Genomic DNA, 139998 nt, shown 5'->3' with positions numbered 1-139998 from the left:
CGCACTTCTTCTTCTTGAGATTTGGCTGGAGATGTCCTAAATCTCAGCTTGATTTGCGATGTTAAGCGAGGCTTAGCTTAGCTCGGCGCCTCGGCGCCGTCCGGGCCCGACGGATGCAGGAGGAGAGGAGCCTGTTGAGAGTTAGCTGCGTACTTGTAAATATGTGCTAACACTTTGGTGGGTAATCCTCCCGCACAAAGACTCGCCGGAGATTACGCCGCACTCGCCTGACAGCGGGAGAATCCTCCGGCACAATCAAATTCCTATGGCTGCCGAGATTTGGAGAGGGCCCCGTGCGCACACACGCTCGGTTTGGACCGAAAGCGCCGGGGCTCCGCGCGCTCGCCGGGCTAGCAAATACACCGTGAAGCGTGTTATGTGTTAAGCTATGTGTCTGCATTATTTAAAAAGCATTTTTGACAGCCTCTCGGGTCAAGAGGAGCAGCAAAACATCTCTGTCTCCCGGTGGAAATCGCTCGCTCGCGCGGGCTGGCGTGAGCGACGCAATGCAACAGGTGGCGCTAAAATTCCTCAAAGAGCCACTGAGAGTCTTTGTGGCTTCAGTATTGTGAGGTTTTTGTTCTCTATACAGCAGTGATATTGTGTGAGTCCACCCCAAGCCTGTAGGTGGCAATAATGTTCATTACAAAATAATCCAAAGCAAAATTTCAAAGAAGAATTGGAATAATAACCTCAAGAAGAACTAGAATTGGAATAAGAAACACAAAAAGAACTACAACATGAACAAAAACCACAGCAAGATTTCGAAGAACCATCAATTGAAAATATAATAAAAACCATGAAGTAAAAAAACACCCAATCTAAAATTTGGAATAAGACTAATTACAAGAATCATCAAAACCCATGAAGAACCAGAAGAATGCCAATGTCACAATTTGCTGTGTTTTTGGTGGCTATCTGCTTTAAAAACCAATCAAACAAACAAAAAAAACAAATTTTAGGAGACCTCCAGTCCCATAGGTGGCGATAAAGAGCATCACGATGCACATTGAGAAATATGATGCTTGGAATGGTCCCCAATTAAAAAAGCACTTGTCAAAGATGGTTTAGGACCTTTTGTCCTCTTTTCACTTCCTGCAGCCCCCACCTCACCTCACCTCGCCCCAGCTGCCGTGTTTGTAGTTCTCCACGGCGTGACTATTCAGAAGCCGCCTCATCGCTGAGTGAACGTTGATAATTGCAAGGCGTCAGTGGGAAAATGGAGGCTTATGTTCTCGCCACTTTAACCGATATTTAATATTTGCCCGCTTTTCTCTCCCTCTTCTTCTTGCCTTTTGTCTGCGTGTAAAAAAAGTACACACTTCAAAAAGAATTCCAATAAAGCGCAAATTAAAAGGAGGCGTCGATCGGGCCCGGGAAAAAGAGAGAGAGGCCCTCTAATCCCGCTATCTCTTCATAATTCAAAGTGGCTTTTATTTTGAGAATAAAAAGCGGGAATTAATCTGTCGCTTGTGAAGCCGTCCTCTCTTCTCGCCGGTTAAATAAATCCCCGCTCGTACATCGGAGGCCTTGCGCTGGCTGCTCTCCAAGCTGGCTGTCAATTCCCACTCCCTCTTTTTTTTTTTTTTTACCCCACCCCCGTCCCTTTTCTCCTCTTTTATTCCCCTTCTCCCGCCTCGCCGCCCAGGGAGGAAGGGAGAGCCGCCGGAGAGCCGCTATCGCCGCAACCTGACGGCTAAGAGCACTTAGCTAAAAGGCGGCGGTGGCGGCGGCGGCAAACTTTGGCCACATATTAGCGCACGGCGCAGACGTGACAAAAGCCATTGTGGGAAGAGCGGAGCCTTTATATTCGTCCTTTAATGTTGGCGGGAGCAGGCGGGGGGGACCTTTTTTTCACCTGCGCCACCAAGTCAAGAGGGAAGAAAGTGAGCTTTTTACAGCTTTCATGCTGGGAGCAAACTGAGGACGAATAAACCGAGGACAAACGAATAACAAATGAATCTCAAACTGAAAAAAAGAACAACCGACAAACTGAACTGCACGAACCACCACATAAGTACAAATGAAGTGAACCACAAGCCAAGAACAAAAAAAAATGAAGGATGAATGAAGAGCCTCGTAGCTAACAAAGTGTTAGTCAACTAGCCACAAACCAACTAGCCAAGAAAGTGAGTATGAATCATATGACCTTGAACTCTTCCAAAGTGGAAGTAGCCCTCCAAACGATGTCCTCTAAGAGGGTCCGAGGCCTCCGGCAGCAGGTCCATCATGTCCGCGTCCCTGATCCCAGATCAGCCTCCTCGCCCGTGTGGCGTGAAGATTTATGACCCCGCTCTCCTCAGAGACGCCACTTTAGCCGAAAGACAACACGTCAACCGCCGCTCACGGTCCTGAACTCGCATTTAATAACGATTTGCCAATGACCAGGACAAACTAACAAAGCAAAACACTAAGTCAGCGTCTTTGAAAAGGTGATCTCAAAGTCCTCGAGAAGGGTCCGAGGTTCCTGCCAGACTCTTCTCCCTCCGCGCCCTGAGATTTATGGCCCCCTTCTCCTCGGAGACCGCCGCTTTAGCCGATAGACAAACAAGTGTTTCCTCCTGCCACAGACTATCGATGTCTGTAAAGGTTGAGCCTTGAACCTGTGCACCGCACACACACGTTGGTGTTGTGTTGTGTTTTTTTTTTTTTTTTTTTTATGTCCATGTTGCGAGGCTGCAGGAAATGAGATTGACACGTCTGGTCTGCGGGGCCAAGTCTTTCTAAAAAATAAAAAAATAAATCTTTTTTTTTTTTTAAGACCATGAGAAATATTGAGAGAGAAAAAAAATCTCTATTTTATGTTATCAAATGATGAAAAAAATATCAAGAGTGGAATAGAGGAGGAGGCCCCGAAGGAAGAGTGTTAAAGGAAGGTGGCGACTTGAGTTCCTCCCCCGAAGGCAACAAAAAGTCATTTTCCACTGAGGTGTGTGTGTGTGTTTATTTATACACGTCCTCCGCTCTGTTTCTTCATACATACAGTTTGGAGGGCTATCATTATAGCAGCCAGGGGAGGGAGGGGGGGGGGTGGGGGTAAAAACCATTTGCATTAGCATCAGTGTCTGACTCCAGGCACTGAGCAATGATACTCTCCATTCAGAGAGCCATTATCACCGCGGACCCCCTCGGTCCACACCAGAGAAAAGTGGGGGGGGGAGCGGCTCGGTCGTCGTCGCACAATTACAGGACGGGCCTGTATCGTGGCCCGACATCTCGTGCGATGCTGGCACACAACGGGACATTCCCTTCAGGGTTTTTTGAGCCGAGAGGGGGGGAGCGGGGGTCCTGGCATGTAATTGTCCTGGTGAACGCTCAATAGCACCTTAAAGCGAGCAGGCAATCTACAAAGCAGAAGGAAGACGCCCGTGGCTACGGGGACCCTAATAGGAACTTCTCTCTCTCGCTCTCTCCGGCACAGATAAAAAAAAAAAAAAGTTCCTTTTATTTATGGCGAGCGGCTGTTTGGGACTGAGGCTATCAAAGCGCACCGCCGCTATTTATCCCGGCAAAAAGGATTGGTCCGACACAGGGCTGAGGGCCAAAAAGGAAGAGAGGAGGCTAAGAGGGAAAAGGAGGGTGCAAATTGGCAGAAACACAAGGTCAAACTCTTTATCTTTTTTTTTTTTTTTTATTCATTCCCTTGTGGCTACTTCTCCTCCTTGCGAGTGTCCTCTCGCCACTCACCTGGAACACTTCCGCAAGCGCTTCTCATATCGACAAAGAAGTCAGACGAAAGGAGTCAGTCACTCTTGGAAGGAAGTGGAAGTACCTTTGCAGTACAACGCGAGAACTTTGCTGGGAATTTGAGATGTCCTTTGTAAAGTGACATCTTCACAGTCATCACATCTTGGTTTGATGATCACTTCCTAGTCTACGTCATTAACTTACTGGTTTACATCATCACTTCCTAGTTTACATCATCACTTCCTGGTCTACATCATAACTTCCTAGTCATCCCATTTGTTTCGAGATCACTTCCTGGTAATTGTTTCCAGTCTACGACACCACTTTGCGGTCTCTCTGGAGATGGTTCTCGAAGGTCTCTTTGAAGCTCTGTACAGTTTGGAAGGTGACGGCGGGTCGGATGATGAAAGATCCATTACCATCTACTTTAGTGCCGTAAATCCAAGTGGGAATGCCGACATCAAAGCCGGTCTGCTCCCTTGGAGGAATTCCCCTCATACTTGGACATGCAAATGAGCCAGGTCTCCTCCACTCAGCCACCCCCCCCACCTGATTGAGGCGTTCATGGCCATTGCCAGCGTGGGAATTACACAGCGAGGGACGCCGTCCAATTGGACCGCCGTCTCCCTGAGCAATTTGCCTTGGCTTCTCCCGCTGGCGTCGGCGGCGGCCATGGCGGCGGCACCTGCTTTTTATCCGTCGGGATTCCTGGCCGGGCCAGCCGACAACATGGCGGCTGAGCTCGGAGGGAAAGAAGGGATTTGGGTTTGAGGGGAAGAATGGCGGCGAGATGAGTGTGTCGGTGTTTGCACTTGTTGTTACTTGTTCTCTTCCTGTTCCTGATCCTATTGCGCCGAGACAATGAATGCTTGCAGCCAAAACAAGTTTGCACCTCCCAGACACAAAGGCACAAGCACCTACACATGATAAGCTAGCATGACAACAACTATGCTAATTAATTTGTGTATGTGTGTGTGTGTCCTTTGCTATACTTAGATGTGTACAAATTTAATTCAATTTGTAGAACAAGCTTGTAGTTTCAGCTAGCCAATCAGAAGACAGATAACGTTTTAAATAAGAGAGATACGACGTTTCATGAAAGCTAGTCTGAAATCTTCAAAACATTGTGTTTTTCTTTAATGACTGACACAAATCACATGACGCAGCATACTTTGTGTGTCTATAATACAACGAATTTCTTTGCCGGGGTCAGACAGGCTGCCCTGAGACCACTCCCAATTGTATAATCGTATTCCTGCTTTTATCAAAAGGAAGGCAGCGAGAGAGCGAGATGAGGCATTGAGCTGACAGCTTGATTGTGATGCTCCTGTCTGATAACTTAGCTAACCTTATCCATATATTTCACCTCAACCTTGCAGCCATGTGTCCCCTTTCCACACCTGCACCCAACCCACGCACACACAAACGCAAAAATAATCAGCGCACACCTCTGACCCCTTTATCGAGTGTCAGTGTTAATCCTCATCTCGGCGCTCAATGCGGAGCACAATCACACACACACTCGCAGTTAGCGGCGCGGTTAAGTAGCCCACGGTGAGGAAGTCCGTGCGATAAAGGTGCCACCGAGGGTCAGTAGATGCCTGCCTTGGAGCACGGGTGGGAGGGAGGATAGCGTCGGGAGGAGGGATTGAATCTGAGGGATGAGGGCGGGTCGCACGGCCTTGAGGTGGGACAAAAAGGGGGGGTGGCGAGGACGGGCGGAGAGCGACATGGCGCAGGATAAAGGACGTGAATACAGGCGGGCCAGAGGTGAGGCTAACGCGCTAGCTCGTTGTGTGTGTCAGGAGGATTACATTTTTCAAAAATGACATTTCCACAGAACCCGTCGACCAGGTCAAAGCCGCAGATTTGGAAAAGACTTCCACCATTCAGACTTGCCAGTTTACATCATTGTGGGGGGGAAAAAATACAGCCATGACAATTCTTAGCATGGTTGGGAAAATAAAGGCAGACTGATTGCAACTTTTTCTGTTAGTGATTTTTTTTCATGTCACGATGAGAAGCAAACAGAGGAAACAGAATCTGAGCTGGAGTCTTGATGGCTTTACGGTGTTTGTTTGGGGGACGTTTTCACGCGACACGCGAGTCAGTCATCCTGCTTTTCCCACACGTCGCCGCTTGTTTCGCTGCGGGGAACCTTTTGCGGCAAGCATCTCAGCACCGCCTTGTCAGCCGTCATTTATCTCTGACACCGAAGCTGTCTGGAGTGCGGGCGCGCTCGTGTGTGTTTACCAATCCCAAGGACAAGCCTCCCGGCTCCAAGACGGATGTTTTGCCCACATTGAGGACACGTGAGATCCCCGCCCTTGATGGATAGTCTGAACGTCCGTGACGGGATGTTAACATAAAAGCCGCATTTCAATATGTTACTTATCAACACTTTGCAGTTCATCAACAGCGAGAACTTGATTTATTTGCTCCTTTATCAGCGTGGAGTAATTAGACGTTAATAGCAAAACATTTGCAGGCCGGCGCGTGATTGATGGCACGGGTAGGCGCACCTCTCTTTGCTTTCAGGACTTGGAATTATACAGTAACAACACGTTTTCCTCCCTGTTAGCTTAGCAGCTAGCGTCAAATTTATCATAATAGCAACAACCAACAATAAAACAACAGCAGCAAGCTAACATGTCAATCAATCGTGCTAGCCAAAACGTCACTTGGTTTAAGCTAGCTAACAAGAACCAAATTTGACTATTCTGTGCTTTCTTGGTTCAGTCATACTTTGGAAAGGAGCAACAGTACTGATGACACTTGACCGGATCACAAGAACAAACAAGAATGTTCACGTTTTCATCCAGCCATTGGCTGGTCCACCTGCCAATCATTCCAAACAGCAATAGAAGTGAAGCCATCCCATTAACAATGGCGTACCTTCCAGCGGGATCCAGTGAAGTGTCTCTCGCGCAACGCGTGCATTCATGAATATTTGATGAGGCCCAGTCGACAAGGCGGCCCGCAAAGACCAATCAAGCGAGTTCAAGCGGATGCGGCGGCGTCGCTCTTTTGTGGTGCCGAACAAAGCCGGCGATAGCTCGGGGGGGTTCCTGTGACGCCAAACAATGTATCCGACACTACCCCATCCCCTACCGGACCGGGGCGTCCGTCACTCAGGGGGGTCCCTCGGCGGGATCCCGAGTTCAAGGGTCACGCCAGTCAGACAAGACATAACAGAGAGGAAAGTGTTGAGTGATTGTGAGGGACAATGTTAAAGGCTGTGTCATGTTGCTTTTATCTCAAAGAGAAAAGAAGGAAATGGAAATTTGTGTCGGGTGGCGCTTGTCAACAGAAAAAGCAACGTGAGGAAGCATTTTGGGGAGGATGTGGATATAAGTGCGGCTCTTGCTAATAGCCTGAGGCTAACAAACCAAAAAACAGGAAATTTATGATAGGACAGGCAAACAAAAATACTTTTTCCAGAACGGGTTCATATTATTAAAATATGGCAAATTGTTTTTTATTCAATCGACATTTTCAGCAGATTTAACAGAATCGCAAAAAATGCTCTCGTCCCCTCATCATCTTGCCCGAACCGGCGGCACTGATGCAAATAAAAGCAGAGGAGGAGGGGAAGGAGTTAAAAAAAGACAAGTTTGAGGAGAAAGAGGCCGCAGAGGGAGCGGGAGAAAATATTTACTCGGGGAATTAGTTCAGGATCATTGTGCGCGCGTGCACAAACGCACGCCGGGCTCCATTTCAAGGCCCGAGTGGCTCAAGCGGAGCTCCCTCCGGGGCAGGCCTAATTATCACAGGGCGAGGGCCATTAAAATGCTTAACTAACCTCGTTTCTGCAGAAAGGCACACAGATTAGCGGCAGCCCGCAGCAAAGTGTGGGGAATAACCCCGCTTGCCTAATACCCTCTTTGATTCTCACTCGCTTGCTCGCTCTCTCTCTCTCCGGGCTGACGACTGGCCTGACCGAGGAAGCCAGGAGTGAACGGCAGCAACTGTATCAAACAGCACTGCGTCCAACGGACACTTCATTAGGTACACAGCCTAGGTGATTAATTACCGTAATTTTCGGACTATAAGTCGCGTTTTTTGTCATAGTTTGGGTGGGGGGGCGACTTATACTCAGCAGCGACTTTGATTGTTGTTGTATATTAATATATATATATAGCCATCACAATGAATTTGCTGTCAACCAATCACAGACGCATAAGTGACTGGTTGCTAAAGTGATTGGTCACCCGCATCATTGACCTCCAAAAGGTGACACTGTGCTCTACTGTCTGCGTGTCGCCATCGATGTATTCTACCTTGGGTGATGAAGCGTCGTCTTCATGGGCTGAAGCAAGACGGATTATGGGGCACTGATGGAAATGACTTGTTTGTTCATTCACTCAAGATGGATGAATGGCACCACAACAAATATCTGAGCACTCGTCCGACGACCGATTGTTTCACGTCGCCGTTCAAACGGGAAGCTGTGGAGGATTTCAAAGAAAAACTTCAAGGTCTCGACATTGTTTATCGCTGTCAATCAATACATGAAAGCTCAATTGTTATATTTGTGACAAAGCATTGTGTCAAGCACTGTGTCAATAATTTCACAACAAGGTGAAACCGTCAGCATAGGAGAGAGCAGAGAACGGGGCATTCAATGCCTTGATTGCAGAACTAATATGTTGTTTCGGCTGCATGGTATCCACGAGGAACGCCAGCATGGCCCCCGCCACCTCCAACGTCTCATTTTTGTTCTCTGGCTTCTCTGATTCTCAGATAGTGAGCGACACCTCCAGGTGGCGACCTCAGCAATTGTGAGAAAAAGAAAAAAAAAACAAAAAAACAACAACTGCTGCCAGAAATCCTCCAGCGGCTCCGGAGACGACCGCGCGGAAACAAAGATGTCATAAGCTAGCTTAGCCGCTATCGCGCCTTTGCACTACATCTCCCCCGACGCCTCCTTCACAACGCTCTCCATTTATTCATTTACTTATTTATTTATTAAGCATTTTCCAAGCTTAAAAAAAAAAGACCCACGAAAAAGGATTATTTGGGGAAGACAATTAGCTGCGGACACTAATTCATGCAGATTGAGTTCGCATGCTGTCATTTTCGCCCAGTTGTGAGGCGGACAAATTGACAAAAGGACACTAGAGGACACAATCACACCACAGCAATAGAAGCCGTTTGAAATAAAGCAAACATGGAAATAGACATTTCCAATCATATTCATATTTTATTGACAATCATTTCCAGTCACCCTAAAGCACACGCGTAAATAAAACCGGAAATCTAATCTAGAGGAGAGTAAAGAAACAACTGCGATCATCAGATTTTTGTCTCACACATACTGTACATAAAAATAATTGTCATTAATTTAGGGACAGGTATGCATTGATACCAGGTAATGGTATCGGGACCAATATTGGCCTTATTTTTTAGGTTTTGGGTAGTTGGGGACACTGCCGATACCAGCCACTGATACTCAAGGAAGAAAAACTAAATCTGACATTGAGTAAGTCCTCCATGCCAGACGTTGGCGCTACACTGTCACAGTTGGACACATCCTCAAGTAATCGATGGAATAATAGATTTATTATGAGCCGCAATTGGATTGAATGGCGACCAGTCCATTGTTCATTGCATACATGTACTGTACGTTGCCTGCAATTTACTAGCGACCAGTCTGTTGTGTGATGATTTGAACTGACAGTGAGTTTATTGTTGTTTTGCCAAGTGCCAAAACGGCAAAATTGCTGTCCGTCCGTTCCTTCGTCTGCTTAGTATTCTCAGGCAGGAAACAGTTTGAACCGGCGACCGAGCCATCATCTCGCCGACAGACGAGATGAGATAACTTGTTTTTTTTCCACTTCTCCACAACGGGCGCTATTAAGTGGCCGTCTATTATCCGTCCGCTCGGCATCCCATTCCAATTCGCCCCGGCGGGTCACAAAGTGTCGGCGGCTCTCGTCGCCGCCCGTCGCCGCCGCCCAATCACTTTGCCGCTCACAATGGCTGAATGGACGCTGGCCGCTTTGTCATTTAAAGTGCATAAAAGGGGGCAGAAATTGATTTTGATTGTCGATCTTCATATCTAATAAAGCTCGGAGGAGCTCTCTTTCTTCTTTGTCTGAATGGTCGCTGAATACTTTTCAATAGCTCGCTCTGTGTGTGAGTTTCATGCAAAGCTGCTCTTTGGGGTTGGGGGCAATATATTCTTTCATTATTCCTCTTTTTTTTCTACTTTGAGGAGGTCCGACATAATACAGAAAGCCGTTTCTAATATTTCGATTTTGGATTGCCCTAACGAACGGATATCTGAATAAAAAACGTAGAAACAATTTGCGTTTGTTGTTCACGCACTTTGCTAATCAAACTCTGGCAAATATTTGTGTGCTGTTGTGACTCTGTAACAACAATCTTGGCGAATAAAATTAACGACTCTGCCTTTAAGACAGAAAATAATCGAGATGAAAAGCAGAATATCACCCGAGTGAAAAATGAAACCATGTTCATGCTTGTTTATTAATGTAAACCTTATGCAGATGGGCTGTTTACCTTCCTCCGCTTGCTTTTTTTTTTTGTGTGGGTGGGGTCGGCGACAGGGCGGGAAGAAGAAGAAGGAGGGTAGAAAAAAAAAAACGTAAACAAAAACTTGTTTTCACGCGAACGTGATTAATTATCGCACGAGTAATCCGCGCATACTTGTAAAGACTTTTCAGGCAAGATTAGGCGGCTTCAAAGTGACAAGCATGATAGATGGGCGATGTTCTGCGAGCTCCAGATTAAAAGGTCGCCGGAAAAAAATGGCAAAGTTGCAGCGAGATGCAATCACAGCGAGTGCCTCCGACGCCCCGATGATTATGGAAATCAACATATGGCGGCCATGTAAACACTCAGGGGGGGGGGGGGGGGGGGGTGTTTAATCAAACTTCAACAATTAGAAGACACGCATAAGATATGCAAGAAAAACAAAATGACAGTGAGGAGAAAACGAGCCTGGTTGTTATTACCGATAGGTGCTAATTCTTGATGTTTCCTTTACACAGATGAAAGCGCTTTAATTGCTTTCAAAAGCTTGCTGTAAATAAAGAAGACATATGGCAGGTTGGAGTAAACCCACAAAAAAAGTCTCAACAAGACATGGCCCCCGAGAATATGTTGGATCGTGACTTCATCGTGATGCTTAAGAATAGATTGTATACTGATGCATAAAGATGCAACGTTATTTACTTGCCTGTGGTGGTGTCAAGAAATCCTGGGATTTTATTTATTTATTTATTTTGGTTGTATTTGGAGGCATGCAACACCATCCGGGGTGTCTGCCTCCATATCTGCACTGATGTCACTATTACTCACACACCTACACGTGCACACGCACGCACACACACACTCACACACACAACCACGCTATCACGCTCAATCATGCTTCCCTGAATAAAAATCAGCCGCTCCAGTTTGTGTACAAGCCCAAAATCCATTTACAAACCTGCAAGAGAAAATATAACCCAACACCATATTGTATTTTTTGTATTTACTTTTTTTTTGGGCACATTTTTTGGTCACGGGGTTAAGTGAATAAATATAGCAGGAAAATATATTAGTCCATAAAATGTGTTGACTTCACACTGCCAACAATGGTAGAAATATTAAAAATTGGAAGAAATGAATCGAAAACAAGATTTGAATTGTAATGACAATAATAAGTGCAAATTCTCAACATAGCCGCATGATTTATCACATTATGATGGAATATTTTTCTCCGCTCAGTAGATTCTCTTTTTGATGAAAACTAGATGCTAATGACGCAGTATATGAATCCAAAGCAAGGCTTCAAGACAGAACTTTAGTTTTATTCATCAAGGGGCCACTTTCCCTGATCAGGCGCGTAGTGGCTTCACAGACAACCGCACACACAGCAGCAACAATGAGAGGGGGGGGGGGAAAAAAAGCAAAAGAAAAAGAAGAATCCTCATTTCAAGGCAGACGCCAGTAGTGTGAAGGACTTGAAATCATTTTCTTCCTCACTTGATTGTGGATGAAGCTCCCGATAAACCGCCCGCCAATTCCCCCCCCCCTGCCGCTTCTCTTTTTAAAGTTATTTCCTATCCCGGCTTTGAGCAATCTGTTTGTTTGAGGGCAGCATTAGATGTGACCAGCGTTTTATTGTGACATAAAACCCGCATTTCTTCCAGCGGCAGATTAAAAAAGAAGAAAAAAAAAAAAAAAGAAAAACGCTTAATAAGAAAAGCTGTCAGCGGTGCAAAATGGCTGACATAATCCGTTTATCCTCCCAGCAATAAAGATATTTGGTCCTTGGGAGTCTATCTCTCCTCTCGTGTTATTTGGCCCAAAAACATTATCGGCCGTGCAGTCACACGGATTAACAAGTCATACGGGAGATAGAAAAGGAAATGACAGTTACGGGGGAAATGGGCCGCGCTCACGTGGCGGCGCGCGAGTGAGTGGCGCCTAATGAGCGGCCGGGAGGGAATGGTCGCCAGAGGTGGACAAAAAAAGAATGGACGCCAAGTGAGATGCAGTTTGTGGAAATGGCAAGGCACTAAAACGCATTGTTGGGTTCAGGCTTTCAAAATAAGGTTTTCAAACAAGGGGTAGGGTCTCAAATTTAGATTCCGGTTTCAAATTAGGCTTTCCATCCAAATTGGGATTTGTGTTTTTGATGGACGCCGTGCGGCTGTCTCTCCAGGGACCCGCGTGACTGACATACGACACAAGCGGCGAGGACGCGCGGTCAGGGGGCGTCGAGGGGGTCCGGGAGTTGGAGAGCGATAGCGGGGGCGGAGTCCCGTTTGAGTGGCGGGCCGTGAACTGGCACAGCGCGCCGTTTAATCACGCCGCTTTTGGCCGTTAATGAAATGTGATTATGTTGGCCAAGGTGGCCAGGGCAGGATATTAATATCGGATGAGATTATGCATGAAAGCCCGGTGTGTAATTTCAAATCCCCACCGGCGCACCCCCGCACCCCCGTTGGCATGCTAACCTTTGCTAGTTCATCATTAGCGCGCAATGTTAGCATCGCCATTCGTCTGCGGGCGATGGCGTGATGATAAATGCGGCGCTTGATTCATTAGTTTATCATCAATGTGCGTTTAAGTCATCGCCGAAGATCCATCATGCACCGCGCCGTTAACAGCTTGCCGACGTTGGCGGGCGGGGGCCGAGGGAAGGGGTGAGTGGGTTGGTGGTTATCCCCGTTTATGCTGAGTTGTCATCTATGCCAAACAACTCGCAAACAACAGCGGCAACAGTTCCTCCAAAAGGTGAAAATTAGTGGTGAGAATATTATCATTACTGAAATTTGTTTGTGATCGTGTCATTCTCGCACACCACCAATGAAAATGCGAAATTAGCTCATTTAGACATTTACGCTGATGCTAAGTCCCGCCTTCATGGCTCATCACTTCCGTTTGTCGATCATCACAACGCCATGTTGGTTCTTTCAAGGCCGCTCCAATGGATTCACGACATGTCCACGTATTCCAACATTTGACACGTTTGTCTGCGCGACTTCCCCACCCCGGTGCGAATCCGAGCGTCAGCAAAAGCGCCGTCGAGTGATTCATCGGGCCGCCATCGCTATTCATGGCCCGCCGCGTCTCCCCGAAGCGGCGGGCCGGCGAGGCCGAGGCCGACGTGAGTTATGCGCGCCAATTGTCGGCAAAAACCCGCAAAGTGCTCCCCTTGCAAAGCGGCCCCCGCCCGCTCTGTCGTAAACAACTCTGCAAGTAAGCGCACCGCTGCTTAGCCGGCACCTTCGCAGCAGCTCCTAATTTAGCGCCGTTTAAATCTCGGCCACAAGTGTTGTTGTTGTGAGAAATGCCTGCTTGCAAATGTCTTTTATTGAATGCTGACTCGGTGCTATTACGGCCCGCTGAGATATGCCGGCACCGTAATACGTCCCCGTAGCTTTATCTTGTAATAGTAAAGTGCATTCATGTCGGCGCAGCAGAGGAAGCTGTGAAAGGGTGAGAATTGACTCGATTTGGGATTGCGGCCGACTCCAAACGCGGGTTCTTCACGCAAAAGATGAAGTGGGGGGGGGGCAAATACGTGTAAGCCTGCTGCTTTATCACAATCCATCGTAATAAGCGCGGCAGCGGTAATTAAGGACTTTTCCGGCGGGAATTGGGAGTCCGGTCAAGGTGTTGGGCCGCCTTTAGACAGACAATGCGCAAGCTTGTGAGTGCGACTTAAAAAAAAAAAGTTAAAAGGGACACACTTAACATGATTTCATACCTTTTCCAAGGCTTCGAGTTGGCAGAGCCGACAACAAACTCTCCAAAAGTTTCTTTGTTAGCCTCTCTCGCAGGGAATTTTTTTTTGTCATTGATAAATAAAAACATGTGAATGGAAGAACTCAGGCTGGAGGTTCACTTTGGATGTTTACACCAAGGCACTGATCCCCTTTTTGCAATATTAATAACTGACATGATATATTTTTGTCCTTTTCAACACAGAGTTTCTATGAAACTAAATTTGAGCTTTCAGGACCCTCCTAGACAAATCCAATCGGTTGGCAATCGAGACCCCCCGGAGGAAATAGTCAAGATTCGAACCCGAAGCCTCACCACCTTTGAAGCTCGGAGCAAACCCACCACGAAGCAAGAAACTGTTTAACCAGAACAGTCAGTCTCTGTTCCGAAACTTCTGTTGCATACTTCCATTCCCTCCCTCACTTTGTCAAAAGTCGCCAGTGTGTTTGAAACAATCCAGAGAAGATTAAAAAAACTAAAGAGCCATTGTTGCGGAGCAAAAAAGAAAGAGGCCAAATTGTCTTGCGTTCTTTGAGGCGAGACAAATGTGGACGCTCCCTCGCCGGCCGGCCGTCTCTCCTCTCGCCGGCCGTCTAATGCGTCCTAATCCGCGCTCAAGACAGACGCCGGCTGCGCGTGTGAAAGAAATCTCTCTTTGCTTCTGCCGCCTCACTTCATTATTTTTCTTTCTTGTCACTTAGCGTGATGGGTCGCACACAGGCGCCCGGATGAGCGGCCAAGACACAGTCGCCGGGGCCTTAATCTCGCCTTTAATGCGCGACTTCAGAGATGTCATTTATCTTGTGACTGCAGCAGGCGTCCGCCAAACTTTATCTCTAATAATATATTGATGGATTAAAGGGGTCAGGCAGGAGAGCGGGCAGGAAAAATTGCTTATTGACATCAAAATACAGTGCGACCCCCCCCCCAACCCCCCCGCCGTTGCCGCCAAACCTTGATAAACATAGGGAGGGCCCGCGGAGGAGGTGAGAAGGAGGAGGAATTGAGTTGCGGCCATTGTGAGGCCCTCAGAATGAAAAAAAAAAAAAAAAAAAGAAATACAAAATAAATAAGATCAAGTCTCCAAGCAGCAGCCCAAAGGCAAGGCGGCTTCCGGGTTTATCTCGACACAAACTCACCTTCCTTCCTTCTTTTCCTGACCCGGCGCAACCGTTACTGTTGCCGCTGATTAGTTGCACTTAAGCGGTGAGAGCAAAAGTGGAATGTTGGGAAGCCATCAGCCACTGACACAAAGCCGGCAGGGGCTGGCTTCACTGGGACTGTAAATGACACGTAGTTGGTGTCACACGGCTGGTAAATGACATCGACGCTTTCAAAGCGACGTCACATAAAATTGCTCCCATAGCAAGACATGAATTTTCTCTGAGACTTGGGAACCGAGAGCTTTAGGATAAAAACAAAGTTGTGGTCTTGTCTTGAAGCTATTATTGTTCTGATTTCAGAGGCTGGTTCTAATGTGATCCAGTTAGTCTGTTACAGTTACTCGGATAACTGTGAATAAATACAACATAGTTTTTACTTTTACTCAAGTATTTATCTGGGTTGTTACTATTGAATCGTTTTAGAATAAATCAAACAATCGAGTCATGGAGTTATAATAATTGAGTAAACCAAATAAGCAAATAAGACTATTGTAAAATAACCTTAATTCATTGAAAAGCAAATAGTTGCATACAAGTTAACTTGTCCAAAAACTGGAAAGGGGCCTGGCCTGGTGGGCTGCTTTCATTTCCCCGTGTGGGGCAATAAATGAACATCTTATCAGAAGCTCAACAGATTTGCTGAAAGAAAACTCATCCCCATATTTTTGCATACCTCACTGTTTTTGCAGATCATCTGTGCGCATAACTTTATGGTGAAGAAAAAAAAGAAATCCCCTAAAACAGAATGATCTGCAGTTCAAAGGCCGTCCAAATGTTTGATTCGCTAATAAAGTCTTGTGGCGTGTGAACATGTTTAATTTGTCTGCTGCGACAAGTAGACCCCTAAAACCTCTGACTAATCGACGGGATTACAGCAGTCAAATGACATTTTTATAGCTTAAACTCCCGACTACCTGGACCAGCAGATATTAGCGGCCTATCTGCACGCTAAGTGCTTATTAGCGTCCTGATGCCGTAAGTCTGTCGGAGCGGCGCTGATAGGAGGCAGCTCGTCCGGGTGACACGCACGCCAGCGGATTAGCGCCGGACTTAAACGTGGTTAATGTAGCGCTGGGGCCGACCCCGCTGCCATTCGAATTAGCCATGTTAGCCATCCGGACCGAGCTCTTGAGCCGTCGTTGGGTAGCGAATGTTTGGGCGGTTGTCTCTGCTCTCGGAAGGTAACCTTATGTATGACTAAACACCACAGAGTGTTTTGTTGAAACAATCATGGGCAATTTTTTCGCGTGGCTGATTTGTCCTGACGTCATTGAAACGAGTCACAAAGACGTTAGGCAACCCGAGCGGCTAGCGCTCGCGCCGGCGTGAACTTGACACGGCGCGGGCCTGGCACGCCGCCTCCTTTCACCGGACAATTAGGAATAAAGTGAGGGCAGAGCATTCTGAACAGCCGCCTTGTAAAAAATCAATTAAATCCTTTCTGGAGATAAAAGGCGGCCCGCTGAATAGCGGCCATTCATTTGGGTCCGCCATTCAGAAACAAAATAGCCAAGGTCTCTGTGTGACACGCAATTCTATTAGATCTTCTTCATTCTCGCCTCGTTTATCTTTACTTGGGAGGCCCCTCGTGCACTCTCACATTAGCGCTTTCATTCGTCCTTTGAGAAGAAAACATCCACGCTTATTTAATTTCACGCAGGGCCGCCTAAAGCGAGGTGAGATCGACGCATTCTGAAGCGCTCGTCCTTTTCTCCCCGCCGCCGATTGTTAACCGGACGCGTTGTGCCAGCTGAATGCGAGCGATGAGCTGTGCTAAATGCCAAATAGCTCCTCATTCAACGGAGCCGCAGCTTCTCTCAAAGAGCACCGCATTTCGGATGAATTTGGCCAAATTTAACACAATTGAACGGCACGCAACCTAAAATACTGTCATCGCTTGGAATTCTGCGTCCGAATTAAATTGAGTCGCGACTCCGCTGGTTGGGAAAAAGCCCAAATAACGGGATTCCTACTTCATCGGTTGAACGACTTTGTTGAAGTCCACAAACCGTCTTTTTAACTTGTTTTCGTCGTGACGACGCATTAAAAAAGTGTGGAAACTAAGAGAGTTTGGATGAAAGCTTGGCCAAAATCATGAAATGAGCAAATTAAATGGTTGTTTGCGGTAAGACAAAAATAATCAAGAAACGAAACAAACTTAATCGATCAACAATTTACAAAATTGCGTAAGGGAGTTCCGATTTTTTGTGCTGGGCGGAATCCGAAAGCACTTTTGGCCAGCTTCTCATGGTCATGAGAGAAAGAAAGCTGCATTTGTTTTATTTCTTTTTTTTTTTGCGATGCTCATCAGTCACCGTCGTAAACCGCCATGCAAGCGCTCAGTCACCTGAAGGACGCACGCTGCTCATCACCTAATCCCCCTCTGGACAAAAAAAACATGGCAAGTGGGTTGTAAAGCAACTTTACAAGCAATTTTTCCCGCAAACAAACTCAGCTGGTAAATCTGTCCAGTGACCGTAAAACTGCCGAGTTCACCAGTGAGCTTCAAGGTTGTGTCGCGAGTGTTTTCCCGCAACGCAGACAAAGTCATTGTACGACCCATCCCGCGTCGCTCGTGTCTTTATCGCCGCCATCATTCACCTCCCCCCCCCAAAAAAAGCGGCCCAAACTGGAGCGAGATGATGCCACCATTACGCCTCAAATGACCCACTTCAATCAAAACAAACACAACGGCGGGACGCGGCTCGCATGCCGCTCGGGACTCATAAAAACTACAATTTGCCAGCGCCGATAAAAGCCGCCAGTGTTTGTCGCAGGCCGAAAAGACGAGGCGGGGGCCAAAACACCGTCGCTCGCTACATTCACTGCATCAAGGCTGGAACAAATCGAAGACGTCCACATTTTTCAACCGTTTGTCAAACAGGAATTTCCTAAATTGTACAAATACAAATTTGAAACATTTTCTGAACCTTTCCATAACTGTTGACAGATTGACACTATTCCAACTTGAAAGTCTTCAAAACATCTATGGCGCTTTCTTTCACATTTTACATTTCACCCAAACTTTTCACATCCCTCGATTTTCTTGCTGTATAGCACAACAACTGTTAGCATTTGACTCATTCTGGAGTCAAGGTGACCAAGTCACACCGTGTATTTTTCGTCACGAGAATAAAATCTCTGCCATGGGTGAAATGCTAAAAAAAAGCGACTGCGCTTACGCTAGCATGCGTCACTTTTGTCGTTAGCACACGTTAGGTGTCAGTGGGTCAGGTTGGCATTCCAGTTTCAAAGATGTCCCACTCAAAGAGACGAAAAGTGAAAATAAATGTCTATCTCCAGCAAATTGTAATGTGTTCTTCTTTAGCTCCTTCCTTGCGTAGTTGCTATGTAATCCTACTCAGTAACAAAAGACAATCAAAACAAAACATCTTGCCTGTGTGCTTTTGCACTTGGCTGTGGTGAAAAAATAAATATATAAAAAAAACGAAGCCGGCAAGAGTTGAATTGGCTTTGACGAGCTTCCCGTGTAATTATTTGTGCGGTGGAACAATACGGACAAGAACAAGAGGAGAAGACTTAATCCGCCGGCTTTCTGGTGACAGTGACGCCGACGTCTAAGCCGAAGCTTTGTGCGCCAACGCACACTTTTTACTCGCATTGTGTCCCACACAATCCACCATCTTGTCTCTCATGTTGACATTCAGCGGCAAGTCGTCACTCCGAAGGGTCAACCCTGTCTCGCGAACGCTCGGCGACTCAAGTAATAGCGACGAGAAGCCACTAGGTGACACTAGTGTTGTACAACTCAAAGACAAATTCAAAGGCTGACTTTTTGTTTTATTTGACGCTGCCACCTGCTGGTATGGAGGCTCATTGGTGCGCACGGCGCTGTGGTTCAAGCACGACTTCAACGCATTCAAGGACCCCGACATCGTAAACCATAAGCACTTGACCTGCTTTTATTTCCGCTTCTCGAATAAACTTCACTTTCTACGTGCATAGACGCCGACGATCACCTCGGTCATTCCGTCAGGGAGGTCTGAGATTTTCCAATGGGAATACTATTTTCCTTCCTTTAAAAAAAAATAAATAAATGTTTTTGTGCCTCAAACATCTTGCTTACACCAGCAGGGTCTGATCCCGGCATTATGTGCGAATACATCAGTCGCTGCACACACACACACTCACAAACACACACCTTCCTTGCTTCGTCTGCCACAGAAGTAAATTATCAAAAGTGTGTTTGAAAGTGAATGAAGGGTGACTCTCTCTCTCTCTCGCAGTCTGCCTCTCTCGCCCGCTTTGACATCTCAGTTTTTTTTTTCCTCTCCTTCTTCTTTTCCCCTCACGTTTCTGGGCGAGGTGATAACTGGCGGTAATAGGATTAACATTGATTTCTTTGCGCGAGAACAGAGATGTGCCGGTTGCAGTTATTTATTGAACTGCCAGCTTTGAACTATGAAAAGTGACTGCGAGGAAAAAAAGACCTAATGCAGCATTTTCAAGAGAGAAAGAAAGAGAAGGAAAAAACGCAAGCCCCGGTGCAATATTCTCTCCTTTTTCGTTATTTCTTCTTCCTCCTCCTCCTCCTCCTCCTCTGTCTTCTTCCTCTTTTTTTTGTTGTGGCAGGATAAAAGAGCAAATCGGCGCCTGTGTTCTATAAGCCGTGGTAATGACTTTATTTATTTATTGGCTTTGTTGTCGTGGCTGCCATTTTGGTGAAATAAATAAAGTCAACACATTTGCGATTTCATCTATAATCTGCTCTCTTCTGTTTCACCTTGAAATAAAGATGAATAAAAGGAACGCTTTCTTCCGGCAGAGGACGAGTTCAAAGCTCGCCTTCGCAAATCCAAATGTTGCAATAAAAACAATTGCCATCATAATTTGCAATGCTGTTTTCATTTCAGTTGCACACCACGTTAAATGTTGCATTTTTCACAAGCAAAATGAGAAAATTACTGGAACAATTTATTTCACTTAGTTTGAATTTATTCAATTTTATTTGAGGATAATGCAATCAAACAATTTACATTATTTCACTTATCAGAGACAGGATGTATGATTTTAATTTAATGACCTGATTTTTTTTATTTTGTTTTGAAAATTGTTATCTAATTTACAATAGACTGTAATTTACATCATTTTAGAATATACATTTAAAATGTAAAGTAATTTAATAATTGTTGACATGAATTAGTTGAGCTATTTTCTTCAAAAAATATTTACTTTCAAATGACAATTTATATAAATTAATTTAACAGACTTGAAAAACTGTAAGATTAATTCTTAACATTTTTTTTAGGGTTAGGATTTTGTTTTTTCATCATGGTGCCATTTAATTTCTCACTATTTGTCATATTTAGAGCCACTAAAATACTTGCACTTTTTAAAAGTTTATTTTTCATGATTTCACTTTAAACAATGGGTGATGTAATAATTTGCATGTATGGTCATCAATAATAGCAGGCTGATTAATTTCTAGCTACACAAGCTACTGTTTGTGTCAAAGGTAACTGCACTCCGCTGTTATCTCGCTTTCACTTTGACTAATCGAGTGTCCTAATTAGTTGTGAATAGCTCCATTGATTAGCGGTCCATTAGTCGATTGACTAGGCTGGAGGTTATGTCCCGTTTTGCACCTTGCGTGTGAAAACCCTGCGGCTCCATTCTAGCAACATTTCTCCTCTTGAGTAGCGTGATTGTTGTATTCAGAATATTACTTTTAAGTGTGGACGTTTTTGTAAAGCTGAAGCCCCTGATTCAAACATGAATGAAATTTTAGTGTAAAAAACAAAAAAAAAACAAATGAATGCTGCATGAACTCGTACATACTACACACATGACGGACTCCCGTCTCGCCCCCCCGCCTGCCCTTTGCGTGTTTTACAATCAGCAAGGCAGTAACCACAAAAAAAAATAGCAGCATCCCTGACCTCCCCCCCCACCCCCACCAGCAGCACCACTGCCATCACCCAGAAGACCTTTAATCTCCCCAGACAAAACGCATTGTGTAAACTCATCTGTGTCTAACCCACACATATAATGCACCCCCCCCCCCATTTTCAAACATCACTTGGGGGGGTGTTAACAAAACACCCATTAGCAACTGGTGCTTGATGCTAAAGAGAGATTTATGCGTTTATTTATTCAAGCGGATGCAGTGAGATCATTAACCTTCGCCGGGTCCCTAGAGAAAAAAAGACCTCTCAACTACCCCCTGTAAAAAAGAGGGGTCTCCCCAGTGGGCTGGGGGACGGTGGTCTTTTAGGATCAAATGAAGCAGGTGACATGTTAACTGTTAGGTTTAATTTATTACTGTTAGTTGACAAATACCGCAAAAGACCCATGTTTGTCTTGCCAATGCTGTCTTTGGCAATGCTAGGTGTCCAACATGACACAAAAAAATGTCAATAGATTTCCTCTGTCTTTGTCTCATCTCAAGAATACTTTTTTTTTGTGGGTAAACTTGATGAATTCTGATGAATTTCACCAAGTCTCGTGTGTATAAATGAAATTGGCTTTGGAGGCTAACTTTTCGGCTCGAGTGCCTCAACTGACGACAGACATGTCGAGTATGCAATTACAGTACACCTGAGATGAAGCATCCCCCCTCATGTCCAACATTGGTCCACGTGAGCCACATGGAATATTTGCGCATATTTTTGCATGCTTTAATTCAACTCGAACGTTGACTGTCTGGACTTTCGACAGGTCTCAAGTGAATCCCGTCCATCGATAAGCGCACCCGTTTCCACTTCCTTAATGAAAAAGTTAGCAAATGACTACTAACCATTTCCTAATGTCAGGAGGTTTAAAAAAAAAAATTATGGAATAAATTTGAGATGAATTAGATTTAGAAGTGATAGACGGGAACTTTTGTATGAAAGTAATTCCTTTGCAATTTCAAGTGTCATAACAGGATACACACAAGTCTCAAGAAGTCATCACTGAAATCACACAGGAGGTTCGGCCATTTTGTTTCAAAGCAGCCATTTTGTCATTTATAACCTGGCTGACACGTCGGTCATTACAGAATGCTCAATAAAGTCTCAAGCGCCCATGCTTTCTCGTCGACCATAACAGGCCTCCTCCTAAAGTCTCAAAGACCCATGGCTGAAACTGGACAGGAAGTCAGCCATGTTGGTTTGAAGCGGCAGGGGCCGGTACTTGGGAACTCAGCCAAATGAGCCCCGATCAGAATCAGGGGCTCTCGACAGATGGGCAATGCTAAATGACTAGGAAAAAAAAAAGGATATGTGAGGACCCGTTGGGGCGCTGCTGACAGCTTTAATTTCATTTGACGCACTGGTTGACTGAATTGGGAGGGGGGGGTGTGTTGGGGTTTGGGGAGTGGAGGAAGGGGGGTAAGCTATGGCGGCGTTCCGACCTTATCAAGCAAACACTTGAGAGCCCAACAAATCAAGGCTTTTATTGAGGGTAATAAACTTGAGCTTGCAATTGGAGATGAAGAGTTCCGATTTACGAGGGTGTGTCACATCATCGCACCTCCTCTTGCCTCCCAGATGGCGGCTTATATTAACATCTAAATATGTGCTTACAACAACTATTTACTCTGTGTATTGTGATGAGCATCGGCGTACGCTAGCCAACATTTGGCTAACGAGTCTTGAGAATTGACCGGAACCGGGAATATTGGTACGAATTTCCCAGAACCGTCCTTAAAACTACAGTCCTCGTGTTTGCTGACCCCAAGAATTTGATAATTAGTTGCCGTTAAATCGATTAATTGTTTCACCTTGACTACGATTGGACCAATCAGGAAAGCGACTGAACTTGGTGTGCGTTTTCTCCCTCAACAAAAAAAAAGTCAGTGAAGAGAAGACGACGGCTTTGGGGCGACGCCACCTGTTGGCCGACAAAGAGCCCTTTCAATCGAGACGAGTGGTCTCCCGCCTCTTCAGAATGCCGCGACTCTTCCAATTGAGCTGTTGTTGCTGTTGGCCGCCACCGCGCCGAGCGAGGTTATCACAGTGCCGAGGAGAAATTGCCTGGGCTCTGCGGCGGCCCTGATTGCGCTATCGGAGGCGTCAGGGAGGCACTTCATAAAAGCGAGGGGACTTGGGGGGGTGGGGGGGGGGGCAACGAGTGGTACCGGGTTGCTTGAGGCGGTCGGTGGCTGTCGTCGGTGCCCCCCCTTCACGCCCCTTGATAAATCACAGCACGCTGGCAGCCGGGCAGCGCCGCCGCAGTTCAGGTTCTACTTGGCAAGCTGCCCCCTCTCTCTGAGGGGGGGGGGGGGGGGGGGGGGGGGGGGATTATTGGGGGGTTACCAACATCGCCGCCGGTGCGGTGGCCGATCCCCGCGTTGGTTTTTTGTTTATCCTCGACCCGGCGTGCCCTCGCCAAGCCATATCGCTCCAGAGTGGAGCCAAGCAATTCTGAATGTGCCCCAACTTCATTTAGGAAATGACAAAACTGTTTGGCTGTGACATACACTCACATTCTGTGTGTAGCGCTTTGTTAGCTCTGCCAAGGCCAGATGTACTCTTCTGATTGCAGTTTGTTCGTTAGTTTTGAGGACTTTGCTTTGAAATAAACAAACAAAACAAAAAAACAAACAAACACTTGGGTTTCATATTTTGCAGTTCCGGTCCACTTCGTGGCTAAGTGGGGCAGTGACTTTCTTGATCCATCAGAGGGCGTTACTGTGTGTTGATCGGTTGCTTCGTACGGCACATCACCGCCACCTACAGTACTGGAGTAGAACGTTGCTTCAGACGTGGGGAAGCGTCCAAGTCTGTTTTGTCGGCACATGGATTCTCAATGTCGGAAATTATTTTTGAACCAAACACCAGTTGAATTTAACCCTCAACCTTCATTTTTTTAAGGTTGTGCTTTCCAAGGATACAGCTTTAGTCCTTCTCTGTCATCTGAAAATGTGCAAATTGGAATTTTGTCCATTTGGGCGACATCCCGCTTGGCCGTGTTTGACCAAGCGGCAGCTCTGCTGTGCCACTTTTGCAGGATCTCTGCGTGAAAGTGTCTCTGCTGTGGTTTCCAGGGGCTTGCCAGCTGATGATTCCAGGCCGCTCCGCTGATCCTGGGCGATTCCTCGGCGTCTGTGTGAACTGGCGGCTTTGATCAACTTCGGGGGCCTCAAGGTCGCGGCACAATGCAATTCTGAGGTGGAAATCCCAGGGTGTTATCAGCGTGACCTTCACGGCTGCTGATAAGTTTGTGATGCTACAATTGCGAGCATCCTTCCTGTCTGCAGCCGCTGTTTGTTGGGATTGTTCGAAACGCGCCTGTTTGTGTCCTTTGATGGGTTTGTGTATTTTTTTTAACTATTTCAGGAGGATGGAAAAACTATATCCTTCAGACTTTGTACGAGTAAAGTTGGGGCAAAACGGTTGCCAAATATTTGTTGGTTATACTACAGAAGTATCAGACAGTCAGTCATATTGAGAAATGAAGAGTTTCACAACTACTATGAGCAACTTGGTAAACTTCTGTCATCGTGTTTTTTCTTTTCTGCCTCTAAGGATTGTTTTATTGTCTACCTACATGTGTTGCTCAAAAGTCGAATAAACAGCCGAACCACTGCTTGTCTGTTAAAGCAAGTCGGGTGACTCGTATCTCAAGGCACCAGCGTCCTGCAATATGATAATTGCCTGCCAGCCATGAGTGATAATGGCCATTTTGAGCCAGTCAAAAAAACAACAAACACAATGACTGGAAATAATCCACAAAGTGAGTAAAGTTGCTTGTTATGGTTTGGGCTCAACTTGTTTGAATGCACAGGTAATTGATGAGCCTCTTAAAAAGTCATCCTGGCATCTGATGCTGGACGAAGCTGATGGCCGTCACCCTGTGTGTGTGGGGGGGCGGAGCTATTGTGGGCCAGCTTTATGATGGCTTTTCCGGAACGCCCCGAGAATGGGCCTGCGCGGGCGATACGTGCCCCGGGCCCATTTTTCTCCTTCCTTTTTTTTTTTTTTTTTTTGCTTTTGTATCATTAGCGGCGGCAAGGCGTCGTGAATCACCGGGAGAAAGAGCGACACCCTCCCCCCGCCCTCTCGCTGGGGGTGAGGAGGGGAAGGGGGGGGGGTAGCTAAACGGCGTGACGATGTGGCTGAGAAAGGGAGGGGGGGGGCGGCATAGGGCCCGATCGACTCGGCGAGGGAACGGCTGCCAACCCCGGCGTGATGGATGGGCTCATTTCGCGGCCGGCAGCGAGTCTGGGCGAAGCATCCGTGTCATTTGTAATGTCAGCCAACAAAATGTAATCAAACATTCCAGCGGTTTAATCACACAGGGCTGCTGGAGAGATGATTGTAGTGTCAATATAATGCCGTTTCATTATCTGTTTGTGTTTTATATTGACACTGTCAGATAAACAGTGTGGAAAATTAAGATTAAAAATATGGTAATTTCATTTCAATCAAGCCGGGGCCTACAGTTGCTCGGCCCCATTATGCGATTGATTACTTCTGAATTAAATTTGGGGCTGAATGTAAAGTTTAATCTTCTTTCTTCGCCGTCGCCATTCAGCTCCCCAAAGGCCTCTTAGTAAGTAAGTACCCATTGCATTTGATCTTTAATGAAAAGTAATGGCCCAAATGAATTGTATAAATCAGCTGTCACCGTCGTGCCTCCTTGACATTCTGCTCGGCATCCCCCCCCCCCTCAAACCCCCACCCTCACCATTCCTTTCATTTTTAATCCAACGCTTACACGCATGCTATCACGACACAAATGCGGCTATTTATTTGATGTCTTGTGAACGAGTGTGAGTGTGTGTGTGTGTGTGGGGGGGGGGGCTTTTGGTTTTCGGATCAAATTAGAAGTGATATTTTTTTGGTCACTGGCCGCTTACTGACTAACTTGGTCAATATCAATCGAGTGAAGATTTGGCATACAGTGGCATGGGGCAAATTGGGGGGGGGGGCTCGTCCTTTATCCAAACTATTGCGCTTTATGTCAGGGAGAATATTTACATTTGAAATTTGAGAGCTCCTCGTCAAAATCTAAAGGCGTCTAAAAGTCTCCAAGAAAAAAAGCAAAGAAAAAGGAGGCATCTCTTTTTTTGTGAGTCTCATTCAGCGCCATTTGTCGGTCTTTTGTCGTCCTAATTATGTGCCAGAGTAGGATAACACAAGTTCTCCACTCGGCCATTATGCCGCCACACAAAAAAAGGGGGGGGGGAGAAAGCGGCACGCACACATGAAAGCTGATCACTTTGGAATTAGCAAACATGATACCGACGAGGAAGAAGAAGAAGAAGAAGAGGAGGAGGAGGAGGCAGGCGAAGAAAAAAAATCATTAATACCGTCAGGGATTAGAGGCGGTGATTAAAGGGGAGCTTCCACCGTATGCAAATGAGCGATAGGAATTTATCAGCAGCAGGCCGAGCTGTCTTAGCACGTGTGCGTTTTGCCTGATTACATACTGCTTCTTCAACTTGGTGCCTTTTTCTCAACAGGCATGTTGGGAGGCAGCCGGGAGGGCTTCCGTGCTTTTATTAGCCACCGCCGCTCCTTCTTCGTTGTTTCCTTGGGGGCCGGCGGCAAAACAATTCTTTGGTGTTGCTGGTTTCAAATGGGGATGGATTTGAATGAGTTTGACATGAAAAGTTTTATAGAAAGCTTTGTTTTGTTTTTATTTATTTTTGTAATAAAACAAATAACCCTCAGGTTTACAGCAAGTGCATATTTCAATCCGTTTTAGTTTTTAAATTTATTTTAGAGTCGTTTTTTTTGTGGTGACTTTTTTTAACTTTATTTTTACAACTATTTTATTTAGAGTTGTTCAAATAATTTAATTTTTCAAATTTGTAAAATAAAGGTTTGAGAAAATCTGATTAAATTTCAGATTTCCAAACATTGGGCAATTTAGTCAAATTTTTCTCTACAAATATTTTGTTTAATTAAGTATTGAAATCAATTAATATCGATAAACAATATAATTCAAGTTTTTAGGGAATAAAAATTAGTCAGGCTATTTTGTAAAACACATTGAATTCCATATTTTTCAGACCTAAAGCCGCAACAGGTAAAAAAAAACGATGGCAAGAGAGCATTAGAGCGAGGAGTGGAGGTGGTGGTGAGGGTCTTTGTTATTCTTTGATGAGGAGGTGACCCCCCCCCCCCCCCCTCCTTTTGTGTTAACAAAGAACACAAGAATGAAAGTGAGAGCCCCGATAAAGCCTCTTTCCCTCCTCCTCGTCCTGGGGGAGCACTTTGCGTCTGCTAACATGCTAACATGCTAAATACAGGAGTGGGGGCCAAACATGCTTGACACGTGCCTGACATGTAAAGTCCATGCGTGTGCTGGATGAAGACGTCACATCACGTGCACAATTCTTTTATCTGCAATACGTTTGTTATAAGCATATATTGGTTTTTATTTTTGTCCAGACTAGTAAAAAAAACATGTCATAAAGAATAGGACATTTTATATTGTTGGCCATTTCATTAGGTACACCTGAGCCTTGTAATGAAAATAGAAACCTCATGAGATGATGCTAACCTTGATTGATTTCATTTAAGTCTTGTGTTTATTACTGTTACTGCATAACAATCTTAATGTGTTGTTTGCATTAACCACATTAAACATAGACTATTATGTTTAATTCAATTACAATCTCATGGTTAATACTAATACTTCCACGTACATTCAAACCTGCACCTCTTTTCCTCTCTCAGAAAAGTATTCATGTACTTCATTTTATTTCATGACACTTTTTGATGTCTCCATAAAGGGCCTGCATTTAATTCAACAGTTACGTCTTTTAATATGTTTATAATACTTTTTCAAGCATGTGCCCAGACAGTCCATACTAGTATAAAGAGCACGCGCAGTCCGGGGGGGGGGGGGGGGGGGGCGCACCACATGGCCATTAGTGATCCCAAGCGCCGATTGAATGGAGCGCATTGTGCTAAAGAAGGCATGTAATTGAAATATCCACAGAGAGATAACATTGACTCTAAACGATAACAAAAAAAGAAGAAGAGCCAGCAGTCGGTTGCCTTGAACAGTCTCCCGGGGAGGAGAGAGGGAGAGGGGGGGCTCCTGAATAGACGAGCCGGAGAAGCACGATGAAAAGATCTATTGTTGCTCGCCGAGGCAACCTATCTCTCAAGGACATCTAATTAATAGACAACAGCTGAGGCCAACGCTCGTATTCGTCTCCGACATCAACAGACGCTACCTGGTTTGTTTACCAAAAGTTTTTTTTTTTTTTTTTCTTTGGGGGGCATCGCCTGGTTAGGATTCACCTCTCGGTTTCCTGCGCCGCCCCTTTTCTTAAGACAGCCGGTAAGTTCCCGGCACGGCTGAATGTCTCCCAGCAGGGTCTCATTCGGGAAAAGTTCTGTCCAGTGATGTCCAAGTTTTAATCTGAGATGAGAATAACAGTCGTACACTAGCGTGAGGTCAAGAGCTGAGTACAAATGTCAGAAGTCAACCCCAAGTCAAGAGTTGAGAGCAGAAATGTGAAGTTTAGGACAAATCAAGTGTTAACAACCAAAGACTGAGCACTAAAAACCAAAGTTGCATTTTTATTACGACTATTCTTGAAAAAACAACGAGCTAGTTTAGCACCTTGTGAATTTTTTCAAACGGGTACAACTTTATTGTCGAGATACGACCTGACCCCCAGCCGGACTTTAATCTCCAGTATCTTTCTGTACTTAATTTTGTTGTTAATATCCCTTCATAGAGATTCCTTGCGATCGATGCGGTGGGTCAACATATTGACGAGCAAATGCAATGATAGCCACATTTAGCCACTGATGCGCCAAGTGGGAGAATGCCAAATCGATGGCGACGTTTGAACATGTCACATCTGCGCTCCCCCTTGTCTTCATCTGCCCGTCTCTCCGTGGGTGCCCTTCACCCCTGAAACACGGGCCGCCGCCCCTTCCTCCTAACGAGCCACAAATTGGTGATGTCCTCAGGTTCAGTCTTTGGATTCCCAGCATCGCCTTGGGAGTCATTTTGCCCGGCCGTTTTTTGGAATCAATGAAGGGGGGGGGGGTCTGGTGCGGGTGTCGGCCCGGTGGTGGTGCATTGGTGTGTTGTGTAGCAGAAAATGGCAGTGGAGTTAATGACCGCGCGGGTCCCACAGGGGCAGTCCATATTAAAGCTATTTGAGTGCTGACAGCACTCAGCATATGACCCCGCTGATGAATAACTAAACGGCGCTCTGCCATGAATAACAATAAGTGTCAGTCAAATGCAAACAAACGCTCACCCAACTTTGTCGACGCGTTACGCAAATGTCAATTGAATGAGCAAATTATTTGCACTTCATGTAATTTGCTTCGCAAGTACATGTGGAGGTATATATTTATAAAAATCAAGTAGGTTTCAGGAGGCATTACTGATATAAATGAATTACAAGTGGTGAATCAAAATAAATTAGGATAATGATGTTTTAAAATCCATTTTAGCCAAAAACTGGACAAATCAAAGAGAGAAAAAACAAGTGTTGCTTAAAATGCTCTCTAAACTTCATTCTTGTTGTATTTAATTCAACTGTAATATAACTTGGAAATTAATTTGAGAGACATGGAAAAACAAATTGAAAATTTTAGTCCTATGAATGGGAATTTTGCAAAAACAATTGCAATTAGTATCATTTATTTTATTTGTATTTATTCATATATCTTGTCGGAAAAAACATTATTACGAAGCAACTCCCTAGGCCAAATAATCTATTTTAATATAGTCTACAAAGAAAAAAAGTTTCATATTAGGTAAAAGTTTGCAAGTTTCAGCAAATATGGGAGACAAATATCTACCACGCAACTGATTATTTTCAAACAATAAAAATGGTATTTAATAATAACAGGGTTTTTTTTTTTTTAACAAAAAAACAAACAAACAGGATACTCAAATGTTATGTGCAAAAATTTCTTAAGCCGCTGTATTGTCTTTCAAATCAAATAAATATGTGGTATCAAGTCAGATAAAAAAGGCCAACCTTGCCGTGATGCATCGGTGACATCGGTCCACTAAAATGCAAGATCAACGAGCTTAACTTGTGGCATCGACATACAGCAAGTCAAGGATTGTTTAGTTTTTTTCTTTTCATCACAAAATACTCACGCAGCAAAAGCAGTCTGATGATGTGCGGGAGGAGGCGGGGAAAAATTCTCAGCGGGGTGACAAGGCCACGTCCAGGGTGTGCGTCGCCGCAACAGATTAAAGGTCGGCAAAAGGCCCAAAGTGTCACCCTGAATGAGAGCAATCATGGCCCGGACGTGGCCTTGTCTTTACGACGGCGACAACTCTCTGGAGACCAATCGCCTTTTTTTCCCCCGGGACGTGACAAGAGGGAGGATCTATGGAGTGTTTACGACACTCACCATTAAATAAACTTTGCCCTTTTGTTGTCGTTTTTACGAGGTCGACGCTTCCCGCTCCTCTGACAAACGATTGAAAGAGAATTAGAAAAGGCCCCGCGACACTGCCCTGAGGTACGCCCCTGACGCTTTATTATGACTTGCATTAAAGAAAAAACATTCATCTATATTCACGATAACACGTATGAATCCATAAAATAAGTTTTACTAACATAATCTTTTCTTTAAAGCACTTTTTGGAAATGTTTTAATTGTACTACGAGATGATTGAACTAAAGAAGAGCACAGTCACGTAAAACCTGTCCGACTCGCCATCGTCGTTACCGGTGCAACACTGCCACCGTGTGGTGTTCTAGAGTTACTCCTGTAACGAACAAAGCCCAGTGATGTTTCGTAAACCGCGCTTCTAAAATTGCTCTAAAAAGCAATTCTTTCGTCTCAATATAACTTCCTGTTTTACGACGTGGAATTTCAGATGAGTGCGCGCTCCAAAATTTTCTTCGTTTCCATCGCGGTGTATGAAATTGTTGACGGGGCAAAAAAAAAAAAAGGAATTGTCAGGACACTGCATGAGGGGAAAAACTCCAATGGGCTGATGAATGGCCCGAAGCCTCGAGAATTACAAAGTGCTCTCCGACACCCTCGACTTTCCCCTCCCACGGCTCGCTCGTTTTTTTTCCCCCCAATGCGTGTCGGAATCTTCTTAAAGTGCTCTCTTAATCTGATCTGCTCAATGCGAGAGGGTGAAAGGATTTCCGGGGCTAAGAAAGCATTCATTCCCGTTTTTTCCCCCCGTGTTGCGCTTTGCATTTTCCGACTTGCTGGCTCAGGAATAACACAAACTTGCTGCTTTGGCTTTCCGGTATTTTACCTTATTTTATTGGCGTTCGTGCAGGTTCACGTTTGGTGGCAATCGGACAGGCTCGTGGAAAGGACCAAAACGGGCCTAAAAGGGCCAATTCCAACCAAAATGGCCGACTTCCTGTGTCATTTCAGCAATGGCTTCCTGAGACTTTCTAGTGGGTTGACTCATGACATGCCTGACAGATTTCATATCGCCACGCAATGAAGAAACAATCCAACTGATTTTGAATCCAGTCTGACAGAAGATCAATTCTCAAATCAGTCTTAGCCTTGCCTGTCACGTCGCTACCCGTCACAACTTTCTATTGATCTTTTCCAAGCCTTCAGCCATTGTAGGTCGATGTCAGAGCTGCTTTTCTTTAAAGAAACCGAGTCCGAGTTATGTTTGGTTCAGAAAGCTAACAATGTTATGCTAGTAAATGTCAAATGGCGTCTCAAAAAATAAAAACAAAAGGCTACCCGGTGGGTGAAAGGTGAATTATTCGCCAATGTGTATTCCTATTGGGAGAAAATGAGTCATGTTTAGTGATGGATGCTAACAATGCTAAGCTATGTGTCACACAAAACAAAAACAAAAGGCTAGCAGGAAGATAAACACGTTCTTTGCCAACAATTGTTCCCGTTCAGAAGGAATTGAGTCGTTTGATGCCGGAAGCTAACGGCGCTAAGCTATGTGTCACGAAAAACAAACACAAACAAAGGCTAAGGAGGCTAAATAAGCAATAAATAAGGTAGTCCTTTCCTCATTGTCCGTCAGCTCGGCATTGTAAAGCGACGACGGCGTCGGGGCGTTGCGATTGTACCGCTTTCTCTTTTGTCCCGTCTGATTTACAGCGTCGTCCCGGTTTGGTAATAAGAGTTTGTCTTGAGAGCTTGTGGAGTAATGCGGGCGGGCCTTTTGTTTGCTGGCTTGATGGCGCCAAAGCCTGCGAGCTGTCATAATGATAATAATAATAAAAAAGGGAAAAGCCTCTGTGAACGAGAGCCAATCAGCAGCGGCGTGAAACAGATTGAGTTCAGCGCGCTCGCCTGCTGTTGTGCTTCTTCTTCTTTTGCGGGGCCACGCATTAATGGGAATCTAAATATTGCGGCATTACGAGCGGATGATAATGTAAATTCAAGTTAATATTGCCACAATGCGTATGTGACAGCTCGCCATAATGCGCTCTGGTGGGATTAGTCATTCATTAAACAGGTTTGCCATGCAAAGCCACTGTCAGATTTTTGTCAGGCGCAAAAACAAGAAGCCGAGGCAGCAGCTCGCTTCTTCTCTCTTACAATTAAAATCTGCCGGGCTGATTAGGCGAGGAAGAGCGCTTTAATCTGACTTCCTCTTCCTCGGCGCCGGCCGATAATGGAGGCGGACAAAAGCTGCCATCAAAGTGCCACGTTTGCTTGGAAGAAATCGCACGTCATGGCGGAAAGAGAATAACGGCTATGAATAACTCGGCAATGAGGAGTTCATTTGCTCTTCTATGCTTTTGTGGCCGAGGTGTGCGCAGCTTTGTCTTCGGTTCTACGCAAACGCTATTCAAGTCTAATGAGATCCAAAACGCAGCTTTGCACTTTATAAAAGCCAAGATGGGGTTAGGGTTTGAGATGAGCTTTGTAGACAGGCTTTGGGTTTCAAGATAGTTCAAGGTAATGGTCAGAGGCAGGGTTGGCCTTACAAGACAGGGTTCAAGTTTCAAAGTAGGGTTTCAAGCCAGGGTTAGAACTTTGTCCAAATTGAGGTTTCAAATGAGTCTGGTTTCAAGTGGAAATGATTAAAGTTGTCACTGTGACTCTGTTCTCGGTTTTCCGTGCGTCCATCTTGAGGGAGAAGCCGGACGATCACCTGCGCCGCAGTGAAAGGTCGCCGGTGCGTCCTAATCGGGGCGCTCTGGCGGTTTTCATAGCAGGACGCGCTAATCCTCTCAGAGCACAATGACGATAATAATCGTTATTACGGCAGACGAGTCGGGGGGGCCGCCCGAGCGCTCGGAATGGAGACTTTGACGCATAATCCTTACGCCTTGAAAGGTTAAAGACGGATTTGAATATTATGATCCTCCGCTCGGAAAACGATAGCGCCGCCTTTCAAGACGCTCGCAGCCCGCGCGGCGCGCGCCCGCCCCCGCCACCAGGGAAGCCCACTCAATTTCCAATTTTGACAGAGAAAAAAAAAAAAAAAACTGCAGCAAATTTTAAAAATGCCTTTATGATTGTCAAAATGTCCACTTGCAACCAAAATGGCAGCATCCCTTCCTGAGACTTTTTGTGGGTCTCCCCATGCTAGACATGGCAACCGTATTTCATTTTGAGTTGCATTCAAAACCCGAACCCCAAGCCTGGACTTTTTCCATCTAATTCCGTGCTGTGCGTCCACGTATGATATCAGCGGTCGTGCGCCGGCGTGTCCGGTGCCCCTTTAATTAAATCACGGTCGTTTTGCTTCTTCCCGACAGCAAGGTCGCCGGCGCATTAAAGGCGGAACGCGTTTAAGGTAGGAGAGGTTAATTAATCGCCCGTTGCCTTTTTCCTTTCCCCCAGCAGGGCAAAATTCTTCCGCCCCACACATCCTTCACAATGTGACGCTGCTTTTGGATTTGTCAGTTGGTGGTGAGTAAATTTAAGATTAGGATTAAGGTCGAGTAAAAAAAATAGGGGTCACGGTCAGGGTTTCAAATTATGTAAAGGGTTAGTAGCATGAGATTCGGGCTCAAAGTAATCTTAAGGGTCATTCCAAAAAAAAAACCTCAGGTTAGCCCGAGTAGATGCCTCCCTTCAGTTGCAGTAAATCCACGTCCCGCCCAAACAGCGTTACATCGCAAAAATTCCAAACCACGCCTGGCGGAAATGGCGGTGGCACGCTCAAGGCTAACTGGCATTCACCCTCTACAGGCGCAGCATTGGACTCTGCATCCTTCTTGGCACATTCTTCACCTGCAAAGATGTCGAGGAGAGATGAAGAGGCCCCCGATGGCATCTGTATTGTGGCTAGAGTCATCCGTTTCTTTTGTGGCCGCCCACGCGTCAGACGGCACAACGCGTTTTAAGCCAGGGACAGCTGCGAGTGATATTTAAAACATCCTGAAAGCGTTCACTACGCTCTTGTTTTGTCTGCGGCCTTCATCAAAAAGCTTCGTCAGCAGCGGTGTAACATACCCAACCCGCTCTCTTGGCTGGATGGCGAGAATAATTCTCATATTTTTTCTTTTGTCATCCAGAGCCGTAACATTCCAAGGAAGAAAAAAAAACAACAACATAAAAGCGTGAACATATTTAGAGCACGAGCAAAACCGGGCAGTTGGGGGATTTTATTTTTCCATTTCTCAACGAATCTAAGGGAAACTTTAGGCAAAATTTGAATTGTCACATGTCGTCGAAAAATTGGACATTTCTCCAGGTGGGTCAAAATGCTGCTGCATGCCTCTTGACTGGAACACGTAAGAGGAAGTACATGACACATGGCAGGCACATGACATGCAGATATGAGTCAGTGCAAGAAAATGTGACATTACGGGTCCATGTTGCATGCATCATTGCATCATGTCACCGGAGTTTACCGCCGACTTTCTTCAGCCTCGGCTGGAGTTCGAGCGGATGCAAAGCCACGTGGAAGTGACGGGCATAAATATGGAATAAGCTCCAGCCGATCCCCGTCTGAGCCGCTGGGAATCGGGGGGGTTCCGAGGAAGCCTAGCCTTGGACCGAGATTGTCGCTTGGGCAATTGAGCTATTGGTTACGGGGGAGGAAGGTGGGTGGGGGTGGGGGCAAGTGGATGTGAAGTTTCTATTATCGCCCATCGGCGCTGAGGCTTCCATAAGCAGCTTGTTTGGGGAGCTGCAGGCCAGCCAGCCATGAAGAGAATATAATTTCAGCCCAGCTTGGCCCGCTCTATTGTGAAAGCCTGCAAAACACTCGCCACGCGCTCACCAGCCGTCGCGATAAACATCTGCATCGGCCAATCGCGCACTTACTGAGCTTCACCGGGAGTCAGACACCACTAAAGACCTTTTCGCTGGACTCGAGCTACCATGTGGACGAGCCGCCCAAAAAATGTGTCGATAGAAAGGTCTGGTTTGTTATCGGCGCGATACGACAATAGTTTGCTACGGTCGGATACGATTCCATACGATACAGAATACGATCAGTATGCAACAGTGTGATCTTGTACGATATTTTCTATCCGATCTGATTCTACACAGTCCGTCCGGTAAACCGGTCTTTTTGCGAAGTGTCGTGTCCCCTTGTCGTTGTTGTGCATCTATTGTGATGTGTGCACTGGAATGCAATGTGTCACATTTTTTCTCAACGCTTCCAGATAAGACAAGACCAAAAAGCGATGTTCCCGATAGCCGCCGGGCCCTCATGTGGGGCCTCGTGCTCGCGGGGGGATGATAAACACTATTTACCCCGACCCTTTTCCTTCAGATACGCATCAGCTAGCCTTCATTATGCCGCGTGAAGCTTCCCTCATTTAGCCGGGATAGAGTCTCCTTTATCCAGCCTACAAATACCCGCATCGCCGTTTGCTCGGCTTCTAATGCCAGATTGTGGCCAAATAAGACCTCCCCCGGGGATCGTTGACAGACTGGGAAAGAACCTGGAAGTCACAAAGCAATCGCAAGTGGACTTTTTGTTTGGAAAAATTGCGCTATTAGGAAGGTTTTGTGCCATTCTCATGTCTTGCTGCGAATTAAGTAGATTAAAGATAATAGCAAAACAATATCTGAGATGTTGTTTGTGAAGTGAACCCACACATATTTGCAGTTTGCTAGCCATGTCTGGTACAAAAGTATTGCTCGCACCATTTTGGTGCCAAGGAACTGCATTTAAGCAAGCAAGGCTCAATGCCCATCCCACTGTACTTCTGACCAAATAACATTGTTGATGTCATTTTTGTGTAATACTAAACATCTTTGTGGGATATAGGTTTGCTATTTTATTGCAAATGAGCTAACCTGATTGGAGATTGAGGTTTTACATTTTTTTGTTTGCAAACTAGAGCTGCTAAATATCTTTTTCGATTTTCCTATCTGTAAAATTCTGCCGATTGACTACGTCACAAAACACTGCCGCGTGTCAACAGCAGTACGGCAAGTCGGCAGTGTCCGACGTTGACGTTTTCGTCTGCCGCAAGCTGTCTCATTCCGCCGCAATGTGTTGTTTTGCGCGAGACGACACCTCTCGCTTCCCGCGACACTGTTGACATGTTTGGCCCCCCGAGAAAGGCGGCGCATAAACACGGATGACGGTGAGATGGGAGCCCGCTTCCCTATCAAGATTCCCGTCATATTTCCCCGGCTGACTAGACTAAGCACAGGGCCGAGGCATGAGCCGATAAAGGGTGTCTTTCACACAGCAACAACACGTAGCGCTGCGCTTATCGCCGCCCAAGGAGGACAGGGCCCAGATTGTTACATTTGCCGGTTTGTTGTTTTCTTCTTTGGGCCTGCGATAATGCACCAGGAATCCGAGCACGGGGGCGGGGGGGGGGGGGGGGGGGGGGGGGAAGGGGGAGTTCATCTCTGCGGGTCGGCAGCGCAACAGCCAGGAAGGAAAGCCCGCATGAAAAAAAACAAAACAAAAAAAAAAAGAAATAAGCCATCAGCCATCGCAATCAAATCATGATGATGTTTGGAGACAAAAATCCTTTCAATAAAAGAAGTATAAACTGTCATTTTATGCATAGGTCAGCATTTTTATTTTAAACCCACTTTATTCACTAAAAAACCACTGAGTCAGTCTTTTGAGTGTCATAAAAGTATTGTGTATATGTCGCCAACAATGTCGATTGTTTCTGTATAATATCGCTAACTAACTAATCCACGACACAATTGACCAACCAGCTAATCACGTTACACATTCTTTTACAGTTAATACGGCTATCTTACAAACAAGCTAACTAACCCCCCCCTAGCCCTTCAGCCCCCCTGCCTCGTCTCTTTTGCTCTTCTTTAATTGTGACAGTAAACTGCTGGCTGTTACGGGCTGTTAAGCGGGATTTAAAACTTGTCAGACAAGACATGTTTGAAATTGCTTTAAATAAGTGCACTGTGTTGCTGTCAAGCGCGGAGCTTAGAGGGGGGAAATATCCCCACAATTGAAGCACTCATCGGGGCTCAGCCCTGCTGCTGATGCTGCTGCTACCTTGGCAACACACCCCTAAAAAAGGTGGCCTTGCGGGACAGTAGCACCCCCTACTGCACGCCATTGACACTGCACCCCCCCCCCCCCTCCCAAAAAAAAAAAAGATGCACTTTGCGTTTTGAAAATGCAAATGTGCTGTACTGTATCGTGTCTGTGGGATTCTTTGAGAGCATAACGGGCATGATGCAACATGAATACAGGAATTCTTATGTAAGCTTTATATTTCAAAAGAAAAAGAGATCATGAAATATCACTTTTGTTTTGAGGAGAAATTTTGATGAGTTTTTAACACTTGCTGAAAATTGAGAAATCACTGCTATTGAGAGAAAGGCAACAAAATGAGCAGTTTCACAATCACAGCGCATGATGGTGTATTACGATAAAACATTGCCAGGTTGTCAAAGGAATGCAATGATCATTTTATACATAATACATGAGTCAATGACTTATCATTTATGCATATCATTTACGTATTATTTATGAATACAAATTCAAAGTAAAACGGCCAAAAAAGTGGAATATTTTATTCAATAGGATTCAAGTTCAAAAGTAAAATATGACATGAAAGTCATACGATTTGGAAACAATAAGAAAAATACGGATAAGAATCTAGATGTAATCGAACAAATTAAAAGATGTCGATTGTGGACTTCCTGCACACGCTTCGGTTCAACTGGAATTCTTGCAAGACGGATTACAACAATTTGAAAAAGGAAAGGAAAAGGGGAGTCGCAGTCTTTCATTTATTTTTTTGATTTTTTTTCAGGGGGTGGGGGGGGGGGGTCTTGTGATCCACCCCCCTCCTCCCCCTCCCCCACCACGTGGAGGAGCGCTTATCGGGATTAGATGGTCCAGTGTGTGAGGGGCCTTGCAGTTATTAGCACCTTCTTACAGCCAGCCAGCACAACGGCAGCAAAAGGCAACGAGACAGAGCCAGAGAAGACTTCCAATATGATTTGCTTATAGCTATTAATATGTATGCCTTAAATAGAAGCACACCGCTAAGCAGCTTATGATATTATGAAGAGAATGTTCCCTCAGGGGCATAATGTGGCAGCGGTGACAGCGAGGAGAGATTCCTATTTAGCCAGATGGGCTGTACTTACGTTGAGCATCCTCGGAAAGAGAGAAAAAAAAAAAAACGCTTGTAGGAGGGAAGATGGCGGTGGGTGGGTGGTTGGTTGGTTGGTTGGGGTTGTCTTCGATAAGCTCTCGTGCGGGCCGCGAATGAAAGACAAGCATGAAAGTGAGCTTTAGCCTCTTTTCGCAGATTTTCCCAAAGCAAATGGAGAAGCAGATAGGGCAGGTGCCTTTGCTCGGCCCGCCCGATTAAGCCCGCGAGAAGCCCGACATGCCGGAGACATTGTCCATGCTTGTCCAGGTGGGGGACCTGTCAGCGCAAAACGCCAAGCTTAAGCTAGCGCGCACAGTGAAAAGATTAGGACCCGGGAAGACATATTCGTGGCTTTTTTCCCTCACTCGCTGGCTTTTGTTTGTTTGAATGATTAATTCCAAACAGTTCCTCCTCGTTCTTGCCGCCATCACTTTTCATTAGTGATAGCAGATGCTTCCTTAGCCGTGCTGTGCCGCGCAAAGGCTGCTAGCTAACCATGACAAACTCATACAGAAGGACTAAAATGCGGACGGTTTTTATTTGTTGTCACACATCTGTATGACGGTTTAAATTTTGAGCTCTTTGTGGGGTTACTAGTGCTAGACTAAATGTTATGCTGCAAATGTAAAACAAGAAAATTAAAAACATAGATAAAAAAAAACACTTCAATAGTTTCCAAAGAAATATCTACAAATAGTAAAAATATATAAATGGCAAAAGAAAGTAGTTGATGGAAAACTCTAAATTCGACAAATACATAAACTACTCTAACAAAAAAAAATATTACGTTAGCCCAATGAGTTCTTTTTCCCCCCCCATCCTCCACTCGGCCAATTTCCCCTCAAAGTTTGGGCAAATGCTACAAACAGAATTACATCTGAAGCAAAACGTTTCATGTAAGACATGAATCTAAATTGGCTAACAGGCGGGCATTGCGTGACCCTGAAGACACGGCACAATAACATTTGCCCAGGGTGGACCGACGGGTCAATTTTCGCCGTTCCGGCGAATAACACAAATACGCAGATTTCCGTACAAAGGCATCGTCTGGCGACGGCACCGCCGTCCCCCGTCTGGCCGTGACCCGTGTGTTTACGGAACCAATTATCCTCCCGCCCGCCAGATGAAAGCGACAGAGAGAGTCGGGGAGCGAGTCAAAGAGTTCCATTGGGAAGAGGTGGAGAGGCATTATGAGCGCATTTCTCCCAAATTGGCGACTAATGAAGAAAGATTAAAGCCTCGTGCTGCAAATGGACAAGCAGTGCCACCCTGACGATGATGATTGTGACTATTACGCCGGCTGCACGCGAGAAAAAGCCTCTCGTGCATGTGTTGCGCATTTGACAAGACAAGAGGTGAAACGCTTTGAATGAGGCCTGAAAGAGGCTTTTAACGCGCAAATTTCATATGGCCATTAGCGGGCGGGGCCAGCCGGTTGGGTCGCCACCTCCACTTGAGTGGAAAACATCTCAGTGAGAGAGTGAATGAGTGCCAGACAAGGTGCGCACGAGCACACCATTTCATTGATTTGAACTACAATGCTCTATGATTCACAATACAAAATAATAATAATGTGTACATTGGAGCCCTACATATTGGCATCTGTTGTTCAATCATGCAAGTATTAAATTAAAATGGTTCTATTTCCATCTATGGCAGTGAATGAGTTAATCCCATTTCGTTTTTTTTTTCCATTTGGGTGTGTAGACTATATCTATTTATATCTCATGCAAAGCACGTGTACAGTGTGAGCAAGTACTGTCGCAAAGTGTAGTTCATAACATCGCTGATAATTGCTCACCTTAATTGGCTGTTATGAAATTTTAAACATGACTGAATGTTTTCATCATTACTCACGGCACATGTCAATATGGGGAAATACTTTCTCTGTGTACTTTTCTGCACGGGAGGTTACAGAATGTGTGTCCTACAGTACAGCCTGCCATCATCTGCACCTAAGCTGGGGGAATACAAACAAGCGCCTGCATGGCGGAATTCCTGTCACAAGTTATTGGGCAGCTAAGAGGGCGGGAAATCCTCCACCGTAATATTCTCACCCGGGTAAATCTCAAACGCTGAATAACACAAGCCAAGCAATTTAAGCGGGAAGGTCATAGCAAAGTAAAAGCAGGCGGGTGGGGGGATTGTGAGAAAAAAAATAAATACAAAATAAATAAAAAGTGCTTTTCTGAGAGAGAGAGAGATGAGATATGACGGGAGATGACTTGACGGCAGGTCCACAAAAAGTAATGAATATCCCCATGCGGCGTACCGCGACTTTCAGCAAACTGTCAGTTCGATAAAAATTATATTTCAGACGGATGATAACTGAGAAAAAATATATATAAAAATAAAAAGGGAGGGGGGCAGGGCACAAAAGCAAGAAAGGACACGTCTACCTGATGCTGCCCTTAATCCCGAACGAGGACTGACAGCCGTCAAATGTCGACGCTCAAGCAAACAAACAAAACCCTTGCGCCGAGAGAAAGATCTCTTTCAAACGATGGATGTGGAAACTTGACTTAACATCTGTATACAAATACGTGAGAGTCTGCAATGACCTGCTTACTCATCATATGTGGAATTAAAGAGTTGACTGTGTTACAACTCTTAACAAGGATTGAATGTAGCCTCCCTTCGCTAATCTGTCAAACATTGCGATTATTCAAGTTTGTGATCGTGATAAACATTCACAGAGAATGCATATCCCGCATTGCTGATTGCTAGCCATACTAAGCTAGCATTTGCACTGTAAACAAGCCGACGTTAGCCTCGACTGCTGGTTTATTAGGGTGTCTTGTTTGTGATGGGATCTCAATGTTGGCAGTTTAAAGTTTTGTTTGGTACAAGTAGTTAAAATTCAACAAGGGAAAATAATGCATCAGTCAAGGAGAACTTCTAAATGGGGGTCAAGTAGTTAGATTTAGAATTATAGAGTTGGGCTTACTAAAAGAACGTACAGCAGTGATAAATTAGTTTGGTGACGGAGGGGAAGGTTAGGATAAATATTCTTTATTATGGTGACTCAAGAAAGTTAAATGACAGATTCTGAAGAGTAACACTTTCAAAAGTAATTTCCGTGTTATTATATGAATCTAAATAATGACGTTAAAATGAATGCATGAATTGAAACTTCAACTATCAATGCATCAATTGATTTTCTTTTGTGTGCGCACAAACTGAGCGGCCACAAATGCCGTTTGCCTTGTGTAGTAGCAAAAATAAAGCGTCCTTGGTCCAAAATACATCGACGCGCCTCTCCTTTGAATAAATCACGGGCGTCTATTGAGTCTGTTACGGCGCGACAACACCGGCCCGCCATTCAGCCACTGAACCCGTCAAAGACTTCCAAGCTGAAGTTAGCGACGGGAATTATGAAGGGTTTGCCAATATTGTGGATCAAGAACGGCGAGAAGAAAAGCGCCATTCTCATCGCTACCTGGCCGGGGGAATAACGCCTCAATGGACATCAAACAATCCGCTCATTCACATCTACTTGAGGGACCTTGGAGCGCTTGCAACAAACACCAGACGAGCCGCATGAAAGCCGTTGAATGGCGCCTTGTATTAGTCGCGTGTCCCTTTTGTGCCCGACAATAGAGTTGCTATCACAAAAGTGTGTGTATGGGGGCGGGGGATAGAAGACAGAAAGAGGAAAAAGTTGCCTTGGCAAAATTTTAAAAGTTTTCTGCATGTCCTGAATGTGCCAAATATATCATTGTCCACTAGAGAGCGCTAAAAAGCCCCTCTGGTCCCCAACGACGCAAGGAAACATGACGTGTGTGAAAGAGAGCCCGTGTGCACTCTCACCTGAGTGACATTCTTCTTCTTCTCTCCGCAGAGCCTTCGACAGCAGATAAGACTTATCGCCGCCCACGCTGGAGATTTGCCCTCAATCCGGCCCGAGGAACCAAAGCTCCGTCTCCAAAAGCGAGCGGCGGCCCACGATGCCACAAATACGGCGGTTCGCCTGACAGCCAACACCAAAGGGCGACATGTCATCTGCAAAGTGTCCCTGCTTGCTACCGCTGTCACATGATGCCACCCGTGACAAAGGTCAAGAACAACGCTCGCGGCTGAAGATTGGCACCTCTTTCGTAAAGGAAACAACTAAGAAAACACTTCCAGATGTTTTGGAGGGGGAAAAATTAAATACAATGCATTTGCAGTTATGTTCGACAGATATCGTCTCAAATCCTAATACTTAAAATTGAAATATTTAGGGTAGCTATTTTACAGTCTGAGGGGGTACATCACAAAGAAAACGTAATGAAAAAATATATATACCAATATAAATGAGCAAAAATAGTGAATCCTATTTTCAACATAATGTATAATTTTTAAAAAGTTTTCCGTTTGCAAAAGTATTTGTGATGGCAGCAATAATAGAAAATTTAGACGTTGATTGACAATGGCCTATTTGAGGATTGGCTTCCATTTTTCATGAATAGCAGACTTCTCAAGAGGCTCTTAGAACGACAATACATTCTCTCATGATAATAATTCACTGTGAAATCAAAAGCCATTGAAATAGTGTCAAATGGCACAGGCCTGCAATTGCTGAAGTGTGCCACTGCCATCTAGAGGACAAAATAACAACTGACGTCAACAATTTCAACACAATATATTTTTTCAATATATTAAAATACCACTTTTTAGGGCAAATAATTGAAGGATAGTTACATATTTATTAATTCATAGAAATGTAGGAAATGCATGTTTAGATATACAAAATAGTTTTTCAATTGGATTGAAAATTGCCCATTTTAAGTATGCAAAGAAATTCTGTAACTAAAATTAAGGTCGGTTTTCACTTTTCTAGAAAAACATCTAATACATATGACACTATAAAATATTTACATTTGGAATAAAAACCTCAACGATATCAAATCAGATTTTCTGAATCTTTGTGTATCTTTCTTCATCAAATACTTGTGTTGTCTCGTCCCAAAACGTGCGTAACCCCGAGGGCCTCCAGATGGCTCTCCAAAGACTTCGTTAGCTGAGTTTTATCTTCATCTGACAGCCATGCGTCATATTACGGCCGACCAAATTGCTTTTCTTGCCACCAGCTCACGATAGCAAATTATCTTAATTGTGTTGTGATTACGCCTCACAGCGAGAGCTCAACTGTGGAAAACGCTCACGCACACACACGCACACACGTTCTGTTTCGGTGGGATGATGTGATCATGCGCGCTCTTTGGCACTCTCTTGTGGACACCTGTAATTTTAGATTTAGTTTTCCTCGACATTGCGTACCCGCTAAATTGACAAGTGCAAAAATACATGAATATCAATAAATATCAATAATACCAAAACAAACTAGGTGTTTTAAAGGATTGTGAATAATTTTTCAAGACAAATTATCTATCACGTTAAGCGACAGTATACGCAAGCACCAAACCTACAAAAACTATATTCAAACTTATAGGCTTTCTTTTAAGACGCCAGTCAAAATGAATCATTTCAAAATGGGACAAACACCCTGTCATTTCCTATTGAGGCAGCAGATGGCGCCATTCAACAACTTCAATACAGTCGACCCTCATTTATCATACATTCTTTAAAAACTGATGAGTTTTAACCACTGTCACTCGTGTTTAAGACATGTCAAAGTTTTAAAATACGCATAAACATTAAGTAAACTTTAAAGTGACCTAATCCAACTTTTCCAGCACCACTGTGACGTCACCAAATGTCAAAAAACGCAACATTCCATTACAGAGGCCCCAAAAAATATAACGGCAATATTATCAAACGATCATCACGTCAACTCCAAAACACCCCCACAAAAATCAATATTTATCCAATAACGTGACTAAAATAGAAGAATTGTAAATACATGGCATTGTACTCACCAGAGATGTTCTTTTGTTTGTTTTTTGTAGATAAGATGCATTCCCTTTTGCTATCGCTTGTTGTTGATGCACTGGGAGTGGCAAATCAGTCTTTTTATAAGGATGACACACCATTCAGCTATTGTTTTGCCAGAATTATTCTCACAATGTCCATTTTTGATGAACTTTTACTCATGTCCGTCTTTTGTGTCCTCCTGCAAGTCACCTGCGTGTAATTTAGAATCAGGTTGTTTTGAGTAGCTCCCATCAACCAATCATCAAGTCAATTACTACAAGGGCACCACGTGGAAGCTGAAATCTAATTGGACAATAAACAGATTGTTGGCGTCAATTATAAATACTATACATTTTTAAAATAACTCCTTTACTTTCTTATTGGCAAGCAAATACAGGACACATTGGCTTGGTATTGTGATGTCATATTTAATGAAAATGTTCAGTGTAATATGGATTCGATGGCCACAGTGATGTCACTTTGTACACTACAGCTGTGCCTTCCAGTGTAAAGTAAGAGTATAAAAAAAGCTAAACAAACTCTTTGGTTCTGTTATTGTAATACTTTTGACTTCCCTTTTAATGTACGCAATACATATTTTTCATGACAGCTTTGGTTACGCATGTAACTATTCTCAGTAGTAGTCAAGAATTGCATATAAAAAGAGTGCTACATTGTTTTTTTAAACATAAGAAAAGATACCTATTGTTACTGGGAAAATGTCAACTTATACTGAAGGGGGTGTGGCTTGTGCATGAGGTTTTTTCTTTTTTTTTTTTTTATGTCAGTCCTATTTCCTCCAGAACACTGCGCGGTGTCTCCCCGTCCTGCAAAAACAAACACTAAGTATGTGGAGAACAAATGACACTGACGATGTCACATTTACAGTTTTTGTGCATGCAACACTTTCAAAACTCTTGAAATTATCCAAACACGACTTGACTTGACTTGTTTCTGTTTTTAAATATGATAAATACTAGTATGCACCTTGTGGGTAGGTACACCATTTTTTTGTTTGCTTGTTTGTTAAAGTACATCTTTTCCCAAACAAATGTGAAAATAAGCAAAACAAATAATGTATTCTAATTTGTATTTTTTAGGTGTTTCATTAAATGGTGCGAGACAGCAGACCACAGCAGCCAAGTAGCATGTTAGCAGAAAGTAGCAGCACTTACTTTGACATCCTAGCAGCAGCGTGGGCACAAAGTCAAGAAAGCAACACATCTGATCAGTCACATGCAAATGCCACCAAAATAAAATGCAAGAAAAACACTGGGGAGCTGAATAAGAATCACAACATATTTATTCTTCATAAACCTACATATCATCAAACTATTGCACTGGATCATAAAAAAACGGTGCTGATTAGTCAGATTGCAATCACTTGTGTCCCTCTATCAGCTTCTTATAAAGCTTTCGATATTACTCACATGGAAGGTCAATTAGGCCTTTGATTAATAATCGGTGCAAAAATCGCAAATGTTCATGTCATTAATACCACACTAAAATATGAATAGAAAGTGACTCTTCTATAAGTATCGCAAAGATTGTGCTTGTCAATTTAAAAACTAAAAACAGACGAAATAGAAGAACAGGTAACATGCATGAATGGCACACGAGAAAAAAACAGACTCCATTTTCTAAAATAGAAGCTGTAAAAAAATTTTTTTTTTAAAAAGACAAAGCATACAAATTCAGTGATAAGCTTGGCCACGATGCAACTTCCACAAGCAGATTGAGTGGCAGGCAAGCTTTATCACGTAACAAAGAAGGTAACAGCCACATGTATGACAGTTGCGGTGCGTCACACCTACGGGGGTGGGTACGCTCGGGCTTGGGCTACAAGACACAAGGATGTGGTGCGGAGCAAAAGGTGCTGAGCATGCATGGCGCGGGCGGGCGGGAGTGGCAGCCAGTCAGTACAAAGGCACATTAAAGTACTCGTGACGGGGCTGAGGGAGAGACAGAAAGCCTTTAGAACACAAGAACACGTAGCCGGGGAGGCCTCACTTGAAACTCCACCACGTGCTACGTCGTCGCCTAACGGGACGCTTTGCAGTCGACAAAGACGGCGGTCCCTTGTTTGTCTTAAGAGTGACGTCAAAACGGGGGAAACAATTAGGAGCGCCACAACGAAAATAATACCAGTGGTGCTGCTGGCCTGGGAGCACTGGAGCAGGAACTGAAATACTTGACCCAGACCCGTACTCAGAACACTGAACCAAAAATAAGACTGGACGAGGGACCACACCCAGAGTACTGGATCAGTAAACAGATCAAGACACGAACCAGACATGAAAAAGACTGGAAAAACGAAATGGGAGAAACTAGATGGGACAAGGAATCACACACAACGATAAATATGAAACCAGACACACGAGACAAGTGAAGAAGACTGTCCTTGTACTAGCACCGGCGACCTACACAGTAACTCGGCAGACGGTATTCACCTCAGCGCGTCAAGTTCTGGAATAGTCCCGAAGTCTCCGAGGTCACATTAGAGACCGTCATACCTGAGAGTCAAACAGGTTGATTACAAAAAGAAGCCTCAGCTAAGTCTTCTTCATCTTCTGGGGCATCATTATTCCAAACAAAGATCTGCTTGCTGGCAGGAGGCGGCAAACTAATGACCAGGAGCCTGACAAATGTTCCATGGAGGGCGTGTTATGAAAAATAGCTTTGTCGAAATCCGCCGAGGTATGTTAGCTAGCGGCGTAATTACAGCACAGTGCCAAGCGCTAATGCTCACCTCAACCTTGCGGAGAAAACATTAAAAGTGCTTTTCGGTATCGTGCGGTCAGAACTAAGCTCTGGATTCTGACTGGCACTTTGGACTACAACGCAGAACATTCAAAGGTTTTAGAAACACAGCAACAGCCAGTCATTTTTTTATGTTTGTAATCACAAGGTCATATCGCCTTTGAGGTTCATCCTGAAACCTCAAAGCAAACTCGCCATACTTTTCTGGGGGTGAGTAGCGTCGTTTTGGAGCAACTCATGCCCGTCCAGCATGCAGGTGTGCACGGCGGCGTTTTTTTACACGGATTTATTTACCCACGTGAGGCGGTGGCCCCTTACAACAGCTCATCACTTGGCAAACCTCCCCAGTCTTCACTCGGGTTCTATGAATAAGACAATCCAGCCAATCAGAGAGCTCGCTGTGATTACGCGACACATCTGAAACTTGTTTTAAGACCTGCCGCAAATGGCTTCAAAACAACGTGTCCGTTTTGTGCTAATGTATTCCACTGCATCTTCCAAGAAGATTTTTCCTGTGGTGTCCAGAAGTCACTGGATTCATTTATTGAACTACAAAGTACTACTAGCGGACTAGCTAGTCATCTATCACTAGTAGGACTAAACAAATTGTGTACCTGCAAACATGCGCATCTCAGAGTCTATGTTCTGCAAGTCACACAAAAAAAATAAAAAATACACACAAGCAGAAAGAAAGGAGACACAATTAAGGAAAAGAAAACTCACAAGAATGTAAAGAACGAACACAAGCATGCAGATGATAAATATTTAAAATACAGCAGTATCTCGACTCAGTTGCCCCAAAGTACCGCCATTTTTGTTGTTTTTAAACCAAGAAAAAAAAGATATGGGTATGTTCCTTTCCAGCTCATAACTGGACCCACCATATTCACATTAAAGTGCCCAAAGCTTCGCTATCTGATCGAGTTTGAAAAAGTGTTCTGCTCCGGGGCTCCCTCTACTGTAACCGAGTAGAATTTCACATTTAGAATAGTGGCGAGAAGTTAGGGGACGGTGGGAAGTATTCCAAAGCAGTGAAAATTTCAAAAATATATATTTGTTGACTTTTCATTGCCAGTTAAGATTTGGGAAAAATTTGTAAACCGTATCGCTGTTCCTACTCCTATTTTGTGAGTTCCCGTAAAGTTGCCAATTTTGAAAACGGAACATGACCTTGGATGCAGGCGTGCGTCGCTCACCTCTTGCAGCAGGTCGCCCTGCTCGATGGCCTTGAGCACGTTCTTCTTGGACGTCTCCTGGGCTTCGCCGCCCAGCAGGAACTCATCCAGGATGAAGTAGGCCTTCTCAAAGTTGAAGATGATGTCCAGCTCGCACACCTAGAAGTTTTTTTTTTTTTTTTTGGGGGGGGGGGTGCGTTAGGTGGTGATTAAGGTGGTAACGCTGAGGCCGTCCAACTCACACTGCCAAAATATTTGTCCAGCAGTTCCACGTATCTGTGGATGATCTCTAGTGTGATCAGCTCGTTGTCTTGCTCCTCTATGGCGCAGCAGAAGTACAAGCTGGCGTATCTGCCAAGAGATGAATTTTGTGATTCATTGTACAGTGAAAGTAAACGCCCGTCAAAAGCCTTCATCATCATCACGGAGTGAAAACGCCCACTCGTCACTTTGTCCTCTCAGGTACCGTAAAAAAAAACATGCTGCCAACGTGGCACTTTTGCCTTATGAAAGCAACGGCAGGTGATCAGCTGGCCTGCACGCTCCAAAGCGAAGCTTGTTCCTGCCACCCGGCAGGGGACTCCTTTATCCGGGATAATCCCTCACGCACTCTCAAAGCATGTGACCACTGGTTAATAATAATAAACACAGGAAGCCAAGACGGATATTACACTGCACTTCGTCTGCCTTGGAAGCAATTTACCTCATTTACCATCATCTTCGCAACTTCAGGCTACAGTGGTAGCGAAGAAATCTAAAATCATTATTCAAGCCATTCACGTGTTTATTTCATCTACAGAAATTATATCAATTTGAGTTTTATTTACGTATTTCCATTTGATTAGCCACAGATTGACATACGCTCACCTCTTGTAGACAACCTTGAGGTCTCTCCACTCCAAGAAGCTGCACATTTTGGCCTTGCGGGCCAGGATGGTCTGCACCAACTCCCTGGAGATCTTCTTCTTCTCCTTGTCCGACAGGGGCACGTACCACTTCTGCAGCCGCAGCTTGCCCTGTCTGCTGAAAAGCAGCATGAACTGCATCTAAAAGAAAATCATTGTCAGAATCATCAGAGCCCAAGCGGCGAGTGGAAGCAAGAGGAAACGATGGCACGAGGTGGTCGCAAAATGTTCCAGATGACTCCACTCAACACTTGTTGTATGATTCATCTCATACACTAGTCAGATCGACTATCGGTGAAAAGAAAACGTTATTTTTAATATGATATTGACGATAGTTAATTGCTGTAGTACGCTATCGCATCTGTAACTCCCTCCCACTTGTTATTAAACCGCATATCCAAATATTAAAAGTAGCATTATGCAAGCTAACGGGAAGTACATAACAGTGTCAATAGCGTACCGTTAACAGCGTTATTCGGCAACTATTCCAGACAAAAAAACAACACGCACGCTTCGAGCCCAACTTGAGACGTCTACTAAAAACAGACTTTGTCAAAATATTACCTTTAATTTGTACACAGTTCCGAAGAAGAATTCACAATTTAGCCAGCCATCAGAAGGACCCCTCACTCAGAGGCTGCCGATGCCAATCGCAGTCAAGTTTGTGATTGGCCAGAGACGCCGTTTGATCGACGCTCATTGGTTTATTGTTTTAGTCCCACCTTTCCTAACCCTGTATGGCTGACGCAGACGTTGATCATGCCACAGAGAAAGCTGATTGGATAATGAAAAAAATAATAGTACGGACCGTGACAGTAGTTCCACTATCATGAAATAACAAAATCAAGCAGTAATGTTTGTGTGTGAAATGCATGCACATTTTAAATAACTATTGCATAAAGATATCCCAAAAAAGAAATTTGACCTTTGACCTCTGGTTTCTCTGCTGCTTGTATACAATGGCTGAGAAAACTGGATGTGTCACTCATTTAAACAGTGAGCCAATAATGCGTATTAGATAAAGGCCTCACGCTTGACTGTATTGGATTAGTGTAATCTCAATCGCAATCCTGACGCAGGGCTCACATCCCATTTTCAGCACGGCCGAGCAACGAGATGGAGGCCAGCGTTCTTCGTTGGGCCGCTCTCCTTTTCTTCCTTGTCCTCTTGCAGGGTAAGTCAACAAAGTTTATTCATAGAATGATGTGAAGAATCATTTTTATCAGGGAAACACACACAGTGGAAACTCTGAAAGTAACGACACAAGCCGTTCTGCTAATTGTTTGTCCCAAAGGAGATTAGGCGGAGTCGCTCGCATTTTTGTACATTTGGATATTTTCATGGGACAAGATTTGGTTGGTTGGTGTGCATTTACGGCCTCTTCGAAATGTCAACGCTGAGATCAGCGTGACTTAAACTCGATCCACTCGTGTTTTTGTTGGATTATGCCGGTTTCAATGTAGATGGAACCATGTTGTCTATAAAAATTTTAAAGATGTCTTTTTACATTCCATACATGCATGGATGGATGGATATGCCACAGTCGGGGCTATTGACTCGCAGGAGGTAAAAACAAAATGTCCTTGAGTTTGTCCTCCTGAATAGACCTTTCCTCCACAATGTCACATGTTCTCCCGGGTAGCAAAAAATAAAAACATCAACGGAAGTGGTAGTCAATCATTTTCTCGTTTCTTTCTCGTTTTGGTCACTGCAGGAAGAGGAGATCCTGCAGGTGGAGGAGGAGATGCAGGAGGAGGATCAGCAGATCCAGGAGACATGGACCAGCAGGAACGTGCAAGCGTGTACCTGTGACTGTGAGGCCATGGTGCCCACCAGCCTCTCAGACACTGTCGCGCCCACCTCACCGCCAGAGCCATTTCAAGGCCAACCATTGACTTGCATGCCAGGTGTGATGACGTCACACTTTTTAGCTTCTGCGCCGGTGGTTGTGTAATTGCAGTCAAGCATCGTTGTGCTGGTCTCGTTCACCCAGAGTGTCCGTACCACAGAGCCCTGGGCTTCGAGTCCGGCTCGGTGACGTCGGACCAGATTAGCAGTTCCCATCAGGACCAGTACAGCAGCTGGTACTCCTCCTGGGTTCCCAACAAGGCTCGACTCAACAACCAGGGCTTTGGGTACGACACCCGCCTCGAGTTAAATACGCCAGCGTGAGCAGTCTGTTCTTCCGTCTGCACGCGTCAGGTGCGCCTGGCTGTCCAAGTACAACGACCAGCACCAGTGGCTGCAGATCGACCTGCGGGAAGTGGGCGTGGTCTCGGGCATCCTGACGCAGGGTCGCTGCGATTCGGACGAGTGGATCACCAAGTACAGCGTCCAGTACCGCACGGAGGAAACGCTCAACTGGGTCTACTACAAGGACCAGACGGGAAATAACCGGGTAGATATACAGATTTGATATTTGGACTAATTGTTACCCACAATTGATGAGGCGCTGGCTGTCTTGCTCTCAGGTCTTCTACGGAAATTCAGACCGCTCGTCCACGGTGCAGAACCTTCTGCGCCCGCCCATCGTGGCACGCTACATACGTTTGCTGCCTCTGGGCTGGCACACCCGCATCGCCGTCCGCATGGAGCTGCTCATGTGCATGGCCAAGTGCGGCTGAGTGACCTGTCCAGACGACACACGACGCTCGCTCTTTATTCATGAAAACAAACAAAAAAATACATACGTCTGCACTTTAACTTGACAACATATCATAGATGTTAATTCTGAGGTCATACACATGTTGGAATATTAAATTTTCCTGGCAAATGTCCATGCTATGTTTGGGGAAAAACATATAGCTCACAACAAAATGATCAATAAACATTGAACTGTTTGTGTCATCTAGTCTCTTTAGATTCTTTTATTTTCTATTCTATGTCTCTAGGGTCATAACAATTGTCTTCCAAAAATATCTGATAATCTCATGAGAAAACTAAGTCAATCTTGTAATATGATCTCATTTTGTGTTTTGATTAAGAAAAAAAATTCAGAATTTAAAATATTGATTCATATTTGTGCAGCTCATATTAAAAAAAAATAAAAAAATACAACATGCACTCGTGTCAAATGAAACCAGTTTGCAATTTATTTGAGCTTTAGCGTTACAGATATAAACATGAATACTACCCATTTGTCTGTCGGGGGGGAAGGAGAAAACACGATGGACTATGCTACAAATGTGTAACAAAAATTCCAATTGAAACACTGTTTGGTTTGGCCTGCCCGTAAACAAATAGTGTGTGTGTGTGTGTGTGTGTGTGTGTGTGTGTGTGTGTGTGTGTGTGTGTGTGTGTGTGTGTGTGTGTGTGTGTGTGTGTGTGTGTGTGTAAATAGACGACAAAGACTCCCACATTAGTAGTATTAATATAATACACACGCTTCCTCCTACACATCTCCTCGCGGAGTAGAATTTACAGCGTGGAACCTTATTGGCCATTTTTAGAATCCCAGCTAAGGTACCTTACATACAATGCTTTCATTTTTGATAATATTAATAATCATCATAATAAACATCATAATAATGAAGCACGCAGCAACTGTACAGTAATGTGTCAAAAATAAGGTCAAATCAAAAGGAAGTGATTGATTGAAAGATTGTCAACTCACTTGATGTGTGCGCATCACAATGTCACGTGACGTTTCCGTGCCGACGGGCTTTGCCAAACAAGAAAGACTGCACCTTTTACAAGTAAATAAGGCTCTCTAAAAACACACTTTTATCTAGCCATTTCTACTTTTATATACATATATAGTTAAATATTCCATTTTTAATATGTACTTTATAATACAAATAAAGTCATCATAGAAAGTCTATCAAACATTGGAAGCCTTTAAAAAAAAACAAAAAAACATTAAGACACAAAAAGGCTTTCGGCCTTCAGTTTGCAAGCGGTGCACTGGGCGTGTGCGTAAAATAGTGTGTGTGTGTGTGTGTGTGTTTCCATCAATGTGTGTGTTGTTGGTGGTGGTGGTTCACAGCGCCGTTTCTTTCAGGTCGTTAATGTTGGCCATTCGGGACCTGGAGGGGCGCCCGAAGCCGTGGCCGTTCTGGCCCCCCTTGACAGCCATCTGCTCGGGGTAAGGGTTGCCGGCGTGCCAGCCGGGCTCTAGCTGCGGGTAGGCTGACTGCCTGCTCTTCATTTGCGGGGTGTTAACCCCCGAATGGCCGCGCCCGTCCGAGAAAGCCCCCTGGGGGCCGGGGCCCGGCAGCTGCTGGTAGCGCATGTCGGACGCTGCCGTCTGATTGGATGAGGATGAGGAGAGGTGCAGGAGTTTGCGCAGCGACTTGAGCGGTTGGCTCTGGGAGGATAAAATAAAAGTGTGGCACAAAAGGACGATGGGAATGAATTCATCCAACTTCAGAGGACTAATGCGAAAATTTGGAATCTGATTGTTGTGTGTTTGTTGTGTTTGGTCAAGACAGGCCGGACATACCGGCGAATGCGAGTCAGCCATCTTGTCAGCCCATTCCTTGTCCCGCTCGCGCTCTCTGCTCTTGTCGCGGCTCCGATGGCGACTGCTCTGGTGGGAGCGCGCCGACTTCTGTAGCACCGCCTCTTCACTGGGGACCTGCCAAATAAATACGTGATTCTTCCATTACCAAGCTCCTAAAATCAAATCAATTTTTTCTTTTGAAATGATTTAAAATGGCATTCATTCGTTATAGCCCCTCCAAAAACCTTTTTTGGGCGTTACAAAGCACAGTATTGAGAATGTCGACATGACGTGACAAGCATCCAGTGCGTCATTCTCGCAGCTTGGAGTTCTCATCAAGTGTGTGTGTGTGTCACAGTGGCAGAAAATGAGAACCTAAAAATACACCCGGCTGCTTCCGACTGGCCAGATTGCATTTATTTGCTTCCTCGTCCCAACTTGGCAAGAAAGGAGCAGCCAAAAATGAAAATGAACCCCTTCATAAAGTGTTCCTGCTTTGAGTCACGTTTCAGATTCCTGACAGGGTTCTCTCTTCGCCTTCGTCAACCTTCTTATGTGACTCTGGGGGATTCTTGTGAGTAGCGGCGGTATGGCTGGCTCCCTACCACCTACAAAAGGTGGGCGGGGGTTTACCGCTTTTCAAATATAGGTTTTGTGTTTTGTTTGGCGTTGTACCGAAATTTGATTTGAACTGATGTGGAATACGTGCAAGAAAGAGTGCACAATACAATATTGTACTCTATAAAAAACCCAATGAAATGATTAAATCCAAAGTAAAGAATGAAACATACTCTACAAATTACTCTTGGCAGAGGAGCAATAATATATGCCTTTTAGTATTGTGATACTGGTTGTCTACATGAGTTGCATCATCATTTGTGTTCAAATATCCCTTACCTAAAGATTATAACTTGAATTCGATGCCAAACATGCGTCACCTGCGCTAGAGTGAGTCACCAACTCACCATTTGAGGCTTTTTCTTCTTCTTCTTTATTGCTCTGAAGAAACCTTGCTTCTCTTTCTCCTTGGACGGCTCAGACGTATTCAGCACCACCGTGTCCGGACCCGTCCTCGCGTGGAAAAATCAGTGTGTTAAAGCAGGCGGAGAGGATGGGTGGGGGTCGACGTGGAGGGTGGGACGCTTACCAGGGGTCGAAAGCGGTCTGGCGTTTGGAGTGGTTGGCCAGGCTGCCGGCATCGCCCGAGCCTCGCACCTGGGAGCGGCCGTCGTGGAAGGAATTGTCTGGCCGAGGAGAAGGGACTGTTCAACAAACACCACAGAGAGCATCACTTGCCTTTTGGGCACCAACACAACACGAGAACACACACAGGCGATGGCGTGGTCCAAAGTATAGCATGCCGCACCGTGTGTCTGCCTGACCCACCTCTGTAGAAGCTTCCGACCTTGCGGGGCATGGACTCGCTGTAGATGTTGCGGTTCTCCTTAGACGATGCGCCGCCATCATCCGCCTGAGGCTCGTGGTACAGGCCCACCTGAGACACAAACGCGGTCAACACACCACAGTCGTCGTGCACCCCGACTGTGATGAAAACGATAATCGTAAGAATCAAAGTTTATGTTCTGTATGTGTTGAGACAATGGAAACATGGCTTTAACTGTCACATTAGCGTAGCAGCAAAGCAGGCAGAGCATGATGGTAGCGCTAGCCATAGCAAAGAAAGTAGCAGAGAGAAATCTGGAGTCTGAGAGCGAAAGTACGCAAGGGCAAGACAAAGGGATGGACCTCGCTTTTTTGCCTCTGCGTGTGAAAGTTGTCTCTGCTGGAGTCCCTGATTGGGGGTCTGCTGTGGGGGGCCGCCTCGGTGGGGGCCTGATCACTCTGGACACAATACATACAGCAGCAGCAGCAACAACACGTCAGCAACAGAAAGCGCCGTACAAGTACACACAGCCACACAACACGATGCAAAAGCTTTTGCATTTACAAGTAGCGGCGTCCATCCTAGAGCTGGACGGACATCTTCATGTGGACATCTTCAAATACAAAAACATTATTTGCTGTGCTTTCCTAAATTCTCACTGATGGAAAATATGGAATTTTTGTCAATTGTGCATTTTGTGTAAGTTTAAAACGGGGAAAGGTGGTCAAACTTTTTAAAAGTTTTTAATAGAGTCCGCTTATTTCAGATTTTCACCGTCGGTGTTTTGGACTAAAGAGGAGCGACTCACCCGGCTCATGTCCTCCTCCCTGGAGGCCGAGTGGCGAGGCAACGTGCGGTGCTGCAGCTGGGGCGACAGCAGCTGTAGGCTGCTGGCCCGGGTTGGCGCCCCCTGGCCCACAAGGAGCCCGTCGTCGCCCCCGTGAGTCCTCTGGTGATCCCGCCGCACGTACATGGAGTGGCGGTGTGGTCTCTGTTGTGACGAAAAGGGGCTGCTGTAGCCCTGAGCGTAGGGCTCGTGTGGGGCCGACAGAGAGTGCACGTGGCCCACGCCTCCGCCGCCCTCGTTGGGGTCCGGGCCATCCGGCGAGTCCTTGCGACGGGCCGACGAGCGACGGAAGGACGAGTCCAGGGTGTTGCTCTCGCGCTCGGCGCGCGTGCTCCCCCGGCGATCCGAGCGCCGCACCGCCGGGCTGCTGGGCGCCGTTAGGTCCAGGCAGCTGGAGGGGAAGTAGCGGGCGGCTGGCTCGTCGGCATATAGGTGCACGTCGTTCAGGTTGCCCACCGACTTGGCGTCGCTGAGCGTGCCGTAGCTCTTGGACAGATTCAGGTAGGAGAACTTGGGCGCAGGGGCCTCCACGTAGCCGTGGCGGCCGTGCTTTTCCGCCGACTGCAGGGTGCTGGTCTTGCCCTCCACGAAGGAGTGGCGGTGCTGCTGCGAGCGAAAGTTAGATTTGAGGTACTTGGCTCCGGGGCCGTCGGAGCCCTTGGGGCCCGGGCTGACGTCAAAGTCGCCCTTGTTGGCGTCAGAGGGGCCGAGCAAGTGGGGCAGGTCCACGCCGCACGAGGCCGAGTGGTTGAAGATCTGCGCCGGATAGCTCTTAGGGTGCAGCGTGGGGCTCAGGTTGATTGCTGTCGGCAGGTTGCCGTTGAGGAAGCCTCCTCCTCCTCCGCTCTCGCCGCTGTTGCTGCCGGGGTGGAGGTCTTCGTGGCGCGGCAAGCTGGAGCAGTCGCGCGTGCTGGAGCGATGGCTGCCCGAGCTCTTCAGGCCATGACTCCTGGCCAGGGACCAAACACAATCAGTAAAAAGTAAATTCCTTGACTTTCGACTAAATGGGCACAAAGAATGGAAAAAAATGATGTGAATTCCACCTGCTGGGCGTGGTGTCTCCGTGGTGGGGCTTCCTCTTGGAGGAACGCACCGGCGTCGGCGTGGGAGGCCCGGTCCGCTCTGCCAGCCTCAGCGTCTGAAAGGCGTGGTGGTTGAGGCCCTGCTCCGTCAGGAACCGCTCGCCGGGGTTGAGTAACAAAAGACTCTGGAAGGCATAAAGAGACGCTCGCGTTCTTCTAACTCAGCGTCGTGATCACTCAAAAGTACCTTCAACAGGTCCAGCAGGGCTCCGCCGATGATCCCCAGGTATCGGCGCTCCAGTGTCTGTGGGTGGTTTACGGTAGGGAACTAAGAAAAACATCAACAAGGGAGACAAGGTTGTTAAAAAAAAAAGATCAGAAATCGAGATCGGTAGAGTTCAGCACACATCGCGAGGGTGCCGTTGGAGACTGATAAAAACGAGCAATCTGCAAAGTGCTCATTATGAACTCCTTAAGCGTGGGCACGAACAAGTAAAAGGAAGGACGACCCGGCTTGCAGGACACGATACACCGATGAGTCACTGCGATGCAATCAGTCACGGCGCAGCCAGAGGAAGATCATTTTTTAAAATAAATGTAGCAGAGTGTGCGAGCAGCAAGACAGCGAGAATAAAGAGGTGATGGAAGATGGAGGTGAGACGGCATGAGTGTTTTCTTTTTTTTTTTTTTACCCGCAGTCCGTGGAAGCGAGGGTTGCTGTAGAAGAGCTTCATCTGCTCCGGCGGGAGAGGCCCCAGAACTTTCTGGATGGTGAAGAGCTGGTCGATCTCGCTCTCGCCCGGGAAGAGAGGCTGTCCGTCGCTCAGCTCTCCCAAGATGCAGCCCACCGACCACATGTCCACGGCTTTGCCATACGGAGCCCTGAGAAGACGGAAGGACGATTAAGTAGGAGCAAGTCGATGCTTTTCGGGGCGTTTGCTGACAGACGTACCCGAGCAGAAGCTCCGGAGAGCGGTACCACCTGGTGGCTACGTACTCAGTGTAGTTAGCGTCCGTTCCCTCCGAGAGGTTGCGTGCGAATCCTGCCAAGAGGTGACAGGATGAGACCAAATTGCAGCTAGTTTGGAGTTTTTTTTAAGTGCTTTGCTGCCCTCTTGTGGCATCTGTATGCAAGGTTCGATCGCAGCGCTAGCTTGAGTTGAATTTGAAAAAAATAAAAAGCCCCAAAGGAACAAAATCTGAACTGCATAATAATGTAAACGTTTTGACGGAAATAAATTCCATTCCAGACTACGAACTGGCATCCGCTTGGCCTCCACGCGCCTCCAACACGGCCTCCCGCCTTTCGTAGCAGATTGCCCGCATGATGTTTTTCCCTCCCCCGTAGCCCCTCGTTCCATTGCCAGATTGGCTCAAAGCGCCACACGAGCCTGTCGTAACGCCACACGCTTTGGGTACCGAAGTGTGCGGATAACCAATTGAATCATTTTTCCACATCTTTGATATATCTGGTCCAGGCGCTAAATTGTCATGCATATAAATATAGCGTGCCAAAATAATGCTCCGGTTGTGTCACAGCTCACCAAAGTCGCACAACTTGAGGACGTCGTCAGAGCTGATGAGAAGGTTCTCCGGCTTGATGTCTGAAGAATGAGCAGACAAGGCGTCAACCTTAGGACGTCATTGCACACAATTAAAAAGAAAAGTTGTTATCCTGCTAATAATATTATTTTTGGAGTGAAAAACATTTCTATGGTTGAATCACTTCAAAGCAATTCAGTCAATTCACACAATTCAAAATAGCAAAACCTTCCATCTATTTTTACAACTTGAGTGTGTCCAACTGCCCTTGGAGACAACGACTAAAAAGGTCCAGCAATTAAAGAAACATGAAAATTCACAGATTGTAAAGCGGGACAAAGCATGACTTATTCATAAAGGACAAGCCCGAGGAAGCAGAAGGGATCGTACGAGGGATCCCAGCGGCCATTTGGACAGCCTGTTGCCATCTGGCTTCCTCCTTGTCCACTAAAAAGCTCACAGAGTGGAATCACGTTTTTTTTGTGTTTTTTTTTTAAAGCATGTAGCAGTTGAGTAAATGTAAAGTTACAAAACAATAAATATCTTTATGCCTAAATACATTTGAGAGTCGGTACTTTAAGTTTAAGTACTTTGAGTTAAATCAGTACTTCAATAAAAACATGTTAATTTTTTGGGGGGCTTTTTAATGAAATGTGATGAAGTGTGAGCGGGTTACCCCGATGAACGATATCATGCTTGTGGCACCAGTGGATGGCCTTGATCAGCTGGTAGATGTAGCTGCGTGCCTTGTCGGCAGGAACTCCGTTGGGCAGCTCCTCTAGCAGCTCCAGCATGTTCTAGGGAGCAAACACAAGAAGAAAAAAAACACATTGAGGAAAAGAAAAGGAGTTGAGGGTCCACCGAGGCCTGCCCTTCATACCTTCTCCACGTACTCAAAGACCAGGTAGAGCTTGCCTCGCCGCCGAAAGGCCTCTTTGAGCTCCACGATGTTCTCCTGCTTGAGCGTACGCAGCATCTTGAGCTCCCGCAGCGTCGTTTCTTTGACCTCCTCATTTTCTGAGCAAAAGTCAATATTGTGTCGTTTGAACTATGACGAGCGTAACTCCCGTAGGATTTATTCAGGTTCATGTAAATCCCACAAAAAGAGAATAAATTTAGCAGCTCAAAAAGGTCATGTTACCTTCGCTGTCCTTAAATTTCTTTATGGCCACAATTTCATTGGTGTCCTGCAAGAAAAACACATTTATCAGAGCTGAATAAATGAGAAGAGCATACAGCAATATCAAGTACATGAACTTCTGAACAAGGCCAAAATTCTAATCGGTGCCAAAGCACAAATCACCCCTGAAGTGAAAGGCTTTGGAGAGGTGTCATTTTTTTTGTCACACGGTGATGCAACGGCCGGAAAGCACGTTTTGATTCATCACCAGCTCATTCACAAGCCACATGTCAGCGACAGTGAGTCTGGGTCTCTTATTGACAGTATTTTAGAACTCGGTATCCAGTGTCAAACCACTAAAACACACTTTTTTGGGGAAGGGGGGGGGGGGAGACTCTCCGGGTTCTTGTGGGTTGCCCTACTTACGAGGCCCAGCTGGCATTTGTGCTTGGAGCTGCGCCGAAGGCAACAACCTGCTGGAAAAAGATGACAGCCTAAATTGACCCGCAAAAAACCTCAACGGCAGACACGCTGCCAAAAAAGTGAATGGAATCAAGCGAAAAGACTCGATTGTTGTCGGGAGTGTATCGCAAGTGCGCTCACGATTAGTTGAGGCGCAGAGTTCAGGAATGCAGCCCTGAATGGGCTTATCGGGCCACCGGTCCCTGTGTCCACACACACACGAGTAAAACATTGACAGGCTCCAACTCTCTCTTCCATCCTCGAAATATACAGAAAGCGTTTGCTCTTTTGAGACAATTTTATAATGAGCACTGTCGGCATCAATTTGTGTTCTCCAATTGTTTGTGATCAACCTCACAGGGTTTGAAATTGAATCCAAAAGTGTGACTTAAATGATTTCATAAGGATCAAAGCGTCCATTTCGCAGTTTCGGAAGATGACGCCAGTCGTCGTGGAGTGAGTCAGCGTGAACATTTGATGTTGATGGCGTCTTTTTATTTTTGGAAACCTTTGGCTTGCGTAACATCGCGGACGACGAAATTCTCTTCCATTTCCCAATCCAGCTACAAAGCGGCTGTCGAGCAGTGGGAAGGGAAAATTTAAAAAGTCTAATCATCTGTCCGCCCCCTTTTTTGAAGGAAAGGGTTATTTATGTAGGCCCACGAGGAGAAAGTGGGACAGGAGAGGAAAGAGCGGACTTAAATGGGTCACCTTGACTCCGGCGGAAACCCACGAGTTAGTTGGAAGTGAGAATGTTCACGTTAATCTCTCAATGTGACCTCAATTGGGCCCAAATATCATTGCTGTCTGGAAATAAACATTTGGAAGAGTTTCTAGTTTATCCCATCTAAGAAAGGAGTAGGGGGGGGGTCATGGAAGGGTACATCAATAGCGTAGACTCAAATTCCTGTGTAGGCACCTGCTCACCACAACGAAATGCCTCCTTCTTTCCGGTTCCGATTAGTTCGCCTAATCTTCAGTGTCGCTCGTAGTAATCATTCACCCGAGCTGGCTTCCGCTCCCACATTAGCGCGCGTTGCCTGGCTGGCTGGCTGTCAGTGGGATTTGTTAAGGGCTTAAAATAAACAATAAAAGGCCAGCTGGTGCGCCCGGCCCACTCGCGGACATCGGCCAAATGTGACATAAAGCCAGTGCAGAGAACCACCGCAACATCTTGTTTGGAGCTAGCCTGCTATGTTCCTAAATTAGTTTGCGTTTAGAAACGCAGTGGCTCAAATGTATTTGGAAATTAACAATAAAATGACTAGCCGTTATCACACTGAGAGAAGCGTCACTTTTCCGACTTTATTTGCCATGTCGCTGTTCCGTCTAACCGTTCCTTCGATTCTATTTCTGGCCCGATCCATTTAGGCTACTAACGACACGTATTGTACTTTTAATTTGGGGGGTGGGTGTGAATGCCACGCAGCTGCGACCAATCAAGCGCCATTTTCTCCGTTCCGGCGAGCGCACGCCTCCGCGGGCCCTTTCGCTCCGACAATGCCATCGTTTCCACGTGGCAACGGTCCACATTGATCGGCGACAGGCGCAGTTCTGCCCGCTGTGCCTCCACGCGTCATGCCACGCATCAAAGGCTCTGGTGGCATCTATTAGTGACTTTCCCGCAGAGCGAGAGCGCCACGAGCCATTCCGATGCTGGATGCCAGACAAACCAGACAAATAAATGAAAGCATTTGAGAAGAAAGTCCCCCATCGCACGTTGTGATTGACTGTCTGATGGCAGATGGAGGCTGAATCTTCATCAGCTAATCAATCAAGAGCTAAGCATCGTCGCATCCGAGCGTCTGGCGAGCTTGCCGAGTGGAGGTCACCACTGTAAAGATGTGAGCGCAGGAAAAATAAACAACAGAGCGCATGTTTACTGCAGATCTGTTGTTAGTGGGAGGCAGCCTATTTTTCTTTGCCCCCCCCCTCCGCCCTCCGTGTTCGGGTGTCAACACTCAGCTGGGCTTCTTCCTTAAATGGAGCGAGATGACATGACCAGAGGCGGCCGTGTGGGTCGCTGAGCCACTTACTGCTGCTCAGTATGTGCTAGCGTACCTTCGGGGTGGGTGTTTGATCTTGATCTTACCTTGTGTCGGCACTTGAGAACAACTCCGTAGGCACCTGGAAGGAAGAGAAGAAGGTCATTCCATAATTGGAGACGAGTTGTCTGGCTTGAAATTGTTCACTGATACATTTCAAATACATAACGTCGATCAGATGTCCTCTACAAGGAGGTTCTGTGGAACGGCTCCACTGTCTCCGCACAACCTCGCAAAAGTGTAACAAATGGGCCAGAACCACTGTGTCCGAGTAGAACCGGTTCTGGAAAGTCCCCGCGTTGTTTGGATCGATACTTGTTACACTGTGCAAGTGTACCTAATGCGGTGGCCAGCGAGGGGATGTGAAAGTGTTCTGCCCTGCTGCTGGTGTTGTCATGCCAACAGTCTAGCAATAAAAAAAAATAAAAAAGGACATTTTTTCCTCATACAACTGCAAGCGTCTCCTCGACAATGACGTGGCAAAAGCACATTGAGCTCACACGTTTTGTTCGGGAGCGAACGAGTGAAAGATAGCTTCACGCTAGTCTTATTTGAACTCGTGCAACTTTTGCTGGATTTACAGTCGTCTTTATTTAACCTAGTCAAATTTTGGGGAATGGTTGTAGTATTTTAACATTTGGGAGATTTAAGGAAGTCATGACATTCCCCGCGCAATTTTTTTAATCGGTGCAATTTTGGGAATATTTCAATCTTTTGATTTTAACCAAAGCAACTTTAGTGGGATTCATACAAAAGGAATTGATAATCATAAAAATCTCAAGGACATAATCCCAAAATTAAACAGGAAGTCTTTTTGGACAAACTCCCGAACCAGGACCGAACAAGGGAATACGTCCAAACGAGCCCCATTTGGAAGCAACATGGACAGATGTACAACGGCATAAAAAAATTATGATGATTTTGAGGACTGGCCATGAAAAAAGGGACGAATTGAATGTCATTCTCCTCCTTCGCACGGGCTCGCAGAAGCTGCCTAATTACGTAAGCGGTGAATGGCGTGCATGGCGAGTCCTCGTGAGCCATCGACAACAATTGACTGACCTTACATTCATGGAGGAAAAATCTATGACTGTGCTGGATACGGTGCATGGTCTAAGTTGAATGCCAGCAACTTTTTTTTTTTTTTTACGTCGTTCCTCATCCACTCCATGAGCTTTTTCACAAATTAGCGATACACATTTTCTATCAGCTACTGCGTCACGCTCATTTTAATCTAATCAAGGGCGAGGTACCTAAACTTGTCGAACGGGTTGGCAGTTCTCCTGAATTTCCGTCCTGACAATTTGTAATTTGCGCTAATTTGCGTCTTTCACTCAAAAACTGTGCTGACCTCAAATCCAATAGAGCTGCAACGCCACCATCTTCAGGGATCTGTTAGTCATTACAGAAGTTTACGAACTTACTCATATATTTGTTCGTGGGAGTAAACGCTTGGATTCCACTAACGGAATTAAATCAGCAGTTGAGAAAAAGGCTTTCCAAGTTCACCGAGGACTCACCTTCACCCACAATCCCAAGGACCTCAAATTTATTCATGACATCACCGACGTCACGAGTCTTCACGGCGTCAAAGGCTCACGGCGCTCGGGCAGAGGGGGGCGTGGCCAGATGCTGGCTCCCATTGGGTGCAGCACCCCTCGCCGCATGGCCGTCATCTGCAACCCAAACACACTCATGTAAAACCCTGAAAGGGGACATTATGGTGAAAATTTCTGTTCTTTATATAAATTCAGTACCAAAAAATGTACACATATCAGTTAGACCACTAAAAATTGATGAGCTGGGGAAGCAAAAACAAACAAAAACAAGTCAGTACTCTAATCAAACCAAAGATATATCTTGGGGCACTTTGTCCTGTTTTTATTTCAACAACAAAAACACCAACACATTGATCCAGAACATGAACGGATGACCCATCTGACCTCTAGCCGTCAAAAAAAGCTTAAGGCCTACAAACAAAATGTCTTCAGATCCAAACTCAAAGTTTCTAGATTGCATCAACAAAGCTAATAAATCTATATTATTTGCACATATTGAATCAGGCACGCGCCACTTTTTAGTCGAACTCATCATCTTCTGCTTTTCGGCTGCCAAAATAAACTCTGCAAAACCTCACGAGGCCCCAGACACCTGAGCGTGGAATACCATCATTGCGTACCAATGAATAGTCAACACAAGGAGCTTTCCGAGCCCTCCCCAAAAAACAAGCCACCAATCGTCTACACCCGCCTCTCTCTAGGGCCCAAAAAATAAGAACGACATGGCTGCGGATGGTGTGGAATCTCGGAGCTCTCTCTTATCAACACAGTGACTCATGCGTGGTGAGGATAACGTGAGTCTGTGCGGGAAGCTGAAAATATACACTTATATACTTTTAACCTTTACCCCCCACTGCATCAAGACACTATTCCCAAGGTGAAATTGGCTCAAAAAGGCGGACATTTCAGGGCGGCAAAACAACAAAACAATTATTGGCATTTTGGGATAGGGGTTCAACTACATTACCCCGATGGCCGAATTAGATGCATTCTTTTGTGTTGCGTCACCACAAAGACGGAACTCGTCCACGACTAAGTCGACACAATTTTGATCAGCAACAGAGATCAAATGGGCCCAACATCTGAAGGATAGTGTGGTTCCCAAAGGTTTTACATAAAGTACCACCTAAAAAATAGTTTGCACTCCAAGTTCAAACATCCTACCTAACATTAAAATATAGCACCATAGTATAATATTGATTCATACTCAAATCAATAAGTTTGTTTTAAATGTGTCTTATTGGTGTCGGTAGAGCATTATTGGATATAGACATTTATTGAGAGGATATTCTTAGCCAACATATTTTATGCATGGAAAATAAATATATGTATTTAACATTTGTACTGAGGCAATTATGGGTGGCGAAAGAAAGTATCCGCGAACCTCCGTTTGGTTGGCACAAGTGCGTGTGCGCATGCGTGGGATTCAACTCCCACCTGAAAACACCCAACGAGTGCAACATAATAGCAACAATGACGCGTGAAGCAGATTAGTAGAATGCATTCAGTAGTGATCTATCAGCTAAGTGACGCGAAATATTAAGCTAATTATGGTTGTTTTCGTTCTCCCTACGTAAACACCCATAGTAGCGATGAGCCGCGCCGTAAACACTCATCACCGCCTCCTCCACCTCCTCCGCTTTTGCATCATCCCAAAAAGACTTGAAAAGTACTCACTCGGTCAATATCAACGAGGTAAATGCTCAAAATGGGGTCGTCCATCCACCCACGAGCGGAGGAGTTCCTTCCCAAACAAGCTTGCAGCGTCCAATCTACCGACTGACTGGCTAAAGTGCGCTTTTGACAAGCTGCTAGCTACCCGTCGCCAAGGCAACGTATTTGAGTGGCGGCACAAACTGACCAATCGCAACGGCCGATGCGCTCTCTCTCGGATGACTCCTCCGAGCAAATGGACCAATTGGAGAACGCTCTCGTCGCTGCGGCGCTGGGGGTGTGTTTAGTGCGAAGTGGGATATTGTTCTAATTTCTCAATTACATAATTCACAAGATCACACGCCGCGTTACGGACAAGCACACGGGACGGTCTAACGAAACGTCTCCTTGAAAAAAATTCTGTCTATCTATCTGAACATCTTGTAATCGAAAAAATACTATGTCCAAAAACTATTTCAATAGAAAGCTCCATCTCATGATGCAAAGTATACCATATAATTTGTCCCACATCTGGAAAGCCATGTTCCAGAGCATACCACACAACAGTTTATAAACCTAGAATTATGAACAACCATCTCTTATACATATTTCAGCGGTACCAGACAAAAGGCTCAAAATATGGATTCACGCTTTTAGGTTTACAACAATGACGCTCGCACAATTATGGTTTCATTATGCAAACTTTTAGGTCATGTTGGAAAGCAAGTGCATCTTATTCATCGTATGATTCAATCATGCATTAATAACTACATTGTCACTCACCCTTGCGTGTTCAAGTATTGCTGTAGCTAATACTGCTCTCTAGTGGAAAGAAATAAAAACGGGCCTCGACAAGGGACTCCACCACAGAACGAATAAAGACGGATAAAGTTGTGATTTTATTTTTCTTCCGTTCTGGCAACCGAGTTTTGTTGTTTTTTTTTGTTTTTTTTTTTTTGCTCTGCTCCCTCAAGGTTACAGCTGCAACTGAAGAGATAACAACATACTAACACACAGACACGCTAAAACATTTTTAACTTGTTGAAGAAAAAAAAATAAAACTATGGGGCCAAAAAAGGATAATGCTACGTCTGAGTCTTTGGAAATGCTCAACAATCAAATGAAAACTATGGAAGCTTCACCGACTGCCCTTGTGACTTGCCCTTGTGAAAAGTCTGGAAACAACAATGGAGACTTGACTGCTCGCATTAGAAACGAAGATGGAAGAAAGATGGAAAATATTGTATTTCTCTAAGCTGAGAATGTTAAGAAAGACCAGCTGATTTTACAAGGGAAAGAGGACGAATATAAAGTTGGTATTGGTGAGCAAAGTAAATTTTCTAAAACTGGTTTGCAAAAAGAAATTAATCTATTGGGTTGGATTAATAAATGTATTTATGATAAGTATCATACTAATGATACTAAGTAACATGACTTAATTGATAAGTAACATCAATTAGTAGCGACTCTCCGGAAAGTATTTTCAGCTCGCAGACAACTCCGTAATCTGATTGGCTAATGATAACAAAAATAGATTCTAATTGGCTGGACGCTCCACAATGTCCAACGTTTCATTGGCCGTAGTCCTCGTCCCGTCCAATAAAATTTTCGTTGGAGAGCTAGTAAGCGTCCGATCTTCGGCACATATTAAATGCGTGTCGCACTCACACCCACGCACACAAAACAGAAGAGGGGAAAAGATGGCAGCTGGCGATTAGGCAAAGAAAAAAGTGCTTACATTTTTCTGCGATTTTCCCAAAAAAAGGCGTCACCGGTAAGTTAACTCTGCCTACGAAATTAAATTTATTTGGAACGATTATTAAATGAAACACAAATAGAAGTGTTAGGCAAATTAATCGGGATGGAAGGGAGGAAGTCGCCCGCCTTACGATCAAAAATAAAGAAAAGAAAGAAAGAAAGAAACGTTAGCCAACCTAGTTAGCAAGCGCGGCTAACTTGTCAACAAGGGGCTCCGGCTATTACCTGGCGCACGTTGTATACTGCGTAATGTTTACACGTCATGGCAGTGTCCGGTCTATAAATCGTGGACCACAATAGTTTGTTTATTATTAGTTTATAATGTATGTACAACATTTGGCTAACCTATGGACGTTAGCTGAATAATGTAAAGTGATATGAGTACATTTTCTCATTACATAACCGACAGCATACCGGTAACGCATGAATTGTTACATAATGACTATGTTATACCAGACCGTACGTTTCAAACTTTACACCATACTTGTTTCAAGAAATGTTAATTGTGAATTCAAAATTATTCTAAAAAAAAAAAAAGTTGAAAAACGATTTTTAAAAAATTAGTTTATAAGACTATAAAACACGAACTGGTCATTTTTACAATGTTCAAGTAATTGTTTACAATAAAGATTGAAAAACCCTGAAAATGTAATCTTATAAGGCTAAAGTTGTGTTATGTCAAAAAGTTGCAATTTTAATCACAGTTATACAAGTAAAAAATTATTTTACCCTTTTCCACAATATGAAGTTGTATTTTTACCAAAAAGATATATTTGAAATCATATCCCATGTATCCGGGAATAAATTTAAAATGTTGAAGTTGGCATTTAAAAGAATCCATAATTGTATAACAATAACGACATTGATTCTTGAAGCATTTCGAGTTTTTATCATTTTTGTGTTTCCAGAGACAACATGGAAATATTTGACATTTTGCAACCAATTTGTGTCCATGTCTGTGACTGTATTTTCATCTTTGCAATTTGTATTTCTTGGACAAAAAGCCCACAGGCAGCAGCAAAAGCAACCTCTTGTTGGGTTACAAAGGTCCCCATTTCAAGTGTCGCCTTTGCACATCAGGCAGGCAACATGGGAAGAACACCAATAAAAGGTAAGAAACAAGACTAAGTTGTATTGTATTGTACATTAGTAATACACTTCCCTCCAGCCTTGGATTTTTACATTACATTATTTTTTTTTATTAGAGCAAAGGGATGGTAAAAAAGAGAAACAAACAACAGGGACAACACCAGAAGTAACCAAAGGCAAGTTGCTAGATGCAATTTTTACCTCCTTAAATCTTGTACATGAATTAAACTTGGAAGTGAGCTCAAATGTGTCTTTTCTCAGAGTCTTTTGCCTGGGAAGAATATCTCAAAGAAACGTCATCGTTACCGGCGCCACAAAGTTCTTTTCGTCAGGTATGGTTGTGATGTCATAACCTTATCATTTAATTTAAAAGTAGGGCTGGTTGGTCACTTCAGGTTTTGGGTCTACACGGTTTACAGAGCAGATTATGGGGTTCTTACCTCGTCTTTGCTCTTTATGTCATACTCAGGCTCACGTCCCACCGTCCAACGACTTCAAGGTTGGCATGAAGCTAGAGGCCCACGACCCCCGCAACGCCACCTCGGTGTGTATCGCCACCGTCATGGGCCTGACGGGAGTGCGCCTGCGGCTGCGCCTGGACGGCAGCGACAACAGCAACGATTTCTGGAGGCTGGTGGACTCCTCCGACATTCAGCCCATCGGCACGTGCGAGAAGAAAGGAGACATGCTGCAGCCGCCACTGGGTAACATAGAAATGTTCTTTTAGATTTACTTTTACAAAAAAAAAAATGTCAGTGGGGGGGGGAATCAAGTGGAGGTGTATTTGTCACTCTCCAGGATTTCGCATGAATGCCTCCTCGTGGCCGATGTTCCTGCTGAAAACCTTAAACGGAGCGGAGATGGCTCCGGCGACAGCCTTCAAGAAGGTCTCTTCACCGCATAGGCCGCCAGCATGCACGGTCACTTTGATGGAGCCGCCGCAATGACGCCCCACCCCCTCGCTTTCAGGAGCCCCCAAGGCCCCCTCAGAACAGCTTCAAAGTGGGCACAAAGCTGGAAGCAGTGGACAAGAAGAATCCGCACCTCATCTGCCCGGCCACCATTGGCGAAGTGATGGGCGACGAGGTCTTCGTCACGTTCGACGGCTGGAGAGGAGCCTTTGACTACTGGTGCAAGTACGGCTCGCGGGACATCTTTCCCGTGGGCTGGTGCTCGCTGACCAAGCACAGCCTGCAGCCCCCCGGCAACAGCGGTAAGTGTTGCAGCACACCTGCCTAACCTTTAAGCGCAGGTGACCTGGTGACTGAGACTTAAACTAAGGAACTAAATACAGGCAAACTTGACAAGACAACAAGGTGCACCTGGACTAGACAAGTTGCTGAAGGGAGCTGATTGAAAAATAAGGTGGAAACATAAGCATGCGTAGACATGACAAGACACGCGGACAAAACGTGACAAAGCAAAATCAAACCAAACTAATGCCAACAAACATACAGACCTTGACTTTCTCGGTGTCACACCACAGTCACTCTCACGAAGAACCCCCCTGCCCTGACGTCGTCGCCTTCCAAGCCCAGCAGGCGCTCTCTGCAGGCCCCCTACAGACTGCCCCACCCGCTGCCCAGGCTGCCCGTCAGAAAGGGGGTACGCGGTCGCCGGCCCAAGAGCGAGACCCTCGCTCTCCTCAAAGCCGCGGCCGAAGCCGCCGCCCAGAACGGCAACGGCGCTATACAAGTCACACCTCGGCCGCATAAGAAGCGAGGCCCGAAACCCGGAAGCAAGGTGAGACTCGAGTCCATCGAGTGATCGCACGACTGAGCTGTGAGGAATTGTACTCAAGTTTTTGAGTATCAGGATTCATCTGTGTTGCTTCCTGTGTGTTTCTAGCGAAAATCCAAGATTCTCCAAAGCTTGTCACATTCTGGTGCGCCCGCCATCCAGGTTCAACGCGGCAGCCCCGCCAGCCTGCCCACTGTGGTATCGACAGGTGCTCGCTTCACGTCCACGCCAGCCTTTTATCGATCGCAACATCCTCTCACGCTTGCCTGTCCTTTTCCACGGCAGTTTGTGTTTACGTCAACAAACACGCAAACTGCGGCCCGCATCTGGACCGCAAGCAGCTGCAGCATCTGCCGGATCACTTTGGACCGGCGCCTGTCAACTCCGTGCTCCAGCAGGTGGTCCAATCCTGTTTAGACTGCGTGTACCAGCCCAAAGTGTTGCTCGACGCTCTGCAGACACACTCAGGGAGCGGAAAGGTGGTCAGAGGTAACACACAAATGTCTCACACCATCTCGACCCCAAAAAACAACAGAAAACAAACACGTTTCCTCCAACTGGTCCAGTTCTTACTCACACAAACGAGGTTAGGTCCAAGGTTTGCTTTTCTGCCATCTTGCGGCATTTTGGTGTTAACTGGTCAAGTGAAGATCTAGCAACAGAGATGACCGTGTTGTTCCCAGTGAGAACGGACGAGGGGGTCCGCGCGGTCAAGCTGCCTCCGGCCTCCAGCGCCGCCTTTGTGCTGCGCTTCCTGGAAACGGTGTGCCGTCACCTGCAGTGCGACAACCTGTTCAGCAGCCAGCCGTTCAGCCACTACGCCGCTTCTTATGACAGGACCAAGGCAGGTAAATGGACATATGGTTGACAGTCCATTCAAAGTTTGTTTTGGTTTTTTTTGCGATTAAACATGGTTTCAGGATTGGTTAAATGACTAATATGTCACAGAAGAAATCAACCTTGTTAATTTACACAAGCGTTTTATTTTCTCCCAGTCAAAGAGGAGTCACTGGACTCGCCCTCGCTGGCCCGGGCGGGCAAGCGAGGCCTGGCCGGGGTTTCGCCTCCGTACGCCCCGCCGCTGTCGCCCAAACATCAACGCACAGATGCCCACCCTTCGGAAGGTACTTATCGACATCCTTCTCATGACATCAATATTTGTAATGAGACGAGAAATACAAAGAAACATTAAATATTACATAACAATGACCACTATACCAAGGCTGTTGTTACAAATGACTAAAGTAATAATATGAACTCACTTTGATTGAACTTCAAGTGTTGTAGAGTGTATTTGTTGATCTGTGGTTACCATGACACAGCTGAGACGCTTCCGCACGAAGATAACGTCTTACTAAAGGAGCAGCGCTACATGGGCTCCGCTTCCAACTCCATGACGCCTCGGCCGCTGATAGCACGCAGTCGTTCCGAGTATTGCTCGTCGCCATCCGGCGCGACCCTCGTGCCCCGCCGACTCGCCTCTAATCCCGCAGAGTTGGTGTCAGCCCAGCTCCGGCGAGTCGAAGGTGCGCATCAGATGATTATTTCTTTATTTTTGGGGTGGTTGTAAATCTCTCTGCTAACCAGAAGTATCTTGCAGTATTCCAGAAGTAAAAATACATTTTTCTTTTCTTAAATGTTTTTTGTTGGGCCACAGCCAGCTCTACCACTGGGCCAGAGAGCAGCGCCACGGAGAGGGAGGGCTGGCAGATGCCCGGGAGAAACCCAGCGTCCTGGTCCATAGACGAGGTCATGCAATTTGTGAGGGACGCCGACCCTGCGACGTTGGCACCACACGTTGAATTATTCCGAAAACACGTAAGTTAGCATTTTATTCTCTAAAATCCTGAAAAGTTAGCATTGGTGTTTATCTTGTGATTTGAAAAAAAAGTTAGCCATTGTTTGTTACTGTTTTGTAATTGAAAAACAGTCAATTAAATGTGGTTGTTTTTGTCAGTACGAGTAGACTCACTCGCTATTAATTGTTTTCTTCTCCAAGCATGCTAGCTGCTCATTCGTGCGTTTGTTTTGTCAGGAAATCGACGGCAAGGCACTGATGCTGCTACGAAGTGACATGATCATGAAGTACATGGGCCTCAAGCTGGGGCCCGCCCTCAAACTGTGCCACCACATCGAGAGGCTCAAGCAGGGCAAAGTGTGACCCACAACTTGATCATAGAGGACAGCAAGAAGACCCACTAGTGTGACCGACTACCTTCTCCAACTTTTGGAGAGTGAAAGTTTTCCTTCCATAGTGTTCTTCTGACTTTCTAATATCCGGGGTGCACCACGGAGACTGAAGAATGTTTCCCAACGCATTTCGTTACACACTTACACCTCATGTCGTTTAACGCCGTATTAACAAGGAATGGGCACCATCGACAACTACAGTGAAGGGAAAAGGAACCGAGCCTTGCAAATAGAGAAACTCTGCAACTAATTGACACTTGTCACGTGCCAATTAGTCATTTATAGCGTTTGTTAGAGCATTGAAAAGCGTTTTTTTTTTTCTAAGCCGAGCAAAATTGTAATCGTCAGTCCACCATTACAATTTTAAATGCTTCTCGGTCCGACCCCCCCCCCCCCCCCCCCACCAAAAAAAAAACCCCCAATATCAGTGTACCTACCTCCAAACCGTTTGACTTTTATGTTTTGCTTACCAGAATCCCTTGTTGCCTTAGGCCCAAGGAACAATCCTTGTGCATCCTCAGCTGCTGCCTTCATGCTTTGTTCAGTGACACTGAAGCAGTTGGTCCTGAGGGCCAGGAGGTGAATGAGGAAGCAGTACCAAAGGTAGAAAAATGCAGCCCATTTACCATTTAATGTCTTAGTCCCGGGCGGCTCGGTGGTGCACTGGGTAGCACGTCCGCCTCACAGTTAGGAGGGTCCGGGTTCGATTCCAGCGCCCTTCCTGTGCGGAGTTTGCATGTTCTCCCCGAGTTCGCGGGGGTTTCCTCCGGGGTCTCAGGTTTCCAAAAACATTCTTGGTAGGCCGATTGAGTACTCCAAATTGCCCCTTGGTGCGAGTGCGGATGGTTGTTTTTCTCTGCGTGCCCTGCGATTGGCTGGCAACCAGTTCAGGGTATCCCTCGCCTACTGCCCGATGACGGCTGGGATAGGCTCCAGCACGCCCACGACCCCCATGAGGACAAAGCGATACAGAAAATGGATGGATGGACGTCTTAGTCCTCCTGCTTCATCTGCATACATTGCTGCCAACCTACTGTACACATGCCGTCAATTAAGTCTATGCAAGCAAAGCTGTTTCATAAACAAAACAAAAATGAGATGACTTATGAACTCACCACATGGTCAAGTATTAGTCTAACAAGTATTTGTCTAACATTTCCTAAGGATTTTATATTTGATTTGACTTTGTATTTGTCAGCCCACTTTTCCTGGCTTTAACACACAGCGAGCATGCAGCTGAATGTACATTTTGTAAATGATGGAATTTTTTTGTCTATTTGTAACATGAAATAGGAAATACTGTCCCAATGTGGCGATATTGTAAGCGACATCTCTCAGGTCAATGGTATTTTTTTAGCGCCAGCCCTTGGTTTCTTTTTAAACACATGCAAAATTTGTGATTGACATGATGGATTGGATTTTGTTTTTTTACCTCATCTCAAGTATTTGAATGAAGACTTGCGTTATTTGCTGATTTTTAGATGTTGAAGCAAAGGAGGGAGCTTCTCGTTTAGTCAGGCTGTCATCTTGTCTCAATGGAGGAAAAAAGTGCTTTGCCATTTTCAGGCATCTTTGTGAAATTGAACACAAAGCAATTAGAAGGGTAAATTTTAAAAATCCATTCAATCACAAATGCCCAAGTGGGTTATGTGGGTTACTTTGTACTTTTTTTTTGTTTGTTTTTGACAAATATAAGACATCCAATCAATGCTTCCTCTTTCTGTCAATATGTATTTTAAATATTTCGTACGATATTGCATTAGATAAAAGACTTGTGTTCACTTTGTTGTCTACTTTACTTTTGACAAGCACTGTATAGCTACAACACCAGCAGATGTTTTTTTATAATACCAATAATTCCAAATTCAAAGGGCACACATTTGGTGAGAAAAACTTTTATTAAAAATGTAAACTTAGCTTTAGGGGTCACCAAAGTGAGTGACCCATAAGATCCGTTTCATTTTCAAGCTGTATAAATATTCATTCATCCTCACATGGGTTATTAATATTATTTTACAAAGAATAAATTAACAAAGGTGATCAGATCAAACTGAAAAACATTTGACATGATAAATAATAATAAATATAGATCTAGCGCGCAAGGCTTTCTTTTGTTCATCACAAACATAATCACAATTCAACAGGCACAAAACCCTGTCACCTTTTTCTTCTTGTTCACTAGACTACCACCACAAAGTGCACTCGGGAAGGAAAACAAACTAACAGCCAAGTTAGCATCACTGCTAAGCCTAACGCTAATCTTAACACACTTATGACAGTTTAAACTTTGTGTAATAGAAAAAAAAATTGCCTCACAAATACACAAAAATGTGCTCAAAGTTAAACACTTTTTTTTTTTACTTGTAATGGTATAAATTTGCATCACCAACAGTCAGGCTACAAAAGATACAACTTATGTATTGGCTGGGATTGGAAAAAAATGGAGCCGCCATATGCTAACAGCTCTTGCCAACCGGGCTTTCCCAAAGCTAAAGGCGCAAACGTCAACCAAATCAGGGATTTTCCAAGCATTGGTGACAGGAAAATTTCACGAGTGTCTTCGCTCGATAAAGGTTAGAAAACAACCCGTAGTGCCGTTAACTTGGACGTAAAGAAGGAAAAAGCCCTTGAGTGTGCTCTTGAGTAAACCCTGCCTAAGTCTGACTTGGGGTTAGGCAACAACGGGCCAAGAGCGCCACAGTCTTGCTTCTTGTTTTAGACGTTTCTCTCTTCCAACACACTCATCAGCTAGCACCGTAAAAGCTCAAAACACATTGTGATCATTTCAGTCAAGTGTGTTGGAGTAGGAAAAAGTTTGGGACCAGAGTTGAACCGGTGTGTTCCAGTGATTTTTGCCACTTACTTCCTGGGTAAGAGCGTTGCAAGTCTCTGCTTCTTGATGGGCAGGAAGTGGATCCCCTGCGAGGTCACTTTCTTCAGCTTGATGGCACGGTTTTTACCATTGACCCTCTTCAGGGATGTGTCGGGACCATGCTGGGAGGTCGGGGGTGGAAGGGGCGTTGGCAGCTCAAAAAGCTGGGCTGGCATCCCCTGGATCCCATCTCGTTTGATGGAGAAGTTCTTGGTGGACACCCCTTTGAGGCCCTTGATCTTCCCACACAAGATGGCCGGGATGGCATCCTTAACTGAGACAATAACCTTGGCCGTCTGCGGGTTGCTGACGATTTCCAGATTGGGCGACCCCGGCCCCAGGGAGGCGGACCCACCAGCGCCGCCATCCAACATCCACTTGTGCTGACGACTGAAGTCCAGAGACGCCAGACTACCCAGGATTTTAGAGTCAAAACTGGCGCTACGTTCCACAGAGCGCCTGGGACCATGGGACGGGGCGTGGTGTCTCTGGGTAGCAGGCACGGACAAATCCAGGACGCTGTCTTGATGTTGTGGACTGAGGTATTCCTGTTTAGGTTCAATGGGGCACGGTCCTCGCATGGACAGGTCCAGGACTTGCGGTGATGAGCTATTCTGCACTGAGTCTAGGTCTCTGGGAGTCTGAGTGCTTTTGGTTTCCATGCAGACGGCTTTTGGCAGGTTGCTCTTGGAGTCTTCCGTCTGAGGAACGGGGATGGGTAGCGGGATCGGCAAAGGAACCGGCAACGGGATCACAACGGGATATGGGACCAGGAGAGTTGCGGGAGGAACCAGTGGGGCCAAAGGGGACGAGTAGGTGGGCGGAAAGAATGGGGAGCCTGGGGATTGGCAGGTGCTGGGACCGGTTTGGGGCGGGAAAAGATCCTGTAGGATTGCGGCAAAGGCGGGATTCTGGAGGAGGGAGAGCAGGTTGCCATCCTGCGTGGGTTCTGCAACAGACTTCTGTTCCACGAAGGACAACGGATTGGGGCACAGGATATTGTTCTGGGGGATCACAGCAGGATCCAAGACCAGCGGGAGGGAGACCTGGTTGGTGCCTGTCAGCAAGTAGGGCGCCGCCCCCATTGATCCCAGTTGGGGCCCATGAGCCGCTGCCATCTGGAGGTGGATGGGGAGCATCAGCGGGTTTTCTCCCAGACACACGGGGTGCAGAACGGTGGTGGCCATTTTCAGAGTCACACCACCCACTGGAGCACCAGTGTCCGCTCCTACCGCTGACCCAGGTGGCTCCGCGAGCTCTACCTTGCTTAATCCCACCGTGCAGTCCTGGGAAGCAGACGGAATAACGTCTTGGTTCTCTTTCTCTGGAATTTCTGCTTCTCCCACCATGTCAGAGCGCAACACTTCATCAGACGCTTCCATAATTCCAAGGCTGTGAGTCTTCATTCAGTGGAGACACTCGACCATTGTCATTCTAGGAAAACAAAACATAAAAACTGTTATTTAAAAACGTTTTTGAAACGGGTTTTATTGAATAAATTATAATTTCTTGCTGTCGTTACATATTTGTCATGGACGGACGTCCAGGACGGCGACGTTCGCGGTGACGCGCACGTACTGGGGTAGCGTGACATGAGCGCGCCTCGGTTGCCATAAGAACAGAAGACGAACATGAGTGACACTTAGCATTAGCCTGCTAGCATGCTACCCTTCCGCTAAAACCCACACTAATCACCCGAGCCACGCGACAACAGCGAGCCACACCAAATCAAACGGGACATCTCAATAACAACACGATGCTATAAATGCAGAATTTTGCAAATATCCATTTAAAAATGATATCAACCGGAGCCGAGCCTACGTCATCATCCCTTTTTCTCCCTTTCCTTTAACGTTGGTCCATCAATGAAATGATCAAGTCCTCACCTCACACACACAGAGAAGATCAAAGCAGACACGGGGCAGCAGTTCGCCGCCCCCCTCCGTGATTGGTAAAAGGTTGCAATAAATATTACTAATAATTATAAACCGCATAAAAGACGGAGGGGGGGGGGAGTGATTGGGCTTATCTTGTCATTGCGGTCCTCTTGCTTCTTTTCATCGGCCAAGTGACGCCACGTCAGAATTGCGCGCGCAGCATCCGTACTGGCCACTCCCCCAATTAATAAAATACCCCCCTTCATAAAATGTTTAACCTTTACCTAAAAAATATTCTCTTTTTATTCTTGAAAACACTTAGCTAATTTTTTCCATATATTGGACTTGTTTTGATGTGACCTTTCGCTCTCTAAATGATTTCATTAAGCCACAAAAATATCCAAGTTATTTCCTAAAAATATCCACATCTATTTTTTGTCTCATCAAATATGCAGTCTTGATATGGGGGTGGGTTGGATTCCCCCAGGGTCCCTATCAGTCTCCAGCAGCCTCAGGGTTAGCTTGAAGGCCCGCCAGGGAGAGGTGGGGGTGCTTATATTGTTCCACGGGGAGGTGCTTTAATGCACTATAATGAGTCCACCCCCCTCCATAATACCCGAGTGGCGGATTTTAATGTGATTGCATGTCCCTGCACCCCCCAAAATCTCGTTTAATGTTCCTCCTTTCACCTGTTCTCTGAAATGGTCACCACCGGCATACATGTCGTTTTTCTTCGAACATATATTTTCCCCTAAAAATATGGCCTTGGAAATACATACATTTAAAAAGTACAAGTCGCTATTAATCCAAGAATCTCTCGGTCTTCCCCTAGTGGCCAAAAGTTGAATTGAAGTTGCATCGACATGACAATGAAAGGCAAGGTGATGTTTTTCCAAGCAGTCACATTTATTTCTCCTTTTGTAGGCTACACGTTTAAACTCCACCACGTCGTTTACTAACAAAATAAATACAAGACATTTTTTCCCAAAGCTCAGAAATGTACAACACTTTAGAGTCCATGTAAACACGTTTTGTATTCTTTTTTGTACACGATTCACCCGACGCTCATCTCATTTACAGTTTTGTACAAAATCTAACTACGTCCACAAGATAGCGTTGTAGTCTGAAATGATCCGGTACCACGTCAATACTCATAGTTCGAGTGAGGAAGTACACTAATAAACAAAGGTCACAAAAAATCACTTAATCAGTGCTAAAACAAAACAATAAAAAAGATGGAATGACATAAAATTCTTTTGTGTACCCTGTTAGCATCTTCGCTACGATAACGTGTCATATTAATATACACACAAGTTAGTGGGTGGAGGGTTTTAAGGCCAAGCGAATTGTACAAAGGGGCAACATCGGCATAAAGTTCTTTCTTTTTTTTAGGACGATAAAAAGGATTTCAGTCAGTGTCTATTATTGCAATGTGTCATCTCATAAAACAATAGAGCTCTGGATAAAATAGACTTTGCTTTTATTGCTTAAGTGTGGGATGGGGAGGGCCTAGGTGGGGGTTACCGAAGGGCGTCACAAAATTAGTGTCCAACCTGGTTCCGACATGCGTAATACTTACTCAACCTTTTCCAAACGTTCTTAAAAAACACACCAAGTCAACCAAACCACAAACAAAAACACCTTTTTTTCTTGAAAAAAAAAAAGTCGATCCGCTACACATCATTACAACACCTCTCACGTTTTTTTTCTTCTTCTCCGCACGTAAAACTACCTGCTCTCCACCATGGCACATATCGTCAACTTTATTTTTTTTGCTTTTACCGTGGTACGATTACAAATAAAAATCTCAATTTAAAAATATCTCATGAGTGGTTTGCGCCAAGCAGTCTGACTTGTGATGTATTCACGGAATACATATAATTTTACAATATTTTTTCATGTCTGCATCCTGGCAAGTATTACAGAGACACAAGAAGAAGAAGAAAAATGATTATGTAAGAAAAACATCCTGCTATTTGTAATTTATTTAGTTCATTAAGTTGGTTTTGTATTGTAACTTTAAAAGATGTAAATTCTCAGGAAAAATGCCAAATATTTTCAAAAGGAAAAAATATAGTCATTTTCATGGGTATTAAAATAGTTTTCTAAGAAAATATTCATATATATTCTCCAAAAATACATAATGTTTTTTGCGATTTGACGTTTTGCATGAAAATATTTGACTAAATTTCTGTTAAATGTTCCATTTTGGGAAACACATTTCCACTTTTTTTCCCCTCCGATTTATTGAACTTTCTTCCCCTCTAAAATACAACTATTGTTCTCATCTGGAAAATTTTGAGTTAAAAACATACAAGTCTTGTCTTTGTCCTAAAAATATTTTCTCCAGTCTGACTTTTTTTTTGGGGGGGGGGGGGGGGAACAAACGTAAACATTTGACCTATCCCCCTCAAACTATGTAAAACTCTCTTGAAAACATATTGCTGGAAAACCAAATGTTCTGTAAAATTACATAAATAATAATTATTTATTTATTTATTTTCATGAAAATATGAGTCTTTCCCACCTCCAAGTTGTTGTTCTTAATAGCTGACGTGTTTTGCACATGACGTGCGGCGAAGGAAGACGAAGACGGGTGTCGTCAGGCGAATCGCGGGCGCGGCGTGGCCGGCTCGTCGTCATGGGGGCTGCCGTCTGAGTTCTCGGCCTCGCCCTCGGAGATGGCCTGCATGGGCGCCGAGTAGAAGCGAGCACGCGCGGCATAGCGGCTGCTGTTGGCGGGCGGCGGTACCCTGGCGCGGCCCGACCTGGATTGGGTCGACGCCCAGGATTTGGGTGAGAAGAAGCCCTCGACGTCTGGAGACCTGGCCGTCGCCTCAGCCGTTTCTGTCAGCGCCTCGTCCTCTCCCGCCGCGTGACCTTTAGGGGTCACGGGACTCTTGAGGATCTCGGTGGCCGACATGCGGTAGCTGGACTCAGAGCGGCTGCCCTTCTTGAGCAGAAGCAGTTTGAACTCCTCGTTGGAGGTGCTGGACTTCTTGACGTTCCTGTAGATGGCGCCGGGTGTCCTCTGAGGGCCCGAATGCGCAGATGAGGGCGAGCTGACCGCAGGGCACGGGGAGCTGGCGGGGCTGCTGCCACCAGGGGGCGGCGGTGTGTTGTTTAAGGATGACGGGCTATTCCTCGCAGACAGCTCGCCGGAATCCTTCCTGCCCAACACTTTCCTTTTCGACCTGAGTTGGAAAAAACCCCTCCAGTTAAACATATGATGCAATTTTCAACTTCTAAATAAAACTTTTTCTCTCAAAAATATCGCATTTGACTACAACTTTGTTCTGGGAACAATATGACTTCTTTTCTGAAGTCAACAACAACTTTTTTCTGTTCAGGAGGAAGAGCAGACTGTTGCGAGCGAGTGAACCGGCGCTCACTCACCTGTGGATGACGGCGAACAGGTCGTCGGTGGTTCGGCTTTTGGTGGGCGACAGGAAGATGCCGTCGTCGTCCGCGCACGACTTGTCGCTCACTGCTGCCGAGCCTGCCCGACAACATGACGTTTGAACATATCTCAAACAAATATGCATGTGTTCATTTTTTGAGAAGAATATTGCATTTGACCACAAGTTCCTTCCCTTACTTTTGCTCAGGTTCTCCTCAGCAGCAGATTCCTCTCCCTGGTTTACTGCTGACTCAGCATCTTGGTTGTCATTTACCGGACTGGCGACAGGCGTTTGATCCAGACTTGGCGTTGTGGAGCAGAGATGTTGGTCAAGCAGAAGCAAGGAAGATTCTGCGTCTTCCTCCATTCCATCATCTGTTGGCGGCGGAGGCGACGACGACTCCGCGGTCGTTTCGCCGTTGACAAGCTCGTCATCGCAAGAGCCCGCCAGCTGGAGATCATCTAACGAAGCTTGGGGGTCAGTGACGCTGCCGGAGTTGACTGTGAAATAGTTGTCGTCGTGGGGACTCGGGTCCAAATCCTTGGGGATGGAGCGCAGCTGGACGGCATGCAGCGCGGCGGGAGTGATGGTCAGTAAAGGTCCGTTCGGTATCACAGCTTTGGCCGCCTCGACCGTTCCGTGATGATTTTGGATTGGCGTCTTCTCGTCGAAATGTAAGGCACTTAAGGAGACAGTAGGCAAGTCCAGGTCCCGCTTGGATGCGAGTGAGGACTTCCTTTCCGGAACTTTGGGCTTCCGCTTTGCGCAGGAAGGAGACTGCGGGCCAGGGAAGAAAGCGGCAGGTAAAGCAGACGTCGGGGTCTCTGACTGGCTAGAGTAGCCGCTGGAGGGGCTGGCCAGGCCGGCTAGCTTGAAGTCGCTCTCGGCGGGCGTGAGCGAGGGCGTGGTGGCGCCGGAGCCCGACTGGGACGCCTGCGACTCAGCGCCGTCCTGCGACTTGACGCACTCCACCACCGTGGTGCCGGTGGCTGTGCTGGAGTTAGATAAAGAGCGGTAAGGGTCGCTGGATTTCAGGTCGTTCAGGAGCCACAGGTCCGCGTAGTCTGGCTGGACCACGCCCTCTCCTTTGAAGGAACGCGCATCCGTGGTGAAGATACCCAAATCGGTTAGCTCCAAAGAACCGTCCATCCCCCAGACACCGGGAAGCTCTCCACCTGACGAGGAAGACAAAACCAGCTGCAGGTTTTTCTCCTTGGACAGCGGCAGCTCGGCTTCCGTGAAGACCGCGACGCCACCCTCGTCATGTATCGTTCGGAGTGACGAGCTGCGCCTGGGCGGACAAGGTTTGGCTTTTGGTTTCCTCAACGACAGGCAGCGTCGCCCCAGGGTCGCGTGGTCCGAGTAGATGTACGTGAAGCTCCTGCTGCCTTTCAGCCCGCAGTCAAAGTGCATGGAGGTGTAGTAACCTTCCGTGTCCTCCGAGTAGTGCGACACCGTGTCGGCTTTTTCCGAGGGCGGCTTGTCGGAGAAGCTGCTCTCGCACGTGGCCATGCTGGTGAAGCTCGGGCAGCCTAGACTGCTCTCCGCCTCCCTACTTGGCTCGGGGCTCAAGTCATGAGGATGACAAGCGGGGTCCGAATAGTTCCATTCGCCCTCTCCGGGAGCGCCCGCCTCCTCTAAGATGTCCATCGCGGTGGAGGAGAAGGAGCCCGCCCTCTGAGTCCGCAGCCCGGCGAAGGGATCCAGCGTGAAGCCGGGGTGGTCCACGGCGCTGGCGTTCAAAGAGAGCTCGGAGTCGCAGCGGGCCAGCGGGGACGTCCCCGGGGCGAGGGTCTCCGAGGTCTGCGAGGGGCACGTGGAGCTGCTGCCACTCCAGTTCCCGCTGGAGGACTGGTGCTCGTCCTTGTGGTCCACGGGGCCCCCCAAAACGTTGGCGGCCGACACCGAGTGCACGGGACTGCTGAAGGTGTCCGAGCTGGACGACATATCGCAGCTGCCCATTTCGGCCATGCGGGGTAGCTGCGAGCGCGCCCGCTCCGCCCAGCTCCTTTCGGGCATCCTCGACAGCTGCTCTGACCCGGCCTGGTCCTCGGCGCCTTCCTCCCCGTCCTTCAGGATTAGCTCCTCATCGCCGTTGAAAGGAGAACGTTCCGCCTCATCCTCCTCGTCGTCGTCCGTCCTCGCCCGGCCGCCGTCTCGTGGGAGACTGCGCGTCCGCAGCTGGGCGACAAACACGTCGTCGGGGCCGCTCTCCCGAAGAGCGGCGATGTCGCCCGCCGACTGAGAGAGGCACAGCGCCGCCCCCTGGTGGCCACGCAGGGCGCGGATTCTCCTGCTGGAAGGCGCCCCCAAGATCAGGAACTCCTCGGTCTGGCAACCCGAGTCTCTGGTGAGCAGCTCCTCATTGTCCAAGCTGGCGTGGACGATCACGCTGCGTTCGCGGGAGCCAGGTGAGTCGTCCGAGTCTGAGATGGAAAGCCGTAAATGAATAACTCGATAAATTGAGTGAAAATAAATTCTAACAAATTGAATGACAGATTGAAGAAATAAATCATGAATAAATGAAAAGCTAGCTTACCTGCAGCAAAGTCCTGCAGCTGCCTGGGGACGCCGGCTACCGTCCTGCGCCTCCTCAGCTTCCTCCTGCGCTGCAGCAGTGACTGCGAGTGGCCCAGCGAGCAGCGCACACTGGCGTCTCTGTCGAAGCCCACGCCTGCAAAACCAGAAAGGGGAGGCGGGGGAATTGCGTAGGATGGGGGGTGGGTGAGAAGGAGACGTGTGAGGGGACTTTGTTGAGGGGGTACACTCCCACGCTGTCATTTGCGACTAAACTTATTTATATATGTGGAGCGTGCGGCGCCAATACGGCGCTTTGCTTGTGCCTTCCTGGCAGCATCACCACAAACATGTAAACAATACATTTCAATAAAACATGCCAATTTCATCTTAATGACTACAAGCAGTGTAGAAAATGCATCAGTGTTTTGGAAAAAAATGGAAGCTTGGATAAGAAATTTAAAAAAAACAAAAAAACAAGACATTTAAAAAAAAAAAAATGAAAGTAAATGTTAAAAATCAAAAAAGGAAAATCGTTTTAAATCCAATTACAAATACCATCAAAAGTAAAATGTTAAAAATATCAAATAATATTTAAATGTCATCATTATGAAACATCATATTACTGTATTATCATAATTTGACCATTTAAAAAAACATTCACAAAAGCAACTAAAAATGAGCTAACAACGAATGCATACAGTTATGCAAATGAAAAAAGAGGGACAAGAAATTAGGACAAAAAAATGTGGCAAAACTTTTCTTTTCTAAAATTCATGTGAATCATAGCAGGGGAAAAAAATGGCACAAATGATAAACTTAAGTATGAAAAGTTTTTGCCCATTTGTCGCGCTTAATTCCAAATGAGCCAACTTCATTATTTTGTTGTTGTGCTGCCTTCCCCTTTGGTCACGATGCCGATCATGTGATTAAGTGCCACGGCAACCCCCCCCCCTCCCAAACACACACACACCACTTACACACACACTTTGCTTACTACGTGCATTCTTTCTGGCTGGAGCAAGTGGGAGTCAATAACTTGGATGCAACTAATCGGCATTGGTGTCACGCCACCACGTCGCTTTGTGGCGCCACAAAGCGCTGCCCCGAGCACTCCGGAGCTCGCACAAAAGCGCCGACTGAGCGTCACTTCATCCGTTGCTACCGCAATTAATTGTGCAAGTGTTTTTTGGGGGGGGGCAGGGGGAAGAGTTTTACAGACGACGTATTGTGTGGCCGTGCAGTCCGCGTGGCGCAATTATTATATTTAACTACGGCATTTGCAGCGCTGGTAAGCAGACACATGCATAACTTTCTTAAAATGGTTGACTTTCTGGGGTCTAAACAAAACATCAGGGGCTAATTTTTATTTTTCAACGTTTTTGGGGCCTTGTTTATGACCCATCGAGTATTGCCGAGACTGCCAATACCAGCTACCGATACTTAGATAGAGAAGGTTTGTGATTGAGGACGCAAAACGGACGCCCAGGGGGGAATGTTAAAAGAAAAAAAAGCACAAAAGGAATGCAGGAGCATATTCACCAGTGACGTTGATGGGGACGACAGAGGAGGAGACCACCTGGCATTTCATCCTCTCCTCAGGAGTAGGCAGCGGCAGCGCTCGAGACCAGTTGGTCTGCTTGTCCAGGGTGCTCGGCGTGTTGGGGATGGGGAGCAGCTTGGAACGCTGACCGGGCGACGCCAATGATCCCGAGTCGGGCTCAGAGGAGGCCTGCCAACAGAGCAGCTTGTCACTTTCCTGATTTGTTGTCATCAGTGAATTAATTAAAATGGCGGCAACTGCGAACATGCAAATGCAAAGTATCAGAATCATGAGCAGGACAGCGAAAGCTCAAAACTCCATCGCACGAGTCAAAAGTGTGAAAAGGAGAGCTTCCATATTTGTAGGAAGTTGAACACACGCGAGTAAGATGTCCTTGTTGACACACTAACAACATGCCGCAAGCCCTCATTTGTCATGGCAACATGCAGCAGTGGGATGTCTCGTTCGTCACACCGCCACCATCTGCAGCCCCCCCCCCCCACAGACACACAACTCAGCTCAATGCAAAAAGTCGAAAGACTACTCCTGAAACGTTTCTCACTCCAACTCTGGTTAGATAACAACATTTTACTTAGCATATAGAAACAAATCCAGAAATGTTGGAAGAAAACGGGAAAAAAAATGTTAGCAAAATGATTAGTCAATAATACTTGACTTTGGGGAAAAATACAGAGAGAAAATTAGTAGATATTAGCTAAAAACATTTGAATAATAATAAATTGGTTAAAAATACACAAATTTAGGGAAAAAAAAGACCGTATTGGACTCAAATACCATGAAAGGTGCAAATATTGGAAAACAAAACTCTTAAGTTAAAAAGTACAACAAAAACACACAAATAGGAAATAGACTCTTATTAGTGAGAGAAAAATCCAGAAAATATTTTGGAAAAATACGAGACAAAATGTTAGATTGAAATACAAAACCATTAAGAAAAGCGAACCGGCTTGAAAAAATTGTAACAATCTCATAATATCAGAAGGAAATACGGAGCTGTCAGCCACGCTGTGGCCATCTGGCACCTTCACAGTCCAGCCAATCCAAAAAGCTTTTGCTCACATTACCTGGAGACGTCCCGTCACGACCGGGCGCTTCACGCTTGTCGCCACCCCCGCCGCCCCAGCACTTCAACGCCAGCGCTGCCTCTTTTGTGCTTCCCGGCAACACCCGCGCACAAAAGACAAAACCCCCACACTCAACAAAAGATCTCCTTGGAAACTTCTCCCGACTGGAAACAAGTCAGACAGGGAGCAACTGCGGTCGTTTGGAGGAGGAGGAAGAGCAGCCACAGCAGAGAGGACAGGAAGTGGGCGGCATGCCTTCGTGTGCCACTAAAGTACTGAACTTCCAGCAGTAGTCTCCCCAAGACATCCAGGCAAACGTGTGCCACCATACCAAATGATATTTTTTGTATGATTTGTATTTATTTTGTAATATTTTGATCCACTTTGGCTCAGATTTGTCATGTTTTATTTTAGTTGACAATTTTTTTGTCTGGATTTTTTCTCCCATTTTATTCATGTCAGATTGATTAAATATGACCATTTTTTTAAGTTAATTTAGTTTTGAATGAATTAGTTTAACCTAAGTTAAGATTTTGTCATTTTGTCTAAGCCTACATTATGTCCATTCAGATTTCTTCAATCTCTCCTGTTTTCTTATTGGCTATACCTCTGTTATTTCAGTGCGGTGCAAAAAAAAAAAAATAATAATAATAATAATTGCCCAACATTTTGAAATAGTTCATATTGAGAATGATGATGCTGAGGAAATGTTAAAGAAGAGAGAGGACAGCGAGGAAGGCGGGCAGGGGTGGGCTGGGCTGGGCTGGGGGTGTTCTGTGTTACCTTTCTGTTCCAGGGGGAGAAGTGGCAACATTCAGTGGGGGAGGGCGGACAGGAGCTGGGGTACTGAATTCAACCAACAAAAATAGGGACAAACAAACAAACAAAGAACAAAATGAAGACAGTGAACATGTATGACAACACACACATAAAAAGGAAGAGGTTTTGTTTTTATAAAAAAAAAAAAAAAGTGTTTTGAGTTGCAAATCAAACTTGTAAGTCAAAGCACCTATGAATTGCTAACAGTGCAGTTTTTCTACAGCCAGCAGAGGGCGTAGTAACACAGCTAATAAAACAATAATTGATAGAGGGGAAGGGCGGTGGACACAAATTGTTACCACAAAAGCCCACATGGCTTGTGGTGTGTTTTGGTTGTTGTCTCACCGCCGTCAAGCGCACCCCCTTCCTGACTTTCCTGGCGGTGGCGGGTGTGGATGGGTACATGGGCATTGGCGGTAGGGCCGAGATTGAGATGGTCACTCGGCGCTCCCTGCTGGACGAGCGCCGCCTCCGACTGTCTGCAAGTGAGCAGTAGTCAAAATATGAAATAAAAAAAAATAAATAAAAAATCGGAATAAATATAAGACTAAAAAACAAAAATTCAGATAAAAATGAAAAATATCTGGCAGAGTACTACAATATAATAAAACAAATAAAAAAATAAAAGAAAACAAATTGGAAAAAACACCAAACAAAAGTGGCAAAATAAGAGAAAAATATTTGAAAAGCAGACAAAAATAGAACACAGAAAAGTACCTGCGTGCAGGTGCCAGAGGTTGGCATCCTTGAGCATCTCTTGCAGGCATGGCGGACGGGTGGCCGGGCGTAAGAGGTTCCTCTGCTTGTGCCATGGAGCCCGGAAGTGCCACGTCAGCTTGCTCTCCACGTCCAGGTCTGACACAGCTGCAATCATACAAACAAACAAAAGTCTGAGCGGGACACTTGCACCGAGGCTCGTCACATGACCGCTCACGTGACGAGCCTTCTGCTGCCTGCGTTGTTGTGGCCTCCCTGCTGGGATTTGACTTTTTGACCTCGCCCAGGACCACGTGTGCGTGATATTCACAACAGGCAGAAGAGCGCCTGTGCTCTTAACTTCCACTTTGACTGAAAACACAACATTGAGTTGAAAGCGTGACATCGTGAAAGGTTTCGAGCAGCTTTTATGCTCAGCTGCTCTCCCCAAATGGAAGAGGCGGCAAAAAAAACCCCACAACCAATTATCTGGTTGACCTCTAGACCGCTTTCTCCAACAAGCACAGCTGAGTGGTCTACGGCATCGGAACAAATGTCGGCCTCCTCCCATGAGACGACAAAAATCTGTGTAACATCCATTTTCTAGAGCGCTTAACACCTGACCGGTCAGCAGCCAATCGCATACGGTCTAAGTGTGTCAAACTCGAGGCCCGAGGGTCCGACCTGACCTGTCATATCATTTTTGTGGCCCACTTAAGCAAGGAAACTGTTTACTTCATGTTTCATTCAGACAAAAGTAGTGCTTTGTTGCCATCTTGATGCACTGTGACACGGTCAAACCAATCATGGCTCCTCCTCCTCATTTGCATGGCATTCAGGAGGATAACGTGGTGAGACCTTCAGGGCAGAAGGAGGAGGAGGAGGAGGGATGCAAGCCTGCGCCTCAGCCTTGTAATTTGCTCTGCCGGGAGCCGGGCCAAACCTCCTGACACCGTCACACACCGACAATTTTTGCCTGGTGGCCTGGGAAAAAAACAAGCCCCGTTCAGCGCAAACACACACAACAGCAAAAAAAAAAAAATCATGAGAGGGTTGCACGCCACGCAATTATGCCAAAGTTGAAGTTTGTCTGTCTTTGGACTCCAGCGCACCTCGTCGCGTCAATGCCCCAACCCATACTTACTTTAGTTACAGTGAAATAGCGACTTAATTATCCACATTCAAATATCGGATAACGCTTGCCGTCGAAGATGACGACGGCGCATGACTCACCTGAATCGAGCCGAAGCGCTGACGGATGAAGTATTTAAGATATTCATCGCGATTTCAATCTTTTTTTTTCCCTCGGAGTGCGGCAGTGAAAGTCTTTGGGAGGTCTGATTAGTGAAACACAAAGAGTGGCAGAGTCTGGCGAAACAATAACAATAATACCCCGCCGAGCCACTAATCCGCTCTGAGCCCATAGCCGCCGACCCGATGACGACGAACCCGGTCAAGGCACCCGCATTTTATTTCTACAAATCGCTTCCATTGTTTACGGTTTCACACAACATCCCGAGAAAATCACAATGCCCCATCACGGGCCCTCGGGGCTACTGGTGTGGTTTTTGGGACTTCCTGGTGCCAAATGGCACCACGTTGGTGACCCCCGGCTTTAGACGCTGTGATGTCACGCAGATTGCAGATTTTTTGTGGAAGGGATGCATAAAGGAGGGCGTGTATGCCCCCCCACCCCACCACCACCATCTGTGGCTTTGTGCAGATATTTATGAGCCCGTGGGGCGGGTTAAGTCATGCTAATGGTTTCATGCAGCTTTAGGAGCTGATTGGTGGTCGTAACGGACCACACGGCCCCTTGCCAAGTCAGCAGCGAACACGACTCCAGGCTAATGAAATCTGGTACTGCAGTGGGACAATATACGAGCCCTGAGGCACTCCGTTTACAAGACTTACTCGTTTCCTGTCGGACGCTCGGGACAAAATTCGGCGGGAGAGCCGTTAACAGCCAAACTGAGTCAGCTCCTCATTATACTGTATCATCAACTCAGTGAGTGTGTGTGTGTGTGTGTGTGTGTGTGTGTGTGTGTGTGTACCATCTAATGTGGGTGGAGCTTGCCATTTGAGTTAGATTGTGATTGGCCCACCCATTGTTGCTTGTATAAAACTTTTTGTGATTGCTACATTTCGTCACCCAGATTCATTCTGTTACTATTGCACGTGTGAAGAGATTAATTAGGCGCACACACACACACACACACACACACACACACACACACACACACACACACTCTTGACTATTGCGTACTAATCAAATCCACCACAACCCAAATATGTTTCCACTTGTCGCGGGCCCATCCTTCTTGTTTGTGAGTCAAAGCGAAAGCCGAACAAATGTTTTAGAGCGCTATTAAACACACACATTCCCATTTGCACACACTTGAGGAAAGGAATGTGCGCTTGACAAAGGAAATGTTTCCAAACGTGTCACAGAAATTGGAACAGTCATTTGACGTCTCCATGTAGCGCTTACCGGAACCTCCCAAATAAAACTGACCGGTTGCAGAAAAAGTGAGCTTTAGGTTTTCGCCGCGGAAAGTCACCGCAGTGCTGTAATACGAAGCAGCTGACGAAACAGGCGTTACACCATTTTTCTGGAGGTGTCACGAGGTGTTGTTCCCAAAGCAAACATGTCAAACAAAAATGACAATCATTCATAACGTGTACTAATCCAACCATGAGAATAGTGAATACGGTTCTTTGGCGCTCGGCCAATAATCAATCAGTTGCTTGACTCCTGCGCTTGTCGGGCGAGTGATTAAGTAGCTTGTGTTGAGCTTGGTCAGGAAGCAAAGCGTTGCTTGATTACAGCTTTGCAATGGCCCCCCCCTTTCCCAGTTCCCAGCATCGCATTTTAGACAGAGGTCAGGACGCCCACCTCCTCTGCCACATCAAAGCTGCAGGTGAAGGCAGGGTGAGGCCATTTAAGTAGGTGGGGTGCGATAAACGGGTGCTTCATCTTCTGCAATAGAGCCCACGCAAGCCGTGTTTACAGATATGGTAGAAGAAGGCGAGAAAAAAAAAAAAAAAAACGCTGCCCCTGACTAAAGAGAAGCTCATTCATTCATTCATCACGACCCCTGGAATTGGTGCGAGGTCGCCAGTCCGCTCTGCCAAAGGGAACCCAACAAAAACATTTGACCTCCCAAGTCAACAAGGTGGCTCAGGTGGACGGAGGCAGAAGGCCGCCTTGTATAAACGTCTGCCTCTGCTTTTTTGCCAGCCGGGCCAGCAGACGGAGCGTGAAAGCCAGAGGAAGAAATACAGACGGCGGGCGAGCGAGCGAGCGAGAGAGGGAGGGAGGGATGACGCTGTTGCGGTTCGCAGAGACACAATAACGGGCAAACTCGAGAGGCGGAGCAGCTATAAATGAAACGTACCGCGGTCGGGCCCGGGGCACGGCCGCTGACCCGCTTGTGGGAAAGTCTTCTTCAGCTGCGCAAATATCCCACGGCAGGATGGGAACGAGTCTTCACAACAAGGTGAATATTTTGGGGTCAGATAGGCTTTCCAAAGTTTTTTGCGGCTCTCTGACAAGACGTGGTTTGGGAGTGCTCGCTTATCGCGACATCCGTTAAAGCTTATCTGCGGCGAGGCTGGAGGTCCAAATCGTCACCCTTTGCTAATCTCTGACACATTCTGGACTGTTTCTGTCTCGGTCCCTGAGGACCTTACTCAGGAAAACGTAACGAGTCGGCCCGTGGGGCCGCGTGTGGTTTGAGTACAGCGCGCGCGGTCAGAGCAAAACGCTCGTTCCTCCCGGCCCCGCCGACTTCCTCGAGTCTGGAATGTCGGCGTAATGATGGGTGCCGCTGTCATGCCAGCGCCAGAAATGTGGTGCCACCCGCGACTACCAAATGGGTGCTTACAGACAGCGAGTGTAAAAATAAAAAGATTATCACGCCAAAGAGCTTTAAATAGTCTCTTTTCAAAAATCAGGTCTGTCTTGTGACGAGGCAAGAAGAGGATTTTGTCAAATGAGGGGAAATGTGGCTCCCGTGTTAAAAGGACAGAGGAAAAAACAAACGGGAAAGACGGATAGTACCACAAATCAGCGTTAAAGTCAACGGGAGTGACTTAAGAAAACAGCACGACACTGACAAAATGTGCAAACGTGGCATCTCACGTTTGTTAGCATAAAGCTAAAAAAAATAAACAACCTGAAGCACGCACGCTTTGCTTCTAATTTGGAGAACTGAGAATCACAACAGTTTTAAATGTATGCCGACGCCCACCAGAGCAACACTCCCCCGATTGGAGCAGATGTGCCCTTCTCCCCGGGAAAGTCCCACAGTGGGCAACTTTTCCCAAATAAATCACAACGCCAACACATTTCTGCGAGATAATAAACGGCCCCGAGCTGTTATGGTCCGCTCCGGAGCCTCCAGAGTGGAAACGCTTCCATATATTTCCCGTCGGAACACGCACATGTTAAACAATGGCTCTGTTTTTAGGGAGACGCTGTCATAACAAACGAATGGCCCCGCTCGGCTCGGAGCACCTGTGGGAGTTTCACACCATTTTGTCTATCATCGGTGGGCTTTGTGACCATATATGGACATCCCTCCTGGCTCTCCCTCTGGGGACACGCCCCCTGTGCCTTCAGGCATAGGGAAAAAAAAAAGAAATGTCTTGGGGAGGGGGGGGGGGGCATCTGCTCAAGGCTGAGGGATCACCAAAAGGAATTTCTTTATTAGTCTCTCAGCATCAAACATAAAACAGCAAGAACATCCCACCTTTGGCCCCTTTCATGCAGAGGTTTTGGCAAAATGGACAATCATTGGCTTGTGCCTTTCACACAAATCACAGCCGGGTAGCAAAAAGTGTCGCATCAGACGTGAAACAGAAGAGGTCTTTATATGGGACTTTCACACAGAGCACAGCTAAATATGTTTCAAACAGCAGCACAGCATATTTCCTGACACTAGCCAGTTGCTAAGTGTCTTAAACGTGGAAATTTACAGGTCGACCCCCATTTTGTCATTGACAGGCAGCTTGAAAGGGTTGAACAAAATTTGACAACCAAGGATGGAGCAAAAACGACACAGGATATTTTCATGTGTGAAATCGTCCAAGTCGGTACCTTTCACACAACAGCCACAGTGGGAACCCGGAAAAAGCTTTAAAGGGGCTTGAAATGTTCTCTCCGTGGATTTCTCTCTGCTTGACTTTGAATTTGTAAAGAAGCTTTCAACAAGATGAAGTTACAAGGCAAACAAGGAGCGTTATGTTAATCAATTAGGACATTTGACCCCCTCCCGAGCCCCCCCCCCCTTTCCCCCGCTCTACTCTCAAGTTTCACGCACCGCTGCAACTTCCAAGAAGAAAATACCTCAGCGGGGAGGTGGACACGCTCGGCCGAGAGCCCGTCGAGTCATCGCCCTCTTTCTCACTGATACGTCGGAGTTACGTAAGACATTTCACGTGCCGTCAACTTGTAGGGAAATAACACGCCGGTGTCTGATTGGCTGCTGCGGATGAAAGGGAAACTACACGACAAAAACACAGACGTTATTTCAAAAAGTCATGATCTGGGTTCAAATGAAAACACATTCGGGAGGAGGGAGGATGTCATTGGACACGAGTGCGTGGTCTGCCGGCCAATGGCGTTGCATGGCTTTGTGTGAGGGCCGGGGGAGTGGGGGAGTAATTTCATTGTCTCCCCCCATTTTCATTGGCCTTCCCCATTTAAGGATATAATTTGTCAAATAAACAGACGGGTGGAAGTTTGCATCCCATACTGGACAACACACACTGCAAAGTCCGGTCTGGTAATCCCAACCGGAGTTTCCGCGTGCCCGGAAGCTTCTCTCCTCCAACCTAGCAGGGAGAGTTAACTCAAGACAGGTTGTCAGGAAAGTAGCATCAGTGTGATGGCAATCTGGCTGCGATTACACCCGCAATTTGTTGGTGAATTGACGGCGTTTATGGGATGCCGACGCCACGGCGTGCGCTTTCACACGGAGACATGGCAAAGGCGCGATCGCATCATTAGACGGGGTGACGTGTAAAACAGTTGTGCTTGCTTTTCACACAACGGGGGGGGCGTGTCTGCGGTTCCGCTTCATACTTTGATCCCGGTACGGTGAAATGAGGTTAGAAATTTATCCCCAATTACAAAACGGTGATGTTTAATCCGTAGCCACAAACCTTTGAGATTTAAATAAAGGTTTAAAAATGAAATCAATTGGGGCAAAAGCGAAAACATTGACGGCTTTTGCCGGGCTGTGTGAAAGGGGCTGAGAGTGTCAAATGTTTTTCTAATGGCAACATTTGCTTGCAACAAAACACGAGTGTTTAACAAGCATTTCATGTGTAAAATTTCACACGGCCGTCCTTGTGTGGCAAAATCCCTTCAAAACTCAGGACAAACAAAGTCAAGCCGGCTTCAACTTTCTCGTGTTGGTAAGCTTTCTATTCCATCGTCAAAGAACAAAGTGTCAATTAAAGTGAAGCGGCTCCACCAAAGTCCGCTCTCAGATTCAGAGGAGGGTTGAAAGGGGGGTTTCTGAAAGACCACCAGACTGGCAGCCGGTTATGCGTGACCCCCGACCCCTCTGGTTCAATAGGCTTCTATCGAGTCTTCCTCCGGCCTTCCCTTGAGCTTCAGGAGATAAAACCGGGATCGGAAGTACATGAGGCCCAGTGTCTTTTATCATGACCAAAAGAACATACGAGCCAACGCTAAATTTTTCACATTGAAATTTCCACCGTGACATCACAAATACTTCCGAGTGATGGCACCGCTCATAAATAAACTGGCGGGGCGTGTGGAATGAAAGTGCACATCATAATAATAACACTGACTCTGGGTCAGCGACATCGGGCGGCCAGATGTCAGCGGGGTGGGCGTGGCTTGCGGCTGAATATTAACGAGGAGTCCCGACTGCACACATGCTTTTGTCTTCCCCGAACAGCATCGAGAGCGGCCGAGGCAGATTAGGGGCGATGACCCGGATTAAAGGGGTCAGGTGACGGGCGGCGAGCGGCACACATTCTCGGCAATAACAACAATATGGATTTAATACGCCAAAGATGTCCGGGCATCGGATGACATCACCAAGTGTGGGGAACAAGCTGACCATCTGACCCGCTAATGCTCAGGCATTATTACACGCCAGGACGAGACAGGACACACACCCTCAACATTCACGATTGGAGTAGCTCAGTCTGCACAAGCGCAGGATTGTATCGTCGTGCTTTGCTGCTTACGTTGTGGCCCGGGCTGTCATCGAGCGACACGTTGTGTTTGTGTGCCTCAAAGTGGCACGTTGCCTCACTGGCATTTGTGAACAATGAGTAATGTCGCTGCAGACACATCGTCACTTTGTTGACGCAAGGAAATGAGGTGCCGCCAGCTTGTCGTTTACACTTGTCACTCATTAGCCGCGTTGTATTCGACAAGAAACGCGGCGGGGTCACACCTCGCGTTTCCTCCGTTGTGCCAAGTCCAGATGGATATCGGGGGGACACGGGCGGAATGCTTCAACAGCAAAACCCCCCGAGGTCCTTTGGCAAACGGATCCCCTTCTCGACATCGTTCCGATCTTTTGCCGACCTGCGTCGAGGACCGTGACCGACGTTAGCGAGGTGCTAGCAACTCCAGAAATGTAAACAAGTGAAACAAAGCTGGAATTGATGACCAGATTTTGAGCCCTTCCTGTTTAACTCTGGGCAGGGCTGACTTTTTACTGCGTCCTGAGACTGTAGTTCTTTACAAAAAGTTGTTGAAATAAATATGAAGTGTCTTCTACGCAAAAGTGCACAAGTCAGCGACGGTAAATCCGGCGTGGACTTCAAAGGCGCTCGACTGTCGCACGGATGTTAACATTCCGCCTCCATCGTCATACTTTATACGTCCAGATGCTTGTATATAATCTCTTCAAGATGTTACCGGCTAGTATAACATTTTCAAACACGCTTTTATGTTTTTCTCAGGGGGGGGCGGGGATGCTTTCATTTGGCGGCCACGTGCGAAAGCCGCATCGCTTATTGCCGCGGTTGTAAACACGACTGTCATGACGTACTTTCGGTTTCTCAAGCAGGGTAAACCCACACCAATAATTGGGACAAATTGGAAACTGTTTTGCCTCCCTTCTACTCATAAACATTAAACAGAGACTTTCAACCAGACTACACAATTTACAAAAATATGCTAGCTTATCTTCATAGACAAAACTAGCATCAATTTTGTGGTAGAAAATTCTTGAAATTTGCCCCAAAAGTGCGACTTATACTCCGGTGCGACTTATATGTTGTTGTTTTTTCACTTTATTGTGCATTTTATGGCTGGTGCGACTTGTACTCCGGAGCGACTTATAGTCCGAAAATTACGGTAATTAATTTGTTGATGAATCTTTTTTTTTAATTATTTTCATTTATTTCCGATTAAAATCTGACAATGTGAACAAGTTCCCCCACTTTCAAATCTCCAGTACAGGAGAGTGGCAAAAACACATTGTGTTAAAAAAAAAAAACAAAAAAAAAAACGTGCAATTGAAACATTCCAATGATGTCATGCATGCGCGGCCGCAAGCGACAAATACGTTGCGTGCAAATATGCTGGTTTCAAAAAAGGCAGCTGCTTTCTGGCTCTCCAACTGTGAGATGTATGTAACTGAACGCACCACCAAGGGGCTTTGTTGCTGATTGGCAAGAGCCGCTGACCCGGGGTCAAGGGTGCCAATCCCGCTGTAGCAACCCTTTGTCAAAATATACACACGCAAGGTATTTTAATGCAGTGATTTGGACCAGATGCCGTCACAGCTGCAAAGAAGTGTGAGCGTACGCCCATTGGAGCTCCATTTGTGAGTTCTTCTATAGCGCTTCCCATTATGTGGCGGCCAACTCTCCTATTTTTCAAAAATGTCCACTCACAAATTATGCTCCAATTTTGAAATGATCTATAAGCGACAAATATATTAGCCTAACGCTGTTGCCAGTAAATTCTTATTGGCGACCGTCTCCCATTTGGCAGCAAAAAAGACAGTTGGCCTCCCTCACGAGGCATCGTCGTAAATTACGAGGTGTTCCGCAGATAAGGAGGAATCAACCGCGACGGTAAATCAGCTCTAGCGTCGAGCACCTCGGCTCATTGCCAACGTCGAGGCCGTTGAAAGAAAAACGGAGGGAGGATGAGTGGAAAGATGACGCCGTTACTCTGAATGCCAACCATCGTAAAAGTCAACCTGCGCCGCGAGTTTGAATCGTGATGGATTCGGATCGCACACGTTGAGACGCTTGTCCGTTTCGTTCGACAATACAGTGCACGTTTGAGTGCATCGCTGGCGAATTATAAGTGTCCCGTTGTTGAAGCGGCCAAACAGGCTGAACCGAAAAATTCCTCGGGAGAGAATTTCGCAAGAAAGCAGTTGAGAGCACCAAAATAACGATTTGAATCGGACTCAATTTTGCAAGTCAGCATCCAAAAAGCTCAAGACTTGTGATTGCTCGACTCAGGTGGTGCTGATCCAAATGCCGCACGCACCCCCCCCCCCTGCCCTCCGATGTTTTCCAAGCAAAGAGATCAGACACTCATAATCTCCATTGTCCCATCCCGGACGGGGGGACGGGGATCTCGAGCGTGGCCCACTTTAACCAGCGCAGCCATCTGCGGAGTCACAGATGGCGCGAGCACCAGCGAGATGATTCCGGACCAAAGATCCGCACAAGCACGCGAGGACGAGACCCCGAGCCAAGGCGGAGAAATTGCTTTTGCCGGGGCGATCGGTCGGGGTAATCCGTCTTGGTATGCGCTCGGGTATTCGCAACGCTCTTAAATCCGGAATAACAGAGCGCGCCGTGTTTCACACGTAGAAAAAAAACAACCCGGATCGACTTGAACTTAGTCACATGTGTTTTGTTTTAAGGAATTCTCCTTGCTGCCTGAAAACGGTGAGCATACTGAACCTGTTCTTGTGAGAACTAATGTACGCAAACATTCGTATCACTTGCGGGCCCTAGTTTCATTTTCGACCTGAGGCTATTTCAAGCAGAATTTCATCGATGTCGAGATGTCACCTTGGCATTTAGCGTGACGGCGTACAAACGACGAGGCTATAAAACCAACAAACGAGACAACACACTCTCGGGACTCTCGAAAAGTCAAAGAACTCAAATGAGAGGGCACCGCCAAATGGGACATTTCTTCTTTTGGACAAAGTGCTACCGAGGTAACGCTCCAGACACAAAAGTCCTTGTGAAGAATTCCAAGCGACCATTCAAAGCGCCTTTACAAGTGTGACTGCGCTGCGAAACGAGCGCCCGCTTTAACAGCAGGTAAAATTGAACTTTGGGTTGAAGATGAAAACAGGAGAAGGAGACGACCTCCTTGCCTTTGTGCCCGTAAATGGAGAGGTACATGAGAAGCACAAAATCTTCCAACGGCCAAAGTTGAAGCCAGCTGGCAGGCACAAAGAAATCCGCTAGGGTCTGTCTTCCTTTGCCTGATTCCACTTTTTTTTTTTTTCTTTCTGGCCTCCATTTGCCAGCGTTAAGGGGGCTCTGGAGGACTAAATTCAGACTTGGCCGATCAGATTACAAGCAAAAAAAAAAAAAAGCCTTCAGGAATGACACGTACTAAATAGACAAAGAATGCGGCGAGAACGCGATGGACGGAGAAACCACACGAAAGCCGACCACACATGTTGAAATTCGAGGTTTTCGAGTCCGACGTTTCCTCCGTAGACAGACATTTGGAGCGCGCCAAAGAATTTATGCAGTAGGCGTCTTGAAACGAGCAAACAATGGGCTGGACATTGGCAAGGTGTGTAAAAATTTCCATTTTAAAAATGGATGATATGTTTATTGAGAAATAATTGCAGGAAAAAATTCAGTTCAGTTTTACACTGTCTGGTTACACCTTGGCAAAACCGTGTACGGCGCTCCAGCAGTGCGAGAGACCTCATTTTGATATCTGGTTACCCTCCGAGTGGAAATTCTGGTTATACAGTAAAAATAATTAGCAAAGTCTTGCTATGCTCTGGCAGGAGAGGAGAAATTGTTTCCGACGCTGGCAAAACAATGTACGCTCTGACATGATGATGGAAATCATTAGCGATATCGGTTTACACTCCAGCAGTACCGTGGGAATCGTTAGCGATTGCTTTCAAGCATTGGCTGAAATAAAAAATAATAGTAACTACCCCAAAGCTAATTTGACCGAGCATCATGAAATTGGCCAGACAAATCGTTTATAAGTGGTCCTTTCAAAGAGATTTTAGATTTTTTCAACAAACTACTAAAGTTGAAGCACAAATGCTAGCTCAACGTGCAATGCTAAATTGGGGGAAAAAAAATAAATAAATTTGTGGGCGGAGCCTGGCAGCAGCTTTTGACGCTCCATAAAATCCGAAACTCATAACTTAACCAAGGTTGCAAAATGTTGGCCAAAATCCAAGTTTTGTAATTGGGGAGTAAATCTTCGAGGGGTTCGCCATATTTGTGTGCGTAGAAAGTGAAAGTGTAATGAAAGCCAGGCGCGGGCTTGGAGCCAACAGATGAAGGCCCCGCCCCGCCTGCTCGGCTGCAACTTCAGGTACTTTCCTCCCAGAGGGTGGGAACGCTTCTTTCCCCCCCCCCCCTCAAACTAAACGTTGCATTGACCTTTCATTAGTTGTGTGACGCAACTGCACATTTCCCACAGATGATTTGCCTTTTAAAGGTTTTTACAAGATCAAACTCTCTAAGGTTTCACAGCAACCAAAACTGAAAAGCAAAACAACAATCGTGCAGATCTAATGCTCGGGATTACGGGCAGAAAAACTTTTTCATGAGAAGAGTTATACACCTTGTGTTGTGCCATCAAAGGATTATCCAAATCCCGATTCAGGATTGAAGTCACCTTTGTTCTTTGCTCATGATCCCTCCCGCTTCTCACAGTAGCCCAAAGCTTTCTTCAGAACTCTACCGGAATAACGTCTTCCCGTCCCACAGGATTTATTCTGCACTTGGCTCCAGGGTAAACAGTCCCGGCAGATGCGTTTCACTCCCACAAGCAGACAAAGTTTGCTTTTAGCCTTCTTTGGAAATATTCTTCCGTTTTATCCTGAAAACTACTATCCTCAAAAGTTACCACTCAAAAAGTCTCAGTCCACCAACAACATTTGCTGTGATGTTATAAAATGGAGGAGAAAAAAAGCCCTTCGAGTGAGTCTGCCAAAAGAGTCTAAGCGAATAATCCCCTGCGGAAAATTGAGGCTGTGAACTTTGTTGGTGGCAGCGAGACACAAGTCCAGCAGCCACTTGACAATCCATTCAGCTGTAGTTCGAGAAACAATAAGACATCTTGTCCCACGATCGGGTGTCAGACGTGGAAGTTCCCTCCGAGGGCGACCTTTGCGCCGGTAACTAGAGCTTCCCGTTCGTGGAAATGCCAGTTCGATTCAACTAACCAAGTAAACATTTGACAGGACACCTGGGAAGTTTTCGAATGTTGGGTTATTTTTACACATTCCCCCCAAACCCAGCAGGCATTATGTTTGCCCATTTAAGGACCTCATATCAAATATGAACTCAAAAGAGATTCAGTTAAATGACAAAGCAGAACATAACAGCGAGCAGGTCAGCCATTATTTTCCCCGCAACCAAGCAGGTTTGGCTGAATCTCCAAAAATTGAAAAAAAAAAGAAGTGGGATAGAGACAGAGAGAGAGAAGAGCGACCCGAAAGCACGCATGCCAGTCAGAGAAAAGGAACCAACATGCCCGAGGGGGCCCGCCGAATAAAAGATGAAGGAGGAGGGTGGGTGGAAGGAAGCAACAAAAGCCAGAATGAAGGCCGGCGCTGCCTCGCGTGCGCTTGACTGCACAACAAGCACAAATGGCGTCCTCTCACGCTGACCTCAGGTTAATCCACAACTTTTATTGACCCCCTCATGCGTGGAAATCATCAACGTCTCGTAAATGAAGTTAATATTTAATAGCAATTGGACAAAATCTTTCAAGGAGTCCTGGCAAAGGTCAAAATGACTGCTCATGATGGACAAGCCCACCAAATATCCCAAAAGCTCTGGAGGCTGATTTTTGAGACTTGCGTGTTTTATGGCGAGTCGTCAAACTTATGAAACGCCGCGTGATGCCTTCAAAGGCTTCCGTTGGCCCGCCGCGGTGATGAGAAGCAGAGCGAGTCCCCAAACGTGCGTATGGGGGGGGCTGCGTAAACACTCCTCGCCTCCCACTCCGGCATTGGCCTGACAAGTGAGGAAGAGCAGGAACACGCAGCTGATAACAACCATCACGGGGGCCGGAAAGTTAAGGAGCAGACCCCCAAATAAAGTTGGAACACAAACAATCTTTGGAGCCAGGAGAGCACGCACGCATACCTCAAATCACTTTGAATTTTGGTGGGCAAGAGTTATTGCCTGAAAAAACATCAGCCATTTTGGTTCCAGATCATTTTAGCCAAACGTGTCAGAAATCATTTCAAACTTGGGAAGAAGCTGGCAGTCATTTTATGGCATTTCCAGATATACGAAGCTATCTTCATGCTCGTCTTAAAGAAGCGGGGGTGGGGTCAAAACGACTTGACCCCTTGACCTTCTGCCCCGTGCCCCCTCCCCTTCACAACACAAAAGAGCAAACACGGACGCCCTCCATCTTGCAATTAGAGCGGATTTGGCCTTTGACAAGATGGTGAATGGCCGCCAGGTCAGCGAACGGCGTTGGAGGAGGCCTCGTCATTAAACTGTCAAGTCAATGTCAGCTCACGCTTCATTTTGGATGCTCCGCTAGCAAAGCAGCGGGAAAACCTCCAGAGCACGGCGTTTAGTCTAAAAGCTGAAGCCTCGTATTCAACTTAAAGTTCGCTCAGCCGACTCAGCGTTTTGTCTGCGGCGGCTTTTTGTAAATTTGTGCGTGTGGCCTTGCCCGTCTGGCTCGAAGCTAAACTCCAGCGCACCCTTTATGACGTCTCCCGATCAAATTCTTTTCCGTGGCAACCTGGGCAAATATTGACAGTGCAGGAGAGCAATAAAACTCGCGTGGGCTCTTTTGGTTGTTTTTGTCTCAACCCGTAGCCATCCGGGCCCACCTGCGGTGAGGACAGCTCGAAAGCGATAGCATCAAGCCGTGTTTCGGAGGAAATCTTTATGACTCGCATATCTACCGCGAGAGATTAGGCGGAAGTGGGAGATAATGATTGAGAGTCACTGACAGATAAAGAGTAGGAGTGTCATCTCGCATCCAAAGCACCTGCAAAGTTTGAATAGGGGAGAAAAAAAATGCTTCAAGGCTGGTTTGGGACGGCCCACATCCTCTACGCCGCTTCAGCTGTTGGCTGCTTAGATTTTGGAATCTCTACAACCAGATCACATTTTCTTCGGAATTAAACGTCAATTTCCGAGTTCGTCAAGCGCCCATCTTCTGGGCTCACCATTGATTTTTCAAAAGCATCTTTGAATTTCTTGGAGTCTCTTGAGGTCAGTTGAAGGCTAAGATGGTTTGGTGAACTCTCTGGTCCCACACTGGTTTGGCTTTTGTTTTGTTTTTTTTGTTCCATCTTTAGAAGAACCAGGAGGTAGGCTTTTGTTCCCACCTGCATTCCCACAGAGAGGCCCGGATTGTTTTAAAACGCAAATGTTAGCCTAGCCGGCCGAAAATATACAAAAAAGGACTCTCGGAGGGATTTCAGGTTCAGGGCCCATCTCAGGAGTGCTTGCCCCGCAGGAATGTTAAGTGTAATCACTCACACATTTCCCGACCAATCCTCCTCACCAGGCAATTAAAATCTCCAACCTCGTCCCAGAAAGCGAGAAGAGTCTCGTTTCCTCCCCACAGCGAGCACATTTTGGGAGCCCGTGTGGAGGCCAAAGTCCTTCAAGTGGAATCCGGCCCCGGGGGTTCCTGGTCACTGGTTTTGGGAATGCTTGACTTGACATCAAAGGTACAATGGCAAACCCTTCGAGAACTCGCTGGGATTTAGTTCGGACAGACAGCGAACCCTCGTTTATCATCCGGACAGGGAAAAACAAGAACAAATACAGAAGCTGGCCTGTCAGAATGTTCTGTGTAACCCCAAAGGAAGCGCCGATGACATCAGCGAAATATTACAAAACAGTATCAAGGCTGTCTGGGCCCAGTCAATGTCTGGGAAGAGCAGGGAGGGGGAGTGGCAAGACTTTGAAAGGCGCTGGCTTGCTCTATAATTAGCAGGGCCACTAAATCAATGGCAGGTTGTCCGGACCTGTCGAAATATGCCCGTCATAACGAAAGAGAAAAAGAAAGAGCTCGTTAGATGTCGTAAAAGATATCCCGTCGGCCGGCCCGCAGACTTTGCACGTTTGCAGTGTCCTATGACGGAAATGGTGGCTTCACAAAAAAAAAAAAAAAAGATTACGATCCAATGTCTACCCACATCACATCTAACGGTGATTAGGAGTGTATCCTTCACTGACTGGTGTGCAAACCTCGCCTAGCAACTCTAAGTCACACTAACAACCAGGCCCGATCAATCAAGACGAGGCAAATGCGCTTTTCCGGGCAGCGTAAACGATGAGTCAAAGTCTTCTTCCGAGTCATCCCGGCCCGGAAAAGGCGGCGGGAACGTCGGGCTAAATGAAGCGGCACGCTCGCTCAAGCCAGCGGAAAAATGGATGCAGAGTGTTACATAACGTGCCGTGCCCGGGAACGAGACCTCTGCCATGGCTGGACAACGCCCGTGATCCAACGCATATCCCAGATTCATCTATGGAAGAGATGATTCTGATTTCTTTTCTGTTTTTTTTTTGTCTATGTTTTTTTTAACAACACTTTTACGACATTTCTGAAAGTTAAAAATATTTCCTCCCCGTCTCTATTTCTACAGCCTGAGCGAGAAGCTGCTCAGTTTTGGGACAGGAATGTGCTGAGCTGCCAGCCATGTGCTCAGTTTGGGAAAAGCCACGAAACTTAAAACCCGAGCCGGCCGGATGGACGGACGGACGGCGTCTGGCTAGCGTGCCGCGCCGTCCGCAACTCTGTCCAAACACGTGCTTGATGGGACCTTTGCCAGACGCCTCCTTCAAGCTCCTTTGCAGTGAAAAGTTGTCCTGTCATTTGAGCCTGCCCGCCACCTCATGAGAACATTTATTTACGTTTCAAGCATATTGACTCATTACATAGATTAAATAAATCAAACACAAAATTCCGATTTACCAGCAGACCCAAACACAGCATCGGCACATGGTGCTGCTGCATGTTTAATTTTCCCATTGAAGAAAAAACATCATCATTCAAGTACTTCATTATGACAAATATGTCCTTCCTTATCAGTAAAAGGGACACATAAGAGAAATTCGAAAAGTCCCCCAACCCCCGTGCCCTCATTTACACCGATTGTCATGTAGATGAGACACGGCCATGTTATTAAGGATATCCACTTCCAGCAAGTTCCTGCAATTTCAGGTGTGTATTATGCATCTTCGACTGCGAGGAGATGCCCAATTGCTTCCTGCTGCGTGCGTGTGGGCTTTACAATACATAAATACACTCTCCCTTAACATAGCGGGGTGGAGTGGGGGGTTGATGGGAAGAGTGGGCGGGGGGGCACTTGGTTTTAAAAGAGCCAGGCATGGCCACATGCTGTGTTATCTGGGTCATGAATTCTTAACTGGCAGCCATACAGAGTTCAACCTGTTTACTTGCATGAATGAGACAAATAAGAGGAAGGCTGCCCGGACACGCCTCTTCAAAAAGTCACATGTAAAAAGTACTTAGAAACGGGATTTGTACCTTCAAACATCATCCATTGAGAGTTTGTAGATCGCATCATGGTCATGTGTTATCAAAAAAGCATTTTACTTGAAGTCAACACAACTCGAAAAAGATCAGAATGAGAAGGACAGCATGGTGACTTGTTGACAAAAGTGCAACTTTTCAGGTTTTCTGTCTCTGATTGGTTGTTTTTCTTCAGGCGCAGCTGTTTTTTTTTTTTGTCTACCAAATTTAAAGGCATGCAGGGCCAGAAATGTTTTTCTTTTTTTCCCAGAATACTTGTATTGCTGTCAAGTCATGACCAACAAAAAATAAATCTTAGTATTGCATAGATTGGAACTACATAATTAATATACGTATTTTCATAAAGTCATAATGTTGTTTTTTCAGTGCTATTTAGTGCAAAAACTTGATATAGATACCTAATTTTGATGCAGAAATTTAATGTTTGGGTGATTTTCATTTCATTCGCAAGAAAGGTGAACCGTTAAGTGTTCAAGACAACTTCTTCAACACAAAAAAAAGTAAGTGAATTAGTAGGTGCGCAGAAAAAAAAAAGGTGTGTACTCACGGACTGCCTCCTGTTTGGGGTCCAGCTCGGAGCAAGTCTCCTGGAGTCGTCCGACCTTCCTCTGCAGCCCGCGGAGCCTGTGGCCGGTGGCGACCAGGTCGCCCTCCAGCTCGTGAAACACCGAGCAAGCATGCTTGGCCAGGTCGGACAGTTGACGGAGGGTCCGGGCCAGCGCCACATGGCTGACGGACAGCAGGTCGTGGAAAGGCGAGCCCGCGTCCGCCTCCTCCTCGTCGCCCTTCTCGACGCGGCACATGGAGCGGGGCTCCACCAGTCGCTTGAAGAACGGCATGTCGCTCGGTGTAAATCCGCTAAAAGTGAGGCGAAAGTGGCTGCAAAAGGGGTCCACGCCTCGGGCCACCGTGATCCACTCGGCGTGGCTTCAGAGGCGCCCCATGCTTGATGCATCTGGAAGGGCGGACTGAGGCGCTCCGGTCATCTGCCTGCCTCCGATGCTGCTTTACTTTTCTTTTTTTTCTCTCTCTCCAGCACCACCACAGCAGCTCCACAGTAATTCGAGGTGGTTTTTAAAAACTAAAAGGGGAGGAGGCAGTAAAACACGGAGCGGAACGGCGGAGTGCTCGGAGCAGGATTCGACTACAACTGGACCATAATGGTGCCTTCAAGGACACTGGGGAAAAAACATCTTCTCGTCCAGATTGGACAAACGAGTACTTGGGGGTCACTTATTGATTTTGTTTTCAAAGTACGATGGGTCTCAACTAGAAAGAATGTACAGTGTTGCCTTCAGGGGCACTAAGAAAACAACAGCACACAGAATACAGCGGAAAATGTTGTCTACATTGAAAACACATTTGAATGATGTTGTGGTGATGCGCGTGTGGAGGTTAATCTTTGTCCATGGCCTCTTTATTCAGATGTGCTGAATGCGTGTTTCTCTAAATCCCGGCCGGCTGACGAGCTAAAAGCTCTTCCTGTTGCCACGCTTGTGTCTGCCGCTAGCGCTTGCGCAGAAGTGCAACCTTTGCAAAGCGACGGCCCCGGACAAAGGCCGCCACGACGCACCGCCATGCCGTCATGCTTCGGGGGGGACAAAAGGATCAAGTTGAGCGCACAAAACACGATAATCTGAGCGCTCGGCGAGGCGAGTGGACCTTTCGCTTTTTCTTTGGCTTTTTTTGCTGACTTTTTTTTCAATGAAAAAAACAGCGGACTCCACAAGATTCTGCTCGAAGATGGCCAATCAAACCAACATTAAGATTAAATGATAAAAGTTAAAAATGTATTGAAATGAAATTGAACCATACTAAACAATCCAAACAATTCCATCCTGTAAATAACTCGGAGGTGACAAATGGCCATCACGTTTTGCCCCAGCTGTTAGCGTGCAATGCCAAGCAGATACTTTCAAGTGCTATTTATAGTCCAGCTGCTTGCTGCTCATGACGCCATCACGCTGTAGCGACGGCGGAGAGTTTTCACGAGACAACAACGAGGCGCTCTAAAGCAGGTAGTGTGTGAGCCAAGTGTGTCAAAGGATTTTTTTGGGGGACGGAGAGATCTGGGAATACAGCCACCGCTAATGCTGCCGTTGACCTTTTTTCCCCCTCGCCGCCTTGTTGTGTCTGTTTGAAAACATCTGCTTTCATCTATCCGTATCTGCCTAATAGCTTGAATGGAAATTGCATGTTGATATTTCCATAACGTGCTTGTCGCTTCTGGAATTGGCGATCGGAGGCTTTCCTAATTGCCTTTCAAGCAACAAAAGATATAACACGCAGCTGCTCGACAACAGGATTATCATTCATGCTAACGTCAAGTGTGAAAAGTTAGCAACTTTATTCATCACTTTGATTCCAGTATAAATTACAGCGTAGTCATGACATCATTGTGACATCATTAGCATGCAGCCCAAGCATGCCCTTCCTGTCCGCACACAATCTTTGAGAAGACACAGTAAGAAGAGTCCAAAGCAGCACCTTGTCTTTGCATAGCAGATCTGCTGTCGTTTGGTGCTGGTTTGTCATTTCGTGCTTTTTTTACAATGTTAGCTTTCTTTGGGGGGGAAGAGCAGATACCTGGAAAATAAAAACAAAGGACGTTTGACCTCAAACAGAATGAAAAGTAAAACAAAATAATTTCCACCAATCCGATTCCAAATTCCTTGCTCACAGCAGAAGATGGGTCGAATCACTCTTTTTATGATTTTCCGACTAGCCGCCGGGTCACGTCGAGGCCACGGGACGCAGGAGGTCCAGCTGGCTCTCCAAGGTGACCCTCTGGTGGTGGATGGCCTGCAGACAAAAGGAATGCGAGATCACACGGAGCTTGTAGCTTTATGTGGACCATCCTTCAAAATTTCAACTTGCTCTTGTCACCTTACGGGATGTGTTTTAAGCTCAGGTGGTGAGCCAATCGAAACTCTGTAAGCATCCCCAGGCCTACTTTTAGCCGCCCCCGACGCTCACCCCAGCTTTGAACAGGTGACAAAGCCTTGGCAGAAGTCTTCAGCCGATGCTCTCTTGTTTCCAATCAGCTATTTGTTGCATTTGGGACGCGAGCTGTCTCCTATTTTCAAGCGGACAGTTGAGAATGCCCGCGGCCGGTGCGGCCTTCGCGCTCTCTAAATAAAGACGCACACTTGCCATTCTCTCGCATTCCAAACAAGTCTTGCGGGATCAGGGGCAAAGGCCAAATGACCTCACGTGTGTCATTCCGTTCGGCGTTGCAATGCTATCAAACGTTTACAATTGCGCTTCACGCGAGCGCCGCCGCTTTCGCCGCTGGATCGATTACCGGAGGAATGGCGGGAACGCGACAGGTGGGCCGAGCGCCGATACTAATGGCTAAACTGCGGTCTTGTTATACTTTGGAACTATGTTTGGGTGTCAGTGAATGAATTTCACTTTTCAAAAAAAAAAATATATATATATAAATATATTTATTAGTCCAGATGTGTGTGTGTGACGATGATCATTGGGACTTTTATTTAATCATTTCAAGCTTACATTATAATAAGTATCAAGGTGACTTCTACGTCACATTCTCAAGTATCACTTGGAGGCACAGGCCTGCACTATTGCTGACTTGAACGACCCCTTGACCTCAGGCTGTTATGACGAGTACCTTTTGTGTCGCACCGACTTGCCGAAGCGTCGGACGGACTTTCTTGCGTTTGGCTGAGAAGTGTCTGAACACCATTCAAATGTGAAAAATCGCACGGCTGTGCTCGGGAAGAGAAGACTGGTGGAATGTCAGCAACGCTTTGACTCACATGGCAAATGGAAGCCCGAATGCCACTGATCATTTACTGGTAAAAAAAAAAAAAGGATTTCGGCCTACCTTGAGCTGCTGCTGCAGCTCGCTGTTGAGTCGTGTCAACACGGCGTTGGTTTCCTTATTTTTGCGAATTGCCATCTGGATGTCCCTCTTCTGCTTGGATGGCGTTCTGTGAGGGACAAACATACTTGATGCCGCTTCATCTCAGAGCAAACAACAAACCGTACAAATAAACCCTCCGCAATCTGTCTTTGTTTGCGTGGGATAGGCCCTTCAGATAAAAAACAAAAAAAACAAATAAAAGTGATGCATTGGAAATATTAGTGACTAACTTTTGAGTGTGTTTTAGAAAAGATCCAGTAGGTGGCGCCAAGCACTCCACATTCTGGCTGTCTGGCCGAAACTTCCTTCGACCCGGCTTCTGCGGAGCTTGATTGTGACTTGGCTCCTGCAAGTTACAATAAGAATGAAATTAAACAACAAAAAGCAGAGCTGTCAAATAGTTTTCAACCTGTTGGGAAGCTTTGGACAAGTCTTCGCTACTTTGATTCAATCTGGAGCGTAAACAGGGTTCTTCAGGTTTCACAACGCTTTCCTCCTGAAAAACACGGTATGTGAAAGGATTGTTCAGAACTTGGTTGAAAAAAGATAAATCCTGATTGGCATTTTTAAGGTCTCGACCCTTATGAGATACTTCACACATGGATTTCTTATCATGGATTGAAAGATTAATTCTGACGGGTTAAAGTCGGCTCCGTTTCCTTCTCATCGGGTCGGATTGGGCAGATTGAATGCGTTCGTTGGCGTCGGAGAGTTAGCTGACGTCACGCTTGAAGCGCTTTTCAGTCACGCTGATGGCTTAAACAGCCTCACGGCACTACGTGATTGTACCAGGGGAAGGGGGGAGGGAGGAAAAGGGAAAACCAGGACATTTGAAAGGCCGTGCCCAACCCCAGACAGTGAAAGTCGCTTTGGAGTAGAAGACAAAGATGAGGTGGAAAATCTCGCCTCATCAATCGTCAATCATCCTAATGATTGTTTTTGAGCTACGATGAAGAGACATCTGATGTGGGCTCACCTCTTGTCGGAAGCGACTGAAGTCTGCAAAGTTGGGCTGCTGTGCTTTGGTCGGTGGAACCTGAGATCCCTGTGATTTTAATCATGAGCGTAATCATGAAATGATTTATATTTGTTTGATTTCAAAAAGTCAAATCAAACCTGGGAGGCGGACGGTCTGGGAGGTAACGCTGGAGGAGGGGGAAACCATCCACTCTTCAGCCCTTTCAAAAATAAAAAGGACCACCATTAAGCTCCACAATAAAACCAGAAATCTGTTGTTGAAGTGGGTGACCAGCACCTGGCGCCCCCTGCTGGAAGAGCTTGTTGAGGTCCAGCGAGGAGGCTCTGGAGTGGCTTTTCTTCTGAGGTCGAGGCGGCGGCGTGGGAGGCTCCTCCGCCTTCCTCATGGCGTCGTCGATGGAGGTGCTGGAGAAGGACCTACAAAAAGCAGAACGCCGCAATTCATGCATTTGCAACCCCGTCACCTGGAATGTATTTCAGTGGACATCCCAACCTCGGTCGGGTTTTCATCTTGCAGTGCCGGTCGGGGTCCTGAGACGGCGGCTCTGCCACAAGAATCATGCGGGGGGAAAAAAAAAAAGAGTCAGTTTGTGGGTTGACTTTGATGAGGGGTCATTGTTTTGAATTTATAACAACACATTTCTTTGAATCACCTGGCCTGTGGGAAAAGGTGGCCAACTGTAGAGTTGCACCTTCTTTTAACGTCTCCACGCCCCTGAAACTGCATTCTGAAATATTACAATGATGAGTCAAAAAAGTCCATTGGGGCAAAATAAATAATAATAAATATGCTGGATTTGTGTATTTTTTGTTCTCTGTGAGAGCCATTTAGGGTCAAAGAAATAAATCTTTCACAAACCTTGTTTTTTACTGATTTCCTCTGTGGAATCTTGTTTGATCTTGGCCCCACTTGGTAGGAGCTTGGCGCTAGGATCCTACAACCGAGACGTTTGTCAACTGGAGTTATTTTAAGGGCAACATTGCCCCCTAAAGGAATCTACGAGGCACTGCAAATTAAAAAAAACATTTGAGTTTACCGTCTGATGGAGTCCAGCTTCGCCATCCTCAAAGACGATCCGACGCCGTACATGCTGGGCAGAAAAAAAATCCGCCACAGATGCTATGTATTAGCTTGTTTATAGCCTTTTTCATTCATTGTTAGCAGGAAATAAAACATTATATTCAAACGAGAGTGGCATTCATCAATTTCCCTTCTTATCTCTAACTTAACTTCACGTACTTGAAGGGGAACGTCGTCATTCGGTGGTCCGAATTTGGGATGCAGACCGAGGGGAAGGCTCTCGGGAAGAGGGTAGCCGTTCTTCCGGGCCACGATCAAGTGGAAGGCGGCGCAGAACTCTTGGAAGTTTAAAGCTCCGTCCCGGTCCACGTCGCTCAGTTCCCTGAGAGGGAGTTCAAAAAACGTTTAGAAGCCGCAACGGAGGCATTGAATCGAAAGTCAGTCAGCACTTGCCAAATGTGCGACAGCTCCGGGATGGGAAGTTTGGACATTGTGAAGAAGTTCTTTGCAACAGCACCTGGGGTGGGTGGATTAAATTCATATTGTATGGATAACATGGAAAGAAGAGATTTGGTGGGGGGGCGTTCTACCAAGGATTCGAGCCCCGAGGTCGGGCTGCAGGCTTTTAAACTGATTGGTGTAATAGTCGCGCTGTTCCTCTGTGATCCTCCAGGGATCGTCGTCATCGTTGTCACAATCCCGCTGGTCGCCCCTCTCTATATTAATTCAATCATAAAGTGCAGTGTATAAAATAAAGATGATGACAATAATACATTCATCAACAACTAATCCATTGATTAACTATTCGGAATCCTCGTAATTACAGCCGTTTAGTAGTAAATATTTTTGTAGTTCTCCAAGCTCGAGCTATTTCCGTCAACTTTGGCATACCCGCGTAAGAGTCGGCCATCTGTCTTTGTTTTGGCGTGGCGTACTGGTGGCTGTGGTAAGCCGGCGGGGAGCGAAGCACCGAGCTGCCAGGCGGAAGTGGCAGCTCCTTTAGAAACAGACAAACAAAGCATTTAGAACAATTCAAATGATGAGGAAAAACAGTTAGCATAATGTTGCTTTTGTCCGTGCGCAGTTGCTACAACTTCACGCTTCATCAACGGAATGTTTAGTCCTCGGCTAATCTCTCCAAATGGAGGCATTTTCCACTTTCATCTTTATAGCGGCATGGAATGTCTTCTGATCTATTTTTTTTGGGTTTTTGTTTGTTTTAATCTTCATTCTCAACGTGTTAATTGATCTGACCTGCTGGGAGTGTTAGACACAGACAAAAACAAAATATACAGCTCAAGATCCAAAGCATACCACCTGACCTTGTGCTCCGCACCCGAGTCCAAACATCGGATCCTGTCGCAGTGCTGCGCCTCCGTGCTGGCGACGTATCTCATCTCTGGTTCCGTCTTGATCCCCACAAATCTGGGCAGTGGTAGATCTGCAACACAGAAGTCTTTTTAGGAAGCCTAAAACTAATCAAAACAAAGATGAGGAAGTACTAGCCAAACATAAAAGGTGTTTGAACAGTTTGGTAAAATCTACCAGGTGAATTGTTGCAAAAACAACAAACCAAAACCACCCGAAGATGTTTAAGGCACTTTCCAAAGGTCGTGAGGTCACAAAACATTAGCTCCCGTTGCGGCATTAAGTGATTGTTGACAGCCGCAAACACGGCAGCGAGCTCTTCCCACGTGTGACCCGCCTCGCCTCCAGATTACGCCGCAATCCCGTCACCTTGAAAATAATCCTTTGAGCTCCCTTTGGGGACTTACTGGCCGATGTGCTCTGCAGGTGGACGGGCAGACCCGCCTGGGCGGCGGCCAAAAGCTTGAGGGCCACGTAGAACTGAGCTGTGCCAAAGTAGCCCATGCGCTTGGCGCCGCACACTTCCGTCACCTGCCGAGAGGACGGAAAATTTGATCTCAAATGTGAGAACATAAAGCATGTGACCTTTAATCAATCAGCATAGTGAACCCCCAATGACAAGCCAGCAAGCCTCTACTCTGTTTGGCTGCTAGCAACAATAACTTCATTATATGTGTTCCTGAAAGGTTAATCAAGTTCATCCACCCAATCGGAATGTGGTCCGAGAGCTGAGATTTGTCACGAAAGACTCTTAGATTGGAATTACACAACAGGTCAAAGTGCCAAATTCCAAGTCAGAGACTTAAATCAAGCTACAAGGTCCTGGAATGAAGTTCAGCAGCATTGCTTTATTTCTTTTCAATGTTTGCTAGCTCCTTGTGGCTGTCTCACAGAACCAGCCTGAAATAGAACCTCGTGCTCGCCATGTTGTTTCATTGGCGTGACTCGTCGCGTTACATCCTCAACATGTCTACGCAATTGTGAGGCTCATTTCCAAAACAACGCTCAGGAGTACAAGAGTCAGCCAGCAGGCATCCTGCCCGAGGGCCAAAGGGCCTGCTGTCAATCAACACCCATCCACGGCAGACAGGAAGGAAGCCGCATGAGCTCCGCGTCAAACTTCCTGCCGTTGCACATCGAGAGACACAATAGGATGGTGACGGATCCCGGGAAAACCCCAGCGGCATGAATACGCAAATCTGCTTGAGCTCCGTCCTGATGGCTCAGCGAAAAAAAAACACGTAACGAAGCTCATAAAACCGCCGCGACAAGCGTCACCTAGCATAGCGTAGCATGTGGTCAAAGATAAAGGACATTGAGTGAATTTGTGGAAAGCACTTTTTTTTTTTAAAACCAATGTATGTAGAAAATGTTTGCTTTCACTCCATGAGCAATTTTTTTGCTCTGTACACTCTGAAATCACTCTGCCAATCTCTCTCCTATTGGATGCGCCGTCTGACGTCACAACGATGCTACTCTAATTAAGCAGTTTGCACTTCAAGGCAGGGGCGCTGCTAAGACATCAAACGGCCATCTTGTGTTGCATCTTGCTTTCAGAAAACATCCATTTGGCTTCCAATCAACACTTAGGTTTAATACACTACTGTCTTTATGTTGGGAGAAGATGATGTCACTCAGAGCGCTAAGAATTGATACACTTGATTTAAAAAGTTTTTAGAACCACTGAACCACGATAAATGTTACACTACACAATTAACCCGTGTAATTCCTTTTTTTTTTTTCATTAGTTATGTTTGGTGATCCCCCACCAGTGTTAAATGTTGTGCCTGAGCAAACGATTGTGGAACGCCGTGTTAAGGTGTGTCCCCCTCAGCACCCGAATACCCCCCCCACGCCCTTCACCTTGTGCAGCACGTCAGCAGGCAGCTGGGACGCCTTGAAGAGCTCTGCCACTTTGGAGGAGGACAGCTGCTTCCCGGAGGGATCCGTCACGCACAGCCCGTGCAGAGCTGAGAAGTACCGCTGCTCGTGCTCATGCACCGGAATCAAACCACCGGCGCACACCGCTGCAGCCACTGTGCCGCTGCATCCACCACCGCAGCCACCACCACCGCCTTCCTGTTCCATTTGCTTGCCACCACCACCGACCGCCACGCTACAACCTAAAAATCATGCTGCACACACCCCGGCTACCGTCCTCACCTCCGCAGCGGATCATCCACCCCCAGTCATATTGCCATCAAACTGCAGTGTCACGCCGTGGCTGCTGGAGGCGCTAGAGTACCAAAATACATTTACATTCATCCACAAAGGTGTTCGCTGCTAACAACAAACTGAAACATATATATATATACTGCATTTTAAAACACTGACACGGCACGCCAGAAAAGGGGCAGGAAACGAGCCGGCCCATCTTTTTCCATTACAAATACATTGACGGGGGAAAACAAATCTTGAAAACCGGAGGTTAAAGATCCAATAAAATGTTCTAGAAAAAAGGGAATTGAAGGGTGGAGGTCACTGTTATCATATGTGGCCTATCCCACAAAGATATTAAGATCAAACACTTAAAAAAAAGTCCCACTGACTCCAAAGGAGACCTTGTGTTATATATTTACCACCAGAAGAATTGTAGAAGCTGGAACTGTTAATAATTCCCCTCTGGAAAAGTCATAGATTGGTATACTCAAATTGCATTTTTTCATAATATATTCCCTCTGGTATTAAAAATGTAAAAAATATTTTGAAATTCAGTGGTACATGTCTTTTTATTTCTATACATAATGTTTGGTCAAATACACTTTGTGTAGGCTTAGTTTGTCTTGATTCTTTTCTCAAAGAGCACTGCCATCATGTGTCCAGCAAAACAACTGCATCCCCACTTTTTTTCTTTCTTTTTTAAAGACAATTATTCACTTATGATGTCACATGGTTTAGTACAATTGAATGGAAAAGCACAGGCCAGCACTCTTCATTTATATGTTTATTGTTCCTGGTCATGAGGGATCACAAAGTTTAACTGTGTTTCAGCTTGACTTGTAAATCTGATTTTATTGTCGTCCGCTTGCACAACCTTACTGAGTTAAAAACAAGTAATGAGAAGATAAAAAGTTGTGTGTACTGATGCGGAAGCACTCTTCTTGTTTCTATGGTGCCCCAAAACTTTGGGAATGCTATATTGTGCTGAAAAAATATCAATGACATCATCCATTAATCGACTTTGAATTGACTTTCACCACATGATGGGAAAAAATCCCTCTGGAAAATCTTGAATGATGTCACAGCGGATTTGGACAGTCCCACCAGCACGAGGGTGCCAGTTTTGATTGAAAAACCTTTTCAGACGTCCTTCGCTCGCTGATCGTTCAACAATTAACCAGCCTCAAAATGGATGATTAACTGCGAATGCACATCTGTCTTGACACCTGTTGTGGATTCGTATGACAATATCGCTGCCAAAGTCATTCACCTTTGCTCAAAGATTGTTTACGAGGATATTACAGCAGCGGATAACCCAAAGGCGCATTCTTATGATGTCGACTTAAGACAAGCCTCAGGTCAGAACATTGAGTGCGGTACTGAGAGGCTCACACATTGTTCCACGCTGAGTAAACAGAGTCAAACGCTGGTGTTTTTTCGCCGGGAAGGTCACTTCTCCCACACCAAAGCCTGAACAAACACTTTTTTCATCGTTTTACAGTTTCCCCAGACGGGAGGCGATTCTCGTGGCCAGCCGGGCAGGTTAAATCAGGTGTGTCCTGGCTTAACCATTAAACTAGACTGCGGGTGACCACACATTCATTTGGGAGAATGTCGGGAAAGGTCATTTTTCTGCTGTCTCTGGCGTTTTCGTCGGCTCAGCACCTCTGCAAACCAGGTAGGGGTAAAAAAGTTCTTATTGACTTTATCTTAGCATACAAGGAGGGCTTTTTTGTCAAAACCCAAATGTATGATTTCCTCAAATTACATCGACAAAACAAATGAATGAATAATTGGTTTTGAAATCAGAAGTAAAAAAAAAAAACTGGTTCAAATCTTTCATTACTTTTACTAATTGAAAAATGCTTGAATGCTTGAATATCTTGACGAAAGTGAAGACAATTTGTTATTTTTGTAAGAAACATGAATTCGATGCACACAATTTGCTTCCACTGGGCGGCCAGCTTTGACCCCCAGGCATTAAGTTTGACCCCTGTGATTAAAAGGATTCTGAATTGAACTAAAATATGTGTGCCATAACTTATCTCAGCCCAAACACGTATCACTTTCCAAATAGCAGACTTTTACTGTACAAAATTCAGACGAATGACGACACTGCCTGGTAATTATCATTATCCGTGATGCTAACAGATTCAGAAATGAGTGTTGATAATTATCAAGGGCTAAATGGTAATGAATTTTCCAAACAAGAAAATCAACAAATTTCATAATCACGTGGAAAATAATTTTCTCTTTCTGCTTACAGATGTTTCAAATGGTTACAAGGTTCGGCTTAGCCTTCAAACAGCTTTGGGAGACAATACGGTGAGTACTATGAGGTTCCATCATCGTTAACCATGCTAATGGAAGCTAAAGGTGCCTGTTGCCATAGCAACCAGGCCCATCTGCCAACCGCTCTAAAGTCTTTGATGTGCTCCTGTTGTTGTTTGTCGCAGTATGTCTGGGACCAAAACGAAATGTTCCTCTTTCGGACCACGCTGGCATACGCCATGAGGAGTCATTTTGATGGCCAGGACTTTCAGTAAGAAAAGAAAAAAACTGTTTAATTGTTTAGAACCCTGACATACAATGATGCCCTGAGTATATGCATGTCCAAATTATACTGCCCCCATGTGGCCGAGCGCTAGAGAGAGACACACACACACACACACACACACACGAAATGCTCATTGAAATGAAGCAAAGCGTTTGACGGAATTCTTCACATTTTATTTAACTGTAATTCCTCTATATTTTTTATGAACTACAGTATTATACAGTGACATCTTAAGAAAAAATATTCCAAAGATTTTTGTTGATTTTGTATGTATGGCTGGAACGAATTAAGGGCATTTCTATTCATTTCAATGAAGCAAGAGTATTTAAAAGATGGCCGTTTTGTGTCCAGTTCAACAGTTTCAAGATTGCCACATTTTTACGAGCATTGTCATGAAATTACTGTGAAACAATAACGCTCAGGGTATTTTTATAGCAGTCCAACATGTGAGGGTTAGTACATACAAACAACAGCATGTGGACTACAGCTTCATAAAAGCCAATGAGTTGTGTTTTATTTGTTTATGGAACATCTCCCCAGAGTGGCCAACATCATTGTTTGTGACGAGACGCCGCGAGTGTCTTTCTGGTTCGTGGTCACGTGGCCAAATGACCCAACCCGTTTGGTGGATGGAGGCGAAGTGGAGGTGGCAATCAGGTGACGTCCGCTTAGTGCCTGCTTGGGGCCCTTTTGGCTCATTCTAAGAGAACTTTAGGAGCATCTGTTCCGTGTGGTCCTTGTTCTGAATCAAATTGAATTTTTTTTATTTGAGCTCTTATTAAAAGCATATTGCATTTGCCCTACAATATGAAAAATGCAGATGTACTGTTTGTAAAATAAGTTTGTTTATAAAACAGACGCCCTCTATTGGTTTTAACAGATGTTGCACCCAGTTGAGATCCAGTTAAGCATCGTAGTGTTTTTAAGTGCTATGTAAATGATTTTTGTGCACATGTACCTGTCAGGAAGTCTCGGAACCGCATCAACAGCGCCTTCCTGTTGAACGACCGTACTCTGGAGTTTCTGGGCATCGCGCCCACTCTGGCGGCCCCCTACCAAGCCCCCACACCGCCATGGCTCATCGCCTTTGGAGTGGTCATGGGCGCCGTCGGGGCGGGATTTGTCATTCTCGTCATCTCCTCGGCGATGCAGAAGAGACGGTGGGTTGAAGCATGCCAAAGAAGGCGCATGGAAAGATCAAAATCCCAAATTCACTCAAGTTCTAAAACTCAACACTCACTCACCAACTGAGGAGTCATAAACAAGAGAAACGAGGCTTGCGACAACAAAAAATGAACTCGATGCAAACAAATAGAGACAATGAGGCACACCTGGACATGACACGAACGGCTGAAGTGAGGTGATTGGTAGACACGAGGAACAAGACTGCTGAGAACAGGTGGAGACAAAACCCCAAGTACCAGACGAGACCTGAATGTGGAAAACAAACAAACAAAAGGACATCACATAAAATTTGCTCTAAATCTAAAATATTCTAAAATTAACAAAATATTACTAAAATGTAAAGAAACATGATCAACCTTTTCTTCATTTTGATTTTCAGAAAGAAGAAGAACGTGGAGGACATCACAGAGGACGAGGATGGCGACGTAGAGACACAGTCGCCCAAATCGCTGAAGAACGGCAGCGTCCGACAGGACCCGACCGGCGTTTCCAACGTCGCCTTCTCCGACGATGAGCGAGTCACACAAATGTAATTTCAAAATTCCAAACACTTCAATTTGGAGAAAAGAATATCTACAATACACCATACATATGTCTTCAAGTTGATCAACTGTTTATTTTTTGAATCATTGTGAACGTCTTCTTGAATCTGTATGCTTTTAGATATATTTGTGGGTACAAGTTCTAAAATAAATCCATATGTGAAGTATAAAATTCTGAAGATGATGTTATTGAAACAGTCAAACGAAATCGTGCGCCATGTTTGTGAAGCTGCATTTTGTCATGACACAAAGTGAGAGACATTCTAAATGATTTAAAAGCCTTGAGTGTTGTGTCAAAATAAAACGAGGAGGCTGAGGAACCCCCTAAACTCTTCATCTTTCATCTCGGTGACGCACCAGACTGGGAAATGACAGCTGGGATTAAAATACTGGAGCTCAGCTGCAGTTCTTCGAGTTGCAGATGAAGGGCAGATATGAGCTAGTTAGCTAGCTAGCTACGGTATGCAGCTAACCATTTCTACCTGACGATCAGTGACCCACCCACTCGAGTGCAACCTCGGTTGATGAACGACTCGGTTTTACAAACAATTTAGTTTTAGAACAACTTCAATGAGATATAAACTCGGTTTCCAGCCTTTGCCTAAAATGGCCGCCGCATGTAATTAATTTCCCGGTGGCTCACCGCCTCATACCGAGAACCCGGCTCTCCAATTTGCTGTGAGCGCGACACATCGGCATGAGTGCTACTTGATTAAGAGACGCATCGGAGCCTTTGCGGAGGGGAAAAATAATTACATTTGAAGCAAGCTGTTACAACGTACGCCTTTATCCTAACAGTTGCCCCGAAAGCCGGAGGAAAAATGAATGGATTTCACTCCAAACAGCTGCAGAAATGAGTCACATATCTTAAAGTGTTTTTGCTCTTGGGGGAACTCGTTAACGCAAGCACAGACGTTTGGTCCAAGGATGTGCTTGAGCTCCTTTCACCTACTGACCAGGCATTCACTCAGGCTGGGCACTTTTTTGTTTTCAATTGCTTCACATGACATGTTGCAGGTTTTACAATCCAAACAATCATCATCCCTCATGCCCCCCCCCCCCCCTCCGCAACTGACTCACGAGCCAAAACGAGCCACACTAGAGCTGTTCTTCATCTACACAAGGACGTTGCTTTACTGAACGGTTGACAAAAGAAGACAACCGACCTCCATCCAATCAGATCAGTCCAATTCATATTCACAATCATATCCCGTTGAATATTGGATGAGGGCCTATTTTCCGACAATGCACATTTCAAGCTGTGGTGGAAATGAATATTTCAATCAATGTGAATCTTTCATAAGTTTTGTGTTGAAAGCCCAAGTGCATTATTAAATAACCACAGTGTCAAGTGAAAGATTTACTGTGCATTTGCTATCACGGCAGGCGTGAAATGACAGTGGTGGTGGGGGAAAGTGGGGGGGGGGGCGATAGTGATACACTGTGCGCTGCTTCCAGGAAATCCTGGAAAAATTCAGACTCTCTCCATCCCTTTTCTCAGCCCAGACTTCAAGAAGGAGTGTTTGCTATTTGTAAGTCAGGCCTGTTGTCTCCCTCGCGTGGCCTGGGTCTTCCTCCTCCCTGTGGGACTAGTCCGGAAATGCAAGTCTGTCCCTTAAAAGTCCCACCTTAGTACTGGCTTCTCTTGGACTTGGCCGGTTTGTGGAGGAGCAGCTTGGACTTGGCTGGGATCCTCAGCCGCCTCCTGCTCCTTGCCACTTTTCCTCTCCCTGATGAGCGCTACCAGCCGCTGGAACTTGACGTTGAGTTCCTCCATGCCTCCTGCCGCCGGGTCCCGGTCCTTCCCGTTCTCACCTCGGTCTTGATCCTTCCCGTCCTCGCTCCCCAGTGAGCTCAGCGACTCGGCCCGAGAGTCGCGGCCCTCAAACTCGTAAGTCTGCAACGAGTCATATGGCGGCTGCAACGGGTCGGACGTCACCCGGTTGAGACGGAAGTTCAGCAGGTCCTCCATTCGTAAGGGTTGACGGTTGTCGGGTATTGTCCCGGGTAGACTCGTCGCCACTGCCGTTCCGTTCAGCGAGCCCACGATGCTGTACGTGTCCGTCATGGGGTAAACGGGAAGCTTGGCGTCGGGGTAACTCAGCTCGGAAATGGACGGTAGTGACCAGTCGGTGTCGGTGTCCTCCACGGTGCAGCTGGTAGCGCCGGTGCTGATCAGAGTCTGGTTGGCCGACGAACTGCTGGGACTCTGGCAGGAGGAACCGGTAGGGTCGGAGCAGCTCAGACTGGCTGGACCGCTGATTGGCGCTGACTGGACCTCTGCTAGGCTTGTCTGATCAAAGACAAGACAACAAGGACACTTATCTCAGTAATAGGGCTGGTAAATTGGGTATCGGCCCAATACTGTTAGCTGGTATCTGCACACTTGAAAATGAGCTCCTACCTTACCTTAACGTGGTCCTGCTTCTGAGTGTCATCGTGAATCTTTGTTCCATCTTCAGTCCTGCCCGTCAGCCTGCTCAGCGTTTGCGCCGCTAGCACACTTGCTCGTCCGTTTTCGGGAGGGCGCTGCTGCACCGGCTGGTTCCGGATGATAGGAGTGGCGGCCGCGAGACGCCGGCCCGGTAGAGGAAGCTGCACGCCCGCCTGCAGCGGCCCGGCTTGGTAGTAGTAGTCCCGGAGTGACGGCAGCGTATGGATCCCGTAGCAGAGTCTCCCGTAGAGGGGCGCCGAGCCGGGCCGGCGTTCGGGCTCCGGCCCTGGGTGGGGGTTACGGGTCACGCTGAAGGTCCTGGAGCGAGGGGGTGGCGCACTCTGCTGTGTGTACCATCTGCAAACGCAGGAAGTAAGCGAGTACAAATACTTTATTACTGCCACCCCCCACGCCAGACATCAATCTCACATGTTTCTATGCACGTTTTGGATCCTGTGCATGCTCTGCAGCGCCGCCATGTCAAAGGCGGCCGTGTCCGCCTCGCCCCCGCCCTCGTCGTCATAGGAGATGATGTTCTCCCGGATGTCGTCGTCCTCCGAGGATGAGAGGGCGTCTCGTTTCTGACGCCTTATCGACAGGGACAGCGCGCACACCACTGGGGGGGCAAAAAGAAGACGGGCGACCGCATCAGAATTAACGGAGTCTTGGCATGAACAGTTTTGCGGAGCCCATTCGACCCACCGACCTACCCAGCAGAGTGGTGACGCAGGCCAGCGCAGCCATTAGGATGACCAGCGTGAAGACGGCAGAAGGTGAGGCGGATGGCGCCGGGCGGCACACAGCGCGGCGCTCCCAGCGCCGGCCACGCGTTCGAGGGCTGCGTTCCTCAGTGCGCATGCCACCCCGCAGGCACGGGCAGACGGTCACGGTGACCGTGGCCGTGTTGGCCAGGCCCGAGGCGCCGTCTCGCAGTACCACTGGCACATAGAGGCTGACTAATGACGACGAGTAGCCGGGCGCTGGCTCCAAGGACGACTGCAGCACCAGGCTGGCCGTCACGCCTGAGGATAACAAACACGCCATCGTGAGTCACCGCGCTGCAACATCCTTTACCGTCTTTTATTTCCTGTCCTATCAGGATGGGTCAAAATATGTCTCCACATGATGCTCGAGTCTCACCGCCGCTGTCCCTGATGGAGAGGTTGAGGGCGGAGCTAGACTCGGGCGGGATGCTGAAGTGGACCGGCGCATCGTGCCCTCCCGGGTCTCGGTCGACAGCGCGTAGAACTTGAACAACCTGCGGGTCAAACGCATTACGTGACTCGCAGACAATGGCTAGGCGGACCTCAAGATGGATTTCAATGCTTGGAGGACTTTCAACAGATGCCATCAATCAGGAAGCAAACACGCAACTGACCTGTCCCGGGGCGGTAGAGTCACAAACGGATGTGGTGTATTGTCTGTCCAGTTCAGGCGCATTGTCATTCTGGTCCAGCGTTTCTATGGCAACCACCACCCTTGACACAAGATTGGGGTTGTCTAAACACAAATGGAAAAGCTATAAATGTTCATCAAGCCATCCCTGAAGTTCCATTAGTTCCACCGCGCACTTTGCAGACGGTGCTTTGGCTGATATACGAGCGGCGGGGCGCCGGGCTCTGGCGGCGGACCCGGCGGGCCCGGCAAACGCACCCCTCTGCGTGGCGATGACAGTGATGTTGTGCCACTGCTCCCGCTCGCGGTCCAGCTCCATCACCGTGCTGATGAATCCCGTGTCGGAGGCGATGCGGAAGAGAGCCTCGGGATCCGACTGAGGATCGATGGAGTATCTGCCGGGTGCAAAAGAGCAAAGGAGTGAGCGAGCGAGGGAGGGAAGTGAGCGACGGCGTGACCCACACCTGATATTGCCGCTCTGTCCCGTGTCAGGATCCACGGCGTGCACGCGGCCCACCGAGCAGACGGGCGGGCAGTTCTCTGACACGTCCAGATGGTAACGGGCCTGAGAGAAGCGCGGTGGCTCATCCGCGTTCAGGACCATGACCCGCACCATGGCCTGATCCTTGAAGGGGCCGACCTTCAGGTAGCGGGGGTCCACTAGGGGGTTGGCCACCTCCACGGTGAACGAGTATGAGTTGCGAGTCTCGTAGTCCAGCAGCTGGTAAGGAAAGAAGAAAACAATCCCGTCAGTTTTTTCATTTCGTTCCAATAACAAACATTAGTAAAACCTGATTGAATCGTTGAGTCCTAAGACATTTAGCTTGCTGGTCCAAATGCTAACGTTGTGTTTTTGCAACATGAAGCTTAGCCAGGAATCTAGCAATGTACTTGTCCATTTGCTTGGAAAGTAAAATAAAGGTCAACTAAAGGTTTGTCACGGGAAGACTGTTGCTCCTCAATATCATGGTAAAAAAAAAATGTTTACCAGATAGTTTTATCTCACCGGATGGCTCTAATGAGGTGGATTAATTCTCATTAGGGACGCAATTTGCACACTTAATTTAACATTGGCTGTACGGTCATTATCCGCGAATGTCGTTAAGACCCTCCCTGAGCACAAAGACACATTTACCTGCTCATTTTAATACATTACCACCCTCGCGGATCACAGACGGCATGACGCAGACGGTTTTAACGGCCAAACATAAAACATTATGTTGGGAAATGTGCGCTTGCTGGATTATTTCCCCGTTGTAACGATGCTTTTTGTCAATTAAGGAAGAAAAGCACATTTGTGGGATGAGCGGAACAAGTGAGCACCGTGTGCAAAATCTTCAGCCCGCTCGTACTCACTTTGTTCAGTACGATAATGGCTTCTCGTTCCCTGCCGCTGATGTTGAACGTCTGCGCCTCTTCCGCGTCCATGATGGTGAACTCCAGTAGCGCGTTGTCGCCCACGTCGGCATCCGTGGCGGTGAGACGGCCCACCTCCACACCCGGCGCCGCCAGTTCTGACACGGAGAACGACCACGCACCTGCGAGAGGGGAGAAATAAAAAAATAAAACAGATGAACGCAATGAGGCGTTAATGATGATGAAACTCCCGGTGAGCACAAAGGCGAGATGACAATCATTTCTGACATCATTACTGATAAATCATGCTTAACCCTGTGTGTGCCACGTCAGAGTCGACGGGGGAACTAAAAGTATTATGGAGAACGATGGTATTTCTCATTTTCAATGGCAAGTTGCGGCCCTGATCGGCTTGAAAAAGTCTCACACATTTGCCCCGGTTTCATCGTCCTTGGTGCTGGTTAATGACTCAAATAGGCCGCGCTGTATTATAATGGACGTTTAAAAAGAAAAACAACACCCATAAAAAAAAAAAAGTCCCCTTCCCATTCAAGCAACATCCCAAACGAGAACATTTGCTTTAATTATCTCTCTAAGAGAAATTAATGACCCCGGGCGGGCTTGGCTTTGTGGCCGGTAAAGGACGGGGCGGGCAGGGTCATAGCAGTCAGATTAAAAGTGAATAAATAACACACTGGCGCCACGTTAATATTAAACAGCTTCTATAAAGCAAGGTACGCCGGCAGAATATATCGCGGGGACGAGCTGGCTGGCAGTGGCTTTAAATGCGATGACGAATGGCCGCCCGGCACGAACAGAGAGATGATATACGGCGAGTTTCTCCGCACCGTACGTCTCAGTGGCTGGAGTGCCTCGGCACTGATTTGGCTGCCTATTCAAGCGCAGAGCACTGAACTTTAACATGAAATATTAATAGCACAGTACAGGGAAGGAGATGGACGTGCAATTTTGCTCCTGAGATGCGAGACGCGACCCGTCGGAGGCAGAGGAGGCAAAAGACAAAAGGCAGCGTTTGAAAGGACAAGTGTCGTTTTGCCACAGGTTAGCGGAATGACGCGAGGAACCATGAAATTAACCTGAACAGAGAAGCTAAGAGAATGACACCTTAGGTATTCAACCAAAGCACAGAACTTTACCTTCAAGGCCGCTAGCTTAATGCTAACACGCGATTGAAAACATCATTGACGAGCTAAAGAAACTAGCATTGATGTAGTGGTTTAAGATTCACAAACAGCAACACATGTAAACATGCAGTATACCTTAACAGTACTCACAGCGTATATTTTTTTATCCTCCACTAACATTTGTGCTCTTAGCAGTCATTGTAATGCATTACCTCTCAAAAAAGTCAGCGTCATGACTCAGCAGAAAGAGTGTCATCAAGCTAATTGCACTTACTGCGTCTGAAGTGAGGTGGGTTGTCGTTGACGTCGCTCAGCCTCACGGTGACCGTGGTGGTCCCCGACAGGCCCCCTAGGTGGCCCCCCATGTCTCTGGCTTGGAGTACCACCACGTACTCTTCCTGGGTCTCTCGGTCCATGTTGGGCACGGCGGTCCTCAGGATACCTGAGTGGAAAACGTAGGGGGGGAGGAGAGACTTCAATCAGCACAAACACATGGCTCGGGCTCAAACTTTGCTAAGCGCCGCACGAACCTGTCTGCGGGTCCACCGAGAAGTAGTCGAGGCCTTCGGCGATGGCGTAGACCAGCTGGGCGCTGTTTCCGTACGTGGGGTCGTCAGCGTCTGTGGCCGTCACTTGGATGATGGACGTGCCTACGGGTGCATTAAATAAACACTTTACACTTGCCTAGAGGATTAATATAGCATAAACTCGAAAGTCTGGCCATATGTTCACGATGGAGGTAAACACACGCACAATTAGGACACTCAAAAGTATGATAGCATCATCGGAGTGTATCATGCACCTGCCCGATGATTGTTTGGGGCATAATGCTTGTTTGGAGCTTTTTGCTCAGCGGGGAAACGGATTATGCAAACGCAGGCGTCAATGCTAATCTGATGGCCGGATGATTGGACGGATTGTTTGAAATGTTTGTGTAGAGATTACGGCCCCCTAAAGACTTGACTTTGGTCGAATGAAAGGTGTTCAAGTGTGGTTATAGAGTAGTTCAATTTAGTTACTTCTCGCATCTTTCAGTAAATGGACAATACAGAGTCCGGTGAGGACAGCGAAAACGACAGACAGATTCAACGGCGGCCATCTTTGCAGTACCAATGTTGGCCATCTCGGCCACGGTGGCAATATAGGGCTCGCCGGGGAAGATGGGCGGGTTGTCGTTGATGTCCTGCACTCGGATGATGAACTGCGAGGACGGCTCCAGGGGGCGGCCCGTCTGGCGGTCGGTGGCGGTGGCAGTGAGGCGGTACTGATCCTTCTCCTCGCGGTCTAGAGACTTGGTGACGTGGATGTTGCCTGTGTTGCTGTCGATGACAAACACCGAGCCCACTCCTTCGCCCTCCAGCGTGTATTTGGTGTGCCCGTCCCCTCGGTCCATGTCCGTGTGCAGCTGCCGGGCAAATTGCATACAAACGGGCCGTGTCCATTTATCCACGATTTCATGATCATCATGACGAAGACAGCAATGAAATGTTTTATGGAGCTTGTAGCGCAGATCTAGCGTGATTCATGTTAGTATGATGTGCTCGCTCGGTCAATGAGAAACCGACGGTACCAGGTGTTTCTGTGTGTGTGTGTGTTTACGGCACTAACGTGCGTAGCTCGTTAACTCGACCCAAGCGCACAAGCCAGAGGAGGTCTCGTCGATGCGGAGCCTCCGTAACGTTCGACGTGAACCCGATAACAAATCCTCCAACCATCTGCTCACTTTTTCCGACATGTGAGGACATTTGTCATGTGCGTTCGTCATATGTGAGACAAAAAGTGGACGTGGAGTGAAGTGACATGTCACGGGGTCAGCTGAGAAATAATTGTGGTGAATACCAGCTGGGCGCTGAGACGAAATTGTACCATTGATTTTTAATCTAGCGGGATTTTTTGAGCGGAATAAAATGTGTTACTACAATAAGCAACAGATTTGGGTCAGAAATTAAAACTAAAACAAAAATGTATGATGTGTAATGATGATGCATAAACTAAAAAGTGTGGCAAGCGTGCAAGGCCAAGAGACGAGTGCATGTGTGCGTGCGTGAGAGTGAGCGTGCGGAAACGGCCGCAAAGAGATTAGTCAGCTGCTGAGCTTCCTGACCAGGAACCTTGGCCATGCATCCGCCCTCGGGCCACCCGCACTCATCGCGGGCTCATCGCGCGCTCATCGTGCGCTCATGGTAATCTCGCCAGTCTTACTCACATTTTCTCTCAACCCATGAGCTCGTCACGTGTGATTACGACGTCCTTCTGAAACATGCGCAGTGCAGGTGTTCCTAATAAAGTGGCCGGTGAGCATGCAAATGGGAACGCATGCCTGCGGGCGACAGAGTTGACTATAAGCCCAAAGTACGTCTGTGCTGGCGGATAACGTTGCGGATTAAAAAAAAAAAGTCATAATAGCGCGCCCGACACCCCACGGTTTGCCCGATAAGCGATTTTGTGTGTGTGTGTGTGTATTCATCCCTTCCTTGCCTTCGCTTCCTCCTCAAAGCCAACATCACGTTGTGTGCGCGCGTGTACCATCCCGTCGCCCCCTCCTGGGCCGAGTGTAATTGTTGTCTTAGTCCTGCTGTGCTTCAGTCGGTGTGAAAAGGAAGGAGAAACAGCTTTTTTCCCGCCTGGCAAACAAAGCGCAACGACGCTGCCGCAATAGGCCGCCCGCCACCTTCCTTCCACCCCCTGCTGCAAAAGTGCAGACAGTGCTGGAATGTAAAAAAACACAAAATGCGGCTGTGCCTTGGCATCCGAGTTGAATTTGATTCATCGACACGTTTGTATCGGCGGCCGGTATCGGCAGCCTCCGCGAGTACTCGATCTCTTCAAATCAAGCCTACTTTTGCCACCTCTGATTTTCAGCTGAACAAGCCGAGCCGAAAAAGAAAACGAGGCTTTATTTTAAAACGTCGCCCCGGCTTTATTGCGCAAATATGGAAGTAGCGTTCCCCTGATTGCTTTAGCGCCGCTCGCCGACTGTATCAATAACAAGCAGAGCGGGATATTAAACATTTATGAGCAGTACGCCGCACGGCTAAGAAAGCAATCTAGGCTGTCATTGTAAAGTATGTGGCGGCAGCCCCAAAGTGGCTGGCAGCACGCGCCGCTTTGACTCCCCGCTCGCGGACGGCCTCGTTCCAGCAAAGCTGCAAAATGCCGCAAGTGGGGGGGCATCGCGCTTCAGGTGTGCATCGCTGGCATTGTGGCAGTGCAACGAGCCGGAAGATTCCAATTTGTGTTTATTCGGGCTAACAGCGCGATGCTACGTTAGCCGGAGGAAGAAAGCTTCACATTTGAAGTTTACTTAAAATAAAAAAAATATAGTAAATATCATTTTATAGCCTCAAGTACAAACGGAACAATCAGCGGAAGGGACATCATGCTTATGCAATGACGAAAACAAGCCACATGAACCTTGCAAAATGGCCGCCGCAAACCAAAATGGTCAACTTTCTAATCATGACAGACATGCCTAGCAGATTGTTCTGGGAAACAAGCTTTATGTGTACTCTTCTCGAAATATTTGGCTGAGCTCTGTCTGGCCTTGCGTTTATGAGTTTGCTATTTTATTGACAGTTTGTCTTTGAAGGACACCTTGAAATGGCCAAAACAACCCTAAAACGTCCACTTCAAACTAAACCGTCTTTTCGAGCTCGGCCTCTCGGGACTCTTGAGCCCAATTTCATGTCGCTGAGTGAAGTTGGCCTCAGACTGTGAAAGTCGTGCGGCATTCGGGCAGGAAGGGAACCACAAAAAGACGTTTTGGAAAGACAGTTTCTCTGACCTCTTATGTTTTGTATGTAGGATGATGTTTGACCGATAAATGGATGCCAAGTCATTTTAGTTCCACTTACCCGTCCGATGAGCACGGGTTCCGGGCCTCGGTACTCCTCAATGACGAAGAACTGGTTCCAAAGCCAGCTTCTCTTCCGCCGAGAACGCGGCCGCCAGGTTCCTTGCGCACTTCCGCCATCTGACTCTGCCCGCTGTGACTTCTCCTGACCCGCCTCGGAGCTTAGCCTCAGCCCAGCCGAACCCTCTTCAACTTCTCCATGAGTCCTCGGGTGGGTCACCGTTATTCCGAGGCTAGGTTTAGCCGCCAAGTGCAAAGATGGACCGAGTTCTGGCAGATGCTGCGAAGCGACACGGCCGACGCACAAGAAGAGAAGAAGAAGGACGACGGCTCCTCTCATCGCTGAGATCTCAGTGGGAGATGATCAGTGGCTCAATGTTGACGTCCATCTTCTTCAAATTCCGCTGGATCATGTTGTGAAAATTCTGTTGAACAGAAAAAAAGTTTGGGATTCTCAGTACAAAGAGAAAAAAAAAAAAACATCGGTCGGCAGGAACATGAGTACCTCTCGACCGAAACACCAACGAGCACAAAGCATAGGAGACGCTTTTTGTCTTCCCACCAAGATGGGGGGAAAGGTTACTCTTATCATTTCATTTTCCGAAGGCTTCCCATTCACGTTGGACAAAAAAGACATTACATGGTTGACTTTAGCAATTTTGCCGTTACAATCACCGGAGAGAAGAAATAATGAGCTCATTAACCTTGAGGACCCGCGACTGACTCTTTTTGGCTGTGAGGAAAGTTTCAAACCTGAGTTTGTCATTTCCACATTGAAGCCATTTAGCACGTCGCTCGTTAGCGTGTGATGTCACGTCTATCGGCTCTCTTGTTAACAAGTGAACACGATATTTTACACATTCATCAAATTTGCTCTGCTGGCTGTAAAATCATAAACACACACACACATGAACGGACGCACGAAAGGAAAACTTAAATTCCAGACCAAGAAGTGCGTTTGGGTGATTGACTTGCGTGGTGATTTTTACAATTGCAACATGACTTTGAAGTGGAAAATATTCACATGAGTGACTTTTGATCCTGGACAGCAAGTTTAGATAAAAACAAGATGACTATATTTTTGCTTTTAAAAGATTCATCGGTCATGATATTAATAAAATTGCATTTTATTTGATCTATTTTTGATATATAAAAATAGTTTCATTATTTCTCTTTTATCAAAGTTGCAGTCATGTTTTCTCCACCTATTTTCTCCTTCTCAGTCCAAGCACGACGCCAGTTAATGGAGAAGGCAAACCATTTTGTGCGCCGAGATGTTTTTTGCTTCTTGTGCCAAGTTATCAAAACGGGCGCTGTAAATAATTGATGGTGAAATTTCTTTTATGCTTTTCACTTTTGTAGTGAAGCACATTTCGACTGTTCTTTGATTTAGTACTTTTACTTTTTTGACATAAGTAGGCCTATCTACAAGATAAGGGGGGCAGGTAGGCGGGGGACGTGAAAAATCTCCCCTAATGAGTTCTTGTGCACCTCTGCAACTTTTTTTTTTCTTTTTAAATCTGTTCAAGTGACTAACCTTGATGTAATGTTAAGATAAAACCGACACTATCTGAATTTGTAAAGCAGTGTTGCAATACGGGGAACTCGGGGTTTTTTTTTTTTTGAATGTCCGACTGAATTAATGAGTAAGAAAAGTGAAGCTCAATTGGATCATTTGTCACGGCGCCCTGCTTTCGGAATCATTTCAATATTATTTGCGGACAGAAAAAGTCATTTTATTGAGCAGCAGAACGTGCCCTCCGGTCTCAAGCGCTCTCACGCCAACACTGCCTATAGCTGAAGGGTGATGACCTCACTAAAGATGGCCGCCTCCCGCCTTTTCTTAAGACGCTCATTAGACATCAACATCAATGACACGAGCTGATCTCATCCGCCGCAAAATACATGACGTGACTGCTTCCTTTTTCGTGTTTAGACGCCTCACCTGAATGCGATGCACCCAAAACCAAATTTGCTGGCATCTGTTATCTCCTCTTTGCACGCACGCCAGCCACTCAGGCATTGGACACACACACACACACACACACACATGGATGTGCAAACAGATCCGGTCAAAGTTGTGTGCGTGTGGGATTGAAATGCGCAAATTCCTCCACGTGCGTGATCAATGCGGCGGCTAAAACGTGGCGCGAATAATGACGGCGACTAAACAAATGCGCTTTGATCCATTTACATGTAAATGAGCCCAGAGCCACTTTTTTTGATGACGCCGTAAAATAGCAACGCGACATTGTCACGGCAGGTTGAAGCAGCGCGACGGGCTAACTTGCGTTTCATTGCCGTGCTCGTCGTGAAAGGCGAGAAAATGTTGTTCTCGGTTGTCATGGCAATGGCAGACTTTTGCCTCACCTGGCAAAACACGATCTGCTCTTGCGTTTGTTAGCACTTGCTTAACCTTGACGATTGCGTTCCACATCTGAAAAACAAACAAAACAAAAAAAAACTTTTATAGAATCTCGCTGAAGTGCAATGAGATAGAAAAACGTCTTGCCAGGGGACAATTTTGCTCCTCACATGTCAGTTGGTCACATTTGCATTAAAAATACATTTTTACAATTGTTTGTCACCGAAAGAGCATCCTAATATAGTTTCAAAAATCTTGTCATGGTTTCGCGGAATCCATTCCAAGACCACCCACTTAAGTTTCCAAGTTGACCGTAGTAAACAATTGCCAATGCACTTTCCTCCCTCCCGGGAAATGCTTGCCTTGTGGATTAGCACGTTTCTGACACCATTCATCATCATCCAGATGTAAACGCCGCTTTTTAAATCCTTCCCAAAGAGAAAAGGACAAAAAGTACATTTCCTGGAGCACTTTTGTGGTTATTGTGCTTTTTTAGCACAGCTTTGGCGGCTTTGTGTCATTCACTCTTGTGTGTATGTGGGTTAGGATGAAACTGAAAGTGTGATTTGCTGGTCGAAATGATGAGTGGCGACATCACCCCAAATGGCAAATCGCTGTTCCCGTCGCACTTTGCTCTGAAACAACTTCCATTTTTATTAATAAAAATAGAAGCTGGCGCGCGATGCGTGCCCGGGCCTTTTGCATATCGTAGTGGATGGAGTCGCCCAGTAATAGAAAGAGATGAATGGATGGATGGATGGATGGATAGATGGAGAGGGGGTTAATGGTTAAAGTACATGAGAGGCTACAAGCTTGGCGGGCAGAAATGACCAAAGTGGAGAAACGTGTCCCATTTCACCATCTCCCGTCGCCTTAGTGCTTAGAGAGCTCTTATCCATCCTTCACGCACACACACACACGCACGTACACACACACACACACACACACACACACATATACACGGAAAATCAGGGAACTCTCACATTTGCTGAGTTTGGGAACCAAGCATTGCCACAAAGAGTGAAAATCTGGGACTAACCTCTGAAAAGTTACAAAAAGCGACTGACAGATGCTTTACGGATCAACGTGAAATTTGGTGGACATGTCGGAAAATTCAACAGGAAGTCGGCCATCTTGGTTTGATGTGTCCGTTTCAGGGCTTTGAGGTGAAGGGCAAGGCAAGGCTCATCGTTATAGCATAAAATTAAAAATGGGAAAAATATTACAAAAGTGCGAGTGTACAAAGAAATGAAGCACTGTTAGAAATTAGACTTAAAAGAATAATTGTTTTTTTTTCTCCTTATATTGCCTGCAGGGTTCATAAAGGATTTTCTGAATGCTGATGCGTCTGTCTGTTGCCACTTTGCTACGTGACTTTTTGAATTTCCTGTTTGGATGATCTAAGAACTGACAATGCACATTGATGAAACATCAGTATCACACACACGCACACACGCGCACACACACACACACATCTGGCCCTGCTTGTTAGTGCTTCCCAAGTTAGCGATGAGACTCACTAAAACAGCCCGCGGCCTGACCTTGTCTCGTTATGAGGCCCGGACAGGATGATAATAAGAAGAACAACATGAAATAAAGTGACCTACTTGATGTGCATGCCCCCCCCAACTACCCCGACCCCCGCCCCCCCCTGGATGTGATTCACACACTTGGGTTGAGCGATGTATTCTAAGCAAGCCAACTACAATGATGATGATGATTTGTCTCCAATGGCTGTAGGTGATGACAACACAGATGAAGATGATGTTGATGAGCGGCACCTCCATGCACGTGCCAGCAAAAAAAAAAAGAAAGAAAAAGAAACATGGCACAAACGAAGAAAGAAAGAAAGTCAAGCTTGGCTTGGCATACCCGGCGTGCAGCTTAAAGCGATCGTGCGCGTGGAGGAGGACGCCGAGGTTGATGTGAGCTTGACGCGAGGTCCGTCCCCTTCACCCAAGCTCCCTCTCGCGCTCCCTCGCTCTCCTCCACTCTCTCTCTCTCTCTCGCTCTGTCTTCGTCGCTCTCATCCTCCCTCACTCGTCTGTCTTTTCCCTCCATTAGTCTTCACCGTGGAGGAGGCGGCTCTCTAAAAGCTTGCTATTTTTGAGGAGGGACACTTTGCCAAGTATGTTTTTTTGGGGGGGGGTTCATGCTTATATGCAAAGCACGCACGCACACACAAACACACACACAGACTTTTCCCCAGTGGCGAGCTGTGCGTTTAGCTACTCGGGGTCTTAAGTCACCTCCTAAAAGTAGCACGACAAATCCAAATGATACATCCCATCAATACAGTGCAATCATGCAAAATAAAAGAACACACACGTGCCGAGTACGATATCTAGAGCAGTTCACAATCATAAAAAAAATTGGAACGTACAGAAGAAAGATGTGACATGAGATTTACCATTTTGATGGACACGTCTTTCAAGGCGTCAAAGTTTACAGCTTCAATGAAAAGGTGCAGGCGAGTGTATCTAATATTTGGGCCCAGCAAGGTTTGCTGGCCGAGAGGGAGTCGTTAGTTAAGGCCGCGTGGAACGACGATGGAATTTCACCGCCAGCGTTTTCTACCCGCTACACGCGAGTGTAATTCCTCTGCTCGGCTTCACGCTTCTTTGATGGGATTTTTATTTCCCGGCTAGAGAAATAGTTTTAATGAAGTGAGCGTTTCACTGACAATTTATGTGCCGCTGCGCTTGGCTTGCTCACCAAGCTTATTACCTCCATCAAGGAGCTCGTGTGCGGAAAAGCGCTCTTGTATGCATCGGACCTCAGAGAGGGAGCCTCTCCGGAGGACCACTAGCTGCTCCCAAAGCGGAAATCCCTCTGGAACAAAAAAAACACTATGGTTAATCTCACAGGAAGGGGAGAAGTCCAACATGGTGGATGGCGCACGTTGTCTTGGCTGCATTTTTAAAATGAGAAGTCTTGACTCGCAACTAATCCATCCGGATTATGGGACGTTAATCCCAATCAAAGGTCGGGAGATATCGTGGCCGTCTTGTTTATACGAGGAATTTCTTTTGATTTCTTTGTGGAAACAAAAGCGTCTTACAAAGATCTTGGCACAGACACGTGGTTCTCAAGTGGGTTTAGTAAGAAATCCTGTCATGTGACCTTACAGAAGCTTTTGTTATTTAATCATGATTGTTATTAATGGCCTGAATGAAATCTTAAGCAAGCAGGAAAAACATTCATACAGCTTCCAAGCAGTTTTGTATGTTTTTAATCGGCTTACGGGGCGGTTATAATTCAGCCCTATCAATTCCGCCAAGCAACAAGTGACCATCCATGAAGATAAGGAGCCAATCTGTTGCAATGTCTGTTCGTCAGCAATAATGCGTCACTGAAGCAATCTCTGCCTCTATAGTGCATTCTCAAGACAGCGCTAACATTAGCGTCGAGTGCTAACGAATAACATCAGTGTCATGGTGGTCCTTTAATCCGATGGATATGTCAATACAAAAGTGGGTCAACACATGAAGGCAGATTATATTACAATACTTCCAGGCATATATTCTTTATCCTCTGTGAGAGACTCACATTTTTATATTAAAGTATAGTTTCCTTGTAATTGTAATGTGATGGCTGCAAAAATCTCGTCATCAGATTAAAAATCAGCGACAAGACGCTGCTTCTAGTCATTTTGAGATAAAGCGAAAAGGAATAATTCTCCTGCCCATTCAGTTTGTCAGGGATCTGTTAAGAAAGCAGAGCCATCTCATTCCAGTCGTTCTTCAGATGCCTCGTGGGTATGTGGTGCGATTATCGATGCTAAAACTTGCGCACAAACACATTACAAAGCCAAGAGGCCATCGATCCGTCGCTCCTAGGTCGGGAGCAAAGCGGGGGCAAAAAAGGTTCTTGACCGGCACGCTGAAAGAAATGTTCCAATTTGTTGTTAAGATAAACACTAAAAGAGTAAAATCAATGAAAAATCACATCGACCTGCTTAGGGAAAATGAGCACTGACGTTCCTTCAAACAACAAACATTCACACACAAACACGCTGTCGAAATGTATCATTCAAGATCAAGTACTGCTTTCTTCTTCTACTCTTATCTGATTGTGTGTTCTTGCATATACAGCACCATAAGAGGCCATCTGCTGTAATCACACCTTATTTCTTTCAAGTGTTAAGTCTCATTGTAGCGCTACAGTTTGGAAGCTAGGTTTGCTAACATGGCCGACTTCCCATTAATTAATACAAACCCGAGTCGTGCGTGGGTGTGTGTCCAATTGTTTATGACAGCAATACTGCAGAATATTGGCAAGGCAAATGTGTTTTTGTTCATCACCCAGTCGTAGATTGTGTTATTAATGAACTTTCCAAGTCAGCTTTATTATGGATGAGCCTCACTCCATTCAATCATACTTGTCTCGTTAAGAGGAGGCTTAGGATGCACCGAGCGTGGTCGTGCACCTCCGCCTGGAATTTATTTGTAACCACGCACACGCTAGCTACCAACAGGAGACGAAGACAAAAAAAGAAAAAAAAGGACACTTAATTATGGCGTCGAGGTTTGGATGTCTCGGGATAATCCGGACACAGCCTGCAGGCCGTCCGTCCGCCTTTGTGCTATCCTCGCCTTCAAAAAGATACCCGAGCTTTGTCTCTTTTTCTTCTGTGACTCGCGTGATGACTTAATTTACGAGCAAACGCCAGAAACGGGCCACTTCAGCACAATCTCGCGTATTCATTAAGCGGCAGCGGGAAGTTTCGAGGAATCCCCGTGGCGTAAGGCCACAAATCCATTTTAGTCTCATTATCGTTTATAGCGGCCATATGGAAATCAATCAAGAAGGTCGCGCAGGTAACAAGCTCCGCTGGAGAACGTCGCACGACACATCATTTTGTAATTTGTAAATATTAGACAAAAAGGGGGAGAAATTGAATACTGCGGACTTGAATTTAAAAACCATGACACTGCCAGATACACCCGAAAAGATAATAAAAAGCAAAACAAAGTTGGAACAAATGTGAATGTCCTAAATTGTTTTACAGTCGCTTGTAAACTTTCCAGCAGCAATTTGTTTGATAGGAAGGCCATTCCGTATTCTTAAGATATTTTGTCAAAATTATTACATTTATTAATAAAAATATAAATGACTATTATTTTATCAAGAAATATATTTGAGTTAAATGGACTAAAAGTATTGAAATGGACTAACATGTGACTCAGCATTGCTGTCCAAAAGACAGACCTAAATTAAAAATGGCTGCCAAAAACAACCCTGCATTTGTTTGTTTACTGACAGGGCCATCTGGAAGTACTTGTGACGTCATGCTTAAACGCTCAAAAGTAAATGTGGCATCAGCAGTCGCTCTGCACAAAACAAAAAACAACAACATGCAAAACACTCGGCCGCTGCACGCCGCCCATTTAAAGTACGTTGTCGTATCGGTGCAAACAAAGTGCGAGCTGTTTACGAGAACTAGGCGACACCAAATGAGATGACAAACAAGACTGGAGGCAACTGTGCGCTCTTCATTAATTTAAAATTTGCTCAAAGGATGCCATATCACGTTGCCGCCGCTTCACAACATGTGCAGACAGTTTTGGTCCTCACTGGGACCAGCGAGGTCCTGCTAGGACATTGGAAGAAATCATCACAAGTGGTACAAGTACTCAGACTCAAAAATCCAAGAACTGAAAGTCCTTTAAATGATCAGATACGTTGCTCCTCGACTAAACATAAAGGAAACGAGGGAGCCACAATCACAATGCTTTATTGAACAGAACAAGAAAACACAAAATAAAAGCAGACATTAACGTGTGAAAAATGCCCGATCAGAAGTCAGAGTTGGGACTACTTGTCTAGCATGCCATTTTCTTTGCACTCTTGTTCTCTCTGTAATATTCGTCTTTCAAGTCCTCCCGCTCCCTGCGAGTCCACCCCGTGGATGTGACGCGATAGATGTCCACGCAATTGCCCGAGTAGGCGTCCCTGTGGGTGGCTCTGTGCACCGCCTCCCTCGCCACCCGCGTGGCCTCCTCCGTCGTCATCCCCCACTCTACCGCCTGATCCAACACGCCGTAGGCGTACGGCGATCCCGAGCCCACGGAGAAGAGCGTTCCCCGGTGCCGCGTGCCGTCGCTGCATACGTAGAAGATGGCGGGGCCTCCCGCATCCCACCCGCACAAGATGGTGCCTACGCACAGCTCGGTGCCCTTGAACGGGAGCAGCATGTGCCACAGCAGTTTGGCGGCGCCGGCTGTGGACAGCAGTCGGCCGTGGCGCAGCCGGTAGAGGCGCAGCTCCCGAGCCAGGATCCGCTTCCAGAAGGCGCAATCGGCCGACGTGCCTGAGCTGGTGGCAACCAGGTGGCTGTGGATGGGTTTGACCTTCTCAGCGTCCGGGCTGGACACCCGGCCGTTGCAGCTGGAGCGGGTGTCAGCCGCCGCCACCACGCCGCGCTGGAAGGTGAACGCCAGAGTTGTGGTGCCGTGAGACATGGCGAAAGGCGGAGGGTGCGTCACCGTGCTGCTCCAGGACCGGAGAGGATTTTCTCGAAGGCACTCAGGGACCGGGACGCAAAAGTCCAAAAAGCTCCCGGATCGAGCGTCACCCGCGGATTTAAACAGGTCCTGTAACGCCATTGCACAAGTGCGTCCAGATTACCCTAGTCGAAGGCCCTCCGCTTTTTCTACCAGATGGATCAGCAGAACTTCTGAACTCTCGTTCTTTGTTGATCCTCCGTTGCTGCAATCCTTCATCATCGGCTTTATCCGCTTGGATTCTTCAGCGATCCGTTCTTTGAGTTCTTTGCCGTTTGTCCAATGGTTGATCTTTTGTGATCCTTTGTCATCAAAGCTTTCGCACATCTTCATTGATCATCCGTTCTTCCTCCATTTTTGTCCGTTTCGCCCGTCTTTTGTCAGCATCTATGTTGACGGCAAAAAATCATTTCTTGACTTCAGTACGTCGTGTGCCGTCCGCTCTTTATACCTGAGGTATCGGCTGTGTTTTCCGCTTCCCTTCTTTGAAGCCAAACATTCAGCAGCCCGTGAGTCATTAGTCTCAGGTCCCTTTTCAGATCACATTTCATCAAAGACACGTCAAGGCGACGGCCGGCGAGTCGGCGGCGGCCGGCGGATCAAATGAAGTTAGACTCGGCAGCTTTTGATGCGTCTCTCCCGTGGTTTGTTCTCGGATAGAATCCCAAATCGGGTGACTAATGCCACATCGGAGCAGCCGAGCGTGCGTGAGGTATCCCATTACGGGCACGGCATGTAAACACACAACAGCAGAAACTCTACTCGGGCCGACATACACCAGAACTGACGCCCAGCTGGATCATGTCTCAACTTTCAATTAGCTTCCAAGTCAACACGCTTTGCGCTATGGCAGCTAAGCGCATCTCCACCGACTGCATGCAACATTAAAATTGCACCTCCAGTCTGGCTAATTTGGCGGAAGGTTGTAAAAATGCACGCGGATTATCTTTGAGTGCATGTCGGTGATCATTTTTAACCAGCCTTGATGTTGCAATAAAACACGGAGATGTTTCAAGGGAGCCCTGTTCGTTTCCCCTGCACTCAACTGGGCCGAGAATATTCTGCGTATAATTTTGCACTTTGTATTATCTACAACAAAATGTATGAGTCGTCTGCCTTATCTTAATAAATGGATGTTTAATGGTCATGAACCCTTTGGCATTGATTCTTTCTTACAATCTTTGACGATCTCTCGTCATGTATGACATCAGAATTAAAGTTATCAAAAGTAGCTCATGGACGTACCTGACAGAATCGTTGATATTTTTTTTTTATCCTTACTCCTGCCGACTTTAGCTCAGCAGGTTCTCTCCTCTCTCAGGTGGGAACACATTTCCCCTTTTTCCCAGCGTGTGCTCTTGTTTTACGGCCAGACATGGAGGTCAGTCATTCTTAATTCGGCCTCACAACCCCAATCGAGTTCCGAGCCTCACGCGGCTTCCGCCGTCATCCGTCACCTTGATGGCGACAGCGTCCGTGACTGCGTCGCGACGCCGCTGGGTAGACGTCGGCGGGTTGCGGCCGGCGTCCGCCTGATACCGGTTGGAGATGGTGTGAGATGAGCCTGAGTGATGATGTGTGTTTTGGGAGATGAGAGAAGCATGCAAGCGCACGGCGTATTTATCACGACCCTTCGGGTCTCCTGCGTTGAAATATACGACTGTCATATCTTCTGCGGACGGGATGTCGTCATTCAAGCGTGCGTGACACAAAGGCCGACATGAACACCATGAACTCGTCATTTCATATTTTCCCAAAGAATAGAATCCGACGCCTTTGTTTTCATTGAACAGCATTGCGATGGCGACATTTGTTTAATGATTGCATGCAGAGAGAGCTACTTTCCATTTTGTGAATTGTTGTCATTCTGTTTTTGGAACAGCTGCCAAGTCCCCGGAGGTGCTTCCTTTCCAACTGGGAAAGTCCACGCCATATGGAGCACTTCACGGCTGAAAATTGCACGTGCGCTTTTAGATGTTCACGACTACTCGGTTTTTGACTAGTCACCGATACCGATACTAAGCACTGAAACCACAAGTATTTTTGTTACCTAAAATTTCCCCTAAAAACAAAGACAGATATTTTTCAAAAAAGATCTTAATACCCCAACATGGGAAATGTTCTTAACATTAACAACCCTCTTTGGCACTTTTTCTACTCGAACACCATTGAGTGGTCGAGACACGGACATGATGAGTGCTCCACGAGAAAGACCAATCTGTAAATAGCTTTGATTGGCATGTTGAATAAGGCTAATTACCGGAGGTGCTGCAAGACGGCCAGGGGTGCAAACATCACGTGGGATTTTGCAACCAATCACAACGGGTCATTTAGGAGCCGCCTCGTCCCCTGCATGTGTGCAGCTGTCAAGAAAATGATGCTCCGAGTAGCGTTAAGAGGTTGAAGAGCGGTGCCACTTTGAAGAACATCTGCTCAATTGTGAGCACTTGGAATTGCAACGAGACCATCGCACACTTCAAACTGCAAAGATCCTCACTGCTCGTCTCGCTATTCCCTGCAAAACAAGAGTCCAGCGCCACTTCAGGACTTTAAGGCTGATTTGAAGACAATTTTGAGGGGCCATTTTATGGCCCCGATGAGGTCCCAATGATAAATAAGTAAATCAGAAACAAAATTCATTGAACTCAACCAATTTCCAAAATATTTAACATTTCATTCAAAGTATCACAAATACTATACATAAATCTGTTTTGTGTTTTGAAATTCATCCAAAAATTGAAAATTTAGGCATTTCTGTGTCCGACCAGGTTCACTTGTGGATTTTGCCATTCTTTCCATGAACGCATTCAACGGAAAAAAAAAAAAAGCATCACAGCTACTCAGAAGTGGGCTGGGCTCCACGTTGCTGTCACAGTTTTTATTCTTTTTTTTTTCTCCACGGTGTGGCAAATCGTCAGCTTAGCCACACACGCGTACACACGCTGTTCGCTAACCACATGCTGTTCTAAAAGCCATAACGTTATTTAAGCCAGCTGTCGGTGCTTTCTCGACAAGATGGCTTATCCACCAATTAACACGCACGCAAACACGTTTAGTCTCTTTGCCAAGCGCAAAGCACACTTGGGGGAAACGTGTCCGCCGTCCACATCCACGAGCAACATAAACATCTACGAACATCTATGAAGACATCTGTCAGCTAGTCACTACGAAGCACAGACTATTTTGAAAAGGGGTAAGCAAGTGCTGATACCAGGTATTTTAAGGTATCGGGTACTAGGGGAGGCCGCGGATACCGGTGCCCGATACTCGACACGATGGCAAATCATCATCTGTGTCAGGAAACAAAATTCATTGTGTTAAATGAAATAGCATGTTTTCAAACGTATTAGTGGTATCTGTACTCTGTATCGGTGTGGAAAAAGGTGGTATCGAATATTCTGTCAAATCGGACAAGCTCGAGTGTCTCCATGTTGCTGATGAAAGCACTTTCAGTCTATTTGGAAAAGATCAAATTAAATGCTTGATATTTCAAGCATCGCCTTGCTTGCTGTTGTTGTTTTGTGTACGTGTGTGCGCAGTGGCACTTATTGATTGGCTGATTGATGCCCGTTCCTTCAGGGCGTGCGAGAAAATAAGCTCCACCCGCACGCTCACCGGCCCGCTCGCCTTCCCTACCGGTGCGCTCATCAAT

The 139998-nt window shown here is 46.3% G+C and overlaps 10 protein-coding genes across 22 annotated transcripts; 3 read left to right on the top strand and 7 right to left on the bottom strand.

Annotated features, from left to right (window-relative positions):
* Positions 1–45035: 45035 nt before the first annotated feature.
* LOC147046853 (AP-1 complex subunit sigma-2-like) lies at positions 45036–49891 on the bottom strand. Of its 4 annotated transcripts, XM_085928290.1 has the most exons (7): positions 49766–49891; positions 49164–49342; positions 48539–48647; positions 48318–48455; positions 47736–47766; positions 46812–46874; positions 45036–45188 (listed from the first exon to the last, which is right to left on the bottom strand). In XM_085928290.1, the coding sequence occupies exons 2-6, from the start codon at positions 49340–49342 to the stop codon at positions 46813–46815; spliced, it is 519 nt and encodes a 172-aa protein (XP_085784416.1). In that variant the 5' UTR covers positions 49766–49891; the 3' UTR covers positions 45036–45188; position 46812. The 4 variants fall into 4 exon arrangements, with proteins under 4 accessions (XP_085784416.1, XP_085784412.1, XP_085784413.1 ...); XM_085928286.1 differs by lacking the exons at positions 46812–46874; positions 47736–47766; XM_085928287.1 differs by lacking the exons at positions 46812–46874; positions 47736–47766; positions 49766–49891 and adding an exon at positions 49662–49759.
* LOC147046852 (retinoschisin-like) lies at positions 49373–51930 on the top strand. Of its 2 annotated transcripts, none has more exons than XM_085928284.1 (6): positions 49373–49415; positions 50281–50375; positions 50916–51108; positions 51195–51336; positions 51404–51599; positions 51673–51930. In XM_085928284.1, the coding sequence occupies exons 1-6, from the start codon at positions 49406–49408 to the stop codon at positions 51823–51825; spliced, it is 789 nt and encodes a 262-aa protein (XP_085784410.1). In that variant the 5' UTR covers positions 49373–49405; the 3' UTR covers positions 51826–51930. The 2 variants fall into 2 exon arrangements, with proteins under 2 accessions (XP_085784410.1, XP_085784411.1); XM_085928285.1 differs by lacking the exon at positions 49373–49415 and adding an exon at positions 50745–50767 and having other exon boundaries at positions 50318–50375.
* A 356-nt stretch (positions 51931–52286) lies between these two features.
* Positions 52287–65416, bottom strand: LOC147046851 (cyclin-dependent kinase-like 5). Of its 6 annotated transcripts, none has more exons than XM_085928533.1 (18): positions 65301–65416; positions 63585–63740; positions 62112–62146; positions 59579–59624; positions 59318–59454; positions 59114–59234; positions 58440–58499; positions 57848–57938; positions 57588–57777; positions 57143–57223; positions 56917–57080; positions 55835–56822; positions 55389–55484; positions 55029–55137; positions 54790–54904; positions 54608–54713; positions 53643–53777; positions 52287–53507 (listed from the first exon to the last, which is right to left on the bottom strand). In XM_085928533.1, exons 2-18 carry the CDS (start codon positions 63619–63621, stop codon positions 53181–53183), a joined length of 2838 nt encoding a protein of 945 aa, XP_085784659.1. In that variant the 5' UTR covers positions 63622–63740; positions 65301–65416; the 3' UTR covers positions 52287–53180. The 6 variants fall into 6 exon arrangements, with proteins under 6 accessions (XP_085784659.1, XP_085784660.1, XP_085784661.1 ...); XM_085928534.1 differs by having other exon boundaries at positions 54790–54886; XM_085928535.1 differs by lacking the exon at positions 55389–55484.
* Positions 65417–66913: 1497 nt separating this feature from the next.
* Positions 66914–73834, top strand: LOC147046850 (sex comb on midleg-like protein 2). Its single transcript, XM_085928380.1, has 15 exons — positions 66914–67050; positions 68039–68145; positions 68240–68299; positions 68385–68455; positions 68593–68827; positions 68922–69010; positions 69093–69336; positions 69610–69866; positions 69972–70071; positions 70149–70352; positions 70547–70711; positions 70859–70987; positions 71186–71389; positions 71521–71681; positions 71899–73834. The coding sequence occupies exons 2-15, from the start codon at positions 68124–68126 to the stop codon at positions 72022–72024; spliced, it is 2067 nt and encodes a 688-aa protein (XP_085784506.1). The 5' UTR covers positions 66914–67050; positions 68039–68123; the 3' UTR covers positions 72025–73834.
* Positions 73835–73932: 98 nt separating this feature from the next.
* Positions 73933–76998, bottom strand: rai2 (retinoic acid induced 2). Of its 2 annotated transcripts, none has more exons than XM_085928381.1 (2): positions 76812–76998; positions 73933–76359 (listed from the first exon to the last, which is right to left on the bottom strand). In XM_085928381.1, the coding sequence occupies exon 2, from the start codon at positions 76329–76331 to the stop codon at positions 74913–74915; it is 1419 nt and encodes a 472-aa protein (XP_085784507.1). In that variant the 5' UTR covers positions 76332–76359; positions 76812–76998; the 3' UTR covers positions 73933–74912. The 2 variants fall into 2 exon arrangements, with proteins under 2 accessions (XP_085784507.1, XP_085784508.1); XM_085928382.1 differs by lacking the exon at positions 76812–76998 and adding an exon at positions 76448–76789.
* A 696-nt stretch (positions 76999–77694) lies between these two features.
* nhsa (Nance-Horan syndrome a (congenital cataracts and dental anomalies)) lies at positions 77695–104802 on the bottom strand. 2 transcript variants are annotated; one of them, XM_085928173.1, is made up of 9 exons: positions 104140–104802; positions 86885–87031; positions 86513–86646; positions 86132–86194; positions 84263–84452; positions 82743–82877; positions 80401–82629; positions 80199–80301; positions 77695–79996 (listed from the first exon to the last, which is right to left on the bottom strand). In XM_085928173.1, the coding sequence occupies exons 1-9, from the start codon at positions 104429–104431 to the stop codon at positions 79405–79407; spliced, it is 3885 nt and encodes a 1294-aa protein (XP_085784299.1). In that variant the 5' UTR covers positions 104432–104802; the 3' UTR covers positions 77695–79404. The 2 variants fall into 2 exon arrangements, with proteins under 2 accessions (XP_085784299.1, XP_085784300.1); XM_085928174.1 differs by lacking the exon at positions 86132–86194.
* Positions 104803–105915: 1113 nt separating this feature from the next.
* On the bottom strand, positions 105916–113077 carry reps2 (RALBP1 associated Eps domain containing 2). Of its 2 annotated transcripts, none has more exons than XM_085928016.1 (19): positions 112712–113077; positions 111256–111379; positions 110803–110921; positions 110372–110477; positions 110071–110196; positions 109934–109997; positions 109700–109862; positions 109497–109550; positions 109319–109394; positions 109113–109187; positions 108953–109004; positions 108737–108876; positions 108598–108659; positions 108458–108526; positions 107891–107977; positions 107712–107827; positions 107443–107548; positions 106273–106394; positions 105916–106178 (listed from the first exon to the last, which is right to left on the bottom strand). In XM_085928016.1, the coding sequence occupies exons 1-18, from the start codon at positions 112934–112936 to the stop codon at positions 106326–106328; spliced, it is 1833 nt and encodes a 610-aa protein (XP_085784142.1). In that variant the 5' UTR covers positions 112937–113077; the 3' UTR covers positions 105916–106178; positions 106273–106325. The 2 variants fall into 2 exon arrangements, with proteins under 2 accessions (XP_085784142.1, XP_085784143.1); XM_085928017.1 differs by having other exon boundaries at positions 113012–113071.
* A 1534-nt stretch (positions 113078–114611) lies between these two features.
* Positions 114612–117611, top strand: cltrn (collectrin, amino acid transport regulator). Its single transcript, XM_085928367.1, has 6 exons — positions 114612–114686; positions 115275–115333; positions 115465–115550; positions 116106–116222; positions 116531–116725; positions 117130–117611. The coding sequence occupies exons 1-6, from the start codon at positions 114620–114622 to the stop codon at positions 117281–117283; spliced, it is 678 nt and encodes a 225-aa protein (XP_085784493.1). The 5' UTR covers positions 114612–114619; the 3' UTR covers positions 117284–117611.
* LOC147046845 (cadherin-24-like) lies at positions 117347–127815 on the bottom strand. Its single transcript, XM_085928543.1, has 13 exons — positions 127477–127815; positions 124733–125027; positions 124153–124272; positions 123897–124064; positions 122478–122659; positions 121586–121842; positions 121380–121516; positions 121105–121226; positions 120867–120984; positions 120437–120748; positions 120156–120342; positions 119702–120083; positions 117347–119585 (listed from the first exon to the last, which is right to left on the bottom strand). The coding sequence occupies exons 1-13, from the start codon at positions 127813–127815 to the stop codon at positions 118908–118910; spliced, it is 3297 nt and encodes a 1098-aa protein (XP_085784669.1). The 3' UTR covers positions 117347–118907.
* Positions 127816–135665: 7850 nt separating this feature from the next.
* Positions 135666–136448, bottom strand: psmb11b (proteasome 20S subunit beta 11b). The gene has a single exon (XM_085928542.1). It carries the CDS (start codon positions 136446–136448, stop codon positions 135666–135668), a length of 783 nt encoding a protein of 260 aa, XP_085784668.1.
* Between the last annotated feature and the right edge of the window lie 3550 nt (positions 136449–139998).

The sequence above is a fragment of the Syngnathus leptorhynchus genome, chromosome 13, assembly GCF_054491065.1.
Source record: "Syngnathus leptorhynchus isolate UIUO chromosome 13, UIUO_Slep, whole genome shotgun sequence".
Classification (NCBI taxonomy): Eukaryota; Metazoa; Chordata; class Actinopteri; order Syngnathiformes; family Syngnathidae; genus Syngnathus; species Syngnathus leptorhynchus.
This window is presented reverse-complemented; position numbering and strand designations above follow the sequence as displayed.

Excerpts from the sequence above, each read along its gene's own strand:
- LOC147046853 (XM_085928290.1), bottom strand. The coding sequence starts at position 49,342 with ATGCAGTTCATGCTGCTTTTCAGCAGACAGGGCAAGCTGCGGCTGCAG. Across the intron at positions 48,648-49,163 it reads CTCAAGGTTGTCTACAAGAG|ATACGCCAGCTTGTACTTCT; the intron begins GTGAGCGTATGT and ends ATCTCTTGGCAG. Across the intron at positions 47,767-48,317 it reads AGGGCGACCTGCTGCAAGAG|AACATAGACTCTGAGATGCG; the intron begins GTGAGCGACGCA and ends TGTGACTTGCAG.
- LOC147046852 (XM_085928284.1), top strand. Across the intron at positions 50,376-50,915 it reads CTTCCTTGTCCTCTTGCAGG|GAAGAGGAGATCCTGCAGGT; the intron begins GTAAGTCAACAA and ends TGGTCACTGCAG. Across the intron at positions 51,600-51,672 it reads ACCAGACGGGAAATAACCGG|GTCTTCTACGGAAATTCAGA; the intron begins GTAGATATACAG and ends TCTTGCTCTCAG.
- LOC147046851 (XM_085928533.1), bottom strand. The coding sequence starts at position 63,621 with ATGAATAAATTTGAGGTCCTTGGGATTGTGGGTGAAG. Across the intron at positions 62,147-63,584 it reads CCTTGGGATTGTGGGTGAAG|GTGCCTACGGAGTTGTTCTC; the intron begins GTGAGTCCTCGG and ends TCTTCCTTCCAG. Across the intron at positions 57,939-58,439 it reads CCTCAAGTTGTGCGACTTTG|GATTCGCACGCAACCTCTCG; the intron begins GTGAGCTGTGAC and ends ACCTCTTGGCAG.
- LOC147046850 (XM_085928380.1), top strand. The coding sequence starts at position 68,124 with ATGGGAAGAACACCAATAAAAG. Across the intron at positions 68,300-68,384 it reads AACACCAGAAGTAACCAAAG|AGTCTTTTGCCTGGGAAGAA; the intron begins GCAAGTTGCTAG and ends GTCTTTTCTCAG. Across the intron at positions 70,353-70,546 it reads GAGCGGAAAGGTGGTCAGAG|TGAGAACGGACGAGGGGGTC; the intron begins GTAACACACAAA and ends TGTTGTTCCCAG.
- rai2 (XM_085928381.1), bottom strand. The coding sequence starts at position 76,331 with ATGAAGACTCACAGCCTTGGAATTATGGAAGCGTCTGATGAAGTGTTG.
- nhsa (XM_085928173.1), bottom strand. The coding sequence starts at position 104,431 with ATGCCGTTCTTCAAGCGACTGGTGGAGCCCCGCTCCATGTGCCGCGTC. Across the intron at positions 87,032-104,139 it reads CCCCAAACAGGAGGCAGTCC|CTGTGTCAGACCTGGACGTG; the intron begins GTGAGTACACAC and ends GTATGATTGCAG. Across the intron at positions 82,630-82,742 it reads GCTGCAGGACTTTGCTGCAG|ACTCGGACGACTCACCTGGC; the intron begins GTAAGCTAGCTT and ends TTTCCATCTCAG.
- reps2 (XM_085928016.1), bottom strand. The coding sequence starts at position 112,936 with ATGGAACAGGAAGGCGGTGGTGGTGGCTGCGGTGGTGGATGCAGCGGC. Across the intron at positions 110,197-110,371 it reads GATGGCCGACTCTTACGCGG|AGAGGGGCGACCAGCGGGAT; the intron begins GTATGCCAAAGT and ends GAATTAATATAG. Across the intron at positions 107,549-107,711 it reads TTTCTAAAACACACTCAAAA|AACGCCATCCAAGCAGAAGA; the intron begins GTTAGTCACTAA and ends TGTCCCTCACAG.
- cltrn (XM_085928367.1), top strand. The coding sequence starts at position 114,620 with ATGTCGGGAAAGGTCATTTTTCTGCTGTCTCTGGCGTTTTCGTCGGCT. Across the intron at positions 115,334-115,464 it reads CAGCTTTGGGAGACAATACG|TATGTCTGGGACCAAAACGA; the intron begins GTGAGTACTATG and ends TGTTTGTCGCAG. Across the intron at positions 115,551-116,105 it reads TTTGATGGCCAGGACTTTCA|AGTGGCCAACATCATTGTTT; the intron begins GTAAGAAAAGAA and ends ACATCTCCCCAG.
- LOC147046845 (XM_085928543.1), bottom strand. The coding sequence starts at position 127,815 with ATGAGAGGAGCCGTCGTCCTTCTTCTTCTCTTCTTGTGCGTCGGCCGT. Across the intron at positions 122,660-123,896 it reads CCCACCTCACTTCAGACGCA|GTGCGTGGTCGTTCTCCGTG; the intron begins GTAAGTGCAATT and ends CCCCTCTCGCAG. Across the intron at positions 121,843-122,477 it reads CCATTATCGTACTGAACAAA|CTGCTGGACTACGAGACTCG; the intron begins GTGAGTACGAGC and ends TTTCCTTACCAG.
- psmb11b (XM_085928542.1), bottom strand. The coding sequence starts at position 136,448 with ATGGCGTTACAGGACCTGTTTAAATCCGCGGGTGACGCTCGATCCGGG.